Here is a 144,179-nt window from a genome sequence, read left to right on the forward strand (position 1 = left end):
TCCCCGGAGCCCGAAGAAGTTGCCAGCTAGCCACCCAGAATATAAAAACGGAATTGAAAGTTGATCGTATTTCTTTTCTTAGCTGCAAGTCAAGTCTCTTGAAACTTCTTGTTGATTTTCAGCAAACAGCTCTAAAAAGGCTACATTACTAATGGTCTATTACCAGGCCTGGTGCAAGCCGGCAACCCAGAGCAAGCAAAGCAGCATGCCGGGAGATCCGGGCTCGGTTTGACCTCGGTGGGGCTTGTTCAGACTCCTTGACTTCACCTTATAGGGTAATGGCCAGGACTTAAGTCACAGAATGAGGGCTGAGAACACGCTGCTCTCAGAGGAAGGCAGCGGTGAAATGAAAACACAAAAGCTGTGGCAGCTCCATCGGTCTCTGAAAGTGACCACCAGCCTCTGCTGCCCAGATCCCGCGTCTTCAGATGCGCTGTGCCTGGGCTAGGCTAGGCCACCGTGGAAGGAATGGTGGTGAGTCTGTCATACTCCAGTAGAGGGCGCAATGAAGTAGCCCTCACCAATGCATGGTCCGCGTACGTAATGCAGTGGGAGAGGGCTACCTCATGATGTCAGAAAGACCTTAGGGGCTCGGAACCCACCTCCAAGAAAGAATTCTTGAGATGTCTTTGGTGCAAAAAGGTGATTTCATGAAAGCACAGGGACAGGACCCATGGGCAGAAAGAGCAGCACTAGGGTCATGAGGAGTGGCCCATTATATACTTTCAAGTTGGGAGGGGGTTCCGGAGACTGTGTGTCTCTAAGGAATTTTGGGAACAAGGTTTCCAGGATCTTGAGGGGGCTAGCTGTTGTTGGGAAAAGGTCCTTGATTACCATCTAATAAACCCTTAGTCATGAGACCCTTCCAATATATATCGATGGGTCATCTGCTTGAGGGATGATTGCCAACATGGATCTTGGGGGGTTAGAGATAAAGGAAGTTCCCAAAAGAATTTTATATATTATAGCAGACTTACAGGATCCTGGGGGGTCAGACTAAGATTGCCTTTTGCCCTTAGCTAAGTATTAACATTGAGGCAGCTGAGTCCCTAGAGGAAGGTCACTCTGCCTGTTTCAAGGACTTGTCAGTGGGCTGTAGGTAGTAAGGAAATCCAATTTTTCTTTTGTCTTTGTTTCCCAAATCACGTGATGAGCCATTCCAGAGAAGTGGCTATTAATTACCAGGCAGGAAGGAGAAAATTGGAAAGCATCTCCAATGAACGTATACCTTCACAGCCATGCCTCACCAAACCAGAGATCCCTTCCGCGAAATGTTGATGTATCCAGTGGCAGGGCATAACTTAACACTCTAGGGAGTGACAAGACAGTGGGGAAGTTCTAATCACCAACACAGTCACCTCCTTGTGTGGGGCCTTACTGATGGGATTTGGACAAACCCACAGAGCCAAGCTACTCAAATGTAGGAGATATTGAGACTTCTAAACCTGAGATTTGGGGGCACCTGGGTGGGTCAGTCTGTTAAGCATCTGCCTTCGGCTCAGGTCATGATCCCAGGGTCCTGGGATGGAGCCCCACATTGGGCTCCCTGCTCAGCAGGGAGTCTGCTTCTCCATCTGCCCCTATCCCTGCTCATGCTCTCTCTCTGTCAAATTTAAAAAAAAAAATTTTTTTTAATAATAAATAAACCTGAGATTTCAAGTGATTCCTTAGCAGAGAGAGATAAGAATTGGGGTACCATGGGGCGCTGGGTGGCTCAGTGGGTTAAAGCCTCTGCCTTCGGCTCAGGTCATGATCCCAGGGTCCTGGGATGGAGCCCTGCATCGGGCTCTCTGCTCAGCGGGGAGCCTGCTTCCCCGTCTCTCTGCCTGCCTCTCTGCCTACTTGTGATCTCTGTCTGTCAAATAAATAAATATAATCCTTAAAAAAAAAAAAGAATTGGGGTACTAGTCAGTGCCAGGTCACTAAGGCCTTTTTGGCAAGGGTCTAAGTTGGCGCCCTGAATCAGTCTGTGGCCAAGGCAATACTTGCCCTTGACTTCTCCCTGTGGCACAGACCAGCTGAGGCTCTGGGGGAATCTGTCTGGCAGGGGTTGAAGGTCTCACGATGCTGTACTGTGGACCAGCTTTCGGGCCCTACGCTCTGAGCTGCTCCAGAGTCCGTGGATCAGTGGAAGTGCATTAAACCACCTGGTGTGGAATTTCAGGGGATTTAACTTATCTGAGTATGTTGCTTGTGAAAAGGCTTTTTCCAAGCCCTTTAGCTGGGTCAAGGACACCCACAGACCGGTTAAAGAAAGTACAAGGAGGCTTTAGCACAGACTTTTGGGGTTGTTTGTGACAACGATGGGGCCTAAATTGTTTCACAAGCTCTGGCCTAATTTCTACAAACTTTCAACACTGAGGATGAAAGGCATTCCAGAGCTGAAAAGGGTTCTATCCTCTGGAGTGCGAGGACTGCCCGTGGTAAGGCCAGCTCTGGGCTGACTTCTGACGGGCTTAGGAGAGAACCCTTTCATGCCACTTAACGTTCTGTGTTAATAAGCACCTCCAGAAAGGATCTCATCTTTTTCCATGAAGAAATTCAGATCCTCATTCTGCTTTTAATTTCTCCAGAACCCAAGGGCTCTGAATGGTGGCCAAGAGGCAAGTGAGAGCCAGTGTCCCCAAAATATCAGGCTGGCTGACCTGATCATGGATAGAAAGGAGGGAGCTGGTATTGTAGCTCTATTACCTGGGAACTTAAAAAAAAATTTTTTTTTAATTTTAGTAAAATAGCCAAAACATAAAATTTACCAATATACGCATGTCGAAGTATATAGTTCAGTGGCACTTGGTGCGTTCATGCCACTGTACAACCATCCCCACTGTCTCTGGTTTTAAAATTTTTTAATTAGAATTTTAATGTAGACTTCTTTTTATAAAGCCATTCAAAAGAATGAGGTCAGTCTTCTATGCTGAGGTGGAAAGATGTGAAAAATACATTTAAGAGAAAGAGCCAGACGCTGAGCAGTGGGTACGGTATGTATAAGGTCAGTGGGTATGCTCGGATAACTTCAGGGAGATTGTGGGTGGGGGTTACCTCAGATCATAGTGATGGCCTGGTGGGCTTGGTCTTGGAGGCTGAAGAGAGGTGAGAGACTTGTGTTTGGGTTGGGGGGAGGTTAAATGGCGGATTCCTAAGTGGTGGGTGTGGCCCGGGGGCCCGCCCCAGAAGGAAATGGGAGACAGGGTAAAATGGCCGATGTCCAAATCCTTGAAGACTTCAGGTCTGGGGGAGTTGCAAACAGGAAGAGCAACGAGAAAGGAGGGTGGAATCCAAGATACACTTGGGGTCTGGTGTTCATTTTACACAGCGGTTGGTACTGAAAATTCTCCAGTGAATGCCAACAGTGGCATAGCTCCGAACAGCCCTAGAAGCGAATCAGCCAGACTTTTTAAGGTTCCTGTAAGAACTCCCCCTTCATTGCTTCTCGTCTGCTATCTTCCTCCTCATCCAAGCTGTTCTCAGAGCACAGATCAGGCCTGCCAGCCGCAGAGGAACCGTATTTCAGATATCTCACGTAACAGTTCCTTGTCTCCAGAATCTTCCATATCTTAAGTGCATAGCTCTGGTCTTTCATCTCTTTTCCCCCATTGTCTGCTTCTACCCTGGGCATGAACGACCCACTTTGCTCTGGCCCTCCATTCCCCGGGCTGCCCCCCATCACTTCTAGCTCCTCCTCTTTTCTCTCTCCCCATCGCTTCCCTCCCACTTGCTTCCAAAGTGACTCATGTAGTGGACTTCCCAGCCAGACTGATTCAGAGCTCTTCTTTCCAGGACAGCCCTCTCTTCCATTCAGGGCAGCAACCTGAATGTCCAGTCCAGACTCAGCCTGCCTATTGAAGGGTGCCTGACTGACCTCTCCAGGCTCCCCTGTTAGCTCCCATGTCCCAGACAAGCAGCCTCAGAAGGCTTAGAGGGACAGTGGGGCTCTGGTTTTGCTCTCCCCCACCCTTGTCGTCTCACTGGCTGTCATGCGTCTCTGGTCCTGGACTTTGAGGAGACTGGAGTGATTCCTCATCCTGAAGGCAGCCTCCAACAGCCCTGGTCTGGCTTCCAATGTAGACCACTCCATGCTCTCTAGAAAGGTGTTGGCGACTTGGAGTTCAAGACTGAGGACTGCCTAGTGCCTTGTGGGCTGTGGACATGGTCTCCACATCAGCTGCAGCCACACAAGGCCCTTTAAGGGTCCCTCCCTCCTGGTGGCCAGGATGAAAGGGTCAAAGACCATGGGACCTGCCTACATTTATGACCAGATTGCAATTCTGGGATCGAGCCCCATCAGTGTACTAACCATTGACCAAGAAAGGAATCAATCTAGAGCTGCCCAGGAAGGGGTCCTAAGAATTATTTAGGCTTTCATTTTTACGTGTGGCTAAAGAGAGAGGGTTTGTCATGATACAAGGTAATCAGAACCTGTGTACAAGCAGGAGAGGAAGCTGTTCCCATAATTTGACTGATGTTTTAGAGGAGACCCAACAACCAACTTGGATGGGGGGAGCCCCTCTTGTAGAGCTGTGGTTGGCCCCCTTAAGCTATACCACAAAGCTGTCAGAGTTCAAGTCCTCTCTCAGAAATTTAGCCAGCAGAGGGAGATGCTAAAATTGGAATCGGAGGAAACCTGGACTTGAATGAGCAAGGCAAAGGATTTTGAATATTGTGTATCAGCTTTTTTGTAGAGTTTTTGGCCCAAGGCAGCTGTAACCCTATCTATCTGAATGTGACTTGGCCCAAACTCTCTGAAGTGGGATCTTTTTCATCGTTGTCCTGGGCAGCCTTCTAGCGCCGGGTGGGGGTAGAGGTGCTACTGCCAAGTGCACCTGCCTACTGCCTAGAAATATCCAAGCAAAGGGATCTTTTATTTTTCTTTCTTTCTTTTTCTTTCTTTCTTTCTTTCTTTCTTTCTTGCTTTCTTACTTTCCTTTCTTTCTTTTCTTTTTTTTTTAAAGATTTTATTTACTTATTTGGCAGAGAGAAAGGGGGAAGCAGGCTCCCCACCAAACAGAGAGCCTGATGCGGGGCTCGATCCCAGGACCCCGGGATCATGACCTGAGCTGAAGGCAGAGGCTTAACCCACTGAGCCACCCAGGGGCACCAAAGGGATCTTTTCTGCTTAGGCAAGATTAAGGTAGGTATGGGTTAATAAAGCAGGAGCTTACTATGTGCAAGTGAGGCAAAATGATCTTTTTCCCAATTTCAATACAAAATTCTGCATCCTTTGTCTATAGGTGTTATTCATTGTCATAACTCTTGTTGCAATCATTTTAATTTTTCAGACTGAACCACCCAGACTTGTCACAATGTGTGCTAAAAATGCAAAGATAAAAGCAGCAGGAGAGAAGAGAAACAGGAAGATGGTTGTATGCATCTGTGTGCGGTGGCTTGGCAGGTGCGGGGGCACAGGTGGACACACAGGTTTCTCTTCCTCTGACCAGCGACCAATCAGAAGGATTTGCATTATGACTGCATCTGTTCTTTTAAAGCACAATGGAGAGATGCTGAAAGCCGGGCTAATCACATCCTGTGATTTCCTAGGAGGTAGTGTAATCCCTGGTTTACAAAACAAGAAATGGGCTTGAATGGAAAGAAACAAAACCAGAGATTCCAAATCTGGGAAGGCACAAATGGCTCCTGAGTTGCAAACGTACACAAGTGCTAAGCCAAGTGCAGTCTCCCTTCAGGGTTGCTTGTCAGAGCACTCCGGTGCTCAGAGGACCAGATCCCGTGGCAACCATACCTTATATTTGGGCAGATGGCACTTTTAGCTTTGACAAAGCACTTACCCTTACTGCCTTCTTTGGAACAGCTCCTAGCTGGACTAGAGTGTCATAAAATGTGAGTGTTGCATGTGTGCTGTAATAATCCATGTAGATTCAGGGCTTTGTTTTATTGTCTGAATAGACAGACTGCATTCTGAAGTCACTAATGTCAGGACCTGCTCATGAAGGAGTGAATAGCGAGGGTGTAGCTTTGTACCATAATGTCTAATTCTTAACCACTTCTAAGTGATGGGAAAGCATGGACCAGAAGAACTACCTATGTGCAGAGAGATGGAAAGATAGCAGAGGATGGAAATACCAGCTTATCCATGAGGAATCTCACATCATGCAAATTTGAAATTAGGCCGAACTCGGTCCAAGACAATGGCCCTTAAAGGCTGCTGACAAGGAAGTTAGCAAAGATGCACTTGTCAACAATGAGATGAGCTTGTTAGAGTGTCTTTCAGAGCTTGGTGGGAGGTATTAGGTTAAGGTATAAAAATAGCAAAGAATTCTAAGATTTGCTCCCCCATTCTGAAGTCTGTACTGTCATCTTGTTGTCTGGACGAAGCTTTCACATACACATGAACACACACAGCCCCTCCCCGTCTGCTGGCCTCTCCCCTCCATTTCCACATTTCCAAAGTGAGGTTTTGAACCAAATTGCTCTAAAGAGCTCTGGTTCTTTTAACGTTTGGCAAATCTGCAGGACTGTGGATTCCCACTGTTCAGCTTCGTGGATGCTGACACGTGAAAAGCCTCCACACACACACACACACACACACACACACACACACACACACACACTCCAGATGTCTCATCATTCCCAGACACATTCTTGCTTCGGATCCCACAGATTAGCCAGGTACCAAACCCATGAGCTACAGCCCCTGGGTCTAAGAAACAGGAAAACAGCTGGAATTGTCTCTTCTCTTCCATCTTTATTTGCTACTTTCACTTCTTTATCCCACCAAGACAAATTGGAGAGGGCAGCAAAAGGCCACGTGCAAGGTGGTATGGGTCAGCCGGCTGAACAAAGCCAACTAAGCACAGTCCCCTGAGCACCGCAGAGATAACAGCGGGCATCCGCTCCTGGGTCTGGAGCTCAGACTGCGTGGCCCAAGGGCCCAGTAGGGAAGGTCATGTCCCACAGTAGTTTTGGCCTTAGAAACACTAAAAACAGTTGCATTCATTGTCCTTTTTTTTCTTTTCTTTTTTTCTTTTTTTTTGCTTGAATAATAATAAAAAAAGAAAACCAAAACCTTCTATAATTTATAAGCTATTTTTTTGCTATCTACATTATATATAAAATATAGACTCTTTATAACACACATCTTTTTCCTTTGATAAATAACTCTTTAAAATATCTAGTATACATGCCTTGACTTTTTATATATAAGTTTGGTTTTATACATATACATACATATATATACTCATGTTTGTAAAACACAATAAATACATACTCAACAATGACAACCAAACAAATGTAATTTTGGTTAAAAAAAAAAAAAAAAAAGAAGTAGAAGTACTGTAAAAGCACCAGGCAGCCAACGGAAAGCCACAATCGCTAGAAACTTCTCCCTCCCCTGGGCAAGGCACAGGGCACAATACTACCTACGTATAGATATGTTTGGATGCCTGGAGGAGGAGGGGAGCAAAGGAGCTGGTCAGGTCACTCGCTTTTGTTTTGTTGCTTAACCTGGGATTAGACTAGAATCACAAGTAAGTCATGACGCTTGTAAGGAGAAGTCATGGGGCTCATTCAACCACTTAGCCCTTGTGGCAGCTGCAGCGGACAGCAGAGATGGGGACAGAAGATGAGAGAGACAGCCGGATGCCAGGGTAACCTGCAGGCCCGGCCCCCACCAGCCGAGGCGAGCTCTGGATGCCGCACTTCGCGTACAGCTGTTGCAAAGGATGCGGTCTTGTCATTACTCACTCCTGGTTTAAAGAAAAGAAAAAAGAGTACAACAGATTCAAGACTATTCAGTAATGCAACCCTTCAGTGGCCCGACAGAGCTAGTCGCTTCGGTGGCCCTCCCAAGGGCTCCAGCAGATAGGGACTGGGACACGGGGAAGAGAAAGGCCAGTCGGCCACGCCTTCCACAGCTAATGGATATGGTCACTCAGATACGACAGTGAAACAGCAGCACTGGAGGCCTTTGCTCCTCTTGTGGGAGGTTCTGGGAGCCTGACTCGGTCAGGGTTGTTCCCTGAGACTCAGAGGACTGCCATCGGCCCGCTTCTCTGCCTAGGTTGGGGCAGGCCCAGAGGGGCGTGCCGTCTGCTGGTCAGGACAGATGCCACACTGCAGACGCACACAGCTGTCCTGTCATTGCCCTCCTCCCTGTCCCCAAAAGAAACCTGAAATGTGGGGCTCTGATAGATTCTTTTGAATGAGCTCCTCACTGTCATGCTCTGGAAACTTTGGGGCTTTGATGGCCAAAGGAAGGAGGCAGCAGGTGAAGCACGTGTCCTAGGCCACCAAGGGCTGGATATGTATCCCGGAGAGGAGTGGGCAGGGCAGGGGGGCTACCGTAGCAGAGCTGGCCCCAGGAAATTCCAAAGAGGGGACATCAAGATGTGTGTCCCCCATCCTTGCCAAATATAATACAAACTACAGATAACTGTTCCCGTGACAGTCACAATGGGGAATTTAAAACAGCTAGTTTCTGAGTATATTCAAGACATAACTAAGTTGTTAAAAAAAAAATGGATTCAGCCACAGTAGCTCAGGGAATATGGTTGTTTGCAGGTCTGAGTCCTAATCTCAACTCTTCCAACTACTCACAGGACCTCAGACGGGTTCCTGAACCTTTCTGCCTCCCTGTCCCCATCGGAGAGCTCTGAGGGTGCCGTGTGTGGTGAGGTGGGACTTGGCAAGTGGGGCTTCGAGTCCTGGTTCTACCTCTAGGAAGCAGTGTGACCTCTGCCATCACTTAACCTCTCTGGGCTAATAAAATAAAGGATGTAAAGATACGGGGCTCTGCGGTCCCTTTGGATGTCACCAGGCCTGCTTCCTCCCCAGGATGTCCCCCCCCCCCCCAGCATGCTTAAATCTCCCCCCACTCCCACTGGAAGAAAAGCGATGCCATCCGAGACCAACCTTATGACCCAGCTCAAACTCCACAGCTGGGCTAGGAGACAAGAGGAAGAGTCGAGGGTGTAGAGGTACGAATACAATGGCCAGATAAATCAGAGTCACAAACGAACTCTAGAAGCCCCACTCCCTGAGAAGACATTTTCCTATTATTAGACCACCCAGAGCAAAATCCAAGGCCACCTATAATAGCGGGCCAACGATGTCCTGAAAGGGCCCAACTCTGCAGTTTGCCGCATCACCTCCAATCAGAATCAACTTAGGAAGTCGATTTTAAAAGAAGCAAAGTGCCAGTTCCATTTTGGAAGGGGAAGAAAAATCGACTGCTTCTATTTGCTCTGTAAGGAACCTTCTGGCACAACGTCAAAGGTGGCATCCAGCTCCCCGGGGGGGTGTGGACAGCCGTCGGGGGGGAGCTCCGTGCCGGTCACCTTCAGCCTGAGTGACGGGAGTCTCCACAGGACATGAGAGGAGCCCCCCTCATGCTCAACGAGGAGCGCTCGCTGCCTGGCGAGAACAGAAGTACCAACCTTTCTTCTTGGGAGGCAGTGTGGTTTGGAGAAGAAAGGTTTTGGATCCAGGGGACCCCACTTCTGCTTAATGCTTGTGTGATTGTGGGCAAGCTACTCTTCCCATAAGAGCCTCGATTTTCTCGTGTGTATCGTGGGGATAACAACCCCCAATACCACAGGGGTCTTGGGGAGGGATTCAATGAGATAATTTACCTAAAATACCCTGCACACAGGGGATGATAGAGAAACGGCGCACAGAACGAGCTTGGATGGCTCTCTGCCGATGGAGAAGGAGTCTAGGAGAAGCTTGTCTTGGAGCAGAGTCAGCCAAGACTGTCCCTAGAGTTCAGATACAGCGGACACACAGGTATTTGCCACCAGGCAGGGAGGGAGCATATGTGGCACCTGGCACTGTCCCTTCCATTGAGAGAAGAAGTCACACAAGAGCGGACAGTGGTCATGGACTCAAGAACACTCAAGAGAATCCAAATTTTCCAAGTAAGCCCAGAGCATTCCAAACACTTGTGAATACCAGGTAAGGACCACTGACCCCCATCCTCTCTCAACCAGTAGCACAGGCAGCCAGGAGAGTGACCTCATATTTCCAAGACCAGAGGCATCCACACAATGATGGGAACAAATCAAGCAACAGGGACTAAACGTGAAGACCCTATAATGGTGCCTGCCTTACAAGGGATCTTTGAAACACCATCATCAGAGCAGAAAGGGGCTGGATTGCTGCTGGGGCCTCATGCTGCGTGACAGCCGCCTGATGGTACCCAGTCCCCTGAGCGTGCTAGGAGGGAGGCTTAGGCAAATGCCTGACTTCTCAGCTTCCCATTGTGGCTCCTAATCAAGGCTTTTGCAAGTGGTAATACAGGGGCGAAAAGGAGCACGAAAGAAGGATCATAAATTCATTTCCTAGAATTTTTGTATTTAAAAATGAACTACTTAGGTCTTTTCTTCCTCTCCTTCCTTCATCTACCTACTACATGCATTTCAGTAGACAAAATGTGAGTACTTACTAAAATATTTTTCATGCTTCTTTTAAAGAATATATATTTTCTCTCTATATACCCTAGCCCCAAATGAGAATTTTTTGTTTTAGACACTGAATATTTATCACAGAACTCAGAAGCCTTTGGGGAAAAAAGAAAAAAAAAAAAAACCACAAACACACACACACACACACACACACACACACAAAACACTTCCCGAGTCTTTTGGTTAAGTACAGAAACATAAAATTGAAACCCTTCGAACAGCTCTTCTTACATTAGAAATGACTTAGGAAAATGAGACCCATAGAGTCATCTAGTTTCTTCTCCCTTCATCCTTAATCACAGCCTTTCTGCCTAGATAGAAAAAAAAAAAATTCTTTCCACTCAGTGCCTACAAAAGTTATTTATCCAGAGGGCGATTTAGGAGAACTTGAACTCCAACAGTCTACCACACGGCCCTCTGCTCAAACTATTACTGGGACTCGTTTGTTATACTAAATCTCTAGCTTTGAACTGACAGCTGCAAAAGCTGGCATGCTCATCACAAAGTCGTGATGTCAGGGACAGCCATGTACCCCAGAGAGTGTCAGCTGACTAACCCAGCCAGGTTGCAGTTGGGCCCCGGAAGCAGGGTGACTCCTTCCAGGAAGGCAGTCCTTCCTCCTCTGTGCTGGTAAATGACCAACACATTTGGACACGTCCACCCTGCACTCACGGGCAGCCGGGGTGATACAGTGTATAGACCCTGGGAGGAGGACAGAGGATACAAGGGACTACTCTGTTCATTTTCAGATTCTGCCTCCGTGGAGCCTGGGATGGGAGTGGAGGGTCCTCATGGCCCCTTAAATTCCCTTCCAGTTCTACCAGTCCTCTGAAGAGATGTCTACACCTCAGCTCTGTGCCAGAGACAACTGTTGGATTTCTTAGACCTGTAAACAAAAGCCATGTAGATTTGCAAGTAATGGTCTCCGCATCCAAGCCTGACAAGTGTCCAACGGGGGATGAAAAATTAAGATAAGATGACTCCCCCGTGGGGTGTTTCTTTCGAGAAAGGTCTGAATTTTTAAGCACGGTTTCAGTGACATTTGGTGGTGGTGGTGAGTGTGTGTGTGTGTGTGTGTGTGTGTGTGCGTGTGTCTGTGTAACTTCAGTTGTTCCCTTTGGGACTACCCACTCCAAGCTGTCTATCATTTCCAGTAAAAGCTCTGGAAGCAGAGAGTAATAAGACGAGAGAGAAACAGAGACCAAGGAAAGGAAGAATACGTTTTTTTTCCAACATGAACCTTCACAGTCCGACCTGAAGATACACCCCTGAGGGCTCTAAAACCCCGTTTTAGAAACACTGAGCATTATGTTCCTGGTTGGTCTTTTTTTAATACCAATTCAAAAACTTGCATGTGTCAGCATCTTGAAAGCAAAGGTCAAAGCTAAGGAAAACAGCCTTGACTATTTTCCAACCCAGGGAAGAAGATTATTATCTGCGTGGAACTGAAGTCTTCCCTTTTGAATCCACAAAGCTGGGTGAACCCACTGCAACCCCAGAGGCCCCAGGATGGGAGTCTGCGGTCAAACCCACTCCTGCCGTGCCTTTGACCCTGCCAGAGAGCCCCGTGGAAGGACATTTCAGTAGCATATCCCCCTACACTCAGTTCCACCACAGCCAAAGTAGCGGTATAAGGGGGCTCCTTGCAATTTTCTAATTGTTGACAAACCCACAGGGCTATTGTATTCTCTGCCTTCTCTGTCTCCAGGCCCTGTGTGCTCTGGTGCTCTCCTTCTGGCTCACTTGCTGTTCCTGGCCCTCCCTTACCCCATCTCAGGCCAGGCCAGTGGCAATGAACCAATTAGGAAGACACTCCCTTCTGCTTCCTATGAGCAACACCAATCAATCAAGATCATTGTTGGCTTTGCTACCAAGTGCTCTTTCCTCCAGACATTTTAAGTGGCTTCCTGGAATTTGAACGTTCTCATTAGCCTGCTGCACCCCTACTTCTCCCCAGACTAACAGGCTTCTGCAGACAGATGGGGTTTGGGGGGGGGGGTGGAAGCCCGCTGACCTTGCCACTGGATGGCAGGAGCATGTGGCTCTCCAAGGTGAAGGGGTGGATGAGCAGACGAGGAAAGCACCCCCTCTCTGCTTCTCATGGTCAAGGGCAACGGAAGCTGCTAAGCCTCCTCCCCCTTTATGCGAAGACCCGGCAGGCATGATGTCAGGAATAGCAGCCCCCACACCCCACGCCCCTAATACTCCCGGCCACTATTGGCTCGGCCCGCCATCAGTCTTCTTCGGTGTCCCTCACCCGGGCTGGGGGTTCACCCCCCCCAATGACACTTACTCACACTGACCCCCGCCACCTTCCCGCCCTGCACTCCTCGAGGCCGCCTCTGCCCCCGCCCCTCGCCTTCCTTCCTCCACTCCGGGCTCCACGCCCAAGACCTGCGTCCGCCTAGGTCCCCAGTCCTGGGCTAACAGTACAGGGACATCCGGCTGCGGCGCATGGCCTCGCTGATCAGGTAGGCGGGGCTCAGCTCGGGCTCCTCGGTCATGATGGCAATGTTCTGCCACTCGCCCGTCTGGCTGGACCGCTTGATGGTGTCCACCACGCACAGGGCGTATAGGCAGTCATCGAAGGTGGCGGCCATGGTGAGCGGCCGCCCGTCCCACGTGCGCCGGTCGTCCTGGTCCTGGAAGGCCTGGCGCACGGCCTGCATCATCTTGATGGTGCCGCGCAGGTAGGGCGCCGGGATGTCACTGAAGGCCTTCTCGGGCAGCAGGGAGTTGCTGACGGGCGTGGCGTCCTGCAGCAGCAGCTCCTGCTCCGCCGCGCTGTTGCGCTGCCCGTACAGGTCCGTGCCCGCCGCCAGCAGGCGCCCGGCCGAGCCCACCACGGTCACGTCCTGCTTGAACTCGCCGGGCACGTTGAAGTTGAGGGTGACGGTGCAGCACACGCCGGCCTCCAGCACCATCTGGAAGGTGCAGAAGTCGTCGCTGGTGATCTGGCGGATGCCCTTGATGTGGTCGGTCTGCTTCACGAAGGTCTTGAGTAGGCCGTGGACCTTGACGGCCTTCTGGCCGGTGAGGAAGGTGAGCAGGTCGATGATGTAGGTGCCCACCGAGTGCAGGCCGCCGCCGCCCATCAGGTCGTCGCAGCTCCAGTTGTACTTCTTGCCCAGCAGGCTGCCGCTGTGCACCTGCACCTCGCACACCAGCAGCTCGCCCACGTAGCCCTCCTCGATGAGCTGCTTCATGCGCACGAAGGCCGGCAGGAAGCGCAGCACGTTGCCCATGATGCTCATGAGCTTGGGGTAGTAGTGCGCGGCCGACATCATGCGGAAGGCGTCCAGCGGCGTGGCCGTGCGGTCGCAGATGACGTTCTTGCCGATGCCTGCGGACGGGAGGAGAAGACAGGCGGTGAGCGCGCTGGGTGAGCAGCGGGCGGGGGCGCGGGGTGAGCAGCGGGCGGGGGTACGGCGTGCGCAGCGGGAGGGGGCGCGGCGGCCCGCGGGCGCTAATTCTCGGGGCCCACCAGGCCTGATGTGAGGGTCCCCCTTACGACCCAGACTATTTTGTGGCACTGGTTACTTAGGCAAAAGTTACACCATCTATATTACATTTGTAATACCACTTATACATAATTATCTTCATATTTCAGTGGAATGACTTTAGCATGAAACCACGGATCTAAATACTGACTCATTGTAATATATTTAAAGAGCCTGTATTTTTGGAGAGGTTTTTAAATGTTTGCCAGTATATAACAGAAAACACTTCGTTTCATGTTTCATGTCTGTAAGTCTATAACATTTCATACACAAGTATATTTTACTTGTAAAATACTGATAATTTAAAATTTAAATATAAAATGTAAGTTCTACTGAGGTATACAATATCATCTTTTTACATATAAAATGTTTTGTTAAAATTATCTTCCATATGAGATGTTTTATAGCTTTATTTTATATGTAAAACATAACGTATTAAAAATGTACTATTAGAAATATCATATATAGGGGGGCGCCTGGGTGGCTCAGTGGGTTAAGCCGCTGCCTTCGGCTCAGGTCATGATCTCAGGGTCCTGGAATCGAGTCCCGCGTCGGGCTCTCTGCTCAGCGGGGAGCCTGCTTCCCTCTCTCTCTCTCTCTGCCTGCCTCTCCGTCTACTTGTGATCTCTCTCTGTCAAATAAATAAATAAAAATCTTAAAAAAAAAAAAAAAAGAAATATCATATATAGGGAAGAGAAGAGTGTCTCTGTCTGGATAGAACCAGAATAGGCAAGCGTAAGTCATAGCCAAGGCCAGTCTGGTTAAATATGAGGAAGAATTTCTTAATGATATTCTCCGAGGTCTAAGCTTTTAGCTCTCTCCCCTACAACCTCAAACAAAGGATTATATTTTGAGTATTATCCTGCTTGTTTATTTTGCATTATGGATTAGGGCTGGCAGTGGTCAGAGATACTTTTGTTTACTGTTTTCGCACTCTTGGGGAAGAGTGGGTATCCCCTGTTTCTGAGAGGTGGGCAACGGCTGGTTCCTCCCAGACCTCCATCTGGCTCATGGTGGGGTTTGATGCTTTTGGCCAATGCAGCTGAGACCAAATAACAATTAGGCTTATGTGATGACTGTACTGGGTGCATAAATTACAGGTATATTCAAGCCCTTTGGGAGACTAAGTGATTCTGGGCCTGGAGAAAACAAAGGATCAAAGGAAAGAAGAGTGACAGGCAATGAGAGGGATTTATTCTGTAGAAGCCAAGAGTGAGGGAAGAAAAACAACTCAGCTGAACCTGTAGAGATAGCCAAGTGGAACTTAATAATGATAATATTAATAATATTAATAATAATAGAATTACACAGACTTTGTTAGTAAGTCAGATCACACAGATTTTGTTAGTAAGTCAGATTAAAGGTTGCTAGGTGGAAATACTTGGAGAGCTTCTGAGTCAGGCCACGTGTCCCTGCCTGTAGCTGGTCTCCCTTTTCGAGTCACACTTAGCACTTGGACCCTCTACTGGGGACCTGTCCATTCCAGCCACTGACGGGGGAGATACCCAAGGGAGATAGAGCAATGAGACATGCACTCCCATCCCAGTTGTCCTGACTGTGGGCATTCAACTTGAGAGAACCCAGGAAATCTCACAACAAGCTAAGCTGACATCGGGTTCTGTGGGGGTCCTGCAACTGTGCGTGTCTGTCCAGCGGAAGTGCCTGGACAAAGCCACGGTCTGGCCCGTGGCTCTCATTTTCCTGGTGGAAGAACTAGCCAGACAATAGACGTAGCCAGAATAGATTGTAGAAAATAAATACGATTGATGGTTGTCAATTTCCACACACACATTTAATTCTGGCCCTGAATGAAAGGCCTGGAAGCCACACGATGACCACATCTCCTTGCCTTTTCCATGTTGGCAGAGCTGGCTGGTTTTTCTGGTGACCATGAACGATCAGTAAGAAGCTCCTTTAACTCTCAGCAACCAGCTGAGGACTAAGGCTCTGGGAGAGGGACGAGGAAGCTTTGGTTTATGTTACCAAATGTGCCACGAGCTTGCGAAACAGTGTTCTGATAACACGATCCCGAAGGCATTAGGCTCATGTAACAGCAGCTCACGCTAGCAGGAGCAGATTTATATGTAAACGGATTGGTAGGTCATCGCAGGGACAGGTGACTAATGCTGCCAAAGTATGCCTCGCACCTGCTGGGTATGGGCTGTGGCCTCTCCTATACCCTACCTCAAGGTATCCCCAAACCAGGACCCTGCCTGTCATCTTCTTAGTACACTCTTTCTGTCATCTTAATGGCACACGAGTAACAGTTTCTTATTTTTCTATTATACTCCCAATTTTTTATTTTATTTTTTTATTTGAGAGAGAGAGAGAGCACAAGTGTGGGTGAGGGGAAGGGAAGGACAAGCACATTCCCCGCTGAGCAAGGAGCCTGACACAGGGCTCGATCCCAGGACCCTGAGATCAGGACCTGAGCCTGAAGTCTGAGGCTTAACTGACTGAGCCACCCACATGCCTTTTTTCTATCATAAAAAAAAACCCCATAGGGGCACCTGGGTGGCTCGGTGGGTTCATCCTCTGCCTTCAGCTCAGGTCATGATCTCAGGGTCCTGGGATCAAGCCCCACATCGGGCTCTCTGCTCAGCAGGGAGCCTGCTTCCCTCTCTCTCTGCCAGCCTCTCTGCCCACTTGTGATCTCTCTCTGTCAAATAAATAAATAAAATTAAATTAAAAAAAAAAAAAAACATAAAATAGCCAAAGAAAAAATAGGGGAAATTAATTGACTTCCCATCCACACACCCAAAGCCATCACTAAATAGGTAATTTCTTGCAGCAGCATAGATGAAACGATTCTGTGGAAAATTCCTTCTCCAGAAAATACACTATGAACAGACACAAAAATGCCTCTCCCCTTCTGACACTCACGCATGGCTCCCCCGACGTCCTGAGATAAAGTCTATCTTCTGGTAGGCTATTTAAATATGTTGTGGCTTCACGCTACATGATGAAGTCCTCAAAGACAAAGCCTGGCTCTCATTTCTTAAGCCTCCGCTGTGCCCACGGTACCCAGTGGACGTCGTGGCCTCGCCCCACCTCACGGCCCACAGTCTTTAGCAATATCCACACTTCCCAGAGGGGTGTCAGCAGCATCTCGACTCGCCATACCTACAAAGCACAAAGGAGACCTCTAGGAATCTACCAGAAAGAAAGAAGTTAAATGTAAGCATGGCTTGTTGCCTGAAGAGGCTTCTCACTGAATTATTTATTAAAGCAAAAAGCTTGGAACAATGCAAATGCCCAATGACAGAAGAATGGTACGGAAGCCGCATAATGGGATAATTGTGGAGCCGCTGAACGTGATGCTAATGGAGACTTTCTGATGGCAGGCGAGAGGATTATGATGTCATGTTACGTGAAAAGGGGCTCTATTCATAGACATACTATGATCTGTACTGTCTCTTAAACATACAAAAGAAGAAGAGAAAATCTGGAAGGGAACACCTCAAAATGTTTACAATGGTTAATTCATTCGTAGGATTATGACTGATTTGTATTTTCTTCACTAGGCTCTTCTGTATTTTCTAAGTTTCTCCTTTTATGGTCAGAAAAAATGTTCGCTTTTCTCTTTTAAAGACTGTATTTATTTGGGCGCCTGGGTGGCTCAGTGGGTTAAAGCCTCTGCCTTCGGCTCAGGTCATGATCTCAGGGTCCTGGGATCGAGGCCCGCATCGGGCTCTCTGTTCAGTAGGGAGCCTGCTTCGTCCCCCACCCCTCTGCTTCTCTGCCTACTTGTGATTTCTGTCAAATAAATAAATAAATAAATCTTAAAAAAAAAAAAAAGACTATTTATTCAAGAGGGAGAGAGAGCATGCATGAGCTGGGGGAAGGGGCAGAGGGGCAGGGACAAGCAGACACTGCGCCAAGCGGGGAGCTTGATGGGGGCTTGATCCCAGGACCCCAAGTTCATGATTCCAGTTGAAGTCAGATGCTCAACTGACAGAGCCACCCCAGGTGGACCGTAGCTTTCCTGTCTTAAACCCGAAGGAGACATGAAGACCTTTGAAGGATGGTGCTGACATGATGGCCGAGGGCCCTCCAAGGTCTAAGGTGGCAGGCAGGTGCGAGAGCCAGCGGACCTGTCCCAGAGGGCTGGTGAGAGCTCTGCTGACCCTCAGTTGTGAGTGCTTCAGAGGCTCAGGCTACATTGCTACGTCTTCTGGTTCCAATTCCTCAGGACTTCAAAGCTATGGACTCTCTTCAGAAGATGCAATTCAAACATACACACAAAACTATACCCACACCCCAAGCCCGGGTACAGTTCCCTCAGGTTCCAAGGAGCAGGCCTCTCCATCATAAACTGTACAGTAACTTCTTCTTTTTAAAGTATATATGTATGTATTTTTATTTTTTAAGTAGGCTCTGTGCCCAAGATGGGGCTCGAACCCACAACCCCCAGATCCAAGAGTCCCATGTTCTACCAAGTGAGCCAGGCACCCCGTACAATAATTTCTTGAAGGCTTTATGTTAAAAACGAGATAACACTTCCAGTTTTAAAAGAAACCCAAAATGCAGAGCTAATAGACCCTTCACTGATTTGTGGAGCAAATTCCTTTTCTCTCTGTTCTGGACACTCTTACCTTAACCCCTCCCCTTGGTGGGGTTTCTACTAAGCACCCTCTGGAGCTCCCCAATGTCCTCAGGTCCTCTTTCCCAGCTTCTCCCCACCAAAATGCCCAGAACCTGAAGCTCCAAAGTCCTTAGCCATTTAATAAGAACAAAGGGCTTAGACTAAAGAAATAGAATTCTATTTTTTTTATTGTTTGCTTATTTGGTTTTCTGATTTTTGTTTTATTTCAGTTTTCCTGAGGTACAATTGGCATATAAAATTGTAAGATCTTTATTTTTAAAAAAGATTTTACTTATTTATTTTGGGAAGGCAGGGGCCGAGGGAGAGAGAGAATCTCAAGCAGACTCCCTACTGAGCACAGAGCCTGACCTGGGGCTCGATCCCACAACCCTGAGATCATGACCTAAGCTGAAACCAAAAGTTGGGCACTTAACTCACTGAGCCACGCAGGCGCCCCTAAAGTTGAAAGATACTTAAGGCGTACACCATGGCTATCTGGCTTACGTATGCATTGTGAAGTTATTTCCACCCTCTGTTTAATTAACCTCTCTTGCTTATCTTTTTTTGTGTGTAAGAGAACATTTAGGTTCTACCCTCTTAGCAGATTTCAATTACATGATACAATGTTATCAGCTGTAAACACTTTATATACAATCCTCAGACTTTATTCATCTTATAGCAGAAAGTCTGTGCTTAAAGGAATTCAGATTGTAGACTTCTAGTCATCACAGTGTGAGTGTGTGCGTGTGTGTGTGTGTGTGTATGTAAGTACATGAGTGTGGCACAGAGCATCCCCTCACCTAAAACCACAAGCAGTGTAAAGGGAACTTAGATTGTCTGGGTATAGGGTTCACACACCCAACAATCCCGGGTGCGTCAGGTGCCACGGTTCCGTGGCCGAGATTTCTTCCAAAGAAAGCAGTTCAATACCTGCCTTCCAAATTGCCTCCGCCAGCCTGGGCTTCGGTCGGGCTGTCCAGAAAATACCAGGCTCTTCGGTGTCTTTGTGATTTTCAGGTGTCTTAGCACAGTGCTTTTCTTGCTACCCCTGGGAAAGGGCTAGAATAGGCTCTTTAGAAAACAGCCTTTCTCTGTTTTGTGCTGAAAAGAAAATAACAAGTGGGGGCCAAATCCTGCGCTCCTCCCTACGGACACGACTTCGGCAGGAAGGTAAATAGATACCATCGGGGCAACAAGAGCTGAAAGCCTCTGTTTCTCAGGGAGAGAACCCTGGGAGAGACCTGCCTGCCCCCAAACAGCCATGGCCGATTGCTAATGGGAAACCACGAGGGGAGAGCAGTACCCTGATCTCCACTCTGCAGACTCTGAGAGGAGACAGTGTGTGTTCTCACTCATGGGAGGACTTTACCCAAAGACCAAACATGCTCCCTTAGGAGTTGATACTGTCTTGTGGCAAGCGGTGGCATCCTCCTTCTAAGGCGAAAGAGCCACAGCTCTGGCGCCCCCAACCCTCTTAAAAAAACCCTGCCACAGGGGGATCAAGATAATTGAGGACTTGAAACAGACGTTTTCAATTTCACTCCTAATACATGGGCCGTGCAGAATGAAAAGCAGAAAAGAATGCTACGTGGCTGAGGAAGAAAGAGTGTTGTATGTTTTGTCAAGCCCCAAAATGCTTCCCAAGCTCCAGAGGGTTTCGGTTCAACCCGCCGGTGCTCACGATGGTGCAGGGGAAAAGCGGGAGCTTGCCGGGCATTTGGGGCTGCAGTGGAAGCGGTCACCCTGCTGCTGCTTCCCCCCGGGGAAGTGATCTGAGCCATTACAGCATCACCCCATGCTTAGCTCTCTCCCCCGAGGGATCTGCCCCTGCACCCAGAAATGGATGCCTTGGAATCCTGCCACATTCGTCAAGGCAGAGAGCACTGTGACTCTGGGTGGGTGGCAGAGAACACATCGGGGCCGGCCTGGCACGTGAGGAAGTCTTCACAGCCCGCCTCCATTGCAGACCACCTCTCTTTTTGTATGAAGACAAAAGGTCGAAGCTGGTCTTTTGGGGATGGAGAGGAGCCGAATACGCCCCACCCAGAATGTACTGCTTTGGCATGTGGATTATTTCAAGACTGAAGACAATCAGACTCAAGAAGAGATTTTTACCTCCCCCTTGACTGCCTGAAAGAATTTAGCTAGAGGGGCTGAACCAGGAAGAGAGAGCTATTACCAGAGATGACTTTTTATAGCAGAAAGACTTATCTGCGTGGCCCTGGCAAATACTGGTTTATCGAACATTTGTCCTCCTTCATCTTCCTGTGAAATGTCTTCGTTCTCCCCCTTGAAGCCCCAGACCCTGTGCCCTCTCCTCAGCTTGGTTATGATCTATAACCCTCAACGACCTGCATGCCAGGGGGTCTCATGTTTCTATAGGGGCTCCCGTATGCAAGAAATTTGCTTTTCTCCCGTTACTCTGTCTTGCGTCCATTTAATTTTTAGCCAACCAAGAAACTTAGAATGGAAGACGGGAAAATGTTGCCCGCCCCTTACAGCACCTTTGGGCTGGAACAAACTTCATTTTTCAGGTGAGAACCCCTTGTCAGCAAATAAAGTGAGAGCTGCCTTGTCCCTAAAATGGTGGGACTAAGACCTTCTCACCTCTATCACGGAGCTGATGCAGGGGAGAAAATGAGATCAATGGGAAAATTCTGGAGGGTGAAAGCTCCCCGTGTAAGGCTGCTCTTTGTCAGAAGCTTTTATTTCTTTTATTTTTTTTTAAAGATTTTATTTATTTATTTGACAGACAGAGATCACAAGTAGGCAGAGAGGCAGGCAGAGAGAGAGGAGGAAGCAGGCTCCCTGCTGAGCAGAGAGCCCGATGCGGGGCTTGATCCCAAGACCCTGGGATCATGACCTGAGCTGAAGGCAGAGGCTTTAACCCACTGAGCCACCCAGGCACCCCTGTCAGAAGCTTTTAAAATGAAATAATTCCAGAAGGAGCTTTACTGCCCTCCCGAGAGCTCTCATGGGGAAATGGGAAATTGGCTCCCTCCACAGCCTACAGACTCTGTTCTCTGTAATGAGGGGTCAGTGCTGCCCATAGTTTCCCACTGGCAGACCCTAAGCCACCTTCAGGTCCCTGCGCCTCCCATCCTCTAAGCTCAAGGTCTCCTAGCTAGGGCTGGGTACGCGCCCGTATCTCTTTCCAGAGACCAGAGCTTTTTGCAAGGGGCTGGTACTCCCTCCAGAAGATCCCTGAAGGAACAGGGACAAAGGACTTCCCACTGACACCTTGAGGGAAAGAGCTGTGCAGTCTGCTGTCCCAAAGAACAACTGCCCTTTCCTGCCCTTGATCAAGTAGGTTATCCCCTGGACACCTGGGGTACAGCTGCCACCTGGCCACCCAGAGACCAGAGCCATCCCCCAGCATAATCAGCTGAAACTTCAAAGCCCGCCTCCCTGCCAACACATTGCCAATTACACACTCCTTTATCTAATCGATGGTGGAAATCTATGAGGCCAATGTTACTTTCCCACCAGTTCCTCCCAATTATTCCAGTTGTGTTGACAGCTCCTTATCTTCTGAAAGCCCACATGGCTGCTGGTCCTACAGGCGGGCTCCCAGCTGTTCTGGCAGATTGGCAGAATTCCCACAAGAAGTCCCATCAGATATAGCTTCCTAGTTTTTCCTGTCATTCACAGAAGGTAGAGAAGATTTCTCTGCCATTCAGGCAGGGAACTCATTATTTTCATATATACTCCATTATGTCAACATTTCTGTGCTAGGCACTGGGACTGAAAAATGAGTAAGATACACCAATAGAGCTCTCAGTCTAGTACAAAAACCAACCAGAAATGAGGGATTACAGTATATTATAGATTATGGGATCTAACAGAGGGATAAGCAGTGAGAGCAGGAAGAAGGGCTGCCCGACTGATCTGGGAGTGGTAGAAAGCACTGCTGGAGAGGTGACATTTGAGCAAGGTTCTGAGGTATGTGTAAGAGTTTACCTGAGGGACACCTGGGTGATTTGATCAGTTAAGCCCCTGACATTAGATTTCAGCTCAAGCCATGATCTTGCGGTCATAAAATCAAGCCCCGTGTCAGGCTCCCTGCTCAGGGCAGAATTTGCTTCTCTCTCTGTCCTTCAGACCCCCCCTTCCCCCAACTTGAACACACATACTCTCTCAAATAAATAAACTTTTTAAAAAAAGAGTTTACCGAACAAATATTCAGAAGCTTCGGGTCCCATTTAGAAAGTGGTTGAAAACAAGAGTGTTGAACCTAGGATCTGAGAAACCATTAAATTTGGAAATTGTGTGTATGTATCCTGATGTTTAATTTTCTGAGAGATTCATTAGGCTCAGTCATGATCTCAGGGTCCTGGGATCGAGCCCCGCTTCGGGCTCTCTGCTCAGCGGGGAGCCTGCTTCCCTTCCTCTCCCTCTGCCTGCCTCTCTGCCTACTTGTGATCTCTGTCAAATAAATAAATAAAATCTTTTAAAAAAAAAAGATTTTATGATCAAGGGGAGATCAAGCAGAAATGCAGCAGAGGGAAAGCAAAAAGGAAGGCAGCGTACAGACAAATGTCTGGTTTTAGCGGAACTAAGTACCGGAGCACACTGGGCCACTCGTAACCATTCCTTCCCCTCTCCCCGTGGGTTTCACTCACTCCCTGCAACCTGCCTTTAGTCCAGCCCTGTCTCAGCTCCTGCTCGTTCTTCCTTTATTCCCTAGGGGTTGGCACGTTCTCCCTCTCCACCCTCCCGCCCATCCCCCATACACATGTGCTTTTTTTAAGTTGAGAATGTTTCTTTCAGCACCAGCAAGGGATGACCTGTCTAAACCCCACTCTGTGCCCTCTGGCCCTTCTTCCATATAAATTGGGAGGAGAGCCCCTTTGGAGAAATCCCTCATCGTCAATCCTCATGAGGGCTTCTGACAAGCAACTTCCCAACTCAAACTACTGATCTGATCTGTTTATAATAACAATGACATACTTTAAATCTCTCTCTCTTTTTTTTTTTTTTGGTTTTGAGAGAGAGAGAGAGAGAGAGTATGAGTGGGGGGAGGGGTAAAGGGAGAGAATCTCAAGCAGACTCCCCACTGAGTGCAGAGCTGGACCCAGGGCTCGATCTCATGACCCTGAGATCATGACCTGAGCCAAAACCAAGGGTCGCTTAACTGACTGAGCCACCAGGTGCCTCAAAGACATACTTTCAACTAGTAACCACAACCAGCTACTGAGCACTTACGTCAGAAGAGGCTGAGCATTTTCCATATCCTTCCATTTTTGTAGGGTACCCAACCTCATGAGGCAGGTACTAATATCATCCCCATCTTGCAGATGTGGAAACTGAGCCTCGAAGAGGGGTAACAACTTGCCCACATTTCTGCAAGTCAGTGACCGGGAGAGCTGGGATTTGAACCCCGATTGCTGGGCCTCAGAGAAAACCTGGCCTTTACTTTTACACTCCTACTGCCTTCTGAACACACCTGTCCTAAGTCTGACTTGGTGCTTCTCCTCTCTGAACTGTATACCATACCCAGAGGTGACATCCACCTCCCCGACACCTTCTCCCAATGCCGCCAGGCAACATGCGCCCGTGCCCACGTGTGCAGCGCCTGTAACACACAGTACCTGAAAGAGGGCTCCAGGGAGAACTATGCAAACACCAGGGCGCTGGGGGGAGGGTGCCCACTGGCCTCCTGGATGACAGCCAAAAGCCCCAGAGCACCACAATTAAGTTTCCATTCTAATTCCAAACCTGACATGGAAATGGGTCAAGGGTGACTCTCCTTCAGTTCCCAACCCCCCCCCCACCCCGCCAAGGCCCCTAATGCTGCTGGTGGGCTCTGAAAGAGATGAATGGACCAGAGAAAGGAAATCAGCACAGCTAATACAGATGAGACTTGTGATCAAACTGAAGTAAATTTCCAAGTGCTTTTCTATATCCAACTGGCCCCTAGAGGCCAGCTTCTATCGTACCAGTGCTTTCTACGGGTCCCCCCCACCCAACCACCGCCACTCAGGACTGTTGTCTAAAGCCTCCTTTTGCAATGGAATCCCGACCAGGAGTTGGATTCTCTCAGACTGTTCCGTGTGCACTCTGTCATCTAGTCACTGAGCCCATAACAGCGGGGACATCCAGAGCAGGGACTGTGCTCCCGAAACACATTTCATTTATTGCTCAGTCCTACACATCTGTGTCCCTCTCAGCCCGTACGTGTTGAGAGTGAACATGGTGTTGGGAAGTCACTTGCCAGCCCCTTCCAGCTTGGGCATTCCCCAGGAGAGAAAAGCTGCCATTCCTAACCCGGAGGAGACAGCAGGAAGGGAGGCAGAAGTCAGACACCCTCTAGGCTGGTGGCAGGCCTCCTGGGAGGTGGGCCTGAGGCAGCCCTTACCTGCCTGTGGGTGACACACACAGGCACCCCATGGGAGTACAGAGGCCTGGGGCTGTGGTAGTGGCTGCAGTGGTCAGGGACCTGAGGACAGAGGAAAACAGCCAGGCTGTGGGCTCGCCAGTGGAGGCCTGCCGTGCTGGTCCCAAGTAGCCTAAGGACACCCATTGCCTCTCAGTGCGCATCATTCTGGGGAGCAGCCTGGAACTGCACCACTGTTCCACACCTGAACAAGCCAGAATTCATAGGATACCACCTGATGCAGGGGCACAGCCACGTCCTGCAGGGGACGAGGACACGGGGCAGAATGCTGAGCTGGGTCACCAGAGTCATCACGAAGAGACTGAGCTACTCAAACTGTAAGTGATTGGGCTGGGTGAATCGACTGGATTGCACTATAATTCCATTCCTTACCCACGCGTCAAGGAGGATGGTGGGGGGCTTAGAAGGATATCGAAGTAAGTGTGAATTTTCATCACATATCCCAAAGCAGGGGGGAAGGACCACATTATCTCCCAAAGCCCCTCTACAGTCCTCTCCAAGACCTCAGTACCAAATTATTGATTTCTGAGTCAAAGCTTTCCAGAGGAATATAGACTATCCTCACTGTGCATATAGAATGCAAGACAAGAGAGTAGGGGCACCTGGGTGGCTCAGTCAGCTGTGTCTGTCTTCAGCTCTGGTCATGAGCCCAGGGTCCTGGGATCAAGCCCCATGTTGGTCTGGCTCCCTATTCGGGAGGGAGCCTGACCTTTCCTCACCCTCTACAGTTCCCCTTGCTTATGCTCTCTCTTTCTCTGTGTCAAATAAATACAATCTTTAAAAAAAAAAAAAAAAAAAAAAAAAGACAACCTTTTAGGGCAACTACTCAAACAAACCAAAAAGGAGGAAACTCTCCATTCAAGACAAACTCTCCAGTGAAGGGATCATAGTCAGAGACCCTCAGCCAGTAACGTGCATGTGTGCGCGCGCGCGCGTGTGTGTGTGTTTTAAATTAGGATATTTCACACAGCCCAAGTTTTTGGCCTCTCTTAAACAACAGAAAGACCCAGAAACATTGGGTTGCTTTCCCCCAGAGCCTCCCGCATGACAACAACCAGCTGGAGAGAAATAGTGCCTTCCGAAGTTGGATGGTGCGTGTATCTCCAGTCGACCCCAGTCCCCACCAGTCCCCAGTGAATGGCTGTGTCCGTTTTCTATTCCTGCCGTAACAAACTACCACCAACAGAGCAGCCGAACCCAACACCCATGCATTGTCATTGTCCTTCAGGCTCTGGGTCAGAAGTCCGGTGGGCTCCCCTGCGTCTCTGCTCAGGGGTTCGCAAAGGCACTCTGGGGAAGAAGGTGCTCCCCATGTTCACAGGGTTGCTGGCTGAGCTCAGGGCTTTGGAGCTAAGGACCTGAGATTCTCTGATGGTTTCCTTGTGGCTGCTCAGCTTCTAGAAGGGCCTGCGTTCCTGAGGTGCAGTGCTACATTCAGGCCAGTGGTAGTATCTACAAGTGGGTCCTCAGCTGGAATGTCTCTGACTTCCTCCTTTGCCACCAGCTAGCGAGAACTCTCTGTCCTTAAAGGGTTCCTGTTATTACGTGAGGGCCTACCCAGATCACTTCCCTTTGGCCGTCTAACTAATCACAGGAGGGACACCGGGGAGCAAAGGTCATCACAAATAACACCACTGCACTCCATCGGTGTGCTTGTGAGCTCTAGAAAAAAAAGTCCTGCCAGCAGGAGAATTCTCAAGTCCTCTCCCGACCACGTAAAGCTCCTCAGACACGTGTTGACATTCCTTTCAAATCAACCCTTGTTTCTGTGTTCTTTTGGTAACTTTTACCGCATCAAAAAGAAAGCCTCAGTGAGGTACTCTGGGCTTAAAAATCCTATTATTAGTCTCCTTGTTACCACGGAGATTGTGTCCCCAATTCGGGGCTCCCTGTAGGTAGCCGTAATAGGAACAGGGCCAGGTAGGGTGGCGGCCAGGGTCTCCGGGGGCCAAAATGAGTGCACGGCAGGGAAGGGGAGCTGAAATGGTCATGGACCCACTGGGTGCCTGCGGGCCCCGTGAAGCCTCATGCTGGCCCCTTATCTCCGTTTGTCCAGAATAGGTCATGGAGGCTCAGAGAGATTAGGATGGCCCAGGACCGCAGACAGATGGCAGGTCCCCACTGCAAATTCAGCTCTGTGTTCCCAATGCCCTCAGTTTTCCACTTTTCACCTAAGGAACCATGATGGGTGGAAGGGGAGAAGCAGCCCCAAACCTGGGGGCCTCACTGGACCTGGGCACGGAGTCCAGACGGGTTGTAGGGAGGCACTGGAGGCAGGGGCGGGCCAAGGCCCGTGCCTGAAGGGGTAAGAGCTAGAAGCAAAGGGCTGGAGGCTCCAAGCTGAACCACAGCGGTGGCTGGCCCGGCAAGCCAGGCATCCAGCTGCTCCACATCTGTGCAGAGAGCGGCCTGGGGGCAGCTGCAAAGAAGACGATCAGGAAGGAGGGAGGCTGGGGAAACAGGTCATGGTGGGGACAGGGTGCCCATAGCTGAACACAGGAAGCCCTGCACGGGCCACAGCCCTCTGCACACAGGCAGCCGCCGGTTTGGCCAAAGGATCGGGGCAGCAAGGCGCTTGCCACACAGTCCACTTCCGACAAGCAAGGGGTCAGCAGAAGGACAGTGGGGGCCACACTACAGCTCCCCATGGGCTCACCCCACTGCCAGGGTGGACGGGGACAACCAGCCATGAGACCGTCTTCAGTTCTAAGTCATGGCTCCTGCTGATGTAGACAGACAACAGCGATTAATCCCCGTCCCCTGTATCAACACCCAGGTCTAGGGCTCCTGGACAATGCGTCGGGGTTATCGCGAACAAACCACTTTGCTGGACACTTTCACCTCCATCAGCTCTGCTTCTTAGAGCAGGTCTGTGACAAGACGTGGGGAGCGGTGGGAAGGTGGTGATGGTTAGAAACAGAGCGGTGACTTCTAATTAGGGGAGTGTTTGGGGGCGGGGTGGGTAGCGGGGACTTGTTGCTTTCAGGGGCCGCCTAGCCTCTGAATCTCCTTGCTCTATCTGGGAAATGCTTCGCCGTGGTAAGTCTTGGTGGGAGGTAGAACTTCTCCCCTCCCGTGGAAGCTAAGCCAGGGGCATGCTTTCCTGGCCACCTTGGCAGCAAACGCATGGGCACACGCCTGGGTTTGGCCAACCAGGGACCCTGCCTGGGTTCGGATCATAAGGAAGAAGGAGAATGGAGAATTCATCCTGGCGGTGGGGATGGTAATATCCAGTTTCCAAGGGCTGCTGTGGCCGTGATTCCAATGATGCCAGCACCATCGAGAAAGCAACAGGGTCCGTCGATATTGGCTGGGTTCTCTGGTGTGACTCAGATGGGAATTCTAGATGCCAAGTCTTCTTTTGGTCCTCTTGTTTTCCAAGCCTACTTCCCCCAGCTTGACTCACATTTCTGTGATGAACTAATCTCCTTTCAAGAAATTCTACTTCGCTAAAATCAGTCAGGTAGTTTCTGTGGTTGGCCATCAAAATGCTTCTCCAGGACAAGGTTAATAAGCTTTCTGGATCCCTCTTTGAAAAGATTGATTTGAGCACAGAGGAACCACTGAGTGCCTGTTAATAAAGCATCCCGAGATCCAGCCTGATTTATTGGAAAGGGAAGTGGAACGAGGGTCGGGTGATGTGTTTTAAAGTTATGACTCCAGCATGTGGAGCTGTGTGACCCACGCTGTTGGACGTCGAGAAAACTGGGTTCCTGTATCTATAAAACTGGAACAGTAACACTTTCAAAAGACTGCTTTGAGGATGAAATGACATATGGGCAACTGTCCGGCCACATAAAGAGTGCTCGAATGTCTACTGAAATCAACAATGGATCCAACTAAAAACTGCTCTTGTCAGCCCCTAGAGCTACAAGAATTAACACGTTGGGAAGGAGGGACGTCAGTGCATGGTAGCGTGGGGCTGGCCAGGGACCAAGACTTGAAATCGAAATGGGTTCTAAGTCTGGCTCTGCCACCAATTCAAGGTGCGAAAGCCTTCTTAGAAATGGCAGCTTTATAAGACCGCTGACAGCACGGCACAGACGGACATAGGGAAGTCTGCCGCAAGGAAGAGCCTATTACAAGAAGAAAGTTACTGCTTGACCTGTGGTAGCAAAACAGAAAGCCTAAAAATCAAACCTACAGCATCGCTCTCTGTCTGGAACGTGGGGTCTGTCTGGGCTGGTACTAGATGCTCATGTGATTGAGAACAAAATGCAGAACCTACAGGCACCGGTGGGGATGCTGATTTATTCCGTCATCCCAGGCAGGGGCTTCTGTTGGCACTGCTGGCTGCATGGGCTGGTGACAGGGAGTCAAGGCGGGGAAAATGCAAAGCAAAAGCAGGCTGAGACATTTAGCTGTGCACCTTATTAGCGGCTCCCACTAGTTCAGCTAGTGATGGAAGGCTGCGAATGAGAACCCCTCCCTCCTGAGAGCCAAACCTCCCCCTTAGCAGCGGCTGATACTTTGACAGATCTGGGCTAACAATGTGGCTGGGGGGAGGATCCTGTCTACAGAGCTCAGAATCTCAGCAATGGGCCAGACTGAGGGAGGAGGCTGGCGGGCGGGGGGCGGGGGGGCAGTTTACACAGCACCTCACAGAACACAGAGAATAGGGCTTTCCTGCGAAGCCCCAGAAGCCATGAACTTCTTCCCTCTGCCAGCCTGTTCTCTTAAAGGGACAGCGCTTAGTTTTTCATTCCTGGACCAGAAGCCAAACCTCTGTGCACACCTGAGGACAGTTTCAGCAAGCCTGGTCTGCTGAGGCTGAGAGCTGGAAACTGCTCACTGGGAGGGGAGACCAGTCCTATGGCCCCAGGCGCTGGCTAGGGGCGAGTCTTGAGATTTTCTTTTTTTTTTAAAACAACAATTTGCAAACCATGTGGACTCTTTTTAAACAAAGAATCCTAGTTGGCAGGAACTCCCAGAAAACCGGGCACACCTACGATACTAGCTGAAAGCCGGAGAAACTAGAAAGCCCTTGACTTGCTTGGTGAAGTTGGGTGGCAGCAACCCCATTTTACAGATGAAGAAATGCACTAAATCCTCATCCTTTCTCTTGTCCTTAATACTGTGAGGCCTTGGAGAAGGCTGGGATACAGACACGTAAGTGAGAAAGGCTCTAAAGTTTCCAGCCCCAGGGGAAAGAGACCCAGCAAGGTTGTAATGGTTTAGATACATCCCGAGGACACCCCAGCATGGAAGGGACTCTTTGCTCCCCAGAGAGGGGTCTGCAGACGCACAGTGCTGGAACAAGTCTGGCTTGGGCAAACCGGCAAAGGACTTGGGGCAAGTATGGGGGGGAGATGCCCGGATGTCTTAGACACTGTGGATGCCCTAACGGTATATGCCCACAGATACAGAGAATGAGGACAGAGACCAGGCTTGGTGTGCTACGTGCCACACTGGGGAGGGGGTGTCCCTGTCCCGGAAGCAGTTCTTGGGCCTTTCAACCCCTCTGAGAGCAGAGAGCCAACCTCTTGCCAAGGGCCTCCCTGTGGCTTGGCCCCTTCCCTCTTGGTAGGATGCCAACCTCTACCTGTGCCCTTGCCCACCCTCCCAGCACCAGCACTTCATCCTGAGAAAAGCGTCTGATGCTCACACTGAATTCTAACGGCACCCCAGGAGCAAGAAGAAAAGGAGAACTAACTCTTATTTGTGGAAGTGTTACTACGTACCAAACAGGGTTACACTCCTCCCAATGACCCTGGGAGGTCATTGCCATTCTCACAAACCATGAAGAGTCAGTACCCAGATTCATAGGCTAGTGAATGACAGCTGGGATTTGAATCCACACATTCTGGCTCTGTGTATCTGGGGCTCAGTTTTGAATAATACATTGCAATTCTAAAAGCAATGTGACAGGCAGTAATACACTACTATGAAGGAATCAAGTTGTAATCACAGATTTTCATGGAACCTTTTGTTCAACCACAAAAACTTCTTAAAGGCCTCCTGGGAAAGAGATGGGAGGGAGCGCTCCTTCCTCTACGTGATCTTGTTATTTTTCACAACTAGTTTCTGTGCTTTAGAATCACGGTTCCCAGCATGAATGCCTCGGCACCCAAGGCATGCAGGGGGTCCCACAGGGAACTCTCAGGGGCACTGCGGTGGGCTTTAACCATTCAAGACACAAAGTAGGCATCTACGGGACATGACAGGAACCACTAGCTCAAGGAAATTCAGTTTCAATATTGGACTGCACGACATTCCTTTCAATAACGCAGCTTGGTTTTGGGCAGTAGCTGTGATGAAAACACGAGTACCAGGCAAAAATCCAGGTCGGACAGAAAATGAGAGTGGTCGTATTTTGACTCCAAGGTTTGAGACGTTGTGTAGTGCCCAACAGGCACACATATACCATTACAATTTGTTCTGATTATTTAAGAATGAAATATAAATGTTCTCATTTTTCCCATTTGTGTTAATTTTTTTCCAAGTATCCTGCATGTTAGAACACAAGTACTTATTAATTGAATTTACTCAATTGTTAGGTCTTTCTGTTGTCTTTGGAAGACCATGAAAAAGTACTGAGACACTACAGATATTGCGCATGGAGAATGTTGGGGAACTTTTGTTCTAGAACATTCTGGGAACTCCCTCCTCTCATCCATAATTGTAAGATCTTTAAAGGTAGGAGCCACATTGTACTGGTCAATACTTTGATTTTTCCCTCAGCAACATACCTGGCTTGCTCTAGATACTTTTTAGCACTAGTTCATAACCAGCAATAAAAGACTGAACCTGACCATGAGAAGCCCTTAAACATCCAGAAAGGTCCAGTGAGGTGTGAATGATTATGGGGTGATTACACTCCAGCTCAGAGGTCCCACCTGCTGGGGGTGAGAGATGCATAAAGCCCCTGCTGGGTCCTGGCAAATAAATACCATTTTCTGCGCTCTCAGGTGCAAAGTTAAATCATCAATGGCCATTTAGGGGTTTGAATACAAATACAGATAGAGTTTCCATATAAACCACTTCAAACTCCTCTGAAAAGGAAACTTCTTTGCCTGGGAGGTTGGGATTCTGTTTTATTTTATTTTATAATTTTACTAATAATTACTTAATTATTATGTGATTATTTTATTTATTTTATTAAGCTGAATCTATCATGGTGTCATGGATCTACATCATTCCCTCCAGTCTCAAACGACAGACCCCCACCCCAGGAAGAAGGGGCCCTCAGCACACAGGAGAGGGTCAGAGCTGAAGGGCAGGAGCAGAGTTCAAGTGCCAGCACCCACGGCTCTTCCACGCTCCACCCTCCCCCAACCTGGTTTCTCACGGCTGGAACTCTCCAGAGCAGGAGTTGCTTGCCTGCTTCTCTGTCTGCTGACCGGGAGATAAACTGGTCGCTTAGCAACAGCTGCATCCCGCTGCCAGAGCAGAGCTGTGGGTCCACTGAGAGGCTGACATTCTAATCTCTGGCATGTGCCAGTCTTCTGTGCGTGGATATCTCGAGGCAGGGCAGGCAGAGGTGGACCCACCCAGGCACCTGGTCCCACCGGGCTCTAATCCTAACAATCATCCGCAGGTGATACCAGCACCTACAAGCATGACTAGAAACTTCGAAAGAGTTCATGGGACTGTCCTTAAAATGGTCCCCCGCCAGCCAGAGTCAGCAGAAGCACCATTCACCCAGCAGAATCCCCTCTCCGCCATCCACTTGCCTGCCAGTGAGCTCTTCTCCCCACACACCCCTCGTTCTGCTGCTCTCCCTGGTGGTTTTCAAGAGGCAAAGAGGCAGCATTCACCTCCAGTGAGCAGAGGCTGAGTCATCAGTATATACAGGCATGAGTTGGGTGACAGGGGTCAAGACTTTCTGTGGACCTCTTTTCCCACATCCCAGCCCCCACTCTGCCACGGTCTATTATCTCATCTCCAAAGGGAGGGGATGGGGCTAAAGCAGCATTTCTGAAAGTGTTTCTAAGGAACTCTAATCCTATGGGGTGTTCAGAGCTGGGCCATACACCTGAGAAGGACTCCAAGCTCAAGAAGTTTGGGAAGTGCCTGTTAAAAATGTTAAAACGTTTCTGTTCTGTGTTCCACCCCCACTGCCAGCCTTGAACACATTCCTCGCAGTCCTAGGGGAGAGTAGACCCGCCAACAACCACCTTCGCCTCATAGGCTTCTGTGTGTTTTGATGGTTTTCTTAAAGCAATTTGAAGCAACAGTCACAAAGGCACACACACACACTGAGGTCGCCAGCACCCTCTCCATTAAAAAAAAGTTTCTCCAATATAGTACTTCTTTGAATCCTTAATGCTTACGTGAATATCCAAGGAATCAACAGAGTGGCACAGTCCCCAAATTATCTGACCGTTCCCTTTTACGATAAAGCATGTTCAAGAGAAGAGGGACCACCATTCCAGAAGGCACAATTCAGGGAAGGTGAGGATATGAAAGCATTTCGAAACACGTTGGGAAGCCCATGCTACCCACCCTCTAGCACACACATACCTTTAGGTTGAAGGAGCAGAAAAGGAAGAAATATATATGGAAAACTGCTCAGAAAAAACAACCTCAGCACACTGTAAAATCCAAATAGAGGAGCTTTTGACAACTGCGGCTACGCAACCCATTTTCTCGAGGGCCGCAGCGTCAACAGTGTGTCTTTAAAAATGTCCAGCACGGGGCACCTGGGTGGCTCAGGGGGTTAAAGCCTCTGTCTTCAGCTCAGGTCATGATCCCAGGATCCTGGGATCGAGCCCCACATCCAGCTCTCTGCTTAGCAGGGAGCCTGCTTCCTCCTCTCTCTCTCTGTCTGCCTCTCTGCCTACTTGTGATCTCTGTCTGTCCAATAAATAAAAAATAAATAAATAACATTTAAAAAAATGTCCAGCACCCCTTTCCCATCTATGGGACCATTAATCTTTTCCAAACGTTGATACAGCACGCACGCGCGCACACACACATACACACACACACACACACCTCTCTCTCCCGTTTAGAGACTTAATCTGCCACTGCCCATTGCATGCCATTTGAGACGTTCCACACATTGGCCATGATTGATCTCTTCGAAGAAACGGTTTCTCTTGACTTTCCCGCTGCGAAGTGCTCAAGTTCCAGCAGGTTCAGCCCCACCGTGCACCTTCCCACCTCAGACCTTGGCTCCTTCCTCGGCAGTCCTTACTGCGCATACCCTCCCAGCCAAGGTCCAGCTGCGGTCCCACTTCCCCTGGGGTATCGTCCCTGAGGATGCCGAGCCTCAGGTAGCTCCCCTTCTCGAATACTTGCTACCTGAGTCAGTTACACTTTCTGAGCCTTTTTATATAAACATCTGGAATTTGGTCCTATTTCCACGTATGCTATTAGAGCTTCAAACCTCCTGTGAACTCCGTAACTGTGAGCAAGCTCTCCCACATTTTCGGAACTTCCGTTTATTTTTGGTGTATATAGAGAGGGAGAACGATAGTATTTACAAGGATTGCTATGGGGGCGTCTGGGTGTGGTTCTGTCAGTTAAGCATCTGCCTTCGGCTCAGGTCATGATCCTAGCGTCCTGGAATCGAGTCCCACCTCAGGCTCCCTGCTTCTCCCTCTGCCTGCCGCTCCCCCTGTTTGTGCATACTCGCTCGCTCGCTCTCTGACAAATAATAAAATCCTTTTTCAAAATAAGTAAAATCTTTAAAAAAAAAAAAAAGGTGGTTATGATGACGAAATGAGGTAATGCATGGAAGCCACTTAACACGGCACCCAGCACAGTCAGTGCTTGCTGAGTGGCAGGCTTTATTAACCAGAGGTGAGCCCCTTTAGAATAATCAGGACCATATTCTATCTACTTCTTGGCGTCCTCCGAAGGCCTAACCTGATGGCCATCTTCCACAAACTGTTGCTTGAAATTAACCTAACAAGGGAGGAACAACATCCAGAGGAGGGAATGTTGAAAGGATAACGGACTGTAGTTTTTAAGGATATAAAAGGGATGGGGCACCTGGGTTGCTCAGTGGGTTAAGCCTCTGCCTTCGGCTCAGGTCATGATCTCAGGGTCCTGGGATCGAGCCCCGTATCAGGCTCCCTGCTCAGCGGGGAGTCTGCTTCTTCCTCTCCCGCTCTGTCAAATAAATAAATAAAATCTTAAAAATAAATAAATCTAAAAAATATATAAAATAAAAAATAAAAATTGCTCAAAGCACCTTTTTTTTGTGGGGAACTATTACTTATTTATTCAGACTCTGCAAACAGTACATTATTTTCCTTCCCCAATTTCTTCTTCTTCTTTTTTTTTTAAGACTCCATTTATTTATTTGAGAGAGAAAGGGAGAGCAGGGAGAGAGAGGGAGGGAGAGGGAGAAGCAGACTCTCTGCAGAGCAGGAGCCCGAGGTGGGGCTCACTCTGAGGACCCTGGGATCATGACCTGAGCCAAAGGCAGATGCTTAACAACTGAGCCACCCAGGCGCCCCTCTTCCCCAATTTCTTAAAGAAATAACTTAACAGGAGTTTGCTAGCTTGTTAATAAATAAACATGTAGCCTGTATTGAAAAGATTTACTTTGTCATTTAATATTACCTTTCTCGGGACTTTAAATTTTGTGTTTCACATGAAAAATAAAGTCCCTCCTACATGACAGAGAAGTTAGAAAGGAAAAGATGCAGAACCAAGTGCACAGTACACTTACCACTTGTATATTAAAAAGAATACAAGTATATTTGCTTGTTTTTCTGTCAAGTATCTCCGAAAGAAAACACGGGTAACCAGGAACATTGGTTCTTCTCTCCCCGCACAGGAGATGGGGGCCTCATGGCCCAGGATGGAAGGGGGGGCTTTTCAGTGCATCTGCTTTTGGACTCAGGACTTTGAGCCAGGTGACTACACTCTTAATTCTAAAATAAATAGATAAAATTACAGCTTTTATCCAAAAAGGAGAAAAAAAAAAAAAAAAACAGGGGCGCCTGGGTGGCTCAGTCGGTTAAGTGTCCAGCTCTTGATTTCAGCTCAGGTCATGCTCTCAGGGTCATGGGATCGAGCCCTGAGTCAGCCTCTGTGCTCAGCACAGAGTCTGCTTGTTCCTCCCCTTCCCCCGCTCCTGTGCATGCCCCCCTGCCTCCTTCTCAAATAAATAAATAAATAAAGTCTCTGGGTGAAAAAAAAGGAAAAAATAACCCCACAATGCCCTTTGAATGGAAGGGGGGACTGAGCTTCAGAAGGGAAGGTCAGGACAAATTCAACAAGGAATGGGCATCTCCAGCCCTGTGACGGCGTGGCCTTGGGCATGGCCCTCTGTCACGTGGCAGTGGATACACGATAAGGAGCCTATGAATCACCTGATAAAACTCCCATATCAAGGCCCTGCCTCTGATAGGGAAATCTAGTTTTTCCTTATAATACAATAGATTCAGGAATTATCCAGAAATGCAGATGTTGCCAGGTCATGGGATGCTTGGCTTAGAAGCTGGACAGATGCCAGACCCACACCCTGGCAGCTTTGCAAACTCGGACAAGAGACGTGGCGCCTTAGGGCCATGGCTTCCACCCTCACATGTGGACAGGACGATGCTGAGGAGTGACCAAGCAAGACTCCTGTGACATGACCAGCTGCCTGCACTCACTCGTGAATGAGAGACAAGGAGCCACCTAGAAGCCACCATGGGGGGAGGCTTGATGAGCTCCCCGGCCTTTGCTTCCCTGCAAAAGAAACCTTCTTGGCATAAATACTGCTACTCCCCAATCCCACTCAAGTGAGTTCCCAGCCACAAACAAGGAGATCTGGGGACCTTCCCCAGGGAGGTCCCACTTAGGCTTGCATAGTTATCCCTGGTCCCCGGGGGCCCAGGGCGAGTCCAGGCCCAGCGTGGGATTCGTTTATTCTGGGGAAGTCTTGATCTTGGGATGAAACATGCCAGACACGGAGCCTGGGCTGCAGAGAGGCCCAGGGAAGGTAGTACAAGAATCCTAGCAAGCCCTTCCCCAGGGCCTTTCCTAAACTTGCAGATGTAGGTTCTAGAGTTTGGGAGCCTGGGGAACAGCATTTATATGTTCACTTAGTACATACAAGCACATCTATGTGCCGTTAGTATACACATACATAGTACGTATAAGTACCCTTGAGGCCACCCAACATGAAAATTCCACAGAGACACAGTATCGTCCTACTTCTATGGAGTGCACCAGAAATCCTCCAAATGAGTATAGGCATAATTTAATGAGTACCGACTGCTGGGCACTGTGCTATGTGCTTGACCTTCGATCTTCCCTGCAAAGTGAGATTATTGCATCCAACTTACAGAAAAGGAAGGCGAAGCCCATACATGTAACACTTAACCTGCGAGGGGTCACAGAGCCAACCACTAGATCAGGATTTGAACTCAGGTCCAAGCACCCACCTCCTTTCCCATGCACCTCTCAAAGCAAGTGCCACACTGAGTGTCTGAGAGCTGGACCAGCAGCACCATCACCTACAGGACAAGTGGCCTTTCCTACGAGCGGGTGCCGAAGATTCCGTGTCCCCTAGTGTGGCAGGCTGAATGTCAACATCCTAATCCCCAGGATCCGTGAATGTTCCCTTATAGGATCACAAAAGGGACCTGCAGATGGGATTAGGTTAAGGATCTTGAAATGGGAAGATTATCCTGGATTAGCCAGACAGGACCAATGTCATCACACAAGTGACGCCGTCTTCCTTAGAAGAAGGAGGCATGAGATCAGAATGGGTGGCAGAGGATATGTCACAGGAGCAAGAGGTTGGAGTCATGTGAGAAAGTGTGCACCAAGGAGTACAGCCAGGGCGGCTTCTAGAAGCTTTTAGAAGCTGGGAAGGTAAGTGGATTCTACCCTGAAGCTTCCAGAAGGAACGCAACCTTGCCAGCACCTTGAATTTGGATTTCTTGCCTCCAGAACTGCTCAGAGGATAAATCTGTGTTGCTTGAAGCCACTAAGTCTGTGAGAATTTGTTAGAGCAGCTTCAGGAATCTCACACACAGGCTTCCTGTCCAAGGGAGGGATACTCACCGCCCAGGGAGATGCAAAGGCTCCTGGGAGCAGCGATCAGGGTGCAGTGATTCACTGGAGGACCACCCCTTCTGAGCCACAGAGAGGCCCAGTTGGAGACCACGGTGCAGAGAAGAACAAGGGCACCCCCAATGGTCACTTGGGGAGCTCACAGCAGTGACTGGGGCTCCTGGGACCCCACAGAGGCAGGACTACAAGGAAAGGGAGGTGAGGCTTCTGGCTCCTCCCTCTCTGCCTGAGGACTGCCATGTGCTGTGAGGACTTATGTGCATGTTCACTGCTTAGCTTCTCACTTCCACTGTCACTCCCAGATGCTCTATTATCCCGGGGGCAAGCACCACCACATCCCCAAAAGGTCAGAGCCAGCGTGGGATCATGAGACCCAAAGGTGGACTTAAAGGGAGACCTGGGGACTCTGGGACCACCTAGTGGGGCAAACATTCGCCTCCAGCTACCTCCATGTCAGAAGCCAACACAAAACGGGAGAGTGGGGGGAACAGGCAATCTATTTGGCCAAACACCAACTCAGTCATAGGAGTTAGGAGAAGACAGTGGCGTCCAGAATGACACACAGCCCATGGGGCATCTCCCTGCAGTGTCCCTTGACTTGATGATTTGGGGAGGGGACAAACATATTCCTATTAAACATATTTTATATTAAAATCAACACAAGCATAGTTGAAGCTGAATACGAATTTTGCAGTAACTTTTAGAAGAAGCAATTTCTGACAACAGGCTACGTCCTTAGATACTTCCCCTGACTCCCAGAGTAAGCATATTCCCTTTTCTTTGTTCTTAACAAATATGTCAGAAGAAAGTCTGACAAGTGACATTTAGGGAAAAGCGCCAACACTGGGGTCTTCCCAGCTGTGTCTGACTGCGAGTTGTGTGGCCAGCAACTCGCTGTAGCATGCTAGTTACGTAACATATATTATGTTATATATCTCATATATAACATATATAGTATATTTAAAATATGTACTATGCATTATATATTGTTCTAGGTTATATAACACAGCATCTACACACATATATATATTTTACATGTATATTACGTTAGTCATGTCTCCATACGTTTCCTCATCTGTACAATAGAAATGAGAGCGCATACTAATTTTGACGAAGGCGCTTCCCTGCCCTCAGAAAGGAAGTAATTCAGGATCCCAAAGCCTGGAGACAGAAGGGAGCTCTGCTGAGCAGGGATCCCCCCTCAGCCACCTGCTCAGCTGACCAGGTGCCTCGGTGAGGGGCCTTACCCACCAGTCAGGGCTCAGGCCAGCCCGAGACTGCCACCAAGCGCAGTGTGCCCCAGAACAGGAACCTGAGAGGGGCATTCGGGGACACAGGGTCGTTTTTGGAAGCCTCACGATTGACAAAGATTCCACAAACACCAGTCCACTCCACTCATCCTCTTTGTCTCTCTTAGCATAAAGCACGAGCCAGTGAACAGTGATGCTGGGCAGTGAGAAGAGATAGCTGGACAAGCACTTTGGGAAACAGGCTTATTCTTTGTAATGTAAAACATATATCTACCCCAAAGCCCAGAAATTCCACTCCTAGAAATGTAACTGGAGAGAAATGAAAACATAGGTCTACACAGAAGACCCGAATATGAAGGCACACCATGGTTTTCTTTTCAGTAGCCCCAAACTGGAGACAACTCCGTGTCCCTTAGTAGCTGAGGGGACAAACACATTATGACAGACCCAGAAAATAGACTATAGTCCACCATAAAAAGCAATAAACTCACCAGACATGCAACAGTATGGAGAAATCTCGAAAATACTGTGCTGAGGGAAAGAAGCCATATGCAAAGGAGCACATGCTCTAGGACTCCATTTACACTAAGCAGTAGAAGAGACGAAAGTTAGCTGCCATGACGGAAAGTGCATTAGTGGACACCTGCGCTGGGGCTGGGCCTAGGGCTCAGAGCGGGTAGTATGGGCCAGAAGGTCACACAGGAAACTTCTTGGAATAACGGGAACATTCTATATTTTGAGATTGGGGTGGTGTTACATATATATATATGCATATATATATATATATACACACACACACATATGTATGTATTTTTTCATATATACTTTTAAACAAATATATACATACATATATATATATATATATATATTTTTTTTTTTTAGATTTTATTTATTTATTTGACAGACAGAGATCACAAGTAGGCAGAGAGGCAGGCAGAGAGAGAGAGAGAGGAGGAAGCAGGCTCCCTGCTGAGCAGAGAGCCCGATGGGGGCTCGATCCCAGGACCCTGGGATCATGACCTGAGCCAAAGGCAGAGGCCTTCACCAACTCAGTCATAGGAGTTAGTTTTTTTTTTTTTTTTTTTAGGGTTCAGTATGATTTCATTCATGTGTCGTTTTAAGAACATACAAAACAGGGGCGAAGGCCCCACTGAGCCACCCAGGCGCCCCCATACATATATTTGTTAAAATTCATCCAACTATACACTTAAAATGAGTGTAGTTTATTATATGTCAATTATACCTCAATAAAGTAAGTAGAAAAAAAACTGAGACAGAAGGGGGAGGGCGAGACAGGAAGGTGAAGGAGGGAGGGAGGGAGGGAGGGAGGGGGATGGAAGAGGGTAGATGGGGAATGGGAGGGGGGAAGGGGAGAGGTGTCTAATGTCTTTGAGGACACGTTCCCTTTAGGGAAGGACAATGCGCCCTTTCTCTTTCTCCTGAAATCCTCCACACAGTTGTTGATATGCTCCCAAAGACACTGAGTTTCATCCCGGAAGGATTATAATCTGTGAAACCATGGGAATACGGATTTTTGTTTTCCAAGGAAGAGACCTCCAGCCTTCTGACACATTAAAGGAAGAGAGTAGAGGGGCACCTGGGTGGCTCAGTGGGTTAAGCCTCTGCCTTCGGCTCTGGTCATGATCCCAGGATCCTAGGATCCCAGGATCGAGCCCCACATTGGGCTCTCTGCTCAGCGGGAAGCCAGCTTACTCCTCTCTCTCTGCCTGTCTCTCTGCCTACTTGTGATCTCTGCCTCTCAAATAAATAAATAAAATCTTTAAAAAAAAAAAAAAGGAAGAGAGTAGACTTTCTGGCAAACGGATGCACGCCCCAGAGAGGATACCGCACAAACTTGCCCAGGGAGCCAGACCCAATGCCTGGACCGATATGAAGCTGGCACACGACCCGCACTTGGGAGGCAGAAAAAAGTTAAACTTGTGCTTATCATTGTGCTTATCACTTGGCAAGTGGTTCTGCCCTGAGATTCCTGAGCGTCTCCCTCCTCGCCCAGGGCCCCTCTCTGCCTCCCCACAGTCCAGCAGCCTGAAGGCTTCACCGCTAGATGGCCAAGACCTTACTCCAGTTCCAAGATGGCTTCTGTAATGACAGCTTGGTCCCTGGCCATACTAGGTGAGGAAAGATTTCAAACACCCTCCTCCTCCGGAACAATATAAATGAGGAATAATATACAAGCATATGGTGATTAAAAAGAGTGTGCATTTTGTCAGAACACAGAATGCAGTGATGTCAATGGAAAAAAACCACAAAAGTGGGATTTTTTTGAGTCCCATGCCATGTAAAACTCTTAAGGTGTTTTTTTTTTTTTTCCCTACTTGTAAGCTCTGCTTTGTCCCTACCTGCAGACTCGTATCTCGCTTCTAGATCAACATTTTAAATGAAGGGTAGATGAGGAATCCTGGAAGAAGGGACAGAAGACCACATCTGGTGACAGGAGGCCAGCGGTGAGGTGTGGGAGTACGAGAGGCCCTGAGGAAACAGAGTCCCCCTCTTCTGTGGGGCCAGGGGAATCCAGCTCTCCACCGTATTAAATAGAATGAGATGAGCGAGAGCCTCTGTCAGTCCTTACAACTAGTCATTGATGCTCAAGTATTGGGGGGTGCGGAGAGACAACAATGGCCTTCTGTCCATTATCTTTAGCAAGGGTTAATTCTTTAGTAGGTCCCTGGAGAGCCAACACACACTTGGGCAGACCAGGGGCCTTCCTGCTGAAGAAAATAATTTCAGGTTTCAAATTTCTTTATATGGACTAGGAATCCATTGAATAAGGATTGCCTGACTATAAAGGTCAGTTTTATAAGAGGTCAGAGACTCACTGTGCCTTAATAATATAAATTCAAATCGTCAGGCATAAAAAAGGGAAAAGAGGGCTGTCAGGACGTGAAGGAGACACGACCCATAGAACTTCAGGTACAAGGGGAAGGCTTGTTTGGACCCGGGTTTGAGAAGGCTGACCACTGTCATAGCCTTTTACAGATGATCAAAGAAATCAGAATCTGAACTGTGTAGTACACGAAAGCAGGGCATTTTGTTAATTGTGACGGGTCCAATAGTGGCATGGTGGCTATTGAGAAAGGAAAAAAAGGAAGCAGGGGGAGGGAGGAAAGGAAGGAGGGAAAAAGGAAGGAGAAAGAAAGAAGGAAAGAAAGATGGATGCTAGCTTGGATCCAAAGCCGTCGTATTGTTAAGATGGATTGGTGCCCAAGTTTATCTACGGATTCAATATAATTTCCACCAAAATTCCAGCTGCCTTTTTATTTTTTTTTTATAGAAACTGGCCAGCTGATTCTAAAATTCATATGGTACTGCGAGGCACCCAGAATAGTAAAAACAATCTTAAAGAGCAAAGCTAGAAGGCTTGTCATTCACGATTTCAAACTTACTACAGAGCTACAGTGATCAAGACGGTGTGGTAGTGGCATGAGCAAATTGATCGATAGCTTAGAACTGGAAATCCAGGGGTGCCTGGGTGGCTCAGTGGGTTAAGCCTCTGCCTTTGGCTCAGGGTTCTCAGGGTCCTGGCATCGAGTCCCACATCAGGCTCTCTGCTCAGTGGGGGGCCTGGATCCCACCCCCCCCCCGCCTGCCTCTCTCCCTCCTTTTGTCATCTCTCTCTTTAAAAAAAATAAAAAAAATATTAAAAAAAAAAAAAAAAAGAACTGGAAATCCAGAAATAAATATTCATATGCGTGGTCAATTGATTTTCCACTGGGGTGCCAAGACCATTCAACGGGGAAACAGTAGTTTTTCCAACAAGTGATACGGAGACAGTTAGAGATCTCCATGAAAGAAACTGGACCTTTAGCTTATACCATATGCAAAAATTAACTCAAAAATGAATCAAAGATATAAATGTAAGAGCTGAAAATAGAAAACTTTTAGAAGAAAACACAGGAGTAAAATCTCGAGACCTTGCATTAGAAGATTTTGGCAGTAGGATCTGAAATAGACAGGCTTGAAGGCTCATTTCTACCAGTTTCTTGCTATGCCCAAGTGGATAGTTTGATTTCCGGAGCCTCAATGAGAATGAAGATACAATCATCCTCACAGGATTATCAGAAGGGACTACAGGAGGGGACACTCCCCTGACAGCTCCCAGAACGTGAACTCAACGTAAGTTAACTCATGCAGGCATGTTCCTGGTAAAAGAACATGTAAGATGCTATAAGTGGACTTGGGTGCTAAATTTAAAATAATGTCATTTCTTAAAAAAAAAAGGGGGGGGGGCGCCTGGGTGGTTCAGTGGGTTAAAGCCTCTGCCTTCGGCTCAGGTCATGATCCCAGGGTCCTGGGATCGAGCCCCACATCGGGCTCTCTGCTCTGCAGGAGCCTGCTTCCTCCTCTCTCTCTCTCTCTGCCTGCCTCTCTGCCTACTTGTGATCTCGGTCTGTCAAATAAATAAATAAAATCTTTAAAAAAAAATAAAATGACATTTCAAGACTTAAAAAAGATATTCCAATTTACAAAGCTTGGTTTGAATTGTTTGCAAGGGGTAGTTTTCACGGGCTTGTAGTGTAAAACAGTTTGTTTTCACGTATTTAAGGCCCCAAGAATAGCATGCAGGAGTCCTCTGGGCCAAATTCCACCTGAAGACACTGCTTATGGAGCACCTAGTGTTTTAAAATTAGGAACTGAGACGCTTTTTACGTAGGTTACCTCGCTCCAGTGAACCAAAAGCCCCACTATCCCCTATTGTGTAACCTAGAGCCCATTCCACTTGTTCATATCCTTATCTGGTTCCTGAAGGTGACTGTGTTTTATGACTCTCTCTCAAATGCTGGGAAATATCTTTGTTGGTTAACCAACTTTCTTCCTACAAAAGTGTGAAGAGCCGTTTTTCTTTTAGAGGCTTTTCAGGTTTAGGAAGGTTTTTAAAGTTCTTTTTTAATAGCTTCAATAATGTAAAATACAAAGTTCCAAAATATCTGAAAAGTTAACACCTTGCACCATCCTTGCACCAATAGAAATGTAACAAGAAATGCAAGCCACATGTGTAATTTTGAATTTTCTGGTAGCCATATGAAAATTGTTAAAAGAAACAGGATTCATTTTCATAATACATTTTTTAGTCTAATATATCTGAAATAGTATCAACATATAATTGGTATAAAAATTTGACATATTTTATTTTTTTAAAGAGTTTATTTATTTAGGGGCGCCTGGGTGGCTCAGTGGTTTAGGCCTCTGTCTTCGGCTCAGGTCATGATCTCAGGGTCTTGGGATCGAGCCCCACATTAGGCTCTCCGCTCAATGGAAGCCTGCTTCCCCCTTTCTCTCTGCCTGCCTCTCTGCCTACTTCTGATTTCTCTCTGTCAAATAAATAAACAAAGTCTTAAAAAAATAAACTTAAAAAAAAAGAGTTTATTTATTTGACAGAGAGAGAACACAAGAAGGGGAAGCAGCAGGCAGAGGGAGAGGGAGAAGCAGGCTCCCTGCTGAGCAAGGAGCCCAACTCGGGACTCGATCCCAGGACCCTGGGATCATGACCCAAGCTGAAGGCAGACCTTTAACAGACTGCACCATGCAGGTGCCCCATGAGATATTTTATATTCTTTCCAACTAAGTCTTTGAAGTCTGGTGTGTGTTTTACACTTTTATCTCAGTTTGGAATGGCCACATTTTGCGTGCTCAATAACCACATGTGGCCAGGGCCTCCCAAACTGGACAGGGAGACAGAGACAACCCATGATAAACCAAGCACCGGGAGACCTTAGGGGGAGAATGGCTTCTACAGGAAAACAACAGCTATGTTGGAAAGTACTGAAGTGGCGGGTTCTGGGGCTTTGGTGGTCTTGGTGGTAACAATGGTCACATGGAAGCTTCAGACAAGGGACACTGAGACCACGTTATTCCAGTGTAGACGGGGAGGGGAAGATACTCGAGGCTTCAACTTGTGCTGTTTTTTATCCTTCTATCCTTTGTACTCCCTATGTATTGGGGGGGAGGTGAGATTGGGCAGGGGAAAAAGCAGCAAACAAAAAAGAATAGAGAGTGGGGTTGACAGACCACCATTCCTAATACTTGTCTCTACCTCGAGCCCTGCCCCCCCACCAGTCCTCAGTAGTTCACAGAGTCCCCACCCCAGGCGGTTGCCAGTGGGAATTTTTCCTGCCACCCCTGAGTTCCCCTCCCCAACTTCTGAGGCAGCCTTCCCGATCTCCAAAGAACAGGCCTTCTGCTTCTGCTATTCAAGGAATATTATGTTCTCCCAACTGTGATATTTTGGGCCTTTTTGGCAGGAGGTGGGATGGGCAGGGGTGGAAATAACTCACGAATGTTCTTTGAACAAGGAACCAGTAAAGTACAGACATCTGGCTCCGGGATTTTGTTGGCTCCAGGGATGTCACCGTAAACCCACTAACACTAATTGCTTTCACGTCTGCTCCCATCTCTAGTGGAAATAAAATGCCTCTCCAGCTAATGGAAAATGAAACGCCCACTGGCTGTTTGTTTACCACATTATGTAAGAGGTCTCTGTACCACCACTCCTTGCCCCCGCCGCCAAGACGAAACCCTCCAAAGGGCCTCTTGCACAAAGGCCACAAGGCTTCACACATACAGGGTGAACAAGGTCAGAAAGGACACCTGCGTTCCTGCTGGGCCTGTGGAAGCCCTTCATCCTAGCCTAACCGGCTGAGAAGGGATGCTGGAAAAGGGAAGGAATCCTGTTTGTTTTTAATTCATGCTTCCAGGCATATTTCAGATCTCCTTACTTGACCTTAAGGACACCGATCCGAACCTCAACTTCCGAATTCAGTTTGCCTGCCAAAGAAGGGAAAGTATAGGTCCAGCAAAAACTGGGGTTTCAGGGCATGGCTCTCCACACATTGGGCCTATAGAGCCATCCTTTAAAATGATTTACTGTTTTTTGGTCACTGGGCAGTCTTCTTGGAAAGCACTGTTCCAGGTTGGCTGCCTGTGTTTACCCCCATGTTGGCATTTATCACACAATGCAGTAACAAGTGCTTTATCTCCTCCACGGACTACTGGCAGGACTGCGTCTTAAACATCACTCTATTTCCAGGGTCTAGTGGCAAATCATAAGTATAGCAGAGACCCTTAGCTGTCTCTCCTCACCCCCCAATGGTTGTAGTAACAGAACCATGAGTTGTTAGCTGGGCACACAGTTGGTAAGAATAAAAACTACATTTCCCAGTATGCTTTACAGTTAAGTGCGGCCCTGTGACTAAGTTCTGGCCAATAGGGTATCAGTAGAAGTGTGATGTACAAAATTCCCATGGTGCCATTCGACATTTCCCCTCTTCCTGGGTGGATCCTCACAGGGAGGGAGGCCACGTGGGCAAGGACCACACCCTAGGGAGCGTGGAAAAACAAGATGGAGGACCCTGGCTCTTAGATAACATGGAGCTGCCAGACCGCTTTCAGAGGGACTGGCACTTGAGAAAGAAATCATTATTTCAGATCTGAAATTATATGCTGAGGATTTATTTGTTGAGGAGGACAAAGGAGAACACCCCTAAAATAAATAATGATCCCACTGTGATGGTTATTTTGTGGGTCAGCTTGAATGCACCAAGGAGAACCCAGACATTTACTCAAACATTATTCTGGGTGGATCTGGGAGGGTGTTTCTGGATGAGACTGACATCTGAATTGGTAGACTAAGTGGAGCAGATTGTCCTCCCTGATGAGTGTGGGCCTTATATAATCAGCTGACGGCCTGGGGAAAAAAAAAAACAAAAGGCTGAGTAAGAGGGAACTCCTCTTTAACTGCCTTCGGACTTGAACTGAAATAATGGATCTTCTTGGGTCTCAAACCTGTTGGTTTTGGACTAGAACTTACACCCCAGGCTTTCCTGGTCCTCAGGCCTTCCAACTTGGACTGTAACTACGCCATGTACTCCTCTGGGTTTGCAACGTGCTGCCTATAGAACTTGGGACTTCTCAGCCTCTGTAACTGTGTAACCCAATTCTTTTATTCCTGGCAACCATGGGTCCAGCTAAAAGTTAAGGGTTTTGTTACTAGAGAAGAAGGTGGGAACTGATTAAGGGGAGGGGAGGGGAGGGATAGCCAGGGGTCTGTGCTGTACCTGTAATTTGACAGGATCTGTGCTAGGTGCTGGAGGTGTGTAAGCTGCAGGCTTGCCAATGGTCAGTGGGGAGACAGACAAGGGATTGTGCAATCCTACCATACTATATGATCTATCTCTCTCGGTGTCTGTCTGTCTGTCTCTCTCATTGGATCTGTTTTTCTGGATAACCTTGACTAATACACCCACTATTTGGCCTTCCTTCTGGAGAGTCAGCCTTTGGCTCTTACTGATAAAGAATCTTACACCCCTCACTACACTATATGACTTCTTGGGCTTGCAAAGTTTTATCTTTCTCATCACGTTCTTTGGTCCCCACCTCCCTCTGTATGTCGTCTACCCCATGCCTGGACGCAGAGCAGTACCTCTTGACCAGACTGACTTAGATACTTGGAATAAAGATCATACTCAAAACAAAGCCCTTTGTCATGTCTCCTTGGAATGCTTTTGAAACACTCTGCTACAATGGCTGAGAAAATTGTCCCAAACGGCCAGGTTCAAAGGGCTGATCTTAGAATAGAAACCTTCTTCAAAGCAGAGACTGGGTTTTGTATAAATACCTCCTGCATAGCTATGAAGTTCTATGTAGCAAACTTCGGGGAAAATTAAGAGCAAACGGGGCTCAAAGGAGCAAGCTGTCACCACTGGGTTTAGTCAGATGGCTTTTCCTGAGTCACTCAATTTCATCAGGAGAGAACTGCAAACACAAACGCTCCGTTTAACATAGATGGTGACTCTAACCCAACGTAACCTCTTTCCTCATATGCATCCAACCGACTATCTGCGATTGCCCAACCAAAGAGCATTAAGTTCGCAGAATATCTCTTCTTGGGTCAGCTCCCAAAGGATGGGAGCACTTGGCTTTGCTCCCAGAAAAACTGTGATTTGGCAGAGATATGTGAGAAATGCGCCCTTCCCTACAGACCACTGCAGATGAGAGCGGCCAAGAGCCCTTTAAAGTAGCGCTCGTCCCCCATGTGGAGAGTGTTTAGGAACTGACACATTCTCTCTCCAGCTCAGGAAATAACCGCCTGATCAGAACACAATTGAACATGACCTTGGGCCCAGCTGTGGCAGGCGGAGGTTAATTTCTTTTCCTGCTTAGGGCAGGACCCCTTTCCAATTGTCCCGCTTTGCCTAATTAAATTTTCTGCACAATGTAGCAAGTGCCTTATCTTGGGTAGTGAGGCAAAAGCTTCCTCTTGTTCCTCCTTGTGGTTTGAAGTGGAAGTTTGATAAAGGGCACGTTTCGCTTTTTAAAAAAACACAGCCTTAATTATGAGGAGAAAGTACTTTTTCTACTGATGGCTGCTATTCCCATAAAAATTTATATTCACCTGGGAGGGGAGAAAAGATAAAGGAGCCATGTTAAAGGAGCTCAGGCGAACAACTTAGGACCTAAAAGAAAGTAGGCCAGAGGGTCGAAATAAAATCCAGCCACAGGTGAACAAAAGATTTAATAAACAGGAGATAATCTGATGCTGGCACAGTCTCTGGGACCTCTCCCCCCTCTGCGTTTTCATGGCCAATGGTACTCCATGCTCACCTGGTTAAAACAGCTCTGTAGGGGACACCTGGGTTGCTCAGTCATTAAAATGTCTGCTTTCCGCTCAGGTCATGATCCCAGGGTTCTGGAATCGAGCCCCGCATCAGGCTCCCTACTCAGCAGGAAGCCTGCTTCTCCCTCTCCCACTCCCCCTGCTTGTGTTTCCTCTCGTCTCTCTGCTGTGTCTCTCTCTGTCAAATAAATAAATACAATCTTTAAAAAAAACAAACAAAAACCCAGCTCTGTAAAGGGAAACAAGGTGGGCTGATCTATTTGCTTACTTATATACTCATTTATTTTGGAATGGCTTTCTTGCTCTTTGCAGGAATGATACATGCTCACTTTTTTTCTTTATTAAGAAACTCAGAAAAATCTCAAATGGAAAATGAAACTTGAAATCCCACCACCTGTCAAACATCTATGGGTAAGTTAGGTGACAGTCATCTAGTTACTTCTTCATGCACACACGCATCGAGGACGGTGGAGATGACAGTACCGGGAGTCCACTACACACCATCTTTAATAAGAGGATTCCAGTCTTTAAACGTCACAGAAGAAAAAGAAACAGGGATGGAACAGAATCTGCTCGCTTTCTGAAATAATTCAGGTTTGTAGCCTGGCACTCTTCTGAAGGTACAGTGAATGTCCTAGGCCAGCTAAGGTAAATGACTTCAGAAAAGCAGATAACAGAGGGAAGTAAAGCCCCAATCCCTGAGTGATTTGAAAATGTTTTCCTTGGCACTCTGGAGAGATGCCTTCAGTTGAGATAAGAGGGGGCAAGCTACTCTGGCCCAGGGCCCAGGCTCCCACAATGCGGCTGGCTCCCCCAGGATCTTGACAGATTATGCGACCTCTTAAGGAGGGAGCATCCACCTAGCACTGGGTAATTCCAGAAGACAACAAGGAAGGTGGAAGGAAGGGTGTTAATCACCCAATGCGCTGACAGGAGACAAGTGGGAAGCAGTTTGAAAGCTCAGAATTCGTGTCAGGGGACTCCCAGGATAGGCCAAAAGAGGCCTGAGCAGTTTGGATCCACGAAGACAAAGAAGGAAGGAGAGGGTAGGAGGAAAATGTGTCCTGCAGCCTTGACACTGAGAACCAAAGCCTCACCCCAAACCCCAACCCTTCCCTTCTGCCTTGGACAACTGAGGCCACATAATTATTGACACCGCCAAGCAGTTTAACTTCCAGGAGACAGTGGGGAAATGCTTTCAAAGTAACCAGGACCTACCGCCTACATAACCGCCCAGTAAAACCTTAAGATCTGGGCAGGAAGAGCCCAAGGCCCTACAAACAGCCCAGCGAGTATGTCGTCCCATCCCGCAAGCCTGCTGTCTCGGTATCACAGCCCGTCACAACCAGAAGGAAGGCTCCAGGCGAAGTCACACCTTGGATCAGAGAAGGCAGCTGTGAAAACAGCGGGCTCAAGCCTTGATGGAATCCAGGTGAAGGCTGTGGGGCCTGCCCCCATTATGACCCAGGGAGGACTCCCACAGACACCAGCTGCCCGCCTGCCTGAAGCTGTAACGTGTGGCCTGTTCCTTTCGGACACACAACCGAGGGTCACCCGGAGGCTCTCCTTCCCACCTGGAGAGGTAGGCGGCTGGCCCGCAGATGGAGGCCTGTCGTCCCCAGTCTGTGAGGGGATCCAGGCACAGGGATGAAAGGGTACCTCCAGATTTCCTTCTCTTGGTGAGCTGGGATCAGGCCTCTTCCCAACCTGCCTAGTGACATGACTTCCAGGGAGACACGTGGACAAGGCCTTTCCCCTAAAGGCCCGTGGAGAGGCTCAGGGCATGGACTTCAGAATCAGGCTGCCCAGCTCAGCTTTGGTTCTGGCCCTTCCTAGCTATTGGAGTCAAAGTACCCAAGTTCCCTGTGCCTCTGTTTTCCCCACCTGGGAGATGAGGAACATACTAGAAGCTACCTTAGAGCCTCTGCTGAGGAGATGGTGCACACCAAGTGCCCGAACAATTCTAACACATGGTAAGGCCCATGCGGCCCAGCACGACCTCTTACCATATTAACCCGTGTTATGGGCTACACTGCATCCCTGAAAATCCCTATGTTGGGGTCCTAACCCCCAGGACCTCAGAATGTGACTATATTTGGAGATAAGGTCCTTAAAGAGGCAATTAAGGTAAAAGAAGTCTTGGAGGTGGGCCCTAATCCGGAATGACTGCCATCCTTATAAGAAGAGATTTGGACACAGACAGATACAGAGGGAAGACCACGTGAGGACACAGGGAGAAAACGACCATCTGCAGGCCAATGAGAGAGGCCTCCGAAAAACCAGCCCTGTTGACACCTTGATCTTGGACGTCTAGCCTCCAGAACGGTCAATTCTTGAAGCCCTACAGTGTGTGGGACTTAGTTACAGCCATCGGAACAGACGGACACACACAAAGGTTGCCTGTTAGCTTCGCAGAGCGGATGAACAGCCAGGATGAACCCACATCCAAGCAGAACCACGATCACATCTGATGGGTGATTTTGGTTATAAAATATTTCAGATATGTTTATCACCCGCCCCTCTTCACACGTGTTAGTCCTAGGCTAGTGGAGCCAAACTTGGACGGTAAGAGAATCAGCCTTTGGCTACAGAAATCAGCGAGGGCATGTCTGCTCTCTGGCCGCCTCGTCTTGCCTTCCCTTCTGGGCTTACACAGAGCTCAGTGCTCCGTGGGCTCTGGCACCACCCCCTCCTTCCTTCGAAGGACAGAAATTGTGCCCACCAAGTAGAGTGAAGGGATAAAGGGGGCTCCTCTGAGCAGGGCCATCACGAGACCCTCAGCAGAGACACTCTGTGGGATCCTGTCTGCTTCAGGTGGTGTGTGCACCTGGGGCCAGGACAGGGCTGCTGTGACCATTGCGACGCTCACTGCGTGCTCGGCACCGCTCAGTCCTTCGAGTGGCATCGCAAGAAACCCAGAGAAATCTGACCTGCGAAAGAAGCTGTACCAGCCTCAAGCAGACCCACCCCCTTGGCTCTGTCACGCAGTTAGCCTCTGCCTCCCTGTCCCCCTGGAGGGTCTGCATCCCGCGCTAATGTGACATTCTCTTCGGGAAGGTTGCTGGTCACACAACTTGGTGGAGTATTTGCCCGTGGTGCCCTGACCCTTTCATGCCCACTCGGGTACCAGGAAGAAGGAACAGAAGTGACCTACTAGTCTTCCAAGTCTGCCTCGAAAGGGCACTTGGGTGGCTCAGTTGGTTGAACCACTGCCATCATCTCAGGTCATGATCCTGGAGTCCCACGATCGAGTCCCGCATTGGGCTCCCTGCTCAGCAAGGGTCTGCTTCTCCCGCTGACCTTCCCCCCATCATGCTCGCTCTCTCTCATTCTCTCTCAAATAAATAAATAAAATCTTAAAAAAAAAAAAAATCTGCCGGGGGACGGGCACCAGAGGCTTAGGTCCCCCACTTGCTCAGGGGTTGTTTTGCCTGTCACTGGCCTCCATGCTCTCCCCTGTCGCCAAGGGACGTGAACGCAGCCACAGTCAGCGGGCGCAACAAGCAGTAAGTGTGTGCTCCCCGTACAGAATAATCAAAAGAAGAGAATAACCAATAAAATCCTTTCTAATGCAAGGTGACCCGTGTGGCATTGAGCTCCGGAAGGGCAGGGAGCTCCCAGATGGCTGTAATTTAGCTCCTTACTCTCCTCACCCGAGGTAAGCCAAGGGTGAGGCGAGCTGAAAAGAATGTCTGAGCATTCTTTAGCCAAAAGGGGAAAAAACCCAAACAAACACCCTCCCCCGCCCACCATCACTCTGAACCCTGTTATTGCTCCTTCCTTCCACGGCCACACCAGCTAGCACCCCCTGGCTCGTCGGCCAGCCTGTGCTCCCTCTCAAACGAGCATGCGTGCAAATCAGCCCCCGGCAAAGCAGAAACAACCTGGCAGTTCAGACCCCAAAGGGTTCGATCTCTGAGCTCAGTTTGGTTCCGTCTTCTGAACAGATTATTGAGAACAGCAGTCACCTCAGGAATGACATAGCACAAAAATACCCCATATAAAGAGGCCAATATAAAATGCACAAGATGGCCAAGTCCCTGACAAGTCTCCCAAAAGTCGGGTTTCTCGAGTCTACAGGTAAGGGCTTTAATAGCGGTCTAAAGCAAATTTTACCCATCGAAGATTGCCACTTACGAGGCGGCTGCCTGGTCCCCTCGCCAGGCTAAGGGGCATTACACCACTTCTAAGCTCCTATGAACACACCAACTGCTCTGGGGAAACTGGAGAAAAACCAAGCATGGGCCTTCTTCCTTACCACCCTGCCATCCACAGGGAAGAAAAGATGTGTATATTTGGAAATTACTCGAGATGGCAGTACGGTCCCACTGGATGGAACACCAGATGGTGTGACGTGGAGCTGTGAGCACTAGGAGGGTCCAGAGAGGGCCAGAGGCAGCTAGCTCCACCGCACGCCCAACCAACTGCAGGAAACTGGACTTAAGAGTCCAAGAGCTGAGCTGTTGGTCTTAAACAGAAAGGGCAATGTGTTGGGTAGCTTGGGATGATCATGGCGGACTCTGGTGGGGCCCGCTGCCTCAGAGCAGAGCTGAAGAGAGCAAGTCTGAGTGTCACTTAGCTAGGCTTCCACTCCGGGCACCTCACCTGCTGAGTGTGTAGCCCCGGGGCCCTCACATGACGTCTCTGGGCCTCCATGGCCCTGTCTGTACAATGGACACCAACAAAGAATGCTGACATCATCGAGCTGTCGTGGGAAGCGCTTCAGCACAGCGCATGAGAATTCACTTGGCAAACATCAGCTGTTATTATCACAGGCCTGAACTTCTAAGGGAGTGAGCAGCACGCGGCAAGCTGTTCAGTCCGAGTCAAAGGACACACTATGTAGCAGAAGGTAAATTCTTAACATTTTTAATTCATTATTTTTAGGGGGGTGGGAGGGGCAGAGCGAGACAGAGACAAGCAGGCTCCATACCCAACACGGAGCCCGACACAGATCTCATGACCCCGAGATCATGACCCAAGCCGAAAGTCAAGAGCTGTACCCTGAACCGACAGAGCCACCCAGGCGCCCCCAGAATGGAAATGCAAACACGATCTTCTTGGGTGAGGGTTGCGGAGGCGCTAGGTTCCCGGGAACGTGGCATCTGTCAGAAGAGCCTGTAACTCAAAGTCAAGGCCGTGTAACCCCAGCTCATGGGGCGGCAAGTCACAGAAATGGCCTGCTGGGTGATGAGCCCAAGCAGGGAGCAGAAGCCCACACTGGAGAGAAAGCCCGTCAGGGATGATGTCCCAGAACACCCTGCGGCAAGGAACGGGCCGGCGCTCTGCTGGCAGGACTCCCTCTCACCCTGCGCTGCTTACATTCAGATCATTCCACAGCACTGATGGCCTTTCTGGTGAGAACACTTAAGATATTCCTCAGAAGCTAGACCCAAACAACCAACTCTTCTTTGGTCCCAGTAACGGTGGTTCCCTCCCCTTCTTTCACCAGTTCCAGAACTTGAACAACACTGGTCTCCTCATGAGACAGCTCGAGAAGATGCCTGACCGTGAACAACATGGATGGCCTCTCTCTGCCAGCCAGTTTGCCCTGCCCTTCCACGCGCTGAGTGCCTTCAACACCGACATCCCGTCTGAGGGGAACAGGAGGAAGGGCCCTGTCCTTAGGAAAATGGACATGGTATCGCCGAGTCACCCACATCCCCCACCCCCCTGGCCTTGGCTGCTCAAGCTCCCAGGACGTAACAAAGTTCCCAGGACGTGGAGGCTCCTGGGCGGGTACCTGCAGACCTCGGATGCTGTCCCACCCCTCCTCTTTCCTCAAGGTGAGGCTGTCCAGGTCCTGGATTCAAGGGGAATCCAGGCTTAACTTCCACAGACCCTCTGTGGCTCTGGATTCAACGGCTGGGGAGGCTGACCTATTGGATGGCTCACTTCCCCATCAGATGGCTCTCTGCTTGGAGCCCTAGAAATGGCCAAGTGAGATCAAGAACACAAAGCACATAGTTTCGAGTTTGGCACATGAGGGCCATTTGCCTAACTACTCATTAGCATCATTATCTGTGTGGCTATAATGATTAGTGCCCAGTTTCCTATTCATTCACTCAACAAACATTGACCATGTTTTTCTAGCACCAACCATGCACCAGGCACACAGTGGTAAAAGACAGACATGTTCCTCAGCCCTCGTGGAACTTAGGGTCTACCGGGAGAGACAGCCAACAAACAAGCAAACCAAGAAATATCATGTCAGGGTGTGGGAGTGCTATGAAGGAATCAAAGGGAATTTGTGACAGAGGGAGCTCACTTTGGTTACAGTGGGCAGGGAGGTCCTCTCTGTAGTGACATTTAAGCCTAGTCTTTAAGGATGAGAAAAAAACTAGCCATATGGAGAGAAGAGGCAGAAGGAACAGCACACAGGAAGAGCCTGGAGTAGAACGAAGCTTGATGGGTCTGAGAAATGAAGGAAGTCGATAGGGCTTGGGGTACCATCATGAAAGGGACCATGTCACATGTAAAGTGGGAGAGTGGGGCTGGGTGGTAGGCCATGGAAGGGAGTTTGATTTTTATCCTAAGGGAAGCCTCAGAATGGTTTTAATCAAGAAATGGTACCTCATATAGATGTATCTATGCTTTCACAAGCACTTCTGCACATGGCGGGCTATGCACCATGAATTCCACCAGCATTATCCAGGCATGGCTACCAGTGATGGGCGCTAGGGTGATGGCAGTGGAGACAAAGAGAAGTGGACAGATTCGAGAAGTCCACGCTGACAGAATGAATGGGGCCCGGAGAAGACATCAGCACCGTCAATGCCCCCGGCTTCTCCAGCTGTCCCACCACCCTCGTCATCATCCCCAGCCACGATCATCACTAACCCAAAGAACAAGATTAAATCAACAAGTCGATTTCCTTATAAAGCACCTACTACATGCGCCTGTACTCGGAGAGACACTATGTTCCATAACGAGCACTCTGGTAATCCATGCTTGGGTACTCTGCCTTACTGATTTCCAAGGGCTGAGTCTAGAAACAGCTTCCAAAAGAACCTAACAATTGCTGAACGGTCCCATGGATTCAAGTCAGTGCCACTCGGAGCAAAAGCAGGGATGTAGCCTAAAGACGCCGAGTACCAGTGCTGTTGACCCACACAGGGGTGCCGCGGGGATGGCCAGCATCACCTAGCACGGAGGGGGCGTCCCTTGGTGTGTAGCACAGAGGCCCAGAACGATGTCAGATTCAAAGAGCAAGCAAGCCCTGAGCCTGGGGACAGCGTCTCATAAATGCAGCGGGGAGGGGTGCCTGGGTGGCTCAGTGGGTTAAAGCCTCTGCCTTCGGCTCAGGTCATCATCTCAGGGTCCTGGGATCGAGCCCCGCATTGGGCTCTCTGCTCAGCAGGGAGCCTGCTTCCCCATCTCTCTCTGCCTGCCTCTCTGCCTACTTGTGATCTGTCAAATAAATAAATAGAATATTAAAAAAAAAAATGCAGCGGGGAAAGAATTGCTAGAATATGGGTTCTTTCAGCCACAGTGTGCATAACAGTATCAGGTACCACATCATTGTCGCCAAAACAGTAACACGGGCCTGTCCTGGGAACCTGCTGGGAAACCGTTCTGAAGAAAGAGCTCGCTCCACCCCTCGGTGCAGAGCACCCCCTCGAAAGTAAGAAAGAATGCGTTCCAGAATGCTCCAGAAAACGTGGACCCCTTTCAGCAACATAAGGATGAAGTTCACAGCGGGCAGCAGACACTTGAGGAAACGGACACAAAGTAAGAGGGAAAAGGGAACTTTCTAAAGGTGGGTGCCTTGGGTCTCCCATCCTGCCCCCCAACCTGGAAGAACGTGCTAACTTATAGGTAAGAAGAAAGGCATTGGGCTTACCGGACCTGGCCATCAGCCCCAGACCTGGCTTCAGCCTGTCATTTTTGGAAGCCAGCCATTCACCTACTCAGTAAAACCTTACCCCAAAGCCTCTGTAGGGTAACAAAACCAGAGAATGGACGCTCCCCCCCCCCCACAAATGAGGCTAGAACTGGAGGAAGAGCCCAATCTTGGGTGGGTAACTGTGCCATCCATGGTCCATGACCATCCTGAGATGCAAAATTCAACGAAGACACACAGTCTGGTTGACGCAGGGCTGATGAAACTAGGTCCTTTAGTGGGGTACGAAGTTGTCGCAGGAGATTCTCCGGGCATGGAAGAGGTTTACTTTCTCATCCCACCCTTCTAGCTTGCTCGTCTTTGATACAAGTCAGGAAGCCTCGGATATCTTGAAAATACTGAATGCGGAGGGCGCAGAGAAGCTTGCCCTGAATTCAGACGGAGGCCGCCATGTGCAGGAATCTCTCCCGAAGCCCAGAAGATGGGCTTCCTCGGTCGTCTCTGCTCTTTATTTCTTACTCAATTCCTACTTTGAAGTGTGAGATGTGACAGCTGAAAGGCATCTTAGAAGTCGAGCCATCTAGAACTCACGGTGAAGCTTGAGAAGCCGTCCCAGAGCAGATGAACGCTCGCACGCACACATCTGGCACAGACGGAATGAAAACCAAGGTCTCCCAAGCCCTGGCCGAGCAAGAGCCTTCCTGTTACACTGGGAAACGTTTCTCAGGCCCTTTTGCTAACATTGTCAATAACACAAAGTCCCAGAAGGAAGTCAAACACGCATAGAAGGCACAGACCTGCAGAATGTAGCCTAACAATCGTCTGTTCCGTGTTTCCTGCTCACCCTGTGTGGCTTGGGAGCTACAGCAGGTGGTTCCTGGTTTTGTGGCTTTTTCCCCTCAAATTCCCCACCCAGCAGAAGGCTTGGCACAGAGGAAAAGGAGCAGATGGCGCTTGCTCAAGGCCAGGCTGTCATGTTGGACTTCTCAGGTATTTCCTGTAGAAAGAAAGAGTTGTGCCAGTTCGAGGGGTGAGTGAGTGTCTTTCCAAAGGAGATGGTTGGGATTGGAACCTAGAGATCAAGATTCCAAAAAAGGAAACAGACTGTTTTAGGGGCTCTTCCTTTTCCCCGTGGGAGGGAAGGGTGCCAGAGAGCTGCTCCTGCCTTACTGGCCAGAACTCTACTCCCAAGGGATGGAGTGAAGGCAAATGACACCTGACCTCCCGACAGGCGTGATACCAAATGGGCCACTCCTGGATCTCCGCAGCTACCACCACCCTCTTTCACCCAAAATCTGTCAGTAGCAGCTGATCGTCTCGCCTCACCCCTGCCAATGGGCTAAACCAGAGCTGGAGCCAGGCTCTTAAAACGGGACCTCAGATCACATCACCCTCCTGCTAGCCACCCGCGGATGGCTTTGCGCTTGCTCAACAGAGAACCCCGAATTCTCACTGTGGCTTACTGAGCAGTCCTCGATCAGCCTCTCCTCCTGCGCAGCCCCACACCACTGCTCCTCTGCCTTCTCCCCCGTCACTCATTCCCTCCTGGCCCACCTGCCTCCCCCTTATTGGGGAATATAGCAACACATGTCCACCCTTTCTGGGTTCGCTGTGGCTTCCACCTGGAACATTCCACCTGGGCACGTCCCCAAACATTCTCACTGTCTGGCTGCCTTCAATTCTCTGGTCACATGCCACATCTTCAGACAGCCCTTCTCTGACCACCCCAGGAAGCCAGCGCCCCCATCGATCTCTGTCCTCTCCCTCCTCTGCCTTCCACAGGGCTGCCATCATCCCTTCTGTGTTTCTCTTTCCCCTGCTGGAAGGTGGGTAACCTCCACGCAGGCAGCACTCAGTCGGTTTGCTACCCTGTTCCCAGTGACAACAGCTAGGACAGAGGAGGCATTCCATACGTATTTGTTGGCTTGCGTGGACCTTGCCTTTAAACCCTGTCTGGAAGAAGAAAACTTCATTTCCACCGGAAAACCCAAGGCCAATGGGCCCCCTGATTTCTCAGTACACATAGGCTTATTTCCAAATATATATTCTCCTATTTGTCCACATAGCCCTGTTTTTTTTCTTTTTGTTTTTGTTTGTGAGGTCTATGCCCATTGTGGGGCTCAAACTCACTATCTGTGATCGCCAGTCGCTCGTTCTACCAACCAGGCGCCCCCACACAGCCCTCTTTGTAAAGGGCAACAACCAAGCCTCAGGGCATGCCACATGGAGCCAGGCAGGGAGAACAAGGAAGAGGGCTCAGCAGCAGCCTCCCCAGAGGGAGAGGACCTCCTCCAGCTCAGAGCCCAAGGGTGGCCCTGACCCCTGACTCTCCCAGGAAGACCCCCTCCCATCTCCTTCCGAAGAGACAGTTAACTCAAAAATGGAATGCTATGGAAGTTGAGTGGAAGAGAAATGTAGAGCAAGGCTAAGAACTCATGCACCAAGCTGGCCCCAGGGCCCTCCTGAAAACATCCCAACTCCACGGGAATAAAGGCAGAATTTACCCTGCCAACATCACATCTCATGGAGACCCAGGAAAGGAGCTACTATCTTTTCTTCTAAGTCTCTGTCTCTCTCTCTCTTTAAAGATTTTATCTATTTGAGAGCAAGCACGTGCACAAGTGGGGGGAGAGGCAGAAAGAGAGGGAGAAGCAGGCTCCCAACTGAGCATAGAGCCTGACTCGGGGTTTGATCCCTGGATCCTGAGATCATAACTTGAGACAAAGGCAGATGCTTAACCGAATGAGCCACCCAGGTGTTCCTGTACTCCTAATTCTTCTCCTTCTTCTTCTTTTTTTTTAAAGATTTTATTTACTTATTTGACAGAAAGACACAGCAAGAGAGGGAACACAAGCAGGGGGAGTGGGAGAGGGAAAAGCAGGCTTCCTGCTGAGCGAAGCGGGGCTCGATCCCATGACCCTGAGATCATGACCAGAGCTGAAGGCAGATGCTTAACTGACTGAGCCACGCAGGCGCCCCTTTCTAATTCTTTAGAATAAACTCGGTTACGTAGTCATCTTATCCCTCTGCACTTCTATGCGTGCCCGAGGCTGATGCCTCTTCTTCACCAGACGACCATTTTTCCAGAGTCTTCAGGAGGCAGTAAGCACAGGCGCGCTCCTCCCTCGGGTGGGAGTCGAACACGGCACTGAGACGACCCTGCCCATGTTCCAAGTGATTTTTCTTTTTTTAAGATTTTATTTATTATTTATTTGACAGACAGGGATCACAAGTAGGCAGAGAGGCAGGCAGAGAGAGAGAAAGGGAAGCAGGCTCCCTGCTGAGCAGAGAGCCCAATGTGGGGCTCCATCCCAGGACCCTGAGATCATGACCTGAGCTGAAAGCAGAGGCTTAACCCACTGAGCCACCCAGGTGCCCCCCAAGTGATTTTTTTTTTTTAATTCCGCACCCAGTCACTGAGCTTAGAGAAATCCACTCCAAACAGGATGTCATAAATCAGGCAAAAAGTTATATGCTAAGATAGTCATCTAAGCACATTTATAATAGAAAAAAGCTGGAAACAGCCTATAAATATCTCAAAATAAGAATGGTTACGTATGTAAAATTCTTAGCTCAGTGCCTGGCACACAGTGACTGACCAACAAGGGGTAGAAATGACGTTTTTATTGTGAGTAACTAAAGAAAGTGTGGTATGCCATATGATGGGTGATTTCTTAAGCTTTTCTCCCCTATTGGAATGGCCACATGCATATCAAAATCTGAGTGAAAGAAATACTTGAACAATCACCTTTCCACAGGAGATTGTATGTCTGCCTTATTGTCAGGAAAAGTGCCATCCCTCTTTCTCTACCACCCCAACCCCTGTATTTGACAGGGGCACAAAAGGCACGTGCCACCCCTAAGACCTGTCTTCTCTACCCCAACTGCTGCTTTAACTTGAGAGGCAGAGGAAAAACATCATTCTATAACCCAATCAGCATTTCCAGCATCTCTCTTGTTTTGGGCCTTGGCTGGGATATAAGTCACGGAGGCAGGGGCGCCTCACAGATCAGCCTGGAAGACCCTCCCGTCTAAGGAGGGTCTCTAGAAGCTTGCAGAACCGTTTGCTGGGCAAGGGTAGCCCTCCTCCAGGGCTGTCAATCAAACAGACACAGCAATGGCAGGGGACAGAAGACCGCTGGTTTTTTCCTCTAGGAAAGACCAAGGGGCAAAATCTTGACTTACGAGCTATAGTTCCTTGGAGGAAAAATGCATCCAAGGGATGGATACTAGGGATTGGTGGGGGCCCTTCTCCTTTCTCACTGCTAGGCACACGTCCAGACACAGACACAGACACACACAAACACACACACAAGCATGCAAACATACCATGCACAAATACACACACACAAACACACATGATCTCCCTCCCTCTCTGCTAATCACACCCTCCTCCAATTCAGGCTGCAATTCAAACCTTGCATTCTAGTGACAACAAAAAGAACCAGAAGCTTTATGGTTTGCAATGCTGGGAAAACCCCAAGTGGTACCACAGGCCCATGGAACTCATCCTGCGCGGATAGATTCTTAGGAGAGGATAAGTCTGCAGGTATCAGAAAGGTGTGGCCAGAAGAGACTGGAGAGCCCGCCCACCCTGCAGGCAAGGACTCTGAGGTCTGCCGCGGGGTGCTGGTGTCCCTGAGATGCTGCTGCCCAGAGCCTTTTCTCCCCAGCAAACCCCGACCTTCCTCCGCCCACTTCCCCTTCATCACGATTTCTTCCTTCACAATAACGCCTCTGCAGGACAGGTGCAGACGCTTCTTCTCGAAAAGGAGAGATGCTTACGTGTCTACCCTTTGACCCTCTGCAAGCAAGTCACTCACAGTCTCGGGTCCATGAGAAGAAGGGGAATAAAGAAAGAGAGAGGAAAGCCACGTTCCTTTTGACTCAGATCATTTCCATTTTAGTAGGAAGCATGTGTTCACCCAGATACCAGTGGGCTGGCTCCTTTGTTGAAACAAAAGGCTTTCCTGAAAGCCGCAGGGAACCAGAGGGCAGGGATTCTGCACAGGAATTTTCTCTTCATGAAAAGCAGGAGGTTCTCTGGGGGGAATGCCTTCCTCTGGTTTGACAATTCTGGAAAGCCAGCTAGCAGAGTAGACTGGGAATGTGTGTGCCCAGCGATTTTGCCCAATGAAGTGTTTAATTTAAATTAAATTAAATTTTTTGTTTATCTTTCCAAGGAAATGTTTTAAATCCACCTTTACTTTAGTTGGCTATTCCTTCTACATCTAATGCTGTTCAAAATACAGATTTTCCAGGCATGGGGCACATATGTGGGGATGAACGTGGCCCCCACGAAGTGTGGCACGTCACAGGGTGCCCTGACACCCCTTTACAGCTAGCTGGCTTGCTCAAAGCTTTCTTGAAAACCAGCCAGGTGGATCCCTCTGAAAGTCTGTTTCACTTCCAAAAGAAAATAATAGAATGAAACCCCGGAGAGCATCACATTTGAGAATAAATGTCAAGTGCCTAGCATCGTACCAGGCAGATAAAAAGCAACCAAAATACCAGACCCCCTCGCTTGAGGGGGCTCCGCTAAGACCAGATTCCTCTTGACGGCTGACGGACACTCCTGAGAAACAGGCTGGGTCCATCTCATGAGCACCTGCTCTGTGCAGAGCACTAGGCTGGCTACCCTCTGCACCTGTCGTGTGTCCCCCTGCGAATACAGTGAAGCCCACTTTACCACACTGAGGACGATGCTGGGGTGCTCAGGTTATGAAGTCAAGGTCACCCAGTAAGTAGCGCGATAAACAGCCCCCCACACCACTAGCTCAGCTTCTTCACATGCAAAGAGAACTCACAACATACGGATGTGGGATTTCTGCTCCCTGGGAGGCTGAATGAATTCGCTGCTGGCATTCTGCGGGCGCCAAGGAGGGCGAGCAGAGGAGCGACTTTCCTGGGGCCCAGAAGCAGTGGTCAGGGTGGACTGGCAAGGCAGGCCTCTGGCAAGGGACAACTCAGTTCGCTGCGAGCAGAATGGGGACTGGGAGATAAGGACCAGAGGACAGAGAGCTTTGAGAATGAATGGCTCACTGGGGCGAGAACTCGGCCCTCGTACCAGAAGGTTGGGGTTCGAGTCTCAGCGCTTTCTTTTATTTCCTGTGTCTTAGGGCAGGTTATTTAATGCCTCTGGGCCTCAGTTTTCTCCCCCACGAGGCAGGGATATGACAGCATTTCTTACACGGTTGTTGTGATGAGCAAGACTCTGGGAAAGCATTTTCAGAAAACACAGGAAGTTGGAAACGGCCCCGATGTGGTGTTGTGGGAACCCACAGAACAAACTCAAGGTCACAGAGGCTCACAACACACTGAGTTCTTCCAGTCTGACTCAATCATCTTGAAATTACATTTTCAAGATCATGCAGAGTCTGTCCAGAACCCAGGGCCACGTGTCTGGTACACAGACCAAGCCTCTATAGGGAGAATGTGTGTGCAGAAGGGTTTGCCTTTCAGCAAAGTCCAGTTTTTTGCACACTTACATCACATCTGGCCATAAAGGAGAGTTTATGCCACCCCCTGCTATTGCTGGAGCTCTCTTTGGTCTGTGCATACCTGGGACGCCAGGGGGATCCCCGTTGGGCACCTCTCCATGGTGAGCAGGACCCAGGACACCAGACTGAGCTTCCTAACCCTGAGGCCCCCAAGCCTGGGAAGAAACTGCCAAAAGAGAAAAATGACCAGTCCCTGACAGCAAGCTGCTAACTGCTCCCTTTTCAAAGGGCTCGTAGCCCGGCAGAGCCTCACCGACCCAGTCAACGTTCAAGGACAGGCAGGCCCGGGAGCCCCGAGCATCTCATGGGTGGAAAAGTCCACTAGTTACTTTTTTCTATCAACCGTCTTTGAATGCCACCTCCCTCTTCTTCTTGGCATTAGAAAATACAAGGAGGAAAGCCAGCCCATGTGCGGTGTCTGGAGGAAGCTGCGTCCCTTCTGGGCTTCCTACCTCACGTTCAACTGCCCTTGCTCTGGTCCCTGCGCCTCTTTTGACGAAATGAGAGCCTGGCTCTGGCTCGGTCTGGGGGTGACACCTATCACCCAGCAGAGTGAAAACTGGGGGCCGGGGAGGAAGTGGGGAAGGGTGTGTGAGCGGAGACGGGGGGAGGTGCCCCTCAAAGCCCGACCGCCGGCCATGGAAACGCAAACTTGACGTTTTCATTTTCCTGTCACCTTGTCGCATCGGGCACCCCGGGGGACTGCGCCAGCTTCTCTTTCCACCAGCTCGTACACCCAGCACAGGAAAGACGGCCTCAAGAAAACAACAAAGCTTCAAGCATTCACGTCGTGAGGATGAGGTGTTTTAGGCGTTTCCCCAACTAACGCACACAGAACTTTCTCTGAGGGAGTCCCCCAGCCCGTGCCCCTCCCCAGGGCGATGGGAATTCTCTGCACCTCCACACTTCCTGTCCTTGACCTTCCATCAGGGGCAGGGACTCTGATTTTTCAGTTGCTCTAATAATAAGGTCCGCTAAGGACTGTATGAGGTGTTAATTCCTGCCTTTCTCTCCAGCCTTGTTAAAAAGTACCGTGTTGGGCATCTATTTTCTTGACCACCCAAGATAGTGGGAATTAATATCTTAATTAGCACCAAAGTCCCTGAACGTGCGATGCCAGGCCGCTAGAAAGCCACACAAGGACGCTAACAACATGAGCTCAGGCAGATACCTATAAAGACGCACTCCCGGGAGAAATTAAGGTGGGTGGGAATCCGGAAGTTCCACGACAGAGAGAAAACTAGGGGCATCTCGCTGGCCTCAGCTCCCTGCCCGGAAGGGATACAGTGGGTCACAGGGAAGACCATGTCCCCTGTGTGGCAGGTGTTGGCACTGTCAAAGGGCTGTGTGGCCCCAACGTGGGAGGGTGGCTGCCCTCAGGACTTGGTTCCTTGGCATACCATCCACCAAGACATTCTGCCAACTTGTTGCTCCTTCAAGAACTGCCAAAGGCCTATTTAACACAAAGGAAGCTGCTTTTGGAAACTGTGAGTTCCTTGGTACCCTCAGGCAGGAAGGGTTAAGGGTCTGGCTGGCCAAGAACTTGAGTGGTCACTCAAGCACCACTGATGTAAAAAGCTTCACCAGAAACATAGTCAGGGGGCGCCCCGGGCCTCTGGGCCCAGCTCAGACACTAGGGTTCCTAGAAACAGCTCTTTGCCTGGGACTTTCTGGAAGCACCAAACCAGACAACATCACAGCGTGTCATGAAATCAGCTTGCTGGATTAGCGAAGATCACCTTTCTTAAAGAATACAACAGAAAATTGCATGCAATAAGGGGGTACCATCTTACAACACCTGTCTTGTATGTTCAGATATTTATACATTATATGATATATATATGTATGCATGTCTACGTTATATATACAGACCCATGGGTATACTGTTTGGCCAACCGTATTTTTCAAATGTGATCACAGGACTTCTGGTCTCACATAGTCTCCTAGAACCTTGCCACTTCCTGATGAACAGTTAGTCTATGGGCCTGCCCTTGAATTTAGGTGGGTCTTTGCAAGTGGGGCAACGAAAGCAAAAATGCAGAAAGACGCCATGGGACCTCCAAGAATCAGTGCTAGAAGGTGACTTGGCTTCCGGAGGACTCACGCTCTCCCCCGGGGATGCTCTCTTACAGAACCCAGCCACCCTGCTGTGGGAAGACCGAGCTGTGCTCCACTGTTTCTGCCAGGGGTCATAGCTGAGGTCCCAGCGAAGAGCCAGTGTCAACTACCGGAGAGATGAGTGAGGGAGCCTTCTGGTGACTTCAGCCTCTTGCCCTCGTTAGAGCCGCCCATATGATGCATGAGGAGCAGTGATGAGCTCTTCCCACCAGCCCTGCCCAGATGACAGACTTAAGAGCTCAAAATATGACTGGTATTGTTCCAGGCCACTAAGTGTTGGGACAGCCCGTCATGCGGCAGCAGAAAAGCAGAAACCAGTGGGCTGCAATGCAACATGGAAGCTCTCTCTTCACTGTGGGTCATGTTCAAGAAGTCTGGGAAACCCTGAACTAGACCATCTGTGCAAGCAAAACTCAAATGCATACACTTATTTTTCTTAATCACTTATTCACTTATTCACTCTGTAAATGTTCGCTATGCCTGGTACTACACTGGGCGTATTATGAACTATGCATTCAGTTTCTGTAGCACCCCTGAGGGAGCCTACCTCGAAACTCAAAGCTTGGGGTAACAACCGACGGCTGCCGCCCATGCTTCCAACGGCCCGTTTCATGGAAAAAGCAACCCTCTCCGCCCTTGACCTTCGCGAACGCGGACAAGAAGGTCATGTTCTCTTAGCAGGATCTTTGCTCTACTCTCTCAAGGGGCTTCTCACTCGTCAGTGACTCAGCCCCAGCCTGTCCCTCTGCACACCAGGGGGCTTCCGAACCCACCCTGAGTGGCCAGATGTCAAACAAGAAGCTACAGGTTCAACCATGTGGACCCGTGAAGGGACAGGAGGCAGCCAGGGCCACACAACCAGCGACTGAGCAGACCTCGTCCTGGCTAAGGGATGTTCCGAAGAGAGAAGACTCTTAGGAAGATAACAGAGGAGGGAACCACGGTGCGACTCCCGTCTCTGGTCAACTCTGACACTTCTGCCAAAGGAAAGCTTCAGGGAAGCATCCCCATCCTGGTCCCTCCACCTTGGTCTGGGCCAGCACAGGCCACTGCAGTGAGGTATCATGGTCCAGGGGGCGCAAACAACGGACATTTCTCACAGTTCTGGAGGCTGGGGTCTGAGATCAGCGAAGGGAGTTCCTGAGGGGGAACCTCCTCCTGATTTGCAGACGGCCACCTGCTCCCCTATCCTCACATGGGGGAGAGAGATCATCTCTCTGGGGGCTCCTCTCAGAAAGGCACTAATCCCATCATGGCGGCTTCACCACCCTCAGGCCTGTACCTAAACCGAATCACTTCCCTCAAGCCCCAATGCCAGATACCATCACAGTGGGGCGGGGGGAGTTAGGGCATCAAGGTAAGAATGGGGGGGACACAACATTCAGTCCGTATCAGGACACCCGTCCACGCGGTCGTCTGTTCCTGTGGTTCCACACCTGTCAATGGCCCGTGCGTGCACCCCCAGCCACGGGGGTGGGCAGCACACAGGACTGTGCGGCCTCTACCTCCTGCGTAGCTCTCTGTCTCACACCCTGATGGTGTAGCCTCTTAGCCTGGTCCTGACAGAAGGCAGAAGACCTCGATGAACAAAGCAGCCATCTGCCCCCAACCCACTTCCTCTCAGCATCTCTGGTCATAAAACACTTCCTGTCAAGTGTCCCTGGTCATACGCACAAGTGAATTAGAAAAGTTTACTCTTTGCTTGCCTAGCCCTAGTCCATGTCATCAGTGTGGGAAAATGTCCTGGCCTGCTTCTAATGGGGTTTTTCAACAGCAGCGGCATGAGGGACACTTTGTGTGGGATCATTCTCTGTGGGTGGCATGACTGTCCCATGCCCTGTAGGGTATCATAGCAGCATCTCTGGCTTCTACTCACTAGAAGCAAGTAACACGTCACCAGCTGGGACAACCACATCTATCTCTACACATGGCCAAATGTTCCTGGGGGGCGGAGTCTCCTCCAGCTGAAGACCACTGGGTTGACCCACAGGGGGGCTTCCAGTGGTGGGGGTAGGGGAAGCCCATAGGGGTTTTCCACAGGCTATCCACTCTTTCTCTCCCCCTCCACCCACCTCACGTCACATTCTCTCTTCGTTGAGTTTCCACTGCCCATACCCACGCTGCCCGTAGCTTTTCCTCCCACGCTGCTGCCACAAGGGTCGGCAAGCCCCTCCATCAAGGCTCTATGGGTTCCTTCGTCTGCACAGCATCGCCTGTTCCAGAGCCTGAAGATGTAATCTGCAGACCATTTGTTCAGAAAAACATTTTCAGAACCTTCTGGAACAGCCTCTCCAAGTTCTTAAATACCAAGAGAAAGCGAGGAGAGACCTGGGAGGGACCAGGTCCCGGGAGAGCCTGGAAGTCATGGACATGGCGCAGGGTATCACAGAAACACAGAAGTCCAGTGCCCAACCCTGGGCTCAGGCTTGAGGGAGACAAGAAAGGAGGTAACATCCACCACCCCCCCCCCCAGAAGCGATGTCTGAGCCACATCTTAAAAGCCCAGGAGGAATCAGCTAGGCAGATGGAGCGGGGAAGGCATTCCCTGAAGACAGGATGGAGGGAAGCACAGTGGGTTCTCAGAAGAGCAGGCTGAAGCCAATGTACGGCAGAAGCATTAGAAAGAAGCAGCAAGACAAATGTGGTTGGAGACCCAGAAGCTTCCAGAATCTGCCAAGTGCTCAGCCAGCATCTGACGCACTTCAACAGGCCACCTGTGTCCACAAAGGTCACCACAGAAACTCACACATCCTAAGAGGCACGTCCCCGGCTCCGCACCACCGGGGCTACCTCAGAGCTGCTCCTTTCTAGAGCTTTCTCCCTGGGGCACATCCAAGCAGAGGCTATCCTGCACTCGTGACCTCCCCCCCCACCCCGCCACTTCTTCTAAGAGGTTGGGGGCCTAAAATCTCAGGCACAATGGTGATCTCTATTTACCTACCTGGGAAAGGGGTGCTAATAAAGAAAAATCAAGCAACTAAACTCAAACACAGAGGAACAGAGAACTCTAGAAGAAGGCGTTCTGGAGTTGTAAAATGAAGATTTCAGAAGGGGTGCCCTCTGCTCAGCAGGGAGTCTGCTTCTCCCTCTGACCCTCCCCCTTTCATGCTCTCTCTCTCTCTCTCTCTCAAATAAATAAATAAAATCTTTTTTAAAAAATAAATAAAAAATAAAAATAATCTAAATGGGATCATGCTATAAGGTCTATTTCACATCCTTAATTTTTCGCCTAATATCCTGAGATCTTTCCATATCCACGGATACTTACCTAAATCATGGCACTAAAGGTTGCAAATTACACTGTGTTCCTCGAGTACAACGCACACGATCCACTTCCCTCCACGTATACACTTAGGATGCTTCCAGTTACTCAATATTATAACTAATGCTGCAATAAGCGTTTGTGCTAAAACAGCTAAATGAATCCCCAGGGGTAGAATTGCAGGGGTGAAGGGTAGGCGTGATTTTAACTTTGCTCTTGCTGCACTCCTTGGCCCACAGTCACTGTGTGGCTTTCTTTTCTCCATCTATACATCCGGAAACTATTGATGGGCTCTCAGTTCACTCCCGTAAAAGGCTTGGCAAGCCTGAGAAATACAAAGCGGGGTCATTTAAGGTTACGTTTGGTCAAAGGCACCATGTTCGTACAAAATCCCAACAGAACTGTTGTCTGGGGCCAGACATGAGGCTGGGCTGTGGACGGGTCCAACAAGCACCCACCTCAGTGGCCCTGGATACCGGGCGGCCAAGGAACAGGTCTGTCCATGTCCAGGACGGCCTTTTGCTTTCCTCCTAAAATCAGTTTCAAAGAAAAAAAGATGCTCTCCTGAGTGAGGTAGGAGAGGAAAGGGAAGCCCAACCCGAAGGCACTGGGTGTCAACGAAGGCAGTGATAAAAAGAAAGAAGAGTTCCAGCCTCTATGGCTGGAGGAAAAACCCCAAGAAGATGCAAGGAGATTGGATGTCTGCTGCTTTTTCCCTTGTCCTTGCTCCACTTCTGAGTTCCCACAGTGATATGCCAAGCCTCACCGAAGATTTATATTTGAAAATGTCCTTCCTCTAACCATGGCAAATGCAGGAAGATGGAAAGGGCCTCTCTCACCTCTACAAGCCGTATTCATTCATTCATTCATTCATCCATCCATCCACCCATCCATTCATTCATTCATTCAGAGAGAGTGGGAGGAAAGGCACAGGGAGAGGGGGAGGGAGAATCTCAAGCCGGCTCCCTGTGAGCATAGAGGCCAACACAGGATTCAATCCCAGGACCCTGAGATCATGACCTGAGCCGAAATCAAGAGTCAGATGTTCAGCTAAATGAACCACCCAGGCGCCCCTCTACAGGCCACCTGTAACTCTTTTCCCACCCGCCCTCGAATGCAGTGTCGTCCAATAGAACCTTCTGCGGTGATGACGTTGTGCTCTCTGCACTGTCCCCATGGGAGCCGCTGGCCACATGCGCCCACTGGGCACATGCAAAGAACGGAATTGTCATTTTCTTTTAATTAACTTGAATGTAAATAGTCACATGTGGCTGGTGGCCACTGTCTCAAGCAGAGCTGCTGTCATGGTTTTTAAAGTGCAGATGCCCTTTGAGCCCAAATCTCTCTCGATCGGCTCACTGAACACGACAAGCTCTCCAGCTATCACGTAACAGACGGATGTACAGAAGTGAATACATCGTGGGCCAAAATGCTGACCATGACCTCTAGCAGTCCCTGCTTCTGTCTGGACAGGGTCGCATCACTGGTACACTAGAGCCTGGGAGGGGAAAGATGCTCCCCCCTCCTTCATTCAGCAAACACCTATGACATCGGTGCTGGGCTGGGCTCCGGGGTGGCAGAGGCATAAGATGCTGGGGGAGAGCATGGGAGGGAGAGGAGAAGGAAGATATATACGTGTGCAGAGAGAACTCAAACCACACAAACCATGTGCTGGGCATTCTGGGCGTGCTTTCCCATGGGTCGTTTCACTGATTTAGCTTCACAGAGAAGACCAGTGCCCAGTGACGAAGTGACACGATAACAGGGTTAGTCGTGTTATGCACAGAGAACTCTGGGAGCCTCAAAGGCCATGTGATGAACTCAGCCTCTACCTCTGTTCCAAAGTGTGATTTTGCCGGTCTATACTAACAAGCCCCTCACCCCCACCCATGTCCACACGTGCCCAGCCTATTAAAACCTAGACTAAAGCAACTGCACAGCACATTTAAGGAAGAAGGGGCAGAAAAGAAAATTATTTCGATGTGGAAGGTAAGAGCAATGAAAATGCTGAGGAACCAAGGATGCAAATTACCTTCTTTATAAAGAAACCTACTTGCGGGGCGCCTGGGTGGCTCAGCGGGTTAAGCTTCTGCCTTGGGCTCAGGTCATGATCTCAGGGTCCGGGGATCGAGCCCTGCATCCGGCTCTCTGCTCAGCAGGGAGCCTGCTTCCTCCTCTCTCTGCCTACTTCTCTCTGCCTACTTGCGATCTCTCTCCTTCAAATAAATAAATAAAATCTTCAAAAAAGAAAGAAAAGAAAGGAAAACTACTTGCAATCATACAGACTCTTAATATATCTTCTAACTTAAGACCCCTTCCCAAGCCTGAGAAAACACAGTGCCGTCTATGAATATAAAATCATACCTTCCCAAAAACAAATGGAAAAAGGTTTTAGTTTTAAGACACAAAGGACTTGGGGTGCCTGGGTGGCTCAGTCAGTTCAGCAGCTGACTCTTGGTTTCGGCTCAGGTCATGATCTCAGGGTCATGAGATCGAGCCCTGGGTCCAGCTCTGCACTCAGTGGGGAGTCTGCTTGGGGCTCTCTTCCTTCTGGGCCTCCCCCAACTAGCACACACTTCCTCACGCGCACACACACACTCTCTCTCCCTCTCTCAGATAAATAAATCTTAAGGAAATGCAAATGACTTGTCTCAACTAGTAATACATTAATATTAGTTCTCTAACATTATATAACATTTTACAGAGATTATATCTAACATTTGTCTATTAATCTACGTTACGGAACATATATATGATTTATATTATTTCCCATCTTTACCACCTGCCGCCCAGCCACATGGACACCACTGCTCCCATTTGACAAATGAAGAAACTGAGGCTCAGGGACCAGGTACTGACCTGGGCCCCTAACCCGACCTCCTGAGGTCTGAAGTTCACGCACTCCGGGCTGTCCCTGGCCTTGGTGCTGTGCTATGACTTCTATTTCACTCCAGGAAGGAGCCCTCAGCCACGCGCAGCCCAGCACAGCGGTGGACATCCAGCCCCAAGCACGAGTCAGTTAAACCCCCCAAACCAGCAAATCAGTGTCTGAGCGGGTGCTCAGGTGGGAGTCCCAGCTGACCACGTCCTGAGAGCAGAATCGTTAGCCCAGACACAAGGTATTCGTTTTTTATCACTGATATTTAAGGTGGCGACACAGACACCCATTAATACGCCACAAGTGGACATGATTTTAGATCAGAGAATGAGCACAAAAATCACAGACGAAGAGGCCAATGTGCGTTCTTGACTTCTGGGAGAGACGTCCTCCCTGCCATCACAGCACTTGGGAATTCACGGTTTCAGACGCACTTCGTAGAAGATTGGAGATCTACCGCCCACACCTGACTCAAGTTTGGGTTTCTGGTCACACAATGAAACAGGATGGAGTTATGAGCAGCTACTGTAATGTCGGGGCGAGAGGGAGGGCGGGTCAGAGAAGAAACAGTTGGAAATAAAAGATGGTGGGTCGCTGGGATGTCAGAGGGATTTGGGTGCACCCACAGATCTGAAAAAGTTAGACGATGGTGGCACCCAGCCCCGAACAGGCCCGACCCAGAAGGGGTTCTGAGGCCCAGCCCTCCTTGACAGCTGCTGGGTTAGAGGCTCTCAGTCTGTCTGTCTGTCTCAACAGCATAAGCTATTACCCAGAGCCTTCTTTCACGGACATGAGCAACATCACAGTTCTGCATTTCAGGCATTTTCTCTGCATGCACAAAAGCTAAACTCATGGTGGAGGGTGTTCTTTATTGAGCCCTTGCTATGCGCCAGGCCCTGGACCAAGCACCCAGCATGTATCACCTCTTTTTATATTCACGGGACCATCTACATGAGATAGTATCATCCCCACGTGACAGAAAAGGGAACCCAGGTGCTGAACTAATAAACTTCTCCACGGTCTGTCTTGAGCTGTCGTTCTCAACATGGTTATCTGCTACAGAGGGAGAGGAAGGATCCTTTACAAAATATCAGGGCCTGCGTTCCTCCCCCAGAGATTCTCATCATTCTGGCTCTAGGGTGTAGCTTGGGCGTCCAGAGCCCGGATGATTCTAAGGTTCAGTCAGGGCAGGACATCACCGCACTCAGGCGAGTCCATGGGGAAGGCAGGAGTTGGACCCAGGTCTGACGGCTTCCAGAGCCTGTGATAGAAACTGCTCGTCTCTACAGCCCTCCGTGCAGAAATCAGGCACATTAGGTGCTGCCAGTCACTAGTAATGGTTACAGGAACGCTTAGCTAGAAGAGTTCCTCTGCCCCCGGGCTGCCCGGGTCTCCCTGAGGTTCCAGGTCTTTCGACCTGAGGGTTAATGTGAGTTCTCTGGGAACCATGCCCTGGCGGACTATCCTCAATCCGTTTTCAGACGACTGCTCTCAGGCCCTGCCCCTGGGCAGCACCTCTCATTTCTAGAAAAGCAAGAGCTCAGCCGCCCTCCCATTCCAGGGCTGGCTTGGTCTCCCGGCAGCAGTCTTGCTAACAGATGTTTCCAGAAATCAAAACCAGATACGTTTCCTATTAAATCAGAGAACAGCTTTCAACGTAAACAGTACTTGGGTCTTGATCCAAACATCCGCAGCCCATTTTGAGAAGTGCGGAGCCCTTTAATACTTGAAAAAAAAGAGCTTTTGTCACTATCTTTCCAGGGTCTTTCCAGGCTTCAGCGTGGCCACCACATCCCTGGGGCGCGCCTGTCCTGCTCTCCATCCCTCCTCCACTCTCTCCTCTTCCCTACTGCTCCTCCCTGAGGGGAGAGACGGAGCCACTACAATTATCTGGGTGTTCAGACCCATGGGGATAAAAAGAATAGGGTTTGGCCTGTTGCACAATTATTTCGTCCGCTAATCTAAGAGTAATCAGAGAACTGCAAAGAAATTCCACCACTCACATCTGCCCAGGCTAATATAATTTCTTGATATCAGAAGCATTTAACATTAAGTTCGCCTCCCCCGTCCTCCCTACTAGTGAGGACGGAGCTGTGCTGAGGAGCACCCTTGACACCAAAGAGTAAGATGGAGAGCAAATGTGTTCGATGTATTGGGCATTGGGCAGGGGCTGGAAAGGGGTGCCTCTGTACCCCCAGAGCCAACACTCCCCATCCCTGCGTTCAAATGCCTTGACCTTGTTCATGGAGAAGCAGACAAGTCCACGGTGTTCTGGAAACCACCAGACTTATCTCATCCACCATTTCTGTTTCTAACTAGCTGTGACCTCAGGCAAGCGTCCTAAAACCACTCGGGGCCCAAGTTTCTTTCTGAAAGGAGAAAATATTTGAATGGAGGCTTCTCTTCAATTTCATACTCTGGGCAAAGAATTTCTTAATCTTCTCAGCTTCATCGTTAAAATCAAGCTCCTCTAATTTGTAAGTAAGGCCCCCTCAGTGTAACTTGATTCAAAACAGAAACACCAGCCCTCCCATAACTGCACATGTGTGGTCAGGAATGGGGTAACAGACCAGCTCAGGCCCACGGTAGAGGGGATTGGCAAAGAAACAAGAGTTCAGCCTCTGGCAGAAGGGGATGTGGAAGAAGAGGGAGGAGGGAAGTCCTTCGCATTCAGGTAAAGGTGAGGGCTGGCAGGCTTTGAAGCCCAAAGCCCGCACATGCTTCCTACTCCTGTCTCCGGTAAAGGGCCAGGTTTCCTGATGCTCGCTAAGCACCATGTGTCCTATCTGTATGTGAATATTCAGGGCCTAACCTGCATCTCAACGAGATCTAGACACTGCCATGGCCATAATCTATTTAATGACAGTAATAATGTTTGCACTTGTTCTCAACCCTTAATCTAAGGAAACCAAGATCCAACCCCACCTTTTCCTGTATGGGGATGGCCAGATAATTCCGTTTAGGAAAACAAACTCTCCGTTTAACATTTTCCAGGGCCAGACACAAACAGATCTTGCCCTTTGGCCATGCCTGGCTTCTTCCCTCTCCAAGCCACAGTTCTGACATGGAGAGAAGATTCCTGCCACTAACCAGAGGGAGTGAAAGTCAGCTGGGTCTCACATCACCGTTCCTGCTGACAAGCTTGCTTTCCAAGGTACTATATTCTCCCTTACTCCTGTAGCATCTAGAGACATACTCCGTAAGGGTACATCCTAATGATGTAGCTTAGAGCATGCGCAGGCGTACTCAAATGCAAGTTTCATTTTTTTTTTAAGATTTTATTTATTTATTTGTCAGAGAGAGAGAGAGAGAGAGAGAGATCACAAGTAGGCAGAGAGGCAGGCAGAGACAGAGGGAGAAGCAGGCTCCCTGCCGAGCAAGGAGCCCGATATGGGACTCGATCCCAGGACACTGGGATCATGACCCGAGCCGAAGGCAGCCGCTTAACCAACTGAGCCACCCAGACGTCCCGCAAGTTTCATTTTTAAGAAGCCAGTAGCTTGTCCTGCTGGGCTATAGGGTATGTACTTCCAACCCCTCACCGTCCTAAGCCTCTGTGGCTGGACACCATAGTGCGGGTCTGATCTCTTAACAGAGCATCGTGTCAAGGAACCAGCCAGGCACGGCAGCCTTGATGAGAAGAAATGTACACGGTAGTAGACGGAAGGTGGGAGAGTGTCCGTCTGTTCGAGTGCAAAAGGGGGACGGTGATGCTGGCAGGGACCAGAAAGGACTAGCATAGGGAGAGGGAGTTTGGACCTTCTACCTTGACCACGTTGCTAACAAAAAGAGCCCCACCGTCCTAACGAGGCTAAAACTAAAGGTTAACAAAGTCACAGCTCCAGGGACTGTAACAGAAGAGCGGACAGGCTTTGAAACAGTCACACCATTAAATGCAATTTATTTCAAATCGCCTTGAAACCCCCCAGCACGATGCTATTCACCTGTGACTTCCAAAATCCAATCCTAAGAACCAGCGCTCCCGGGCCGACCCCAGAGAATGACGCCAAAGCATCAAAATAGAGAACTGTATTTGTTAGAACCACAGGGGGCCAAGAGCAAGGTGATTAGTTTGATCACAGGATAGCCCTGACCTCTCAGCTGGAGGCTCCAGCCAAAGGGAGGTCCGTCCTTCCAGAAAAGCCACTCAGCCAGGGAAGAGCCTGCATGTGCAGCCCCAAGAGGGGAAGGCTGAGCCCAGAGAGGCTGGGGGCCTGCCAGGTCCCAACAGGCCTGCTGCAGCCACCTGCTAATCCCAGAGTGACATTCTCAAGCAGTGTCAGCAGACACATCCCCGAGATGGGCGGTGAATCACACGTATGGGCTGCATCTCCTCTTCCAAACACACATAGGCAGATGGCAGCCAGTTACGGCGTGGGGGCGGGGGCTGCAAGGAAATAGGCTTCCTAAGAAAGGAGGCCACCACGGTCCCACAAGTCCATCCTACTGACCGTGAAGACAGCTTTTATGAAGCTGGAAGCATGCCTGTGGGTCCCCTCTCCCTCCACCAGCCTGCAGCCATGTACCCCTTGGCCTCACCAGACCCTTCTCGGCCCACCTGGACCTACAGCTGAAGTGACCTCCTGAATTCTAGACCCATCCATTACAGGTGTCAAAGTTTATTGGCAAAAATTTCCTAATCTGAAAGGGAATGTTTAAGAGATTTTTGGGGGGAACCTAGGTGCCCTCCCAGATGTTAAACAGATCACTATTTGACCATCATTACAAAAGAGCAAAGATTTAGCTGGAAGGTGGACCCCAGACGTGGGGACTCAAACAGTGGAAAGATGTGGGTCACAGCCCTGGGAGCTGGAAGATCGAGATACGGACGGGGCCAGGTCCCTCTGAGGGCGTGAGGGAGAATCTGTTTCTGGCAGTCTGCGGGCAAACCTTGGCTTCTTCCCTGTCACCCCAATCTCTGCCTTTATCTTCACATGGAGCTCTCCTTGGGCAAGTGTCTGTCTCAAATATTCCCTTTTCATAAGGACACCAGTCATATTGGATTAAGGCCCACCCAATGACCACATTTTAGCCTGTAGGCCCTATTTCCAAGTAAGGTCACATTCTGAAGTATTAAGGGTTAGGACTCCAACATAACTTTTCTCTCTTTTTTTTTTTTTTTTTGTAGGGGGAGAGGGGGAAGGGGGCACAATTCAACCCACCCTGGAAGGAATCTTAGAGATCCAGGAATTTTCAAACTATGTTTTATGAAATACCAGCTTTTAAAAATGCTCCCTAAAAAAAGAATCTTTCCACAGGTACACACTTATCCCCCAAATCACTGAGTTACATACATGAAATATAAATAGCTTCTTACATGTCAATCACACCTCAACAAAGTGTTTTTTAAAGATTTTATTTATTTATTTGACAGAGATCACAAGTAGACAGAGAGGCAGGCAGAGAGAGAGGGAGAAGCAGGCTCCCCGCTGAGCAGAGAGCCCAATGCAGGGCTCGATCCCAGGACCCTGGTATCATGACCTGAGCCGAAGGCAGAGGCTTTAACCCACTGAGCCACCCAGGTGCCCCTCAATAAAGTGTTTTTAAAAAGGAAAAGATTTTAAAAAGTAATAGATTAGGAAAAAAGACAGAATCCTCCAGTCCAATATATTTGAGAAAGGCTCCAACTATATCCTAGGAATCCATTATTACAACACACGTTTATGAAGCACCTGTCCTCTACAACAGTTTCTGAGCTTGTAGAAACTCCAAAACTCAGTTAAGACCTGGTTACTTCTGGGGAACTGGGTTTTTCAAGGGGGATGGTGGTGAGGGTGTACAGAGCAGGAAATGTCAGCGTACTGTGGTAAGTGGTAAGACGGAGGCAGGCACAGGTCACCGTGGGGGCCCAGAGGAGAGAACTTACCTGAGCCTTGGAGAAGGGGAAGGCATAAGAGAAGGATTCCTGAGGGGAGAGCCTCGCTGGGTTATAAAGAATGCGCAGGAGTCTGCCCGTCAAAGTCATCGGGTCAAAGCCATTCTGGTCAAGAAAGTGAAGGGAATGGAGGTACAACGCAGCACACATTTGAGGGGACATCACGAGCTAAATGCTCCTGGAGAACAGAGGACCAGACAAGCAGGGCAATAGGTAAAGATGAAGAGGGGCAGGCCAGGGAGGGCGTGAGGTTATCCCAGGAGTGAGAAGAGCCAGTGGAACCATGTGTGCATGGGGATCGAAGAATGAGAACCACCTCTGAGCAGACACGGAGGAGACAGGAGAGAATTGAGGCAGGGAGGCCCCCGGGAAGGCTGTTTGCTGCACTGACCCAGGTAAAACATTACAGTGAGGCTAGAGTTGGCAAATCATAACCGGAGTCCAGACGAGACATGCCATCGGTGAACGCGAAATCTGGGGGCAACCGTGAAGGCAAACCAAAAGTCGTCTTAAAGAGTCTCCCCCGTGGATGGCTTAGTTGCACCCCCCCCCCAAATAGTAATGGATGGAGGGGAAATTGGGTCTGGTTTAACAGCTGGACGGGGAAGGGAGATTGTAGGAATCTCCAGAGTCCCCAAGCCCAAGCCCAGATTGTAGCTGTCTTGATGGTTAATTCACTGACGTTGATATCAGCCTCAGGATGATGTCGGAGAACATCCCCCTGCTTAAGAAACACACGAAGTATTTAGGAGTTAGGGGCCATGATGTATGCAATGCACGCTCACACAGTTAGAATGAGATTAGAGGGTGTGTGTGTGTGCGTGCGTGTGTGTGTGTGCACGCACATGCATGTGGAGAGAGAGACAGCCCCTGTGCAACAAGAATGGGATATTAACCACAGGTGGATCTGTGTAAAGGGTAGATGCGTGTTCTTTACACCCTGTTAAGCCACACCCAATTTTGAAAAGAAAACGCAAGTTTCCAAATGCCATAGCAACACTCGGACTTCCTCCCAAACGCTGAGAGGGGCAGCGTATCTGCCCGCTCCACGCATGTCACCAGCAGCAGCTCGATGCCTTGTCTCCACGTGCCCAGGGATACAGACAACCGTGCTTCAGCCGTGCTCACCTAGAGTCCGTGTCTCAAGCCACGAAATCACCATGAAATGTGCAGATGCTCAGAACGGCCTCCGAGGGTCACGACGCTCCTGGCAACTTCGTGGAGCTCCAGCAGCCCTTCCTAAGACGCTCTCTTCTTAATGTTCTCAAGCCAGAGACCGAGCCCAAGCCTCTCTAAAGCAGGGGCTAATTTTCAACGCTGGAGCACGAGGAGTGATCTTCTGCCCTTAGAGAGCAGGAACTCAACTGACGCAGGCCGGTTGCGAGCAGAAAAGATGGCTGCACAGAGCTTCAAATCCTAGGATCTGGGTTCTCGTGGTCCATCAAAGATCTGACAGCCAAACGCAAGAGCTCAGACTCTCCACTACTTAGAGACGCACGGTTCTTGCTACTAAGGCTGTAGGACTCTACCTCAGAACTTGTTTCCAAACACAAGACTTTCCCAAAGCATCCGGGAAAACGTACACAGTTTCTTATGAAAGTTCATGGAAATAGACTAAAAATGTTAAGGTTAGGACCTTCCTTGCACTTCTTCCCAAATGACTTTCTTCCATCAGTCATTTTTCGCCCCCTAACATGCATAAGACTACCTGGCTTTCCTACTTGACTCTGGGGAATCTATAACCTCCTCCGATGAAGAATCCTGAAGCCTGTCTCCGGAGCTGCCCAGAGGAGAAGCCACGCCAGCCAAACCGTTTCAGAAAATTCCCTCCATTTTCTGGAACATCAGGCTGAGCCCAGAGTTCCTTGCTGATTTTTTACACAAGGGATCTGGTCTCTCCGCAGAGGGTACCACATCTGGATTCTACATGGGGCTGGTGAGAACCTTAGCGCTCGGGATGCCATCTTCACTAAAGCAAAGTTTCTCTTTGAACAGGCAGCAGAATCCTGAACGTCTCTGCCCTGAATCAGCAGCGGGACACCGCACAGGGCTGTGGGGTTTATCTTTACTTGCTCTGGGGCACTTCAAAGTCCATGAGTGCCCAGAGTCCCCAAGCCCACGCCCAGGCATGGGAGGAGAATTCCCAGGACTCGGGGTACAGTCAGCCATACCCAAGGTTACAATCCATCATAGCCAAAGAACAGGAAGCCAGAAGAGCAAAGGGAAAAGGCTCCCAGGGCAAAGTCTGGGGGAACCAGGCACAAGTTGTCAAGACTCCTTTCCTAGTGGAGTCGCACGGGGATATGCTGAATTCCTCCAGCGGCCACCAGTGACCTCAGGTGTGAAATGCCGTCCCCCAGGGAAGCCCAGGAGAGACTTCGTGCTTAGGGTCCATACCAGAGGTCTGGTCAGCCACTTTCTGCCTGGAATTTCTACCCAAATTCCAGGCTTCCAGAAGGAAAGCAAGTGTTTGCTATCAACCATACTGTTTGGACTAACAGTTCGGGCACAGGGAACCATGCTTATCACTTAGGGAAAGTTTTATATCAGCGTAGGGAACTATTTACAGTCAAGCTCCCAGACGTCAGCCAAGGGTCAACCTCGTGAGCCGGCCTTTCTCAGGCTGTCTTGGGCCTGCGCAACAAGTAAACCAAGACTCGGGCCAAGGTATGTGAATCCCAGACCGTAGCTGCCTTGCCTGGGATGGTGCTCGGTCAGGTGACCTGCCACGCCTTGGTGTTAAGAGAGGCTCCCACTTGCGGCTGGCCCGGTTTGACAGAGAGGCCATCCTTTTCATCAGCTGTGAAGGCTCACTCTTTGCACACACTTGACAACTCCAGCTAGAGACCCTAACGGACATCACAGAAATTTCTCAGAACCAAAAGACCCCTGAAAGGACATCTGGTCCATTCCCTCCAGGATACAGAGGAGGAAAGAGACCCAGAGGGAGGTTAAGTGATTTCTCTGGAATAAATCTGGACTTGAAAGCCCCTTTTCTTCTGCCAGATTCTCCTGGTCCCTGACACCAACCTGGCCCTAATCCATGGCCCTCAGCCATGACCTCCGGACCTGAGAGGAGGGAAGAGACGAGAAACATGGAGTTCTGAGCCTAGGGAGCAGGCTGGCTCTGCGATTGGACCAGGAGGAGGTCAGGGAAGAGCGGCCAGCAGGAGAGGTCATGGAGTATGCAGGGTCAAGTCCAGTGCATCTTTATAAATACTGGGTCACCAGGAAAGCCCTCCAAGTAGCTGTTTAAAAGGTACCGGGATTGTGACTCCAGGGGCCCACCAATGTGAAGCCAGGAGCTTGGGGGGCAGGGGCAGCCAAAGGCCAAGCAGCTTGCCACGGCCCCAATCGAATGGGTTACACCATCACCCCAGGACAGCAGGAATGCCAGTCTGCAAAGGGAACAAAAGGCAACAGACCCAAGCAGTAAGAACCAAGGTCGAGGTAATGTTCACTCCAAAGAGGTACCAGATACTAGGCTAAGGTCAGCAAGACCAGGGATGCAGATCCAATCCACCACTGGAGGGAGGGCTCCTGCACGCTGTGTTTTCTGGAACCAGACCTCCAGTCCGCCCCAATTCTTCATTCCCACATGCAGAAGGGAGGCAGACACAGCATGTGGATTAGGTTGAAGATGAGTTTAGATGAGTCTAGCTACTCTCCTTAACTGAGGAGTTACAGAGCCAGGTTTGGGCAGTTGTGGCTGTTTTCTAACATGGGGACTGGGAAACGAAAGGTCAAGGTCAGTGGTCCAACAAAGAAGCCCAGATTTCCTGCACCCCTGCTCCTAACCCCTCCTAAGGCTGAGCCCCAGCTCTGTCTGCAGCTCCGGGAGATACCTGGACCCAAATAATCCCTCACCCACCCACCCCAGCCCCCTTTCTATTCCTGGGGCTAGTTTCTAGGACCTCCTAGCAAAATGGACCCAAAACATACCAGTGGGACTGGCTGCCCCAAGCTTGCAGAGTTAGCTGGTCCACCCTTTAGGACAAAGAAAGCCTGTGGGAATGTTCCCGATTAAAGGACCCTAAAGAGACAAGGGCTGGGGCACCTGGGTGGCTCAGTGGATTGGGCCTCTGCCTTCGGCTCAGGTCATGATCTCAGCATCCTGGGATTGAGCCCCACGTTGGGCTCTCTGCTCAGTGGGGAGCCTACTTCCCTCTCTCTCTGCCTGCCTCTCTGCCTACTTGTGACTCTCTGTCGAATAAATAAAATCTTTAAAAAATAAAAAAAGAGAGAGAGAGACAAGGGCTGAGGATGGCGGGGGCCAAGAAGGAAGAGGACAGTTAAGAGGTCTACCTGCACTCAGCACTTTTCCCACGCTGACCCTCCAGCTCAGAATCATACAGTGACTCAGCTTGGGGCCCTGGACCAAGAAAGCGGATTCTGAAAACCAATGCAAATCCCTTCAAAGCCTTTTTTTTTTTTTTTTAATTTTATTTATTTATTTGACAGACAGAAATCACAAATAGGCAGAGAGGCAGGCAGAGATGGGGGGAGGCAGGCTCCCTGCTGAGCAGAGCCCGATATGGGGCTCGATCCCAGGACCCTGAGATCATGACCTGAGCTGAAGGCAGAAGCTTTTACCCACTGAGCCACCCAGGCGCCCCCTCCTTCAAAGCTTTGAGACTGCTCAGCTCCTCTGGACCTCAGTGTTCCTTGTCGGTAAAACATCTAATTGCACAGGCTCTCCACCCCTTTTCCAAACTCTCTGGGGCCAGATGCAAGTCAGGACTCCCAGGTTTCAGAAAGATAATACGGTGCATTTACTAGATGCTACATATCACCCCCAGCATTTTTCTCTGCTGAGAAATGTGTTGAGCATTCACATGATGTGCGGGAGAAAAATCAAACCGCAAGTTGTCTCCCATCAGCCCAGCTTAGCTTCTGTGATCAAATGAGTTTACACAAGACCCAAGGAAAAAAATTTAATTTTCAGACTTGGGTTTGTGTGTTTGGGCTTTTTGGTTTTATTTGTGTTCTGTTTTGCTTTTGGTTTTGGTGCATTCACAACTGAGGTTTAGGGATCGTAGTCCTGTATCTATGTTGCCGGATTATTCTGAGGATGACACAGGTTAACCCAGGAGCAGCACTTTGCACAATGCCTGCTACCACTTATGATTACATCGATGTATGTCTGTGTCTCTCACTAGGGCTGCAAGCTTCTTCAAAACCTGCCGATACTATCTCAGTTGTTTTTAAATTCACCTTAGCACCTAGGGAAGTGTCCTGCACACCGAGAGGCTTGAATAAATGTTTGCTAGATGTATACATCTAGTTTCAAAGGTAAATTTTTCTTGCCATTCCAAACACAATGGATCCTTGCAGATTCCCTGGAGGGGACAATTACGGAATCATTTGAAGACGTACCCATGTAGAAATCCAGGTGACGACACCCTGACTCCTCCTTTCAGTGCATCATTGTGAAGGATCCTTAACATAGTATGTCCTCAGATCTTTTTTTTTTTTTTTAAGATTTTATTTATTTATTTGACAGGCAGAAATCACAAGTAGGCAGACAGGCAGGCCGAGAGAGAGAGGAGGAAGCAGGCTCCCCACCAAGCAGAGAGCCCGATGCAGGACTCGATCCCAGGACCCCGAGATCATGACCTGAGCCGAAGGCAGAGGCTTAACCCACTGAGCCACCCAGGCGCCCTATGTCCTCAGATCTTAAAACACAAGTCAAATGGTGGAGCAGTGAGCAGCTTACGTTTACTGAGAGCTACGATATGCCAAGTGTTTAAAGAACTTTATATGCGTTAACTCTTTTGATCCCTCCAACATTTTTTTTTTTTTAATTTGCCCATTTTACTGATATGGGAACAAGGCAGGTAATTTGCCTAAAAGATACACAGCTAGTAAGCGGCAGCTTCCAACCAGGCCATCAAACCCCACAACCTGTGCTCCCAGGGCCCCCCCACATAAGGTGAATACAAAGACCCTTTTACCCAAATCTTCTGGGTTGAATTGCGTTTCCCCCTCACCACCAGCCCTCCGCAAAAGATGAAGTCCTGGCCCCCAGTACTGGTGAATGTGACTCTATTTAGCAATGACATCTGCAGAGGATCAAGTTAAAATGGGGGAACCGGTGTCCTTATAAAGGGGGGACATTGAAACATGAGGGGACACACACACACGTGAAGGCAGAGACAGAAGGATGCTTCTACAAGCCAAGGAATGACAAAGCTCCCAGCAGCTCCAGGAGAGGCCTGGAAGGGACTGTCCCAACCCCTGGATTTCAGCCTTCTGGACTCCAGAACTCTAAGGAATTAATTTCTGTTGTTGAAGCCAGGCCACTGGAGGTATTTTGTGAAGGCAAGCATCCAGCCAATACAAGGAATCTGCTGGAACCGGCAAAGCCAAGGTGTCCTGGCAGATGGTCTTGCAAAGGAGCAGAGCACAGTAGTAATGCACGCTTCCCGGAGCGACAGGCAAGTGACCCAGGGCCCCAAGGAGCGTCCTGTTCGCTGGCGCAGTGCCAAACCCTGCTTCCTGGCCTTTTCGGTGACTACGGCTTTTAAAGCCAATCAAAAAAAAAACCAAGAGGGGGCACCTGGGTGGCTCAGTGGGTTAAAGCCTCTGCCTTCAACTCGGGTCATGATCCCAGGGTCCTGGGATCGAGCCCCGCGTTGGGCTCTCTGGGCAGCGGGGAGCCTGCTTCCCCTTCTCTCTCTCTCTGCCTGCCTCTCTGCCTACTTGTGATCTCTGTCTGTCAAATAAATAAATAAAATCTTTAAAAAAAAAAAAAAAAAAAAACCAAGAGAAGACACATTTCCATGCCGCCCACGAGCTCCTTAGAATGAGCAATGGCACAAGTCCCTAGAGCACGTGTGCTCTCACACACATCACCCAGAAAGCAGAAACCTCCCTCCTCTCCGCGGCCCGCATGCACTGCTGGCATTCTCTACCTCCCACAGACCAGGGGCCGCTCATGACTCAGAAACAAGTGCTGATGGCTGGGGACCGAAGCCAGCGCTTCCTACCCCTTCTGTGGACTGCATGTGGGAGACAGGAGCCGCCCCACATGGGATGGCAGAGTAGGAGTGGGGGAGGTGCGGGTGTGTGGCGGGGGTTGAGGGGGCGGACTTCAGACCCCAGGACCTTGGCTTCACCCTTTGGCTGTCACTCACAGTGAACCTCTGGCCACCCCAACATGAAAAACCTCAAAGAGATTATAAATACCTCAAGAGGAGATTTTATACCATCTAATGATGTGGCTCCCGCTGGAGTTTAGGGTTTAGTCATCTGAAGCTGTCTGATCTAAATCTCTCTGCTCGTGTGCCTGTCACATGGGGGCTCTGTGAACACACCCCGCCACCCCCAGGCTCCTGTCCCCGTGGGCGCCTAAGCGGAAAGCACGCGCTGGGCAGCCAGCAGGTACACCCCGAGAGGTGCGTGCTGGGTCAGGTTTCTGACCCGAACCAGACTGAGTTTTACACTCAGGGTTACTGCTTTCAGAAGTCCCTATCACTCAATCACCTTGGTAATTCCAGACGCCCAGCAGGGGTTTTGTTTCCCCAGAAGGAAGCCAAGCCCTGGCTCACTGTGCAGAATGGTTCCAGACAGGGAGGGAACGCCCCCCTTGTCTCCGGGTCTGAATTTGGTGGTAGAAATACCGGAGAGGTGGACAGGTGTCACCTTAAAGAGGAAATCCTCCCTTTGTCTCCCCAGAGGATGGCAGACTGACCGGGAGAGGTCTGGAACTGCAGGCAAAGGGGATCACTAAGCAAGCTCCAGAGGGTCAAGAGGAACAGAGGCTTCTTGTAGATTGGTTTAGCTTTTTAAAAGAAAAAAAAAATGGGGGCGCCTGGGTGGCTCAGTGGGTTAAAGCCTCTGCCTTCGGCTCAGGTCATGATCCTGGGGTCCTGGGATTGAGTCCGCATCGGGCTCTCTGCTCAGTGGGAAGCCTGCTTCCCCCTCTCTCTCTGCCTGCCTCTGCCTACTTGTGATCTCTGTCTGTCAAATAAATAAATAAAAATCTTTAAAAAAATTTGCTTAAAAGAAAAAAAAATTAACAAATAGTGTCATGACACACCGGGTGTATTCCATTCTCCTGGATCCATTAAACAGGTGCATTTTTAAACCACCTGGGGCAGTCCCCTCTAACCCTTTCTAGAAAGAAGTAAGACTCTAAAGAAGATACAGACAGAGCTCAGTGGGTCTCTCGCTGCAGATGATCAACGCAGAACCGAGCACTGGACTCTGAGGTACAATCTCCCCGAGCTTTACAGACTAGAGCACCCGCACCCTCCCCCTCCACACCAGGCACCCGATAGCCTCCTGGGAGTAAATATTCCCCTATTCACACAATCACAGGAACATTACCAAGAAGAAAGAATTCCCCTGAATTCCTGAAACAAGAACAAGGGGTCTTGGGGCGCCTGGGTGGCTCAGTGGGTTAAGCCTCTGCCTTCGGCTCTGGTCATGATCTCAGGGTCCTGGGATCAAGCCCCACATTGCGCTCCCTGCTCAGCGGGGAGCCTGCTTCCCCCTCTCTCTCTGCCTGCCTCTCTGCCTACTTGTGATCTCTCTCTCTCTGTGTCAAGTAAATAAATAAATAAATCTTAAAAAAAAAAAAAAAGACACAAGGGACCTCAAAGAACCCGCATGGCCCCCAGGAGGTGCTGAGCTAGGCCCCTCCCCCACTCTGGGGAACCTGGGCAGGGGAGCCTTCCCACTCCTCCCATGACTCACAGGTGACTTGGTGGCCCACATGGGAAAATCAAAGACAGGGCTTTCTATCATAAATTTGAGGCAAAGAGGCAGAGACCCACGCGCCCAACATGGAAAGTAGAAAGGACCACATGGGGGGAGCTTCCCCTTCCCAGACACGCTCCCTCCTGCCTCCCTATGCAGACTTGCCAAACGCAAAGGGGTACCTGCCAGGGATTGCAGAGGTGACCTGGACTCGCTGTGATTTTCCAGAGCCTAAAATGGAGGAATGCTCTCTAGAGAGTTCGACAGCCTGTAGAACCTGCCCTGCGGACAGCAGGTGCTCAGAGTGGGCATGATGACGCATAAGTCGGCCTCCAGCCGAGAGCCCAACAAGAAACGTGTTTCTTAGCCGTCCCCAACTCGGGGTCCTCAGAAATACTCTGAAGGACCGGTACAGAGAACAAATCCTGCACCCGGTGACGGGGCTGGGGCTGGATGACAACGTACTTGAAGCTTCTATGCCAGGTTCTTGATTATTAACTATTGGTGGGGAGCCACCATCTGTGCCATATTCCTGCATCCGGATGTGAGTCAGAGTCAGCAAGACGCCCGTCGTAGAGTTTGAAGCTGGACTCTAACTTACGTTCTTTGGAAGGAGCTGCCAGCCTCCTCTTGCACGAAAAATGAATGTGGAGCCTTCACTGGCTCTGTTCTCCGTGCTCTTAAATCATTTGCTTGGGCTGCTTCGAAGACAGCCCTTGGTTGAAACCAAAAAGTGTTTTCCACCCAGGCAATGAATGGCAGAAGCTCCAGATCCAATTCCCGGAGCTTCCCCCACAGCCTATTCTATCCCACAAGCCTAGAGATCTTGGCTCAGCCCAAAGAAATTAAGGATAATTAAAATACAAGTCTAATTGATTGTTTCCTAGTCTCTTGGCCCTGTTCTCCTCAACCAGACTTTTAAAACCACTTTTGTGGGGCACCTGGGTGGCTCAGTCAGTTAGGCGTCTGCTGTCAGCGTGGATCATGATCCCGGGGGTCCTGGGATCGAGTCTAACATCAGGCTCCCTGCTCGGTGGAAAACCTGCTTCTTCCTCTCCCTCTGTCTGCTGTTCCCCCTACTTTCTAGAACAGTCACTCTGGGAGCTTCCAGCCACTCTGGAAAAAGTCCAGCTACCCCTAAAATCTCATGGGGAGAGATGAGAGAAGGTGGTGGGGAGCCGAGGAGCCAACGTGTTCCCGTCCCCACTGGTGGACCTTGTCTTCTCTGCTCAGGTACCTGACTGCTGTGGGAGGAACCTTCGAGAAGACCCAGGCCCATCCACCAACAGACTGCATCAGCATGAAGGACCCTGAGTGAGAACCATCTATGTGAGCCCCATTGACCTCTAAGTTGGTGAGCAAAAGAAATGATTATTACCCCTGCTTCAGCCCCCCTCCCCCTCCTTCCACCTCCCATTCCCGCCATCTGTGGTGTCCACGGTCCCACTTCCTGTGTTTATTCCAGTGCCATCCCGCTCAGGACCACGGCGAGTCCCTCCCACTCAGTTGGCCTCCCTGCCTCCGGTGCCCACCACCCCCCAGGCTCTCCTGACCTGTCACGGATGGGTCTTCCAAACCAAGGGCTCAGGGGGTCCCTCCCCACCACCTGGGAGGCCCTCTGCTCCGCGGGTCAGCGCTGTTCTGTGTCCCAGCTTCGTCGCCGACCGTCGCTCCGCACGCCAGCCTAACTCAGGTCCCCCCCAGGTCCCCTTCCCTGGACACACCATGCCTGTCAGCTCATGCTGCCCCTCCCCACCACTAAAGCTTTGCTCCAATGTCAGGGCCCCTCCCCTCCCAGGCGAGTCCGGCTTCTCACTCGGTACCATAGCCTGTCCCCAAGGGACCAGGGTCTCACTGAGGACAGGACCCCCACTCGCTCTCCTTCTAACAGACTCGAAATAAACGGCTGCTGCACCATAGCCGAGGCCAACTTCAGGAATCCCGGTGCCCCTGGCACCCGAAGGAGAGTTCTCCAAGGAGAGACGAAGCGATCACTCCTCAGGCCAGCACCAGAATCTGCCTTAGGTTTCGTTCTCCGCCTTCCGAGGGGATGGGCCCCAAGGACGCCCATGTCTGTGGGTGACAAGGACGTCAGTGGCAATGAGTCACATGTACCCCGGGACACCACATGTCACGTTGAGTCGTCAGGCTTGAAGTTGAGAGGCAGCCTGTGGTAGTGTGAGAGGCCACACGGCAGGTTCAAATTCTGACTCTGACCGTTTTCGTTTGGTTCTGGGTTTTGGGTGGTTTTTTTTTTTTTTTTTTTTTAAGTCCTCTCTACACCCAGTGTGGGGCTTGAACTCACAACCCTGAGATCAAGAGTCGCACGCTCCACCGACTGAGCCAGCCAGGTGCTCCAGTTTTGTTCTGTTTTTGTAGAACGTCTACTTTTGATTTCCTAACATAACAATGGCGCAGCAAGGTAGGCAAGTTACGTCAGATCCCCCCCACACACAGGCAACCTCTTTTGTTAAAAGTACAAATTTCTGTTGTATGTCAGACGTCTCACATAATTCTTACCACCACACTCGGAGGAACTGAATTATCTTCACTTACAGATAGAAAAACAGAGAGGTTGAGTAACTTGCCCAGTGGTACACAGCTAGGGACAGCAGAGTCAGACCCCAAGCCAACCGTTAGGGCTATTAAATGGCTCTGCTGCCTCTCAGCTGACAAGATGAGGGTGGCCTGCTGTGTCCCCGGGGGTGTGTTGGTGACTCATCATGCCATCCCTGGCACGCACAGATGGTATAAGGGGCACACGGTGGCATCGCTCCAAGGGGTGGGAAGGCTGATCCTCTGCCCTCTGGCTTTCTTGGTGGAAGCTGAGCCTGGCTTCTGTGTTGTGGGGGCAGATTGGACTCTGGGGCGAGGTGGAGGGATGGAGAAGGAGCCTTCTTTCTCTCGGAAGTCAGAGGGAAGGAATTCGGGGTGCGGGAGAGAGAGCGCCCCGGGCGTTCTGATGAAGGGGAATGTAACAGTGCGCCACTCACAGATGCAGCTGGAAGGAAACAGCGGCTGAAGGAGAAATGCGCAATGTGGGGGCAGAGGGTGGCAGGTCTGAGCTGACAGGAGTGGAAAGACAACGGGGGCGGAGGGGAGTTGCTCTGGCTCATTGGCCAACCCATCTACACAGCAGTGGGAGCTGACTCAGGAGACCCAGGGAAGTTCAGAGGGCACAGCGGCGAGGGTCTGCGCAGGGCTCGACCTGGCAGTGGGGGTGGGGGGGGGAGATGTCTCCCATCTCCTCTGAACCGGGGCATCCTTCTCCTTCCCCTGTGGCTCTCAAGCACACACAGACAAAACAAGAAATAAACAAGACACAAAACAAACTGAGGGGGGGCCGGGGGGCGGGGGGGAGGGAGAGGGTGGTGGGGTTATGGACATTGGGCGGGGTATGTGCTATGGTGAGTGCTGTGAAGTGTGTAAACTTGGCGATTCATAGACCTGTACCTTTGGGGCTAATAATACATTATATGTTTATTTAAAAATTTAAAATTTTTAAAAAAAGAAAGAAAGAAACAAGATAAATGCTCCCAGCAACCTGGGGCCTCCTAATTCCAATGGGGTGAGGAAGGGGGCTTGATAATTTGTTTCCGACCTCTGAATATCCTAAATTAGGGCCCTTCCTAGAATTTTCTATCCCTCTTTTAACCCCTCCCATCAGATTCAAAAATGAATTGGCAGAACATCCCCAGTCACTTCTGCCCTCCTCACAAACCCATGGGCTGCGGAGCTTCTCACCCAGCTCACCCCCAGTCCTGTCAGGAGCAAGGGCCTGGGAGAAAAGTAAAATGGGCTGTGGCATGCCCTGCCAAACCCATCCCCAGTCAAGGTTGACGCTTATTACTGGAGTTTTTGGAGAGTCAGAGAGAGAGAGAGAGAAAGGGAGGAAGGAATCACCTCTTCTCCCAACCTTCACCGGGTCCCATAATTTTCCCAGCTGGGCCTTGAGGTCTGCGAAATCATGGGTCTTTGGAAATTCCAACTCCTAGAATTTAAACAAATTCTGTCCTCCTCGAACATAATCACTAGCTCTGTGATCCACATACAACAAAAATAACCCACCAAGCCCACCCCTGATAGTGAACCCTCTGCACCCCAATTCCCACTGCCTTCATCCTACAGGCCAGTACGGCTGTCTGGACAGAGGGGGGCAAAGCAAAGCGCCTCGTGTTCGGGTCACAGAGACCATCCGAGGAGCTCAGCATGTCTGTGAAGATGGGCCCGCAAGATTTCATTAAGCAGAAAGCATCTCCCTTTTCAAACTGTCAAGCCACACAAGTGAGCAGTTAAGCAACTGTAAGGCAAGAAGGCAAGGGTTTCTTAAGGGGCATTTAAAAATGCAGAGCACCATTATCTGTCACACAGCCCAGGGGACTCAATTAACTGCAGGCCCCAGGTCAGCCGTCAGCCTGGCTTTCCAGAAAGGTGGAGCCGTGGTGGCAATCCCAGAGTCCAGCCTCCTCCGTGGAAAGAGATGTGGCATCAGAGGCCTGGGGGTATGGGGCAGGGGTGGGGGTAGGGAGGGGGCTCACTGCCAACCAGTTAGAGGTGGAGGCACGGCGCTACCCCAGGTCTGTCCTGCCTACCAAGGGAGCCACCAGCCAGACGCAGCTGCTTACATTTCATTTCATTAAAACGGAATAAAATATAAAATCCACTTCCTCATTTGCCTAGCCACATCTCACGTGCTCAAGAGACACACAGGGCCAGTGCTGGATGGTGCAGAACGGCACATTCCCATCCCCGCAGGAAGTTCTACGGGACAGTGAGGTTTCAGGTCCCGAGGCTCTCTGAGCTCTTTCCACCCAACTAGGGCCTGGGTCTCACTTTCCCTGCAGGTATCCACCCACCAAGCATTGTGAAATCGGTTCCGTGGGACAGAGCCAGCTTTCCTTCTTTGCGATAAAATAGAAGACAGTTGAAAATATCATAGTGGGGGCGCCTGGGCGCCTCAGTGGGTTAAAGCCTCTGCCTTCGGCTCAGGTCATGATGCCAGGGTCCTGGGATGGAGCCCCACATCGGGCTCTCTGCTCAGCAGGGAGCCTGCTTCCTCATCTCTCTCTGCCTACTTGTGATCTCTGTCTGTCAAATAAATAAATAAAATCTTAAAAAAAATGTATCATAGTGTGTCATTTGCCAATGAAATACGGGCCATGCCAGGTCAGAAAACCTTTTAGGTTTTATGCAATTTCGTTGGCACACATGTACTCATTATCTACATCTATGCATTTAGTTATATATCCGCTGGGCCATAATGTAAAATCCGTTCCCTCCTGCTGGTCCAAGTCAGAGAAAGTCAGACCCTCTCACTATAGTTGTGATCCTGGTCTACAGATATTTGAACGCTTTTGCCCCCATGCATCTTCCCCTTTCCCAGATGACTCAAATCACAAGGCAATGAGGCAGGGTGTCTGTTCCATAGCATCACACACAGGTTTTCCTCTAGACCCATTTTTTCCTGTTAATTTTAGGTGTCCATTTGGCTAGGCCATGCTACCCAGCTACTTGGTCAAACATTATTTTCGATATTTCTGTGAAAGTATTTTTTTTTTCTTTTAGGTGAGATTAACACTTAAATCAGCAGACTCTGAGTAAAGCAGATTATGCTCCAGGATGTGGGTGAGCCTCGTCTAATCAGTTGAAGGTCTCAATAGAAAAAGACTAATATTCTCCCCTAAAGAGGGAATTCAGCCAGCAGACTGGCCTTTGAACTTGAACTCAGTGTTAACTCTTCCCTGGATCTCCAGCCTGCTGTCTTGCCCTGCAGACTTCAGACTTGTCAGCATCCACCACTGCATAAAACAATTTCTTAGAATAAATGTCTCTCTTTATACATACACACCCCTCCCTGGTTCTGTTTCTCTAAGAAACAGAAATTTCCCTGACTAGCACACACTACTATTCCATCCAGAGAAAGCCTGGTCGTTGTTCAAGGCTCTCTCAAATACTGCCTCCTCCGTGTAACACCCCTGATTTCCTCTGTTAGAATAATTGTTGCTTCTGCTATGCTCATCTCAGGAGTATATTGCTCGTGCTACATTTTTGCAGATTATTGTGCCTTGGACTGTGGTTGATGTTTAGATTCTAAACCTTCTTATGCAAAGCTTGGTCCATGAAAGGTGGCACCTGCATCGCTCAGAAACCTGTTAGAAATGCAGAATCTGGGGCGCCTGGGTGGCTCAGTGGGTTAGGCCGCTGCCTTCGGCTCAGGTCATGGTCTCAGAGTCCTGGGATCGAGCCCCGCATCGGGCTGTCTGCTCTCTAGGGGAGCCTGCTTCCTCCTCTCTCTCTGTCTGCTTGTGATCTCTCTGTCAAATAAATGAATAAAATCTTTAAAAAAAAAAAAAAAAAGAAAAAGAAATGCAGAATCTCAGACCCCCACCCCACACCACAGATTCAGAATCTACATTTTAACAAGGTGCTGGGGTGAATCCCATCACGTCAAAGTTTGAGAAGCACTGCTTTAAGCAAAGCTCCTTAACTGTGAGGAGCATTAAAAGTTACCATCCACAGAGACTCATGGAGTTGGTCTGGGGTACAGCCCGGGGCAGCATCAGGATGTTAAAACTTTCCCAGGGGTAGGGGTTTCTGATGTGCAGCCAAACTGGGGAACCACCCTAAACATACCCCTCATTGTATAAGAGGAAGTGAGACAACAAAGTCAGGAGCCTGGGTCAGGCCACACAGTGAGTTAATATCAGGAACAGGGCCCCGCCAGGGTTTCCCGTGTCCCTGAAAATGTTAACAAAAGAGAAGAAAGATCCATGTACACTGTGGGCAAATTTAAAATGAAACCTGGGTCATCCAACACCCAGCTGACGAAGAACACTGTCATTACACCAAGTGTCTCCTTTGGAAAGAAGAACCGAAGGGATTCTCTATGAATTCAAAGAACCACTCAGCTTAGGTTAGCTCTCCGAAACTCTTCCCATTTATACTGACTGTCAAAAATGAAGCCAAGGGTAAAATTAGTGCTGGGAAAGACAGGAGCCACCCGCACTCCCCGGTCTAGGGTGACCCAAAAATGTCCAGGCCAACACACATCCTATCTCCACCGGCTCCTTTGTGTTGCGCCGGTCCCTGATCCCTGCTTACGTAACCCCTTTGACAGGTACAAGACGATGCTATTACCGAGCCTTCTTAGCTTTGTTGCCATATGGCATGGATTCCCTAATCTGAGTTAGGAAATAAACAGGCATTTCCCAGCAAGGCTCCTCCTGCGTCTTATCTTTATGCTGACCTGGTCCTCTCAGTCCTCTGCCGGCATTCTGATCAGTGACAACGGGGTCCCCCCGAGTTCAGTCCCGTCACATGCTCTCCGGGTAACGACCCACAGAGGGGCCCATCTTGGGGGGATCCCGGCGTGGACACCGGCTACTCAAGTGTGACAAGGTGGCATTCTCTTACTGTCAGCCCCCCACCACCCCGTCCCCCTTTGGCCTCCTGTAAACTGTCCCCAGGACAATTTCTGGCATGGAGTTGGCAGGAATAAATATCCCTTTGACAGGAACGTCCCTACGGCTGCTGACAATGCAGTAGTTCTTTTGGGGCAAAACTGTATCTTTCCTTAGCGCGACGGAGCACAATCTGCTTAATGAGGCACCAGAGAGAAAGCTAACCCCCAACGCACACTGTGCGATAAATTTGTGCCCAGAAATTATACTGAACCCCACAGAATTAGCAGCTTGGCAGCTGGTAGCCGCTACATATACAGATGTGCTCTCAGCAGTGACATTAGCAGGAAACACACACACACACACACACACACACACACACACACGCAGCTGGCAAGCAGCCTTCCCCTTAAACCACACCAGTCAACGCCACTTGGCCCCCAAAATGCATCTCCTCCCTTGCAGATAAAGGGAAAGCTGCTTCCTGGTACAAAGGAGAGCTATGTTTGTGTAATAGATTAAAAAATTTGTTAAAATGGGGCACCTGGGTGGCTCAGTAGGTTAAGCCTCTGCCTTGGGCTCAGGTCATGGTTTCAGAGTCCTGGGATCGAGCCCCGAATCGGGCTCTCTGCTCAGCGGGGAGCCTGCTTCCTCCTCTCTCTGCCTGCCTCTCTGCCTACTTGTGATCTCCGTCTGTCAAATAAATAAGTAAAATCTTTTAAAAAAAACAAAAAATAAAAAAAAAATTTAAATGGTCGGGGCGCCTGGGTGGCTCAGTTGGTTGGGCCACTGCCTTCGGCTTGAGTCATGATCCCAGGGTCCTGGGATCAAGCCCAGCGTCAGGGCTCCCTGCTCAATGGAGAGCCAGCTTCTCTCTCTCCCTCTGCCTGCCTCTCTGCCTACTTGCCTTCTCAATCTCTGTGTTAAATAAAATAAAAACATTTAAATTTTAAAAAAAAGTCAAGCTAATCAACAATCTGGCAGCAATAGTAATAAAACAAATGCTTAAAAATATTTAAGCAAACCAAATAATTTGGGCCCACGAGTGCCAAGCTTTTACAGTGAGTTCCCGGAGCAGCCAGACAAGCTGGGAACCGGCAGGGACGCTTCTAAACTGAGCGTAGCGCCTACATTTTACAGTTAAGAAAACGAAAGTCTAAGAGGTGAGGTCATTCGCCCAAGGTCACACAGCTAATTAGTTATGCTGTGGGGACAAGAACCACCTGTCCAGACTCCCAGGCCAACAGTCCTTCAGGTACACCCTACCACCGTCCCCCGCTGCCCAGAAAGAAGTTCCCGCAGACGGTGAGGACTGTTATCAGCCTCAGTGTTAAGGGTTGTGAAACAGCTTCCCAGCACAGCTTTGGCCAAAAAGAAAACTTCCCGCAAAGCAATGGGGGACGACAAACATAGCAATGGCATGGCTCCTATGTCCTTTAGGAAGCCTGAAGCTAACAAGAGCGTCGCCTGCCACCCCGGGGGCAAGTTCAGAAGGCAGAGGGAAAGGATGGGACCGCACCAGCCCTGTTCAGCCGTGTTCGGGTTTTAGCCATATACGGTCAGAGTACAAATCAATTACCCTATAACCAGGAGGCTATGGCTTCTCCCCAAATTCATATCCAGTTACTCCTTCTGCAAAACAGCAGAGCTGCTCGACCTTTATATATCCACTTCCCTTCCTGGAAGACTGCTTTTCCCCTTTGGCCAAGGCTGCACTAATTTTTGCTTCGCCACAAATGTCTACACGTACCTGGGGACAGCTGTCCCAGATTCATCCAGATCGCAGGATGTAAGAACCGGAGAGTCACCTCAACCAAATGATTTTCCTCCGTGCTATTGTTTCTTTCTTAAAAAAATAAATTTTTTTCCATTAAGATCAAATTTTTAAAAATAATCCCACAAGCCCATGAGAACCATCATTAGGATTTTGGCTTATTATCTACCAGACTTCAATCTTCTGGGTGTGTGTGGGTGTGTGTGTGTGTGTGTGTACGTGTGTGTGCTTTCAACAGGCTACCATCATGATATAGAAATATTTCTGTATCTTTCTTCTTTATCTATATCATAAAAAAAAAACCCATAATGCTGTCTTCCCATACGTAATTTCAATGTCTGTTTAGTATTTCATCAGCTGTATTTGCCATACTTCCCTGTCTCCCTGCTGTGGATTTAGGTTTGTTTCCAGTGTTTCAGTAACACAAACACGGCTTCACTAAACACTACTATGCATGCAGGTCTCTGCGTAGTTATTACTGGGCGTTATTTCCTTAGGACAGTTTCCCAGAAGTCAACCTCCCGTATTACTCACTGTTGGAGAAACTCGGGCCCCAAATGAGTCAATATCTGATGGGCTAAAAGGAACCCTCTCTGGAGATCGAGGTTTGATTATCTGTGTGAACATCGAGAAGCCACTCAATTCCCCTGAGTTTTGGTTTCCCTTGGGCCTCAGGAGCTGGGTCCCCTCGAGGCCTGTCGCGGTGCTCTGCCCGCCAGGAGTGTTCCCCGTCTGCTGCTCCACGGAGCCTACTGCACCCAAACGTCACCGAGCTGGTCTCCCTCCTGCCTCTCTGCTTTTCACTGCAGCTGCTCAGGAAAAGGACTTTGTCAAAGCCCATCAGAGGACCAGATTTGTTGTGAGTACATGGAGGCTGGGCAGATCAAGTCCAAGGTGTGCAGAACGGGCCGTGGTATTAGCCAATACCTCTGTTCCTCCCGCTGTGGTCCCTGGTGCTGCTCTCTGAATCCAGGTCAGCTGTGGAATTACACAGACCTTGCTGCATACTTGGGGGTGGTGACCGGAGGAGGGTACCGTGACAATAATAAACACGTCCAGGCCGGTGCTTGGGGATGTCCCAGAAGCCAGTGTGTGGGGGAGGGAGACAGCCTGTGTCTCCTACTGGGGTTCTCCAGGACCATAAAGAGGCCACCATGTCTGTGACCACTGGTCACATCCCTAGTGGACGTCTGCAGGTAAAAACCCCACCCTTGGCCCAGAGCAACCGGAACAAATGGAAAAATACAACAGTCTGGTTTTAATCTTATCCAAGACAACAGTGTGCCATTTATCATTGGCCTCTTTAACAATGAGTTATGATCGGTAGAGAAGGGGAGACGGTTCCAGAGTATTTCCTCTATCTATCCTCACACAGTTCCTCCTGCTGTTGTCTCCTCGGTCTGTGAAATTAGATGGGAACTCCAATGTACTCACGTTGTCCCCCATTTCGTATCTGGTCTGTGAAAATCATGCAGCCTTCATGCATAAGGACCACAGACTTTGTAGCACATTGTGCTGGCAAACCTCCATCCAGTTCTGATTCCGCCGCTCAGCCAAGCGGACCTGACAAAGTCAGTGCGTCACAGGAGCGAGGACACCACTGCAAAGACCTATGGTGATTTTACTTACTACCAAGAAAGAAAGCTTCTGCCAATTTAAACTAGGAAAGGCCAGTGACTGTAAAACATATCTCTATCGGGGCTGTTAAAGTGTGAAAAATGTGCCTCAGAATCGATGATAAGGGCGCCTGGGTGGCTCAGTGGGTTAAGCCACTGCCCTTGGCTCAGGTCATGATCCTGGAGTCCCAGGATCGAGTCCCACATCGGGTTCCCTGCTCAACAGGGCGTCTGCTTCTCCCGCTGACCTCTCTCTTCTCATTCTCTCTCTCTCTCTCTCTCCCTCTCAAATAAATAAATAAAATCTTTAAAAAAAAATCAACAATAAGCAGGAGGCACCTGGGTGGCTCCATTGGCTAAGCGTCTGTCCTTGACTCAGCTCATAATCGATCCCAGGCTCCTTGGATGGAGCCCCGAGTTGGGCTCCCTACTCAGTGGGGAGTCTGCTTCTCCCTCACCCTTTGCCCCTCTCCTCCTCATGCAAGCACTCTCTTTCTCTCAAATGAATAAGCAAAAAAATCTTTAAGAAAAAAAAAAAAATCAATGCTCTGAGGGTCGCTGGGAGGGGGGTGAGAGAGGAGGGAGAGGGCAGCTGGGTGAGGGACACTGGGGAGGGTATGGGCTACGGTGAGCGCTGGGAATTGTGTAAGACTGATGATTCACAGACCTGTACCCCTGAAGCAAATAATACATTATATGTTAATAATAAAAAAGAGACCAAAAAAATCAATGCTATGTGATATTTAACTTCTCTAAGTTACACCTCTCACTTGTAAAACAAGGTGCTAAATGTCCACCTTAAAGTTTGGTTGTGAGGCGGGAATGAGAGGACACCATACTGTGCCTAACTCCTGGCCTGGTATGTGGTGAGTGCTTGAGACAATGTCAGGTCCTCTTCCCATTTCAATAGTGATGGGTACTGGGGCGCCTGGATAGCTCAGTGGGTCAAGCGTCTCACTCCTGATCTCGGCTTAAGTCTTGATCTCAGGGTCATGAGTTCGAACCCCACGCTGGGCTCCATGGGAATGCAGCCCACTTAAAAAAACAAAAATAAAAACAAAGATAATAGATTTCTATCCTGGAATTAAGAGGGAAAAAAAAGTGGTGGGTTAAGTTCCAGATAGATTATAAGCTCTTTCACAGTAGATACCCTATCTTACACATCTCTGACCTCTTCTCACCCCCACCATCTAGAATATCGCCCTATACATTGCAGGCACCCAATAAATGGATGGTGACTATAACGGCCGAACCAGTTGGAAAACCCACGCCCAAGCAGGGGACTGCTGTCGGAGGACACAGCCGATGTGACCCCACCGGCTCCCCCAGCACCTGGAAGCGACAAGCGCACCTGCCAGTGTCATCGTCCTGAATGGGCTGCGGGGTCCGGAAGGGAGAAAAGTCAGTGTCAGCTGCTCAGGGCGCGTCCCCATGAACCACCCACGCAGGCAGGCTGTGCTGGCGACCCCCCCTCCGTCGGGGAAGCACAAGCAGCCACGTTTCAGTCCCACAGACACAGCAGCTCGGAGGCAGCCCTGGGCCTCCCGAGGAAAGCCGGGCAGCCTCCTTGCCCTGATGTGAACGGCTGTGCATATTAAGTCAGGCGACGTCCCCAGGGGCTCTACCCCTGTCCCCCAGGACTCTGAGAGCAGCACCGCGCGGAGTAAACAAATGTCCCACGTGGGCAGTGCTGGAAGGAGCAGACGTTGAGACAAACAGAACCATGTGGCATTATTTTTCCCCCCTAAATATGTGTACCTGCCACTTTTTCCTCCTCGGGAGGGCCCCCGCTCTGTTGGAAAAGGGGAAGAGACGGAGCAGGGCAAAGAATCTCATTTTCCACCGCCCACTTTTGATTATTCATGTTCATGTGGGAGATGAGAGGGGCTGCCGATGACAGACTTCAGGAACAATCACCTCGAATCCCCACCTCGCCCTTGACCTCAGGCAGGCGCCGGTCCACCGGAGGCGCACTGGGCATGCGCAGGGCCGCACCCTTACCAAGGCACACTCGCCCCCCCACCAGCTCGGATTAGCTGGGAGCGCCGCAGTCCCCTGTCCCAGGGCCCCCAAGCACTGCTCTCACAAATGGGTATTGCTTTCACAAAGTGAATGGGACCTGGAGGGGGAGGGGAACTCCCTCCCCCAAATAACTAGAAAATCAGAATTATTTGTTGAGGCTTCATGGGTTAGGACTCCTTCAGCCTTCCCCCACGGATGCAGCGAAGGACTGGGGGAGTGGAGAGAGGAGGCACTCGGGCAGAAACCCCATCTCCCCCAGTATCTTAACAGTAGAAGGGAAAACAACTTTCCGGAGAAGTCGGGCTTCCTCCGCAAAGCCAGCGCTCAGAAAGTCAGTGCAAGAGTGTTCTACGTTCTTGTGGGATTCCAATGCCTGCTGCGAGTCCCTTTTCTCCTGTCCTCCTGTGCTTCTCTCTGCTTCAAGCTCTTCACCCCCCAAAAGGAGGGAAAACCTCCCAAGGTCGCTGGGAGGGCTAAGGAAGCGTGTGCCGGGAGCCAAAAGCTGCATTCCTGCCCTGGCTTCACTCCAGCCTCATCGCTGCCATCTGCTGCCCAAAGCACCTGTGATGACCCCCAGGTGGGCAGGGGTATCATTTACCTGCTTCCTCACTGCCAACCTCTAATGGGGATTTCAGGAAACTTTCCACAGCCAGCATGTGTCTTCCTTGTTAGAGTCCTTACTAAGAAATAGAGGTCATGCCCATACCTTATTAAGCTGCTACTAATCACTCATGAGAGTCATTATCCACTGTAGACTATCATCCCGTTCCTGGGAGAAAAGGAAATGCGCCCAAAAGTTTGGATGTCTTAAGAATCCACATCTGGGGGGGCACCTGGGTGGCTCAGTGGGTTAAGCCGCTGCCTTCGGCTCGGGTCATGATCTCAGGGTCCTGGGATCGAGTCCCGCATTGTGCTCTCTGCTCGGCAGGGAGCCTGATTCTCTCTCTCTCTCTCTCTGCCTGCTTGTGATCTCTCTCTGTCAAATAAATAAATAAATAAAATCTTTAAAAAAAAAAGAATCCACATCTGGGGCGCTTGGGTGGCTCAGCCAGTTAAGCGTCCAACTCTTGGTTTTAGCTTGGGTCATGATCTCAGGGTCTTGGGATCAAGCCCACACACCCTGCTCACGAGCTCTCTCTCTAAATAAATAAATAAAATCTTAAAAAAAAAAAGAAGAAGAAGAAGAAGAATCCACATGTAGATCAAGCATAAATGAGTGCTATGTTCATGGCTGAATCCCCAGTCTGGAGATCAGCACCGTGTGCTAGAACTTTCTGCAAAATTCTAGCAGCCTAGAACTTTCTGCAACAAGGGATATGTTCTGTGAGGCACCGTCCAACCTGGAAGCCACCAGCCAGCCACATGTGAACTTTGAGCACTTGAAATGTGGCCAGGGCATCTGAGGAACTTCGTGAACTTCACTGCTTATCTTAGTTCTTTGTAGTGTGTGTAAATATAAAGAGCCACACGCAAGAGTATAGCTAATGGCTACTCGATCGCAAAGTACGGCACTAGACAGTGCCTGGTATACAGATGGTGCTCAGTAAGTATCTGGTCATGGGAAGAGTGAATGCAGTGAGTGGTTCGCCACAGTAAGGACTGCGAGAAGCAGGATTCTCGATTTTAGTGGGCACTCACTTTAAACAAAGCCCTGTTCAAGTCACAAACTTCGGAGTCTGGTACTTTGATTAACTCTGCTTTACAGAGGAAGAAACTGAGGTTCAGAAGAGTTAAGTGGAGGGTCCGCGGCCACAAAGGATGTGGCAAGACCGGGACCCAGCCCCAAGTAGAGTGACCCGGCAGCCTCTTCAAACCGGTCAACTTTGCCACTGATGGAAAAAAAGCGTTCGGGAGCATCACTTTACTACAGGGCAACACCAAATTCAACAGGCGTCTTTTCCTTTTGAAATAAAGCAATGAAGATACGGTGTGTCACCTATGGCGATGTTTTATTCTTTCCTAAGATTTTATTTATTTTTTCATTTATTTGAGAGAGAGAGAGAGAGCAAGTGCAGGGGCAGTGGAAGAGAGACAGAATCTCAAGCAGACTCCATGCTGAGCGTGGAGCTCGATGTGGGGCTCGATCTCACGACCCTGACATCATGACCTGAGCTGAAAGCAGGAGTCAGACGCTTGACTGAGCCACCCAGGGGCCCCTGGGGAGATGTTTTAGAAGTCCAGCTAGTAAAGCACCCCACAAGGCTCTGCTAACCAACTCCTGGATGCCAGGACAAGAGCTAACCATCCATCCCACCCCTGCGGCCTTTCCCTAAAACCATCTCCCCGGACAGCCGGCTACCCTGCGGGAGCCTCACAACCATGGCAGCTCTCGCCTCCTGATGCCGACAAGCGCCTCCACACATCAAGCACCGAGTGTCCTTCTCTAAGGAGATCCTCTTATCCTTTCTCATGCCATGAATCACAGCCCCATTCCGGAACTGACCCTTGTACCGTAAGGGGTTCGACTGTATCACATGGGGACGCGAGTTTCCAAGTTTCCACAGCCATCGGACACAAGCACAAAACCAGGAACAGAGCAGGCTCCCCCTCTCCTCAGCTGACCCCACTCTCCACCACAGCATGGCCACAGGGAGCTTTTGTCTTTACAATGTCTCTCGCTGAATGGATTTTTGCAGCTCTTTTCACACCCTATAAGGCAGCCATTTGTGCTCCTCTCAAGGGGGTTCTTCCAATGATCCTGCAAGCTGTTTCCCTCACCTACCCCAGAGCTGTGTCATCTGTGACTGTCGCCATTTGGAATTGAGGGGAGAGAAAGATTTAAGTGGAACTTACTGCTGATGGCATGGGGGGGGTGATCTGCTGGCAAAATAATAATAATAATAATAATAATAATAATAATTCTAGATAAGAACAAAATTATTTTTTTAATTTTGGAGTTTTCTTTTTTAAGATTTTATTTATTTATCTGACAAACAGAGATCACAAGTAGGCAGAGAGGCAGGCAGAGAGAGAGGAGGAAGCAGGCTCACTGCTGAGCAGAGAGCCTGATGCAGGGCTCGATCCCAGGACCCTGGGATCACAACCTGAGCCGAAGGCAGAGGCTTTAACCCACTGAGCTACCCAGGTGCCCCTAAACTTTGGACATTCTTTTTTTTTTTTTTTAAAGATTTTATTTATTTATTTGTCAGAGAGAGAGAGGGAGAGAGAGCGAGCACAGGCAGACAGAATGGCAGGCAGAAGCAGAGGGAGAAGCAGGCTCCCTGATGAGCAAGAAGCCCGATGTGGGACTCGATCCCAGGACGCCGGGATCATGACCTGAGCCGAAGGCAGCTGCCCAACCAACTGAGCCACCCAGGCGTCCCAACTTTGGACATTCTTAAACTACTCTTTTTTTTTTTCTTTTTTTTTTTTTTATTCTTAAACTATTCTTAAACATTCTTAAACTACTCACTAAGTGGTCAGACATAGGATACACAATTTTCCTCAAAGTGTTGCTCCAGAACCAAGTGATTCCTTGGAAAGGACTTTATATCATAGAACTTTCTATATTTTCCTTTACAATTATGTAACTCTGACCCCCGCAACCCCCCCTTCTGGATTTAGTATAAGCCCCACCTCCTCCAGAAGGTCTTCCTGGACCATCTGGCCCTCAGGAATTCCTCTTTCCTCTGCTGTCAGGCAGGATCCATTATCTGCAAGGCCACCTCCTCAGGGATGCCTGCTGCCTGAGGAGCAGGGCCCCTGGGGATCCGTGTGGCCTTTCCTCACGGGCCCGGCGCATTTTATCTCTAACCTCAAACTCAAGCTCCCCACTCAGTGAAACAAAGGCTCAGCAGTGAACTTTTTAACCAGCCTCTAGATCCAGCCCTTCTAGAAGACAACATAGCGATAATTCACCACCTATTACAGGACGACCCTGCCAGATCTCACTTCTGTGCAAGTCTCCCATTCACATATATAATAACACTTTTTGTGAGGGGAATTCTCTGTCTTGTTGTTGGGTTTGTTGGTTTGTTTGTTCTGGGGTTTTTTTGTTTTCTGGTTTTTTCTCCTTCATTTTAGTACCTGTGTGGATTGGCAAGGGGAAGCTACCCAGGTGACAGACCCTTATTCCAATACTGATATTTGTGCTCGCTTCGGCAGCACATATACCAATACTGATATTTTAGGGCTATACAACTGCCATAAGCAAATCCTTCCTGGCCTCACAGTATCACGATTCACTCTGTACTTAATCATAGACTTTACTGCGTTGTTGTGTGTTTGCATATGCTTGTGTCAAGAACAAAGATCGTATCTTACTATCTGGGGCATTGCTACCACAGCTAACAGTGCTACAGGCATTCAAACACATTAATTAAATAAAAATAAATGAGGAAGAGAAACATTCTCTGGACACTGGGCAGAATAAGTGACCGAAGGATCCTGGACCACTTCGGATAATCCTCAAACTGGAAATGTCCCCAAAAGACAGTTCAGCGTATCATCAGGGCCCACAGCAACGCTGGGGTCCCGGGTGTCAGTATCCGCTCACATGGCCATCTCACTTTTCTACATAATGAACCATTTCAGTGAATATTTGGCAAAGCTAATTTTACTTGGGCTGGAGAATTTGTTCAGCTGCATCTAGTTCCAAAATCAAAAACAAAGGGAAGTATTTGAAAACCCAGCAGACTACCCCTAACTTAACACCACAACAAAAATCACAAAACCAATGCTTACAACTCAGTAATAGGAAGACAACCCAATTTAAAATTGCTCAAGAAATTGGAAGACCTATGACCGGCTAAGAAGCATACAGTAAGGTGCTCTACATCGTTAGTTATTAGGGAAATGCAAATCAAAATCATGAGATCGTACTACGCACTAACTATAATACTGGCTGTACTCAAAAAGGCTGACAATGGGGCACGTGGGTCGCTCAGTCGGTTGAGCATCTGCCTTCAGCTCAGGTCATGATCTCAGGGGCCTGGGACTGTGTCCCATGTTGGGAATCCCTGCTCAGCGGGGAGTCTCCCTCTCCCTCTGCCCCCCCACACCTCCCACCCATGTTCTCTCTGTGTGTCTCAAATAAATAAAATCTTTAAAAAAAAATTTAAAAAGGTTGACAATACCAAGTGTTGGTGATAGTGTAGAGAAATTAGAATATTCCTACATTGGGGCGCCTGGGTGGCTCAGTCATTAAGGGTCTGCCTTCGGCTCAGGTCATGATCCCAGGGTCCTGGGATCAAGCCCCATATCGGGCTCCCTGATCAGCGGGAGGCCTTCTTCTCCCTCTCCCACTCCCCCTGCTTGTGTTCCATCTCTCACTGTGTCTCTCTCTGTCAAACAAATAAAGAAAATCTTTAAAAATAAAAAATAAATAAAAAGAATAGAATATTCCTACATAGGTGGTAGGCATATATAATGGCACAGCTACTTCAAACAATTTTTTTTTCATTTATTAGAGAGAGAGAGAGAGAGAGAGGGAGTGCATGAGTGGAGGGAGGGGCAGAGAGAGAGGAAGAGTCTCCAGCAGATTTGGCACTGATCTTGACCCTGAGATCACAACCTGAGCCAAAACCAAGAGTTGGACAGGTACAGCTGCTTCAGAAAGCAGTTTGGCAGTTGGTTAAAGGGTAAATATATGTATACCCTACAACCCATCAATTCCATTCTTAGAGATCTATCCTCAAGAAGTGAAAGCCTGGGTCTACAAAAGACTTGGGTGTAAATGTTCACAGTAGCATTATTCATTACATTAAAAACTGGAAACAATACAAACACCAAGCAAAATGGCGAATGGATAAACAAACGGTGGTATATCCATACAACAGAATATTACTTGGCAATAAAAAAGGAGTGGCTTTCTGACGGATGCAGCAATGTGGATGAAGATCAAAAACACGCGAAGTAAAGGGCGTCTGGGTGGCTCAGTTGGTTAAGTGTCTGCCTTGGGCTCAAGGCATGATCTTGGGGTCTTGGGATCGAGTCCTGCCTTGGGCTCCTTGCTCAGTGGGAAGCCTGCCTCTCCCTCTCCCTCTGCCTGCTGTTCCCTCTGCTTGTGTTCTCACTGTCAAATAAATAAAATCTTTTTTAAAAAATGCTAAGTGAAAGAAGCCAGACACAAAAGACTACATGTTATAGGATTTCATTTATATGAGATTTCTAGAAAAAGCAAAACGATAGGGATAGATCACATGCAGGGTTGCCTGGGGCTTGGTACAGGAATGGGGGCTAGTTGCAAACTGACAGGAAGAAATTCTTGGGGATGTTGGGAGTTTCCTAAAACTTTCTACAAGACTATATACATTTACTAGAAGTTAGTGAATCTCAAAGGGGAAACTTTATGCTATATCAAGTTTATCTTAATAAAGCAAAAAAGCAATGCAAAAGCTACACACCAACTTAATTGGGGCTTTAAAACTCTATGGTTTCAGCTTATAGATATTACGCTAGCTAAAAGAGCTTTCCGGTACCATAAAACCTATTATAGTTGGAAATTGGAAATTTTACAAACAAGTCATATCATTTTAATGGAAAGTTATTTTTTCTGAATTTTTTAAATAATCCACAGGGCATTAACAAGTCTCAAGGTAAGTCTAAACTCCAAGGCGTCCCGGCTTGCTTAAACCTGAGAAGCCGGCTTCCCCAAAGCCCTGTTGACAGATGCAGACTTGGTCAGGGTAAAGGGTCCATGTGGGTCTTGGCAATGAAGATTTGAAAGCCTTTCCCCCCCAAAAGCCCCCCCTTGGTTGAGTCTGAACCCAAAAGATTTATTTTGCCTTCAAGGTCTTCCTGCTTTAGAGGAAGATGCTCAAAAAGTACTCTCCTAGGGACCCACATTCACCAGCTGGGCTCAAGGGAGCAGCTTCTACACCGAGACTTGCCAGACCCACGCTTGTGTGACATGCCTGTCAGGTCCATCACTTCCCAGCTTGCTGGCTGGGTGGACTTGATCCAGGCAAAACATGGTTTCATCAAGGTTCTCCAGAGAAAATGAACCAGTAATGGGGTGGGGGGGGTGTGGGGAGAGAGAGAGAGAGAGAGAGAGAAAGGGGGGGAGAAAGAGGGGGGAAGGGGGAGGGGGGGGAGGAAGGGGGGGCAGAGGGGGAGAGAGAGAGAAGGGGCAGGGAGGGAGAAGGTGGGAAAGGAAGGACAAAGGGAGAGGGGGGAGCAGAAGAGGAGAGGGAAGGAGGAGGAGGGGTGAAGGGTTGGGGAGAGGGGGAAATGGGGAGGGGGGAGACTGAGGGGAAGGGGAGAGGGGGAGATGGAGGAGAGGTGGAGGGAGGGGAGGGGAGGGGGAGAGAGACCATGGGTGGGCAAGTGAGAGCAAGGTAGGTTTCTTTTTAAGGAATTGGCTCACATAATTATGGGGCCCCGGCAAATCTAAGATTTGCAAGGCAGGCCAGCAGGCTGGAGACCTAGGGAAGGGTTGATGTTGCAGTTTCCAGTGTGAAGTGATCTGAAGGTAGAAATTCCTCTTCCCGGGACCTCAGTCTTTCTCTTGACTCCTGACACCTTGGAGGCCTTAACCTAATGCGCACACAACGGGTCTCTGCCTCACCGCGGTCCTCAGCGGGCAAAGGCCAGGCAGGAGGGGCTGGACCATAGAACCACCCCACAAAGCCAGTTATGTTTATCTGCTTTCCCATCCCATATTTTACCAACACAGACACCTTCAATGTAGTAATAATGAGAAGGCGGGCATCGGTTTATCGTCCCATACATCTGCTCTTTCCACTGTTTTACCACGGCCATTATGCCAAGCGGCGAAATGCCAGGTGTGTATTTGAAGAAAGGATACAAAGAACCTACAAAGTCAAGAACGGTCTGCATTTGCAAAATCTTCAACCCAGTCTGTGGCCTTGGCATTAGTGCCTTCTGGGAGTGGGGCACTCCTAAGCCCTAGGGCCCCGTTTCCCTCCAGTAGAGGGTCCCCATGGTGTTTTGTGATGAACCCCCCACATTACCAGATAACCTCCAAGAAGACTGAGCCGAGAGGGACCACCGGGAGCAGGGGCTGGGCGGGGGGGGGGGGGGTCTCTAAACCCGTAATATTTGTATTTAGGAGTTCTGTCCCACACCCAGGCCCTGGTCTAAAGAAGGATGGGGGATGAGGCCCACACACGGAGTTCAGAGTTTGCAGGCACCTGCTCAGGCCTCCGCTACGTCCCTGCCCCCAAGCTCCGCAGAAGACCCTGCATTGTTCCCACAGGTAATGGTACATCCTCACAGCAACACGGTGCGCTCCTGGGAACACCATCAGCGCCTTCCAGATCCCAGACCCAGGAAGCAAGTAAACCCCACATCTGAAGATTGGCTTAGGCGCATTCCCTTTAAAAAATAAAAATTTTTGGAAAAGGGGCATGTGGGTGGCTCAGTGGGTTAAGCATCCAACTCTTGGTTTCGGCTCAGGTCATGATCTCAGGGTTGGAGGATCGAGCCCCACGTCAGGCGGGAAGCTGTTTGAGACTCTCTCCCCCTCTGTCCCTCTCCCCATCCCCTTATTCTCTCTAAATAAAGAAATCTTTTAATAAATAAATAAATACATAAAAATTTTAAAAACCTTTTAACTGTATTTTCTGAATCTGGCAGAAGGGAATCATGTCTAATTAATACAAAAGCCAAATCTTCAAAAGTACCATTTGGAACAGGCTGAAGAACTGACCACCTTGAGGGGAAATAGAATGACATTTATGGAACTTATACAGATAGCTGGGGGGGGGGGTGGCTAAGTCTTTACACACCCCCTCTGATTTTAATTGTCATACCAACCTTGTATCATAGTATCTTTAGCTCCATTTTATTGATCAGAAGACTGAGGCTCAGCAGATGATTATACAGTTGTGACCTGCCAACCTTTTCTATCATCAGCAGGTCTGTCAATCACAACGCTATCTACAGTGATGGGCCATGACTGTCCTCAATCAATATATGCAACTAATTGTCAGTGTATTTCTTTCTTGGTGAAACCCTTAAAACAGGCTATTTACTTCCACCATTTTTTTTTTTAAGAGAGCAAGCATGAGCATGAGCTCGAGCAGGGAGAGAGGCAAAGGCAGAGGGAGAAGCAGGCTCCCTGCTGAGCAGGGAGCCCGATGTGGGGCTGGATCCCACAGCCCTGAGATCATGACCTGGGCCAAAGGCCGATGCTTAACCAACTGGGCCACCCAGGTGCCCCTACTTCCACTTTTTTTTTTTTGGTTCTTCCCCAGTTTCAGGATCAAAATGCCCAACCTCTTCCTATAGCTTCTTCTCACTCATACATTTTCAAAGCCAGATATCATCAGCAAAATAATCACTCAACTGCACCTAATTTCAATTAGATGAAATGAGATTGGTGATGCTTGACTTTTCCTAACAGTACATAGTCATCTCTGCCATTTACATAATGCCCCAGGGCTTCCTCAACCCTACTCCAAGCTGATAGACCAAAACCATCTCACTCAGTGCTCAGTGGCAGAAAGCCGGAGAGAAAAATGCAATTCCCTCTTCCACACAGTCTTAGGAGAGAAATACATCCAGAAGAGAGGTCGAGGGGGACCTGGGATTCCAGAACGGTTACTACCACGTCCAAAGAGGACGTCTGATCATCTCCAGCCTTATTGCTGCCTGTGTGGCCACCATGCCTGCCCAGCCCTGCTTCCTCCTGGTTCCCACCCTTTCCCACAGCCCTTCTCCACCCGGGGCAACCACGGAAACTCTGCAGTAGGGCAGGAAAGGGCACGGTACTCTGGGTCCTCAGCTGAGGATGCCGAACATGACCGGGCAAGACCGATGTGCCGTCAATGCTCAATGAAACTCTACAGCCTTATTCCCCATCCCAAAGGAGCCTGCCCTCCCATGAAGAGGCTCCCCCAGAGTCTGCGCTAAGGTCTCCAAACACTGGGGCAGGGAACATGAAAACAGACATCGTCACATCACACACTAAAGCCAACGGATTATTTTAACACAGTTCCCCAGCCAGGTTAATTATTCACAGCAGGGTTGGTCTTGTTTTCTCAAAGGCGGAGAGCCACCACATCTCTGTGTCTGGCCGCCACCGCAGGCACATCACCTGGGAGCTAGAGAGAAATTCTAAACCTTGGGTCCCACCCTGGAATCAGCATTTTGACAAGATCTCCCCCACCCCAACCCCCCAGCCCTCTCCCCCACCACCGTCACTCCCCAGGGGGCGGAGGGGGTGAGCCCCTGTGTGAATGTCTGGGAGGCTCCTGTTGATAATCTTTTGCCTTCCCCAAGCATTCATTCATTCATTCATTGGAAAGGCATTCATTCGTCATTTAGCAAATATTTATAGTGTGCCTACTGGGTGACTCAGCGCCTGGCACTGTCTAGGGGAGATAAGGCTACCCTGGTGAGCAAAGCAGACACAGGCCCTACTTCAAAGAACTTTCTTTCCAGTTGGGGAGAGAAATAGCAAATAAGGGAACAAGCAAACAAACGAAAAGAGGTCATCACTAACAGCGACAGCGCTACCAAGAACATGAAGCCACAGACAGCTTCTGCGCAGGGAAGGACATAGAACCACATACGTGTTTGTATGCCACTCACCTGCTGTATAGAGACTAGACTGGATAAGGAACAAGAGTGGACCTAGGGAGGCAGCGAGCAGGTTTGGCTCATTGCACAGTCTAGGTGCTGGAGGACAAATCAGACATGGGATTTGACTGACCCCTCACCCCCAAGTCTGGCTGGGAACTGTGCTGCACTGGAAACAAAGGTGAGTGAGCCCATCCTGGCTGCCTTCAGGCACAGGGCAATCAAGGGGCTTGCAGAGCTAGGCACAGGAGGAAACCGACAAACAGCAGTGTCACTTCAGGGGCCAGTTCATTTGGCAACATCTTTGTTAAAGGAAATGAGCACATACTTTTTGACCAGCAGCTCACATATTTACCCTACAAGCACACTGGTGTGTGTGCAAAGGGAAATAGGTTCTAGGTTATTCATTACACATTTGTAGAAGCAAAACACTGGGAACAACCTAAATGCTGAGTAATAGGGAACTGGTTAAGTCAATTTTGATTTATCCACATAATGAAATACTACACAGCAAAAAAATAACATGGATACTTCCCTATGCTGTTTTTTTACATGAATATAGATATGTATGTGAGCGTATACATAAATTCTTCTCAAGATAATACTGTTGCACGACAAAAGCAAGCTATATAACAGTGTGTATGAGATGTTACCAACTGTGTCAAAAAGATTTAAAAAATGCCCGGACACCTATTTGCTAACACATACTTAGCAAAACCTTCCAAGGTTGACATTTAAAAAGCAAACAAAACAACAACAGAACAACCTGGCACTGCCTCTAGTTGAAGAACAGGGACTGGGGGACACTTATCCCTCACTGTACGCTTTTATAGTATTTACCATTCGTAACACGTGGATATAGAACCTATTCCAAATAACTAAGAGAAATTTAAATTTTACCCAAATGCACTAAAATAGGTTCAAGAAAAGGTGAGAGCAGCTACTGGTGCTGCGAGCCCAGCAGGGTATGTGAAGGGAGAGACTGGGAAAGGGGGAGACTTCAGGGAGGAGGCAACCCTGGGGCCAAGTCTTGCAGGATGGACAGACATCCATCACAAACACAAGGCAGAAGGTTCCAGACAGAGGCATGGACCTATAATCAAACAGGGTCTGTTTGAGGACACACCAGGAGTTCTGTGTTTAGCTGAAGCCGTTAGGGTTCCAGAACCGCCAGCAGGACAGAAGCCTGGGCAAGGCTCATCACAGGCCAGCCCTTGCCAGTCAAGCCAAGAAGTTGAGACTCTTCCTAGAAGCGACGAAAGTGGGGGCGCAGTGACACCATCGAGCCTGCGGTTCTTCAAGGAAAGGCTGGCAGTGGTGTGGGAGACGGAGGGAGGCGGCGGTGTGGAGGGGCATACGGGAACCTCGCTCAGAGACCTAGGTAGGGGCCTCGTTCCTTCTATGGAGGAAGCAATGATGGAGAAAAAGGAACAGAGTCAAGAGAGAACAGATTCCATGCGTGGGGTAAACGGAAACAAAGGAGAATGCCAACGATCTCGTCCGAGCTACTTGGATCTGACAGAAGAAACTGAGGCCAAGAAGCAAGTTTAGGGGATAGAAGAGGAAGAAAAGAGGCAGAAGGGCAGGTTCAAATCCCTAGCTGTCTGCGCCTGAGCAAGGCCGCTCAGCAATCTGAATTCTAGTTTGCCGCATTTGTAAAACGGGGCTAACGTCTACACTAGGGGCCCATTCCCACAGTGAAGGGGAATGTTTTATACACGGCACCTGCCACATTGCCTGGCATGCGGTAAAATTGTACAAAAGGACTGCAGAAAGTCTCTCCCACAGAGAAATGCCTAGTTCACCAAAGGACAGATCTCAAGGGAATTTTTAGAAATTCAAGGAGGAGGTCTATGATTCCACGGACTCTGAGTGTTATTCCTCCGTGGTCCCCAGATTGTCCCTCACCTTGACACACCAGAGACCTGTCATGAGTATGGATGGAGGGCCGCAGACCACTTGCCATTGCTGGGCAAGCAACTCAAAGCCCAGGCTTTGGCCAAAAGAAGGACACTTCACCGGGGCCAGTCAACACCGACTTGGTTCAATGTCAGGCAAACACCACCATCTATAAACCCCCAACGGCCAAACCAGCTCTGCAACTGTTCGGGTGTTTCACTTCCTGTGTTGTGTGTCTGTGTGCTGGACCTCTAACCATGACAGCAAAGCACACCAGGACGAACCCCCAGCTGCACACTCACAGATACAATGTGAAAGAGAGGGACCTCTGGGCATTTTCCAGTGAAGACAACTGGGGAATGAGACAAAGCCCAGCCTCACCTAAATTCAATGCCCCCCCCCCTTCCCCGCCATTCTCTAGAATCACAAACTATCTCAAATTACCTGTAAAATCAGGTTTAAAAAAAAAGCCCAAGACTTACTACAAAAATATAAGCAAAACCCTAGTCTTAAGTCATGATTATTAAACTAGGTCTATTTCTGAAGATTCTTGCTTGGTTTTCAAGAGGTAACCCATGTTAATCTTGTCAAGGAAAAAGAAAGTCATAGGAATTTTTGAAAATAAGAACAGAAGTATCCAGAAATATATTATTTGTGTCACTTCTCTCCAACCCAGAGCCCCCAGATGCTTTCTTGGCTGAAATACAAGAGATGGTCAGAAAATAGGAACATCCTTGTTCTCCAAATGGTCACTCTCCTGGAGATAGGCCTTACGGGGGCTGACCTTCAGGACTGTGCTGCCACAGTGGGGAAAAGCAATGTTACAAGGTCTTTCTGATATGACCAGTCATTAGCTCTCTATAGAAACAGAGCTCAGGACAGACCTGTTGGATACAAAGTGTTCTAATAGATTTATGCTATTTGGATGGTTATAAGCTATCTGATAATGCACAGATCCCTTGTAAGCACAAAGGTGAGCAACCTAATACATAAGATTACATCAAACAGGAAAGTCAGAACCCAATGCCATTCAATTCAAGACCAAAGAAAATAAGCCACAAAGGTCAGAAACTTAATGAAATTAACATGAAAACAAACGGACAGCCTTGGGCAGCCTCTTAGGAAGTCCCTGGTAGAGTCAAGAGCAGAATGGCCTGATAAAAAGTGGTTTTCTAGGAAGAGTTCTATCTTCTGGTCCTAGATCTCTGAAGATAGAATTAACATATACGTACATTTCACCTATCCTAAATTCATGCCAGTTTAAAAAAAAAACATGCCTTCCAAGATGACATAAATTACCATTAATTGGCTTGAGTACTGTCCCTGCTTGTGCCCTGTAACTCTTCTTTAATGTCGTGTCCTATGCCATAAGCTCTCTTTCCCCATCAATAAAAATTCCAGCTTTCAAGGTGGGTGTTCCATTTCCTGGGAGAGTAAGGAGTGAGCAGTATTCCTGGGACTGTCTTAGGTACGTACAAGAACTGCTGGTGGACAAACTATGCGCTCCTGTTTCCTCTGGGCAGGGCATGGACGCCGAAGCTCCTGAGTCCTGAGTGTTCAGACCGCTTGGGTTTCGTGGGGGGACTAGATGGCGAGGGGGCGGTGAAATCATTCCCAACCTGCTTGTCAACCTCAGGCCTGGGAACTTTCCCGACGGTTATTAAGGAGGGACTACAGCATGCTCCCACGTGAAACTGGCTGCGTTGGACCTTTTCCCACACAAAACATCCCTGCCTCCGCAACCAGTGCGCCCATCCCCCCCAAATTTAAGATCTATCATTTCAAAACCACGCGGAAGACAATCCCCAATTCCCGAGCTGCCACACTCGACAGTTCAATCCCCCCTGGTGGTTCTGTCAAACCTGGTTACAGACCCAGGAACCCCCTGGAAGTCGTCCCCCACCCCCCATCCAACCACTCCCGCCATCCTCGCTTAGGGCGAAGGCGGAATCATCCCAGTTGAACGTCACATTCTAATCTCATACCAAACTAAGAGCAGTAAGAAGCAAACCCGCCTAGCAGGGCGCCACAGCTGCTACCCATCAGGTAGTCCACCGCCCCCAGGAATATCCGCCACACGTGTGGGGCCCCTTATTCGGGCGTTCCTGGACCGCGCACTCGCCTCTCGCAGGCGCGCACCCACACACACACTCGGGGCACTACAGGCACAGCTGCGGACTTAGTTTTCTCTTCCTGAGAGCGGATCCTGCCCAGTCCTCAGCAGCGGATGCGCCTCGTCGCCAGCCCCGGAACACACGCCTCCTCCAGCCTCCGCGCCACGCACGTGGGAAGGCGCGTCCAGGTAGTGCCAGAAGGGAGGAGAGAAGCGCAGAGGCAGGGAAGGCCGGGGATGAGGAAGGAGGGAGCTCCGAGTGGCTTGTGGCATCTCAGGTCCCCGGGCCGGCGTAGATGCCTCGTAAGCCTCTGGGATGCAGAGGGGGCGAGGGCAGAAAAGCAGCAGGGGAGGGAAGGAGCCGGAGGGGAGAGGGATGGGGGTCGCTCACCCAGGGTTTTGACAGCGATCTGCCTGGTGAGGGGCGGCGGCAGGTTGATGCACACCAAGTCCACGTCCTGATGCAGCAGCACCTCGTCAATGCGGCTGGTGTAGAAGGGGACGCTCATCTCCTTGGCCAGCTCCTCCGCTTCCTCTTGCGTGCGGCCCCACAGCGCCTTCACCGCGAAGCCCTCATCTTTCAGCAGCGGGATGATGACACGGGCCGTGAGGCTGGTGCCGAACACGCCCACCCCGGGAAGCATGGCTGCTCTGGTCCGCCGGGTTCTGCCTTAGCTCAGATCTCCAATCCAACGCGCTCACACACACCCCTCTAGCCAGTCCTGCGCCCGGCTCGCCGCGGTGCGCCAGCCGCCCGTGCCCCGGGCAAGGCGCCCGGGTGCCGAGAGCGCACCGAGCTGCGGGCGGAGCAGGCTCGGAGCGCCTCAGTACGGCGTCTGCTGCAGTGTCCGCCAAGCGGGGCTCTCGTCCCTCCCGGGGGCGGCGGCAGGGACCCCCCCGGGGCGCCCGAGGCCCCGAAGCCCCGCGAAGCCCCGGCTCAGGCGGCACCCCCGCCGCAGCGCCGGCCGACTCCGCGAGCCCCGCCGCGGCCGCCCCATGGCCGGCTCATCCCCGCGTCCGCGCCTCCGGCGACCCGCTCTCTCCCGCGTGGTTTCCGCAGCCGGCGACTCGCACGCACGAGCCCCTACAGCCTGCCCGAGCACCGACCCGCGCGGCTGCGGGGTCCCCTTTCTTGCCCGCCCTCGGCTCGGAATGAAATAATCCAGCGGCCGCCAGGAGGCCGGCTAAGCACGCGGCTCGGAGGGCGCCGGGCGCGGATCTCGAACTGCAGCGCGGCGCGGGCGGCCACGACCCGGCGCCAGCCTCCTCATTCTGCTGCCATGTTCGCTCACGGCGCAGCTCGGGCGGCCTCGGCCCCAGGCCGGCTCGGGCTCCGGGATCCCGCGGGGACGAGGGCGGAGTTGGGGAGTTTGGCTGTCAGCAGCCGGGGTGGTGCCGCACCGCCCCCGCCGCAGCGCCGCGCGCCATTGGCCGCCGCGCGCCGCCCCCGCCCCGCCAGCGCTGGCTCCCGGTGCGCGCCGCGCGGGGCCCAGGAACCCAGCCCGGCTCCTCCCCCCGCCCCGCCCCGCCCCGCCCCGCCCCGCCCCGCCCGCCCCGAGCGCCCGTGGTCCCTCCGTGGCTTCCCTTTCTTCGCCCTCACCTCCTCCTTCCCTCCCTCGCCTCTTCCCAAACCCCGCCCCAAGCAGGCCAATAAATCCATCAGGGCCCGGCGCGCCCTTCTGGGTGGGTCGTCAGTCCCTGGGAAGTGGGCAGTGGGCGACTCGTCCCCGGGGAGTCTGGGGGGGGTGGGGGGCGGGCACCGAGGTGTGCGCAGCGGAGAGGGAGCCTTTCCTACGTGCAGAGAACCACTGTAGGGACGCTTTCCAGGCACTCCCTCTTAATCCTTGCACCAACCTTAAGGTTATTGGTGCAACCCCTTTACCTGATGATGCAGTTGAGTCCCGGGAAGGGTAAGTGACTTGCACAAGGTCACACGATAGGTAAGCCGCAGGCCTGACTTTGGAATCCAGGCATGGCACCAGAGTTTGGGCGGTGAGCTGGAGAGTGCTCTCTCCAAGCGAGCTTGCTCCAGTCCTGTGCCACCCCTCCCGCAGTGGGAGCACCGGCCGGTCGCCTTCTGAATAGACTCTGCCTTCCCCGCGAGGCCAGCGCCTGAGCAGACGCTAGGTGTGGGGTCCCCAAGCGGCTGCGGCACGTGTGTGCACGTCTGGGTTTTGAGACAGAGAGGACGCCCTGGCCAGAAGAAACTGTGCCAGGTCACTCGACCTCTGGCTTTGGTTTCTTTAGCCGCTTGCCACCCTACACCGCCCCCCCCCATTCCCTAGCCTCCACCCCCACCCCCACCCTCTGCTCCTGCCTGGGCACATACCCGCAGGTAGGCAGTAAACCCTCAATAAACATTTGTTAAATAAATGAATATTCACCAAATGTCCACTTTGTGCCCGCTTAGTGCCTGGATGCAGGACCCAAAGCTGAAAGGTACGGGACTTGGCTTCCAGCTCAAAGTCTCAAGAGGTCAGGGGTCCGGGCATTTTCCTCTCTTGTCTTCACTCAGCTCACCGTGGCACATGGTCTGCTTCAACACGGGAGTGGAAAACGTGTTATCTGCAAGCATTTAAAACCGCTTGTAACAACTGGCAATGAGGCGGCGCGTGGAGAGAGCAGTATACCAAAGAGGCTCGTGTGTTGCAATGGGGGGAGGTGGCTGACCTCAGGGCGTTAGAAGAAAAGCACAGAGGACACTGAGTGCTCTGAGTGGCTGCCAGCAGCCTGGGAAGGTCTGAGACAAAAGGAGTATTGCCATCTGTACTGACAGGCTTCTTTTGAGCAGATGTTTTTGTTAAGAACCGAGGCAGGAACGCCTACAGAGGCAAGGGGTCCAGGCAGTGGTGTCAGACACGAGGCACCATCCTGCTGCACAAGAGGGCAGGCCACATGTCAGCGATGGCAGCCGCTCACTTGGAGCTGGGGATGTGGTACTTGGCATTGGGGTTGGAACCAAAGCCAGAGTACCCGGAGTTCACTCTCCTCTCTGTCGTTTACTAGCTGTGGGACCTTAAGCAAATTACTTCCCCTTTTGGGGCCACCATTCTATCTGCTAGGTCAGGGTAATAATGGTATATACAAAGGCTTTTGGAAGACTGTATTGACTATTTCTCTGAGGTCCTTAGCATAGCGTCTGGCACATAGTAAGCTCCAGATAAATGTTAAATAAATATGGAGAAGGTGTGTTACCAACATTGGTTCTTGATATGAGAGCCAATTATAGGAGGGCAGTAATATCTAGCCAGAAAGAGGTAGCTGGTTTGTGTTCTTTTAAAGGGAAATCTACTCTTGGCTTCTATGTAAGTAAAAATAAACCTGTGTTTATTTTTAAATAAACTGTGTATAAAATAAAATAAAAAATCTGTATAATAGCAAAAGAAAATGATGACATTTGATTCTCATTGAATGCATAAAACAAACATCATCCCCATCTCATAGAAGACAAAACTAAATCCTGACAGCAACTCAAACGTATAGATCTAGAAGAAAAGGCTTCATTTCCAACCTTTCCCCCCAAACTGTTTTTCCCCCAGTCATTCCCATCTCAACAAATGGCACTGCCAGCCCACCATTTGGCCAAAAACCGTGGAGGCATCCAGGGCTCCTCTCTCACATATGCTCCATAGTGGAGCATCAGCAGGCCCTGTCTGCTCAGCTTGCAAAATGCATCGAGAGTCTGACAGCTTCCCTGCATGGTGGGAACTCGGGGTCACCATCCTCACCGCCTGACCACAACATTCACCTCTGCACTGGTCAGACTCCTTGCACACTTACTGCTTCCCTTGCAGTCCACACAGCAGCCAGGGTGAATGTTTATTTTTTTTTTAATATTTACAATAATAGATGTTAAAATCTAACTTAATCTAATTTCTAGTATTTAAAATATTAAAATATTTATTTGACAGAGAGCAAGCACTAGCAGGAAAGGCAGAGAGAATCTCACGCAGACACCACACCGAGTGCAGAGCCCAACATGGGGCTTGATCTCACAATCATGAGATCAGGACCTGAGCCAAAACCTAGAGTTAGATGCTGAACCAACAGTACAGCCTAGGTGTCCCAGACAGAGAGAACCTTTAAAAGATAAGTCCTAACGTGTCCCCCCAGGCTTGACACCTACCAGTGAATAAACCCCAACGGCCTCAGGATGGCCTGAAAAGCTCTGCCTGAGCTAACCCCCTGCCTTGGACACCTCTTCACCTAAAGCTCTCCACCCCACTGCCTGCATTCCAGCACAGTGGCCTCAGAACCTATTTGTGTCTCAGGACCTTTGCACTTGCTGTTTCCTCTGCATGCACCCCTTCTACCCCAACATATCTACATGGCTCACTCTCCCCCCTTTCCTCAGGTCTCTGCTCCCATATCCCCTCCTCAGATTGCCTTGCCCAACCATCCTGGCTACAGTGACATCATTGTCACATTTCATTCCTTTGTCTAGATTTATTTTTCTTTATATCTCCTCTCACTGCCCCACATATAATATATACCTGTTTATCTGTTTATCATCTGTGTGCCTCAACAGATTATAAACTCATGGAGATCAGGAGTCTGTGTGTCTTGTTCAATTCTGAATCCCCAGTGCCTAAAATTGGATCTGGCACCTGCTAGACACTCAATATGCATTTGTTGAACAAATGTTTATATGTTCTTCTAATAACCATGTGATATTATGAAGAGCGTATGAGTTAATATTTATAAAGTGCTTAGAACTGTGCCAAGTGCCATGTGCAAGAATGATTTAGACCCTGGAGAAGCAAGGCTGAGGAAACACCTGCCTTCAGGTTGCTTATGCCTGGTAGCCTGTTGATTGGAGACATGAATGGACAATGGCAATATAGTATGGTTCATGCCATGGTAGGAACGTGCAGCGGGTAATTTGGGAGCAGAGGAAGGCTTTGCAATCAGAATGGGAAGCCTCTGAAGACTTGCAGAGAGAGGAAAGCACTAGGCCCAGGTTTTGAAAGACTTGCTGCAGTTGTTAGCTAGACTATGGAGGGGAGAAGGTTCTAGATTGGGGAGGCTAAAAATAGGCTAACTCAAGGTAGAAGGATTTGTGTGGAAGAGGCCAGAACATGATGGACAATCACTAAAAGATGTAAAGCAGACAGTGAACAGTTTTAAAGATTTTTTTAAAAATTGTTTCAAGTAGTCTCTACACCCAAGGTGGGGCTTGAACTCACAACCCCAAGATCAAGAGTTGCATGCTCTACCTACTAAGCCAGGCAGACACCCCCAGATTGGCATTTTAGAATCAGCACTCAGGCTCCATCATGGAGGGGAATTGCAAGGGGACCACTGCAATACCCAGAGAGTGAAGGAAGGCACAGGCATGGGAGTGAAGATGCAGGCACGCTGCTGTGACAAGATGATGGCTCCCTGGCCGCGTAGCTAATCGGACGTGGGAAGTGAGAAAAAGTTGACGTTCCAGGCTGTGGTTGGTGGAGAGGCTGGCTATACATTTGTGTCTTACTGGTTCACAGTCCAGGGCACAGGAGGATGGCTCTTAGCATGCATGGATCCTGAGCTTCTGATAACATGGCCCTTTGAACCCCAGTGCTTTTGCACATGATGCCCTCACAAATATCTGGTGTTTATTCTTTTTTTTTTTTTTTTTTTTTTTTGGTACCTGCACAAAGTTTCTTTCTTTCTTTCTTTTTGGGGTGTTTATTCTTCATCTTCTTTGTGTGAGACCCTCTGAAACCTGGAAACTAAATCCTGACACAATCTGACATTTTAGCCTTTTAAATGGTTCTAAAAATAAGTCTAAAAATTTCTTTCCCCTCATTCCGTGATTTATCTGCCGATCTCTACCATTTGCATTTGGGTGAAGATTTGAGGCCTATTTTAATGTCATTTAAGATGATCGTCATGTGACTCCAAGAAGAACATTCTCAACCTTTTTTAGAAATAAAAATAGTGGGGATTCATATTTTTATTCACAGTCCTAGGATGATGATAAAATGGATTTTCTTCTCATATTAACTCAGTTTAATGATAATTTTATATATTTTCATTGTACAAGTCACTTATACATATTATGGAAATTTCAGAAATAAGATTTAATCTCTCCATCCTTATGTAGCAACTGTAAATAATTTGGTTTATTTGCTTCCACAATTTTAGAACTATTATATTGTTTTCATGAAAAATAAGAAAATCCTGCTATCTCGTTAAATTTGTTTATTCTTTTTCATACAACGTAGAAACAAGTTTTGATTATTTTTAATTGATTATCCATAAATACCCAACATCCCTATAAATCTTAATCCATTGTAGAATGAAATTCTGCTTTTGGTAGAAATATAACTTTGCCAAATGACTGCCAAAGATCTTGGAGCAGTCCTACTAAGCAGCTCCAATAAGCATAATGCTGAAATTTATTCCTGAACTTATCCTTAGTAGAGTTTTAAAAACTACCCATTAATTGTTCTACCTTCAACTGTTTTGGGAGGGGGTGTTTTTAATAATCACTATCATTTATTGAGTGCTTGCTACACATGAGGCTCTAAACTTTGCATGTATTCACTCCTCACAGCTTTTGCTGTTAAGTACAATTATCCCCCTGCTACACACACACACACACACACACACACACACACACACACACACACACAGTTAACGTGCCTGAGGTAGGTCATAAAGACAAGCATTTGACCGAAATCACCAGGCTCCAAAATCATAGTCTGTGACCACTAAGCCCCTGAACTTAGGGTAGATAACATAGCCTCTGCTTTCCCGGGACAGCACAGCCCTTGGCTCTCTAGAGAAGAGAGGCATGCTGGCATTTCTCCTCTTTCTCCCCTTCCCCTAGCAAAGGTCAACAGGCTCCCTGAGCAGGGGTTCCCTTGAGCTGTTTCCAGGTCAGAAAAAGCAGTACTAAGCCTGTACTGTGCTCCTCGGGACAGGGGCATGGGATGGTTCTGTGACTGTCATCTCTCCCCTGGACTCCTGCCCTAGCGTCTTAACACGGCAGACCCTCACACTCTTGCTGCCTCCCACCCCTAAGTAAGCAGAGAGAGCTTTATTTTTTTTTAATTTTTAAAAACATTTTATTTATTTGAGAGACAGAGAGCATGAGCAGGGGCAGAGGGAGAGGGAGAAGCAGGCCTCCTGCTGGCAGGGAGCCCTACATGCCTCTCCATCCCAGGAACCCTGGGATCATGACCTGAGCTGAAGGCAGAGGGAGGGTAAACTGACTGAACCACCCAGGCGCCCCTCAGAGCTTTAAAAAGCACTGGCCATTATAGGTCAATTATATATTTATATCTATATATTATATATATAATTTTTAAGTTTAGGAAATATCTATTATATATAATATATATAATAATAGATATATATCTATTATATATTATATTTTTATATTGTTATATTTTATATATAAAAATATATAATACATATATTATATATTATTATATATATTATATAATATATTTTATATCTATAAGCATATATGTTTATATATATTATTATTATATATTTTATATATATTTTATATTATTACAATCATATATTATATTATATATTTAGGAATATATTATATATTCCTAAACTTAAAAAATTACACATCAACTATACTTCAATTAAAAAATTATGTAAAAAAAGACAGAAATGAATAAAAATAAAAGCATTGGCCATTTGATGAAAACCCTCCACTGCTTTCCTCTTGCACCTTCAATACAATCCAAACCCCTCAAAACGGCCTGGGGTACACTCAGCTCTGTCCCTTGGTTACAAAAATCAGATTCTTGGGCCCAACACGGATAGAAAAGAGGCCGGATGAACCATTGGCAGAGGCAAGGCTTTGTTGGGGCCACAGATGGAGCTGAAAGAAGACAGAGAACCAACACAGAGCTCTTAGGATAACTGCCCCGCCCAACAAAGAGGAAGTCTTGCTTCGGTAGAGAAAGTTCTCGTTCAGGATCCCACAAGTCCAATAGGTTAATGAGAGAAAGGAGGAAAAACAACTCATCCTGATTGGTTAGAAGGACCTCGTCCTGATTGGTTGGGAGGGCCTTGTCCTGATTGGTCGATATTGGCAGACGACTCATGCAGTTCATTGGTGCTTTTTGGAACCCCGCGCCCTGTGTTCTGAGTCTGGATTGCGTATGGGCCCGCATCCTGGCCCCATCCTGGTTCTTTTCTGTAAGAGAAGCAGTTTAACAATCTCAGTCGGCAGTTAGGTGCCCCAGGTGTGTAATGTTTGTCACCTGGGGCTTGCTCCCATCGTCCCTGTTCACCTGCACCTCCCTTGACTGACACCACTCATCCTCGACCTGAGGGGTCAGGCCTCTTTGTCAGTCGCACCCGCCCCTCCTGTTGATTCCTCCTCCGTCTTGCCCGGTTCTCTCCGGCCTCCAGACACCTCACTTTCTCTTCCCTCTGCCAGGAATGCTGTCCTTCAGCCCTTCATTCACCTACTGGCTTGTTCTTTAGGCTTTTGGGCTCAACGGGCATGTCTCGTCTTCCCCACCATAGGCTGGTAGCGCTTCTTTGCAAACCCCTTGGCTGCTTCCCAACACCACTGGGTTCATTGCGGCCACAGCACTTCCACAGTCTGCATGAGTTTGCTTTCTCGACCACTGCCTGTCTCCCCTGGCTGGAATAGAAGCTCCGTGGGTCCAGGGGTCTCATTGGTCTCCTTTACGGCTATTTCAGCCTGAAACAGTACTTGGTACCTCCCTGAGTTACAGTTAAGTCCTTGTTGAAAGGATAAGTTAATCGTGTAGGCGGTAAAACAATTTCTAATATCACATAATGGCATGGGGAAAATGCTCAGGACATAATGTCATGTTTAAAAAGCCAAGGGGCACCTGAGTGGCTCAGTTGGTTAAGCGTCTGCCTTCGGCTCAGGTCATGATCCCAGGGTCCTGGGATCAAGCCCCACATCTGGCTCCCTGCTCGGGCGGGGAGTCTGCTTCTCTCTCTCTCTCCCCATTGTCCCCCCTGCTAGTGCTCTCTCACTCTCTCTGTCAGATAAATAAATAAAATCTTTAAAAATAAATAAATAAATAATAAAAAGCCAAAACCATGTTGCATATATAATATTACAACTATGTCTTTTTTGTTGGTGTAAAATATACTAATATAAAATGTACTATTTTAACTATTTTTAAGTATACAATTCCCCTCATTGTGCATACAACTCTCTGTTTTTAGGAAGAAATACCGTATGAAATTAAAAGAAAACCACTTTGCCCTACATTTCTGTACTTCCCTTGCATTTAGAATAAAGAAAAAAGGCATTTAAATGTTTAAATGAACAATTAGTTCTGGTCACATGCTCAGAAGTTTCTTTCATGTCCAACTCACACTCTGAGTCAATGAACCCAGTGAAGGAGGGAACCCAAATGCATCTAGCTGTTTTACTAGTCCTCTGAAATACCAAAAGTAATAGTCATCCAACTAGATTGTACAGCAACAGTTGTTTTTTTTTTTTTTTTTTTCTGTGTCACTCACCAGGCCAAGAGAATTGGAGACACTGTTTAAGACACTATCACCAAATCCATGGCTCTTAGACTGTGGAAATGGTTTTAAAGTAAATACACAGGGGCTTGGACATCACTAGCCCCAATGGAAAATACAGAGCTTTCCTTCTTGACATGTGAAAATCCTCAGGGCACCTGTCCTCTTCCTGCCCCCAGTCTCTCTGGGAGAACACTATGCTACGAAATGTTCTGCTGCCTCAGTTAGATGTGAAGACATAGGGGCAGATGATATAATTACTCTATAAATAAACAGAAAAAAACTATGGTGCTTTTTCTGGACAGATCAATAAGGATGTAGGAAAACTACTTAGCATCCCAAATCATTAACACGCTGCTTACACACACAGAGGAGCACACCAGAAAAATAACCCTCGTAACAGTCTGGCAGAAAGTAAATATTATTGGAGAGAGAATAACATGGCCTTTGCAATTCAAATTAAGAACATTATTCCACTCCCTCAATTTCTGGTTTAAAGAGTAGGCACATAAAACAATATATCCTCCGTTTTAAACATGTCTCTCCTATTTATTAATTAAGGCAATATACAGAACCCCAAATCAATCATTTGAACTATTCATATCTGGACAGTGAGTCCACAACATAGGCTTTGGCTCTGGAGGGCTATGCAAAGGGCTGAGAGACCTAGGGCTTGTTCTTAGGTAGAGGTGATCAGGGACAAAATGTGGCCTGGGAGAATGATGGTGGAGAGAACATGTCAATCATAATGAGAATAGAAGGGAACCAAAGCCATTCACTCATTCATTCATCCAAGGGTGATAGTAAACTTCTTGAATATCTGGTGTAGCATGGGCACCAGCCAGTCCAAACAAACACTGATATCCCTGAAGCACAGGCTTGATGGTCCCCTGCTAGATCAAGCATCAACACATTATTCCTGGGTCATGGTTAGGTCTGGGAGAGCTGGGGGAGAGGTCAAGGCAGTGGGGTGGGATAGCCGCCCCCACAGCTCAGAGCAGTGGCTGAACATTGCCACACGAAGTACAGCCTGTACTGAGTTTGTGCACAGCAGGTGCCCGCTCTGTCTGGGTCTGAATTGCTCCCTGGGAATATAGAGCTAGAAGACTCCATCGTGTCCCGTAGGGTGCTCGTAGCTTTGTGCATCAGACAGGCAAACAGGTACTTGCGATGGAGTATGGGCCAAGCAAAATCATGGAGGAAAACCACAGTTTTGTGGGAGTGACACACACACAAACCAAGTGAGGGGTGGAGAGGAAGTAGAGGAGAGGTGATGGGCAAGGTATGAGAAAGGAACTGGAAATGCTTCTTGCCTCAGTAAAATTAATTTTTGATCCTCTATAGTAAGCAGTGGAGAATGGACAGACAGTCCCCATGGAAGCCACAGCCTCAATTTTCCTGGAATTCTTTTCGCCCTTGGAGTCTCTCACCAGCTATCGCTACCACCACAATGACCCAGCTGTCCTTCCCCATGTCCCCACTCCCACACTCCCCCATCACCCCTTCCCCCACGCCCATGCCACACACACTCATCTTTTGCTTTTTCGCTCCACACACAGCCAAGACGTGACTCCAATTTTTAAACAAAGGGCTAGGAGCAGGGGCGGAGGTCTAGGAGCTAATGGCTGGGAAATAATATCAGATACAGCCTTAAACTTGAGAACATGGCTAAAAAATTAAACCTATTTATCTTCAGTTTAGAGCCCCTCAAAGACCTTCCCTACCTTTCTCATATCTTGGTACACAGAAGAATAGTATTTCACAGCACACTGGGGTAAAATAAGGAAGGTCTCATGCAGCTGGGGTGACCTGTCTGTGGACGGCTGGATCCCCTGAGGGAGGAGAGATCATCTTTCAAGCAGATTGAGAGATCCCTCTGGCCCACCCCTCTCCACAGGGATTGGGAAGTGCTTGCTGTGCCCCGACTGGAAGGATGTCATCTAGCCATGGAGTGGCACTCATAAATGGGCAAAATCACAATCAGAGAGAGAAGAGGAAAGTAAGCAATGGGATCCCCATCTACCAAGGAGGAAAGCCTTGTCTACGAGAGTCCAAACTAAGAAAATTAGAGAGAAGTCCCCCCAAAATTCCTGCGCCAGTGAATACTGGTGACAATGTTCCTAGCTAAAAGAAAAATCCAGCCCCACAAGGATTCACATGGAACTAAAAGAAAGGCTGGTTACAGAACCAAGATCTTGTCTAGCCACCCTTAGATAGAACACGGACCTAGGGCTGAGCTAAATGAATATCCAATGCATTTTAGTTCAATCCAATCTGATCTAATCAGATAATATCCCTGGTGAAAGAACCTTGTCAGGCATCAGCAAAGGAGAAATACTCAGAACAGGAAGGGCTCAGTTAACCAGGGGGCCATAACTCTGCTGTCTGAGCAGAGGCTAGTCCCGTGTCACCTGCTGGATGACTGCAAGTGCAGAGCAGTGACACAGCTGGCATTTACACTGTTCTGACCTGTTCTGGCATTTCCGAGGGCAGGACTGTTCCATTAGACCCTCCCCCATCTGGGGGTCAGAAAGGGAGTTTGTTTTTCCAGGAGTACATTAATTGCTGTTGTGTTTGGTTTCCCAGGATCCTACTCAGGTTCTGCTTCTGGAACACTTCTTCCCTTCCTGACAAGATGAGGTTCCTTTTTTACTCTTCTTTTCCAAACAGTAAGTTATGTATTTATTAGTAAAACAATAATCATACATAGAAATAATAACAGACATTTAGAGAGAAACTTCACCCAACAAATACAGAATACATATCCTTTATAAGCCCACCCAGAAGGTTTACACACTTGACCATTTGGTCTCACAGGAAATCACAACACATTCCAAAGGACTGATGTCATACAGATCATGTCCTTTCACCACAATGCACTGAAAATAGAAACCAACAGTAGATGGGTATTCTCCCATCTGACATATATATATCTGACATATAAATCTGACAATGAAAAATATCATTCCAAATAATCTCAGAATTTAAAAAGAAACCATAATGAAAATGAAAAATACTTAGAAATGATACACGAAGAAAGCATACATATAAAAACATGTGACAGAGGTGCCTAGGTGACTTAGTCAGTTAAATGGCTGTCCTCAGCTCAGGTCATGATCTCAGGGTCCTGGGATGGAGCCCCATGTTGGGCTCCCTGCTCAGCGGGAAGTTTGTTTCTCCCTCTCCCTCTGCCCCGCCCCCCAACTCATGCTCTCTGTCTCACTCTCTCAAATAAATAAATAAATAAATTTTTTTTAAAAAGTATGAGGCACAGCTACAATTGTGCTTGGGGGAAATTTAAAGCTCAAATGCAGGGGCACTTGGGTAGCTCAGGTGGTTACACTTCTGCCTTCCACTCAGGTCATGATCTCCAGGTCCTGGGATGGAGCCCTATGGTGGGCTCCTGGCTCAATGGGGAGTCTGCTTCTCCCTCTCCCTCTGCCTGTGCCTCTCCCTCTGCCTCTCCCCCTGCCCATGCTCTCTGTTTCTCTCTCTCTCTCTCTTTCAAAATGAATAAATAAAATCTTTATAAATAAATTTTTTAAATAAAGCTCAAATGCATATTTTGGGATAAAAAAAAGATTTGAAAATTAATGAACTAACCATTCAACTGAATGATTGAGAAATAAAAGAATCTAGAAGAAAGGAGAAATTATTAGGAAACATGAATAATAGTATCTAAAACCAAGAATATCAGAATTATCAATAAGGCCCAAATATCATTAATTAAAAGAATGATAAAATAGACAAATTTCTGGAAAGACTAATTAGAGAAAAAAAGGCAAAATAAACAATATGAGGGACAAAAATGCCACAAAATTTTGCCTATAATCTTGAAAACATTCATGAAATGGACAACTTTACAGAAAAATATAAATTACAGAGTGACCCAAGAAGAAATAGAAAAACTGAATATAACAACCACTATGAAAATAATTGAATGGCTAGTAAATATCTTTTCCCAAGAAAGGCTACAAGTTCAAATAACTTGACAGGCAAGTTTAATTAAACCTTCTAGGGACAAGTAATTCTTTTTTTTTTTTAATTTTTATTTATTTATTTGACAGACAGAGATCACAAGTAGGCAGAGAGGCAGGCAGAGAGAGAGAGAGAGAGGAGGAAGCAGGCTCCCTGCTGAGCAGAGAGCCCGATGCGGGGCTTGATCCCAGGACCCTGGGATCATGACTTGAGCAGAAGGCAGAGGCTTTAACCCACTGAGCCACCCAGGTGCCCTGGGACAAGTAATTCTTATTTTAGTCAAACAGTTCCACATAGTGGAAGAAAGGGAAAAGATATGTAGTTCATTTTATGAGGTTACTATAGGTAGAAAAGTATTTTGTAAAACAAAAAAGAAAAGCATAGGCCAATATAATTTATAAATATGAATGCAAGAATTCTAGGGGTGCCTGGGTGGCTCAGTGGATTAAGCATCCAACTCTTGATTTCTGCTCAGGTCATAATCTTAGGGTCATGAGATCAAGCCCCACATCAGGGCTCTGCACTCAGCACAGAGTCTGCCTGAGAGTACTTCTCCCACTCCCTCTGCTCCTCCCCCTCCTTCTGTTCTTTCTCTCAAAAACAAAACAAAAACAATCAAAAAAACTTTAATAGAAAGAATTCTAAGTAAAAAAGAAGCAGATCTAGTTTTGCAGTATATTAAAATTGTCATAATTAAGGTTATTCTATAAAAATATATGACTCAACATCAGAAAAATGTAGCAAATCACTATTAAATATTAAGATGTTAAGAGGAAGAAAACTATATGATTATCTCAAGAAATACAGAAAAATGTCGGCAATAGAATTCAACATTCATTCGTCTTAAAAAATAATAAAACTTTTAACAAAAGATAGACAGCAACTTCTTTAACCTGAGGAAATGTACCCCCTCCCCAAAAAAAACCCCTATAATAATATCATATTTAGTGATGAAAGTTTAAACACATTCCTTTGAAGTCAAGGTACAAGTCGAAGTGCCCATTTTCAGCCTTACTGTCTGATATTGAACTGGAACTCCTTGCCGGTGAAAAGAGACAAGAAAAGAAGAGGCAAAAGACTCAGTGAGAAAGAGAGAAAATGCTCATCTTTTGCAAATTGTCTTCATTGAAAGTCCAAGAGAATCTGCAGGCAAACTATTAGAAAGAATAAGAGTTTGCTTCATATAAGATCAACTTAAAAAAAAAAAAAAAAGCATTCCCTTATCCCATCAATAACCAATTAGAAAATTTGGTAGGAAAAAATTCTCATTTGCAATGGCAATAGAAATTATATTGACGCTATGGAGCACCTGGGTGGCTCAGTGGGTTAAGCCTCCGCCTTCGGCTCGGGTCATGATCTCAGGGTCCTGGGTTCGAGCCCAGCATCGGGCTCTCTGCTCAGTAGGGAGCCTGCTTCCCACCCCCCACCCCCGCCTGCCTCTCTGCCTACTTGTGATCTCTCTCATCAAATAAATAAATAAAATCTTAAAAAAAAATTATATTGACTCTAAGAATGAGTTAACCGAAAGATAGTCAGGGCTTGATAGGAAACATTCAAGAAGCTGTGTTGAGAGAGAAAGAAAAGCTGAACACAGCAACAAACAGAAAGTCTCAGTATTCTTCCCCCAATGAGTTTATAAGTTCAAAAAAGGTAATTTTGAGAAAGATAAGCCCCAACGGGGAAAGAGCTGTCTGGGTTATCTACTGATGTATAAAACACCTCTCTCAAACTCAGTGGCTTGCTATCATCTTTGTGACTTTGCGGCCTGGGATGGGCTCAGCCGGGCAGGTCTGTTGTCCTCGGAGGGTCACGCAGGTGACCCTACCTGCAGCCTGCATCTCAGCTCAGGTAGCTTGCGAAGATGGCTAGGCTCTTCTCTTTGTCTAGAGAGTGTCAGAGCTTATCCCTGTCCACTGGGTCTCCCCCTGTAGGTCTCTCCCAGAGGGCCACCAGACAGTTTACAGCGTGGCTCAGCTCTCCAGAGCACAAAATAAAGGCTGACAGCCCAAGGTTTGCACCAGGAACTGGCCTAGTGTGACTTCTCCCTGACCCTAAGATTAAGGCATGTCACTAAGCCAACCTAGATCTAAGAGGTGGTGACCCCGGGGTCTCCATATTGTAGGTGTGGTTCACTGGTCCTGCAGGGACCTGTCGCACGTCAAGATTTGTAAAGTTAAAATGTAGTGTTGGTGCATGACCAGAGAAGAAATCCGCAGATCAGAACAGAAGGGCTAGAAACAGGTATTAGCTTCTGAGGAACCCGATAAATGACAGAAATGTCATTATAGAGAAGTAAGGAAAGGGTAGGCTTTTCAAAGTAAGTGGGGATGGGACAAATGACTCATCATACTGACGGGGGATTTCCACAAGTTTTTTGACATTTCTCCCCTCAAGATATGGAATGTAATTCCCGTCCCACTGAGTTTGAGCTAGACTTCATGAATAGAAGTGGGCTCACTTCCAATGAATAGAATGAAATGGAAGTAACAGTGTGTGACACCTTAGAAAATACATCCTAAAAGGCACTACAGCTCTCCGCTTCCTCGCGCTTTGTCTTGAATGGATCACTGGCTCTAGGGGAAGCAAGACACCGTGTCAGAAGGACTCTTGGGCAGTCTTGTGGAGAGGCCTCTGTGGGAAGAGACGGATGCTGCCTGCCAACAGCCATGTGAGTGAGTCATCTTGGAAGCATGGCCTTCACATGACTGTACCCCTGACCAACATCTGACACAGCCTCAGGAGAGACCCTGAGCCAGAACCGCCCAGCAGAGCGGCTCCCAGATTGCCGACTCTCAGAAACTGTTGAAATAATAAATGTTTGTGGTTCCAAGCTGCTAAGTTTTGGAGCAATTTGTGATGGAGTAATTTGTGATGCAGCAATAGGTAACCGACATACAATCCCCCAAATGAAACAAAATTGGATCCTCGCACTTCACACACAAAACTTCAAAACTTTCTAGAAGATAATGTGGGACAATGTCTATGGTTATAGGAAAGATTTCTTAAATCAGACGCATACACACAAACGCATGCCATAAAGGTGAAGACACTACCACCAAGATGAGAAGATAAAAGAAGGAAGAAGGTAATTTGCAACATTCAGTAAGCAGGGCATACAAAGAACCCCATCAAATAACTGAGCAAAGACAAGCAGCCCAATAGAAAAATAAGTAACCCAGATACTCCTTAACCATCTCACTAGTGACTAGAGAAATGCAAATTAAACCAGGGTGAGAGTCTATTTCTAATCCCTCCCATTGACAGAAATTAACAAATCTAAAAATATCAAGGATGTGGGTGAATGGGAATTCTCATACATTGCTGGGATATAAATTGTTACAGCCAGTGTAGAAACAGGGTTGGCAGTAGGAAGCGGAACTGAATGTGTACATACACTGTGATCTGACAATTCCACTCCTAGCCATTGAAGGGTTTCCAGAGAGAATCTCTGGCCCCATTCCACAAAAAGGCCGACTGTTGGTTTATTAGATAGTTATTGCTGGATCAGTTATGGTAGAGAATATTTGAAAAGCCCAGTGTCCATTAATAGGATGGAGAAATATTAAAAATAGTATATTTAAACCAAATATATATTTTAAGGGCACCTGGGTGACTCAGTGGGTTAAGCCTCTGCCTTTGGCTCAGGTCATGATCTTGGGGGGATGGACACCCGCATCAGGCTCTCTGCTCAGCGGGGAGCCTGATTCCCCCTCTCTTTCTGCCTACTTGTGATCTCTCTCTCTCTGTCAAATAAATAAATAAAATCTTAAAAAATATAAAAACCTTTAAAAAAAATAAACCAAATACTACACCAGAGTAAAAGAATAAGCTACAGAAACATATTGTTGATTAAAATAAAAGTAAAATATTATTCTAATTTTTATATCACATGCAAATAATTGTCTTTTTATGGATATATGTGTGATTTCGGCGTGTTTAGAAGAAATTGGAAGAACTCATAGTATGATACACTAGAACCAGAAGTAAATTAAACTTCAGTCAGAGACTTTAAAAAAATAGATTGGGAAGACAGTTAATTTATGGGTCAACTTGAATGGGCCACAGGGTGCCCAGATATTTGGTCAAACATTATTCTGAGTGTTTCTGTGAGGGTATTTTTGGTTGAGATGAACATTTGAACTGGCAGACTGAGTAAAACAGATTGCCCTCCTTAATCTGGCGGGCCTCGTCCAATCAGTTGAAGGCCTGAGTAGAACAAAAAGGCTGACTCTCTCTCAAATAAGAGAAAATACTTTCCTGCCTGTCTTCAAAGTGGGACTTCTGTTTTTTTATTGCCTTTGGACTTGAACTGAGACATGAGTTCTTCCTGAGTATCCAGCATGCCAACTCACCCTACACTTTAAAAACATCTGAAACACACTGCCAAGCTACCTTCCCCAACCTTTCTAGAGTTATAAAAAACCAATTTGTACTTGCCCAAGCCCTTGTCAGCACTGAAATCTGGGCCCTCTTGGACTGCCTTGACCAATATCTTCTCTGTGGTTTATTCATTATCTCCAAGAAGGCTTTAGCTTCCTGGAATTTCTAATAAAATCCCCAAATCTTTGATTAATAACATAGAGTTTTTGTTTGTGCCAATACCAAACTGAAATATCTTAAATATATATATATTCAAAAAATGGGGGACACCTGGGTGGCTCAGTTGGTTAAGCGGCTGCCTTCGGCTCAGGTCATGATCCCAGAGTCCTGGGATCGAGTCCCACATCGGGCTCCTTGCTCAGCAGGGAGCCTGCTTCTCACTCTATCTGCCTGTGCTCACACTCTCTCTCTCTCTCTCTGACAAATAAATAATAAAAAAAAAAAAATTAAAAAAAAAATGGATGGATGTATACTGAGTTGATTAAACATATACATATATACATAAATACACATATATACATAGATATATGGTGGTCTTAAATTCCCATTTCTCTTCAGACTAATGGGGAATCATGTATTTTGGGAAATCATGTATTTTAATTTCAAACACTCTTTGAAGGCACCCAGAAATGCCAACCAAATCCTGGTTCTTTTCTGAAATGAGATCTGCATTTCTGGAAGTCTCAGGATGTGCAAGGTGGCAATGGTGGCATCCGTGCCAGTTACCAGGGCTTGCTTCTGTGGACCAGTGACCGCCGAGCACCTAGATTAAAGGCAGGAACTTGTCCCAGATCCCAGAGGTGGCATAGCCATGTTATTTAAGGATTTCCAAAGGCAGAAGCCCCAGTTACATTTTTTTGTTAGCTGCTCAGGATTTCTTCCTTCTGTGGATGACTGGTTTTGAGTCATTTTCAACTTGCAAAAGATTGCACTTGGATGAGGGCCCAGCGGGTGACCGGTCCTCTCCTGCAATACATTACAGAAACATAAATGAAGCCATATTTTCATTGTATGTCATAAAAAGTGTCTGTAGAATAGTTTAGAGTAACCACAGAAGCATCTTAAGATCTGTCCAGCCCCTAGGGGGAAACAAGCAGCCAGCTGAAAATCACGGCATTCATGTGGAACCCTCAGTAAAGAGTGTAGGACGTTTATTAGCAACATCTGAGATGGCGATTTGAAAGCCACAGTTTGGAAATAAAAGCTGAAGGTAGCCCCAGGGATGGCAGGATGGGGAAAACAGGTTTCCAAAGTCAGCGAGACCATATACACGTGGGCCGCAGGGTGACAAGAATTGCAAAACTCTGCTGTGACCTCTGATTCTTGGATCAGCTTCTCTAGCCAATGTTCTGCCAAGTAGAGCAGCAGACAGCGGCCCTGTTCCGCCAGCCAGAGGGGCAGAGAGAGGATGAGACGAGACCAAGGGGAACCCGCAGCCTCTCTCCACCTGGTGGGTTGGTGTTGGCGGCTGGGGGTGGTTGGCTTTCATCCTTCAAGAACTCCACGAATTGCTACTCTTTGTAGGAGCTTGTCATTCGTCAGTAAGAAAATTGAAATATACACAAAACCTTTTATCATCTGTACACTTGAAAATTTTCTCTGCCTAAGGGACCCTTGAGTGTCTCAGTCTGTTAAGCGTCTGCCTTCAGCTCAGGTCATGATCTCAGGGTCTTAGAATCGAGCCCCATGTCAGGCTCCCTGTACAACGGAGAGTCTGCTTCTCCCACTCCCTCTGCCTGCCACTCCCCCTACTTGTGCTTTCCCTCTCTCTCTCTCTGACAAATAAATAAGTAAAATCTTTAAAAAAATCTTTTTCTAAGTTTGAGTTCCAATCCCACATCAAGATTGTGTCAAGATTTGAAAATCCATGTTGCACTAGAAAAGAGTTGAGCTATTCAAAGGTGAATTCTTCCTCTTTTTTTCGTTTTAACTAACAGAGAAGTGAATTTTTAAATGCACAATGAGAAAACTTCAGTTTATCTGTAAAGACAACTATAAGAATCTACAATCAAGAGATCAACTGACTAACTACTTTTGTTCTAAACTTAACTCTTAAACTGTTTCCATTCTGGGTATTTCAAATGATTCAAATACTCATTTATGTACTTTATAATGGAGGCTACCTTCTCACTACATGAAGTCATGGGGATGAGATTTGGAAGAAAGGAATACCTTTTTTCAGATTTAGTCTGCTCTCCCAAAATGTATTAAAACTCATGAGGTTTAGAATGCACTTATTATTAATTTCTTTGTTTTTAAAAACATGTCCGCTCATCAAAAGTGGCTAGTGAATTATCACCGAGTACTTACACCTGTGTGATCACTTCCCAAGTCAGTAAGTAGAACATTTCTGGCACCCTAGAAGCCCCCTCCAACCCCCTCCAACACTATCCCCTCCCCGCTCCCCACTGTGTACTACTCTCACGTCTAAACAACAAAGACTCGTTTTGCTAGTTTAAACATTTTATACAATTGGAATGATATAATATGTATTCTTTTTTGTATGACTTCCTTAATTTAACATGTTTTGGGAAGTCACCCAGGGTATTCTGTATAGTTGTAGTTTGTTCTTTTTTTTTTTTTTTTTTTAATTTTATTTCCGTACAGCCAACATAGGGTTGTGTTAGTTTCGGGTGTACAATATAGTGATTCAAGAATTCTATACAACACCTGGTTCTCATCACAAGTGCCCTCCTTAATCCCCATCACCTATGTCACCCATGCCCCACCACCTCTCCTCCAGCGGCCATCAGTTTGTTCTCTAGAGTGAAGAGTCTCTTTGTTGGTTTGCTCCCCCCACTCTCTCTCCTTTGCTCATTTATTTTGTTTCTTAAATTCCATATATGAGTGAGATCATATGGTAGTTGTCTTTCTCTAACTTATTTCTCTTAGCATAATACACTCTAGTTCCCTCCGTGTTCCATCCGCTGCAAATGGTAAGATTTTATTCTTTTTATGGCTGAATAATATTCCCGTGTGTGTATATATGTGTATGTGTAAAAATCTTCCTTATCCATTCATCTATCATTGGACACTTGGGCTCTTCCCATAATTTGGCGATCATAGATAACGCTGCTATAAACATAGGGGTGCGTGAATCCCTTTGAATTAATATTTTTGTATTTTGGGGGTAAATACTCAGTAGTATTTTACTGGATTGTAGCATAATTCTATTTTTAATTTCTTGAGGCATCTCCATACTACTTTCCACAGTGGATGCACCAGTTTATGTTCCCAACAACAGTGCTCGAGCGTTCTTTTTCCTCCACATCCTCACCGACACCTGTTATTTCTTGTGTTGTTGATTTTAGCCATCCTGACAGGTGTGAGGTGATATCTCATTACAGTTTTGATTTGCATTTCCCTGATAATGAGTGATGTGGAGCATCTTTTCAAGTGTCTGTTGGCCATCTGGATCTCTTCTTTGGAGAAATGTCTATTTCTTCTGCCCATTTTTTAATTGGATTATTTGTTTTTTGGGTGTTGATTTTGTATAAGTTCTTAACAAACTTTGGATACTAACCCTTTATCAGATATGTCATTTGCAAATATCTTCTCCCATTCAGTAGGTTGCCTTTTAGTTTTTTTGACTGTTTCCTTCGCTGTGCAGAAGCTTTTTATTTTGATGAAGTCCCCATAGTTTATTTTTGCTTTTGTTTCCTTTGCCTCAGGAGACCTATCTAGAAAAATGTTGTTACAGCCAATGTCAAACAGAGATCTTACTTCCTGTGCTCTCTTCTAGGAATTTTATGGTTTTAGCTCTCATATTTAGTTCTTTAATCCAGTTTGAATTTATTTTTGTGTATGGTGTACGAATGTCATCTAGTTTCATTCTTTTGCATGTGGCTGATATGTTTCATTCACTTGATTGCTACGTAATATTCCATGTGATGACTATACAATGACTTATTCATTCACCCTGCTGTTCGTGGATATTTGGGTTTGCTTACAATTTGAGATTGCTAGCAATTGTGCTGGTATGAACATTCTGGTATATGTCTTTTAGTGCATATTTCTGCGTGGATTTCTGTCTTAATGTATACCCAGGAATGAATTGTTGGGTCATAGGTTATAGGAACACTCAGTTTGGAGAAATAATGCCAAAGAGTTTTACAAAGTGGTTGTGAAGTTTCATTTATTTTGGCAGACACTCTTTTTCTATTTCTGGCAAGGGTAAGTTGAGTGAGTAGGATTTTTAATGTCTTACAGGTTTCTTGGAACAAAATATCTTTTTTACAAACACTATTCGAATGAGTAAAATTTAAGGTAATTAAGTGTTCAGAGATTTAATTTCTTTCTAAACTACAGACATTTTTCTTGGTAAGAAGTGTAAAAAGTGCTTGGGGAAAAATACATTTTGGGATTTCCTTGTTGCCAAAATATCTAAAAAGTAATTCCAGTCACTCAGCTTAGATAATCCACAGCGGGGTCAGCCACCCTCTGAGTTGGTATCATTCTCGGGTTTTCAGTAAAATAAACAAATAAAATACAGAGAGAAGCTGGGATCCCCACTGTTAAATCAGTGTCACTCCCGTGAATTTAAGCAAATTAACAAACATTGTCTTTCTTTAAAAATATATATATATATTGGGGCGCCTGGGTGGCTCACTGGATTAAAGGCTCTGCCCTCAGCTCAGGTCATGATCCCAGGGTCCTGGGATCGAGCCCGCTTCCCCCCTTCACTCCACCTGTCTCTCTGCCTACTTGTTATCTTTCTCTGTCAAATAAATAAATAAAATCTTTAAAAAAATTTTAAAAAAATATTTATTTGAGAGAGAGAGAGAGAGAGAGCACAAGCATGGGGATCCGCAGAGGGAGAGGGAGAAGCAGACTCCCCACTGAGCAGGGAGCCTAATGAGGGACTTGATCTCAGGACCCTGGATCATGACCTGAGCTGAAGGCGGATGCTTACCTGACTAAGCCACTCAGTCACCCCACAAACATTTTCAATGGATCCATAGCTCCACCAAAATCTAAGGCAAGTTTGAAGTTTGTCCTTTTTTTTTTTTTTTTAAATTTCTAAAGTGAATATTTGTTTCCTTCTCCTAGATATGGAAGACAGGTAGAAACCAACAACCGTAGTTGGAAATAGGGGGAAGTGTTTCCAAGAACATTAAAAAGATCATAAGCTGTTCCCACATCAGACATTGACAAGAGGTAAATTCAACCCAGGCTTACTCTTCAGCAGTTAAACCTTGATGAGCCCCATGTGTGTCCAAGTGCTGTTATCACAACTTGGAATGCTCCCTCCTCACCCCAAACCAAACAGGCACACGTTTCCTCCTCCAGGAAGCCCTCCCAGCTACCTGTTCACAGGGCTCTCTCTCATTTTAGGGAATCTCTTCCAAATACAGGGTTTCATTTAATCTCTGCAAAAGTTGCCAGTCAGTGCTATCCCCTTTTCTCGGACCAGGAAACCAAGGCTTCAAGAGGTCCAGTGGTTTGCTTGAGGTCAAAATCCTGCTAAGTGGCGCAGCTGGGGTTCAAAGTCACATTTTGTCTCCCCTCCCACTGTGTCCTAAAGCTCTCTCCTCTGTCAGCCTTCTGCATCTTTGAATTTACCACCTGTCCCCGTCATCATGGATTTGTTGCAAAGCTCCCTGCCTTGATGTGAGGAACACTTGAAGACTTGTTTAAACACGGCTGTATATCCCCAGTCCTTAGCAATTGCCCGATAAACAGAAAGCACTCAAAAAGATTACTGAAAGAGGGGCCCCTGGGGGGCTCAGTCTTGATCTCACAGTTGTGAGTTCGAGTGTCAAGTTGGGCTCCATTCTGGGTGTGGAGACTACTTTTTAAAAAAAATAAAAAATAAATTAAAATCAAAAGATGACAGAAAAAAAGATGAATCGGTGCATACTAATCTTGCATTCCTTTTGGCTCTCGCCTACAGACCCAACAGTGATTTACAGCGGCCTGACCGAGGAGGCGTCAAAGTATGTTCTGTCCAACCACAGAGGCCAGTGAGCTCTTCCTTCTCTTCGAAGGGCACTCATCCATTCAGGGGGCTCCACCCTCGTTCATGATCTAATCTAAACCTAATAACCTTCCGATAGGCCCCCTTTCACTTCTGGATACCGTTCCATTGGGAGGTAGGACTTCAACATATGAATTAGGGGAAGATACAGGCATTCAGTCCATAATCGTTATTATAAACATTCAATTAATTGAAATATGTCAAGCCCCTCAAGGCATTCCTGGTACATAGTACACGGGGACACACCTAGGACAGGTGAAATTAGCCAAATTAGCAACAAAACCACTGTGGGAATAGAAAGAACTGTTACCAGTTCCCGGATATAAACCTAGGTGCCAGGCGCTGTGATCTACATGTGATCTACATTCACCACGCCAGCACTGTGTGGAGGGAGAGTCTCCCATGTGTCATGTATGAGCAAGCAGAAACCTAGAGAGGCGGGAACACTCATGCAGAGCCACCCAGCCAACCACACCAGCTGCACCCCAGTTGTGCAGCTGGGGTGTGAGCCCTGGGGAGTCTGCCTCTGCGGTCCATGGTCTTTAGCAGTAAGACTGAGTAGGGGCACCTGGGGATGGCTTTGGGATGAGAGGAGATGTAAGAAGAATCTTGAAAACTAAGTCCAGTATTAAGGGGTAGGAATTTCTGTGGTCCTCATTTTGGTATTTAAGGCTCAGTGGTGTGTTTTGGGCTAACTGCTTTGGCTGTGGCCGTGCTTCTCAACCCCAACACCACGGACAGCTGTGTGGCTGTCCTGGGCAGGAGCGGATGCTTAGCAACATCCTTGACCGGTACCCACTAGACGCCAACAGCACACGGCTCTCTCCCAGTTGTGACAATCAATGTCTCTGGATATTCCTCCCTTGGGGGGAAAATCACCTGTGGTTGAGAGCCACTGATCCTGGGGCACCTGGGTGGCTCCTCTGTTTAAGCCTCTGCCTTCAGCTCAGGTCATGATCTCAGGGTCCTGGGATCGAGTCCTGCATTGGGCTCCCTGCTCAACGGGAAGCCTGCTTCCCCCTCTCCCTCTGCCATTGCCCTGTTTGTGCTTTCTCTCAAATAAATAAATAAAACCTTTAAAAAGAGAGAGAGAACAACTGGTGTACGTATCTATGTGATCTCTGTAACTCTGCTGTCTTCCATGGAAAGCCAAGAATGCTTGATGCCTTTTTGCATGGCGCAAAGGAATGAGCCACATCTGGAAACATGGTGATTTGCTCCATAGAACACATGTTGTCCTCATGGCTCCCTTATACCTTTTCAAGCAGCTCTCCCATTTATCCTTCCAATCTCACCTCTAATGTCACCTTTTCAGGGATGCTTTCTCCAGATCTAGACTTGCCGGGCTCTCCTTGTTTCCTTGCAACACACTGCTGCCCTCCGAGTCCTCTCATCTACTCCCAGGCACCCGGCTACGTCGCCACAGAGCATGCTAGAAACTCTCGATTTTCATCAGCACGCGCTGATATGGCATGTTCAAGGTCACACAGCAAAGAAGGGACAAGCTAAAAGCCCAGTCCCAGGCTGATGGAGCAGGTCCCCCGGGAGTCGGGGGGGGAGCAGAAGAGTGGATGCTGAGCAGGGTATCCAGGGGGACAGGCATCAGGGGCAGAGTCCCTGTCGCAGGAGCAAAGTGGAGGAGAATCAGTCAGAAGCCAGGGGCCAGCATGGTGGGAAGGGAGGACCGCGTGAGGGTGGGCGCCCCCAGAACCCGCCGGATGCCAACTGACAGCATGTGCCTATCCTGAACCAGCTGTTGGATCAGAGGATGTTAATATACTTCTAGCTCCGCCCAGGTTTGGGGGATGGAGCTGAGCTGCTGGGAGAGGAAGGAGGAGCCTGGAGGAGGCAGAGTTTATCCATCGTGTGGGCTCAGCTGAGTGGGTTTCCAGCTGCTGTGTTCACCGACCCTTGGCAGGTCTGTCATGCACTTCATTCCTGATGTTGGTCATTAGCCCTCTTACTGTGCCAGATCCTGCGATCAGCATGGAGGGTGCAAAGGGGAGCACAGCAGAGGTGGCCCCTGTCTCTCAACCCTGACCTGGTCATCACACGAATAAGTGTTTAATTACAAGCTGTGAGGGGAGCTGAGAAGGAAAGGGACACGGAGTGCCATGAGAGCATCTAACAGAAGGACATCTCATGTGAGGGCTGCGGAAGGTTTCTCTGAGAAGTGGATAACTGAGCTAAGATCTGAGAAGGGAATCAGAAGTAATCATGTTCCTCTGTGTGTGTGCACTGAGGTTAGGTGGGTGCTCCTGGGCTGAAGAGACAGCAGGACAAAGACTCTGTGAGAATGGAGAGCCACGAAACATACAGTTGAGCCCCAGTTTTTTTTTTTTTTTAATATTGTATTTATTTATTTGACAGAGAGACACAGCGAGAGAGGGAACACAAGCAGGGGGAGTGAGAGAGGGAGAAGCAGGCCCCCCACCAAGCCGGGAGCCCGATGCGGGGCTCGATCCCAGAATCCTGGGATCATGACCTGAGCCGAAGGCAGACGCCCAATGACTGAGCCACCCAGGTGCCCCGAGCCCCAGTTTTTTGAAAGGTAAAATGATTAGAAACAAAGGAAATAAAGCTAATGCTCTGTTCAATGTTCTCAATGGTGAAGAGTCCCCCCCCACCACCCCTTGACTGCAAAGCCTCCCTCCTAAAGGTGGAATCTTATAGGGGTCATAGTCTGGAGTTTGATCTGAGAACATCCAGCAATTCAGTTTTTCCAGTTCATCTGGTCAATCCGAGTCAGGGGATTGACTCACATTGACCAAAGTCATGGAAAACAGATGTATAAATCCGAGTGCCTCCGTATAATTTTGACATAAAAAATGCATTGCCTAAGAAATTGAAATATTCATGTCTGTTGGTCAGGGCACTTTCTTCCCTGTAAAGTAGTCTACAAAGGAAAGCAGACACTGATCAGAAAGCTAATGGGTGAGCAGGAATTGGAATGAAGCCCACTGATCAAATAATCCATCTGTGACCATTTGATGCTCCATTTTCTGCTAGAGATAAGCATATTTTCTGAGCTTCAAATCAGAACACTGGGCTTAACAAAGAACTCTAACCTGATTTGTGGCTGTTATTCACTCATGTAGCTGCCTTTAATGGCTCTTTAATAATAATGTTAAATAATTGTATAATAACATAATTGAGTAATTGTATTATTAATGTTATATTGTTCTATGTTACATAATATGTAATATAACATATAAATAACATTTTGTTTTAAATGGAAAAAAACACCATTATTAGAGAGAATAATATAAAAGTAAATATAACACTTAGCAAAATATATAATATTTAATTATATATTTGTGTCATCATTTCTTTTAAAAGATTTTATTTATTTATTTGACAGAGAGAAAGAGATGGCAAGTAGGCAGAGAGAGGGGGATGCAGGCTCCCTGCAGAGCAGAGAGCCCGATGCGGGGCTCGATCCCAGGACCCTGAGATCATGACTTGAGTCAAGGCAGAGGCTTAACCCACTGAGCCGCCCAGGCACCCCTGTGTCATCATTTTTATAAAATATTTATCTATCCAAGTTGACAGTTTGATTTTTTGCTGGCACTTATTTTCGGCTAATACTCAGTTTTCTTAATTATTACATTTTTCTCTCAATTAAAAAAAATCTCTTTAAAAGTCTCTGTAATTAAAGAGATTTTAGGGTTCCATTCATTATGTAAGACATTTTTAGTTCTTCAATATTATTCATCAGACCAGGAAGCGATGACAGACAGTTCAGTGGCAATAAACAAGTTTAGCACCAGATATAGTTTCTAAATACCATTTTTTACTAAAAGAAACCAGGGCTCTTGGTGAAACAAGTGACTCAAGATCTGGCACAGGAATTGTTCAAGATAAGGCTACAATATGTTGTTACGCCCGAAATCAAAGTCACCATCAAAGGCTCTTGGGGTCAGTGTGGAAGGATACAGAAATTAACTTGGAGGGTCTCTCTCTCTCTCTCTGGCCATAGTTGGGTCAATCTGAACACCAAAGAATACTCATAATAGACTGAAACACATCAAATATAAAAAAAATCCCGTTGCTCATATAATGACGATTTTAAAACAAATTAGTGATTTCCTTTGGAGGTTGCTAGGAGACCAGTTCCAGACAGGCTGTTAAATAAAAGGAACAGATCTTTTCCTGCCTATTCTGAATAACCTGTATTTCAGGGTAACTGTGTGGTCATTGTCAGTATGGGAAATACCTTCTTTGTAGGTAGATCACAGCTAATAAAAGCAGCAGGAAGGACATAATTAGACAATCCTCATTCTCAAATCCCTACTGAGTTAATGGATCTAGGCCACGGACATCAATGGGTATGAAAGCCATTAGGTAAAAGGCTCATGGGGATTTGTATTACGGATATATCAGGCTGACAATATCTAGAACCATCAGTCAACTTAAAATCACTGAACACCAGACATCATATTTTTTCCTGATGTGACGCAGCAGGAATACACATTGCACTACCATTAAAGAATTGTTGCCGAATGAACATGAATCTAATCAAGATTTTGGATTTAACTCTCTGTTCACATAAAATATGGGAGTAAGAGGAATGTGTTGGGGTGCCTGGAGGCTCAGTCAGTTAAGTGTCTGCCTTCGGCTCAGGTCATGATCTCGGCGTCCTGGGATCCAGCCCCACATTGGGCTCCCTGCTCAGTGGGAAGTCTGCTTCTCCCTCTCCTGCTCCCCTTGCTTGTACTCTCTCTCTCTCAACTAAATAAATAAAATCTTAGAAAAAAAAAAAAAAGGACTGTGTTAAGTGACACCAGGAGAAAACAATCAGTCAAATCTGGAATGTAAGGATTGCTATAGGACAAATGACCCAGTTTCTTTGACAAATGAATGGCATACAAAGGAGGGGATAGTGGGGAAATGCAAGAAATTTAGCATATATATTGAGTCCGTCATCTCAAGCTGCCATAATAAAACACCATAGACTGAGTGGCATGAACAATGAAAACCTATTTTTCTCCAAGTTCCAGAGTCTGGAAGCCCAAGACCAGGGTGCCAACATGGTTGGATTCTGATGAGACCCCTCCTCCTGGCATGCAGGTAGCTACCGTTTTGCTGTGTGTTCTTATACCTTTCCTCAGTGCGTGCACATAGATACTCTGCCTATAAATCCTTAATCCCCCAGTTGGATGGGGACCCCACCTTTATGACTTCATTTCAACTTAATTCCTCAATCTCCGAATATAGTCACCCTGTGGATTAGGGCTTCAGGTATGAATCTGGGTAGGGGGCGCACAATTCATTCTACCTCACCTATCAACCAGAAGCCACGCATAGAACTTCCTTCCTTGAATCCTGACTGCAGCACACCAACTGTAAAACACACTGATGGGACAGAAAAATGTTAACAACACCTACCGGATACTAGATGAAGTTAAGGAATTATTGTTATTTTTTTGTAGATGTGACAAGGATGTTGTGGGTGTTTTAAAAATAGATTCTTTATCTCTTAGAGTTATATACAGAAGTACGTAACTGAAGTTATGTAGAGTCTGGGATTGTTTTAAAATAACACGTAGGGGGGGCGCCTGGGTGGCTCAGTCAGTTAAAGCCTCTGCCTTCGGCTCAGGTCATGATCCCAGGATCCTGGAATCAAGCCCTGCATCGGGCTCTCCGCTCAGCAGGGAGGCTGCTTCCTCCTCACTCTCTGCCTGCCTCTGTGCCTACTTGTGATCTCTGTCTGCCAAATAAATAAATAAAATCTTTAAAAATAAATAAATAAATAAACAAACAAATAAATAAAATAACATGAAGGGACGGGGGGGTGTATTGAGGAAGGGAATATAGATGAAATAAGATCATGGATGTATGAATAACTGTAGGGGCTGGTGATGGGCATTCAGGACTTTACTGTTGTCTCTACACTGATGTAAAGATTTTTCATAACAATAAAAAATATTTTCAATGTGAAAGAGAGGGGGAGAGAGACTCAAGAAACATCCACCATGCACAATGTATAGATCCTGTTAAACCCTTATTCAAACACACAAGTGATTAAAAAGACATCTTGAGAGAGTTGGAGCAAATTGACCATGAACTGTATGTTAGGTGATATTCTAAATTATTGTTAATTTTGTTGTGTGTAATTGTGAGTTTTTTTTTTTGTTTTTTTTTTAAGGCCCTTACTGTTAGAGATACCTACTGAAGCATTTACGGGCTGTATTAGTCAGGATACTCCAGAGAAACAGAGCCAGATATAGATACAGATGTGGATAGATATTTCTTTTAAGGAATTGGGTCACATGATTGTGGAGGCTGGTGACCACAAAACCTTCACAGTAGGCTGGCAGTCTAGAGATCCAAAGAAGAACTGCAGTTTGAATCTCAGCAGAGTCTCTCTGCTAGCAGAATTCCCTTTTTCTTAGTCTTTGTTCTATGAAAGCCTTCAACTGATTGGATGAGGCCCACCACATTATGGAGCACAATCTGCTTTACTGAGTCTGCAGATTTAAATGTTATCCTCATCACCCAAAAAACAAAAAATAAAACAAAACAACAACAACAAAAACCACCTTCACAAATACTTCCAGAATAATATTTGACCAAATATCTGGACATCATGGATGCTATGGACTAAATTGTGTTCCCCTGCCAAATCTACATGTTGAAACTCAAATCCTCTACTGCGACTATATTTGGAGATAGGAGGTAATTAAAGTTAAGTAAGATTATAAGAGTGGGGCCCTGATCTAATAGATCAGTGGCTTATAAGGTAGGCAGGAAGGAGAGGTCATGTGAGCACATACCAAAATGGTGGCCATCTATAAGCCAACAGAAGAGAGCTCAGAATGAAACCTACCTTGAACCTTGATCTCAGACGTCCAAACTCCAGAACTGTGAAAAATGGACTTGTGTTGTTCAAGCCCACCTAAGGTGTTTTATTATGGCAGCCCAAGATGATTGACACATAAAATTAACCAGCACACAAGCATCTCTATGATTTGGAATTTGCTTTAAAATACTCAAAAAGAATTAAAAGTAAACAGGAAGAGTGGATGAAAGATGATTGGCTAAGTGTTGATAATTATTGATAATGATGGGTGTAAGGACCTATTTAACCAGAGGCTTCCATTAAAGTTAAATAACAACAAGGTTAACTCAGGTTAAGAGTTAA

The 144,179-nt window shown here is 48.3% G+C and overlaps 1 protein-coding gene across 1 annotated transcript; it reads right to left on the bottom strand.

The window, feature by feature from the left end:
* Positions 1–12,674: 12,674 nt before the first annotated feature.
* On the bottom strand, positions 12,675–114,087 carry LOC111156734 (glucose-fructose oxidoreductase domain containing 1). Its single transcript, XM_022517786.1, has 2 exons — positions 113,621–114,087; positions 12,675–13,758 (listed from the first exon to the last, which is right to left on the bottom strand). The coding sequence occupies exons 1-2, from the start codon at positions 113,871–113,873 to the stop codon at positions 12,839–12,841; spliced, it is 1,173 nt and encodes a 390-aa protein (XP_022373494.1). The 5' UTR covers positions 113,874–114,087; the 3' UTR covers positions 12,675–12,838.
* Between the last annotated feature and the right edge of the window lie 30,092 nt (positions 114,088–144,179).

The sequence above is a fragment of the Enhydra lutris genome, unplaced genomic scaffold (assembly GCF_002288905.1).
Source record: "Enhydra lutris kenyoni isolate GAN:26980312 unplaced genomic scaffold, ASM228890v2 scaffoldscaffold48, whole genome shotgun sequence".
NCBI lineage: Eukaryota > Metazoa > Chordata > Mammalia > Carnivora > Mustelidae > Enhydra > Enhydra lutris.

What these genes read in the sequence shown, in the direction of transcription:
- LOC111156734 (XM_022517786.1), bottom strand. Translation starts at nt 113,873, where the DNA reads ATGCTTCCCGGGGTGGGCGTGTTCGGCACCAGCCTCACGGCCCGTGTC. An exon ending in GATCGCTGTCAAAACCCTGG is followed by an intron (nt 13,759 to 113,620) that starts GTGAGCGACCCC and finishes TCCCGTCCGCAG; the next exon opens with GCATCGGCAAGAACGTCATC.